Genomic DNA, 124,577 nt, shown 5'->3' on the forward strand with positions numbered 1-124,577 from the left:
CTGTTGAGGTCCATCCTCACAGGTGCCGGGGCGTGGTTCCGTCTGCCGAGGTCCATCCTCACAGGTGCCAGGGGCATGGTTCCATCTGTTGAGGTCCATCCTCACAGTGCCGGGGCCGTGGTTCCGTCTGTCGAGGACCATGCTCACCAGTGCGGGGCGGGGGGGGCATGGTTCCATCTGCCGAGGTCCATCCTCACAGGTGCCAGGGCTGTGGTTTTATCTGCTGAGTGCCTGTGTAGAACAAAGCGGAGGGAGGGAGAAATTTCTCTCTGCCTGAGAGGACATCCTGTTGGCTCCGAGTCGGCGGAGAACCCTGGCTAATACACTACTGTAAAATGTAACTGCATAGGTAGTTCAAATATTTTATTTAATCAATATTAATTGGATATTTTATATTCCTTCCAAACAAGACAATATTTTAAGTGTTCATTGTCATGTATGTATAGCTCAATCATGTACTGCCCGGTGCATAGTAGATGACAGGTAAAGTCAGTGGGGGGGGGGGGGTTCAGGATAGAACTATAATTAGATGCCTTCAGTGAGACCCCAGCTGGAACCTGGGAGAGTAGGAACCCTGAGGACCGCAGGTCTAGCAGCAAATGAGAAAGCACCTCTGTGAGGGTGACGTCCCCAAGGACAGATGCCTATAAACACACGTGTTAAATGTGTGCTTCTGTTTTTAAAGCCGCAGAAATAGTTTGCATATACTAGACCATTAGAAAGTTAAAATGAGCCCAGAAACAGGAAAACAGATTACGGGCTTAACAAACTGTTCTCGAGTCCATAGACCACGTTCCAGCACCAAAATGACCCTGTGGGGGTCCCCTGGAAAGTTGTGTGTCTTACCAGTGAAACGTCTCCTGAAGGTGCAGCATCTGGCGTGCTGGGCAGTTGAGCAGGTCAGCTGTATCCTGAAGCACTCAGGGGACACCTTCCTGCTTAGGGCTGGTCCCCTGTGCAGGGTACTCGCATCTCAGCTCCAAGTGAACCAGCTGTTTTCCAGGGAAACCCTACAATTCTAATAATGGCTATCATGTATTAAGCTGTCACTCTGTGTCTTGCCCTGAGCTCTGTGTTTAACATAGATTCTTGCATTTAGTGCCCCCTCTTTTACTGAACAATCCCCATTTGAGGCAATAGACTTAAAAAGGTAAAGCAACTGCTCAAAGTCTCTGACTAATAATCAGTTGGTCTGAGCCCAGGTCTGTCCCACACCTATGTCACCCGTGTTACCTCCTGTCCCAAACAGCATCACTGGTTTGAGCTGAAGGCGCCACAGACCAGGTGTCTGGGTACCCCCAGACTCATATGTTGAGGCCCTAACCCCCAGTGTGATGGTTTCGAGGGGTGGGGCCTCTGGGAGGTGAGGAGGTCAGGAAGTGGATCCCTCAGTGGGGGTGGTGCCTTTATAAAAGAGACCCCAGAAAACCCCCTGTCCCCTTCCCCCATGTGAGGACACAGCAAGAAGACATTCCGTGACCCAGGACCTGGATTCTTAGCAGACACCGAATCTGCCAGTCCCTGCGTCATGGTCTTCCAGCCTCCAGAGCTGTGGGAAATACATTTCTGTCGTTTACAATCCACCCCCCCCCACACACCCAGCCCGTGGACTAAAACACAAGGTCACACAAGTGTAAAAAGGCCCTCAATGACAATGTCGTGAATAGACAGCAGACGGGAGCCTGGGGCTGCTGGAAACAGGTCTGCAAACACGCGGAGCAAAGAGATAGAATTCACTGGTGGCATCGTGCTATAAATAAGCATTTCACTTGTTAATTTTTCACCTGATAGAAAAAGCAGTGTTCTCCATTTTATGCTCATGGACCAGACTCCTGTCCCCTGGGTCACTGTGTCTGCCAGCCTGACGTGTGGGCAGCCCAGCTCCATTTTAATGATGAAAACATGGCACAGATGTGTGGGGTTGGGGTTGTGTATCCCTCTTCATAAGCAAAGCTGAGGATATTTTCTTTCTCTTTAGTGCTTGAGGCAAGCTTGAACTACAAGTTAATGGGACCCAAAATATCTCTATTTTATGTTATTAAAGGTAATCTTCTTTAATTGACACAATCTAAGGAAAATAATATACTTTAGAGACCAAAAAAAGTAGCATATCTTAGATCAAAGATTTTTCCTGGTGATTGTGTTTGATTATCTTTCAAAAACATGCATCACAAGAGTTTCTAGAATGCAGGAATTTGATTCTTGATTTTATTTATTTTGTAGGTACTTATTCCGACTTTTAAATCATAAGACAACGGGGGTGTCCTTTTATAATGTTTACAATGTTGGTAACTCAGAGGGAGAAAACTATATAAACTATATATTTTCTTAATGTTTTTTTTTTTTTTGAATAGCAGTATTTCTGGAATTGTAATTACTTTTTATAAACAGCTTCGTTGAGAACAGAGCATACCCCTTGTTGGCCCCCTTGTGTCTGGTGCCTTCCCCTCCATCTGAGGGACAGTAAAAAGAAAGAGTCGTGGCCCCTACCCCCATGATGTGTGTGCTTCCAAGAACAGCAAACCCGGACACAGTCAGGACTTGTATCTCACATGAAAGGCCTGTTGAACGAGGCCTCTGCCAGCCTTTCGGAGAACCTGACTGCTTGCCTCGCTGATCTCACTTCTGTAGGGTAGAGTGGGTGCAAAAAAGACTCCTGTTAAAATAAATGTTATAACACACACAAAGTGCTTGCACAGACCCAGGTGGTGGTGAGATCAAGGCGCCATGAGGGTTGGTGTCTAGTGAGGACACTCTCACTGGTTTGTAAATGGCTGTCTTCTCTCTGTGTCTTCACATGGTAGAGAGAGAGCTCACTTGTGTCTCTTCCTCTTCTTACAAAGGCGCCAGTCCTATCCAATCAGGGTCCCACCCTCATGACCTCAGTTACCCTTAATTGCCTACCCAGAGACCCCAGCTCCAAACACCATCATACTCAGGTTTAGGGTCAACATGTGAATTTGGGGTGGTGGACACATTTCGGTCCCTATCTGGGAGCGAGGGGACTTTTCCATCCACACACAGAGTGTGATGTTCTTCGGCCTTTTCTCACCCCCAATCTTTCAGTAGCCCTAAGACCTCTTACCCCCAAAAAACTTGGAATCTCACAGGAAAACCCTAAACGCAATGTTACTTTTACCACTGTTAACTCCTCAAACAGGAGGAAACAATCGATTCTCCCCGTGGGAAACGTGAATATGTGAAGTGTGTGGAGAAAATGCAGACCAGAGGAACCTCTGCGTCTACGTCCAAGACTGTCACCTCTTCTCCAACCAGATCCAGCAGGTTCTGGAGAAAAGACTTTAGAGAGGTAAACTAGGATCTGTCCCCATTTCTTCAGTCTTGTTCTGAGAGCGCTTGGGCTTGGAGTCATGACGCAGAGTCCTCAGGGCCAAACCTGCCAAGTGTCCCCCAACCTGATGGAACCATGGAGAGATGGGACACTTGTTTTCTGTTTTAAAAAAGAAAAGAAAAGGAGGAGAATCTAAAGGGCAGTATAACTGGGAAAGTCACTAGGTCCCAGAATATTGAGCGCGAGGAGCCTGGAGGAGGGCCGGGCACCACGCTGGAGTAGATGCCTTGAGGGGACACGCTCTCCTGGCCGTGACTGGATTCATGTGAATTAGGACAGCTCTCCAAGCCTTTGACCCTCATTACTGCTTTCCTTGTCATGTCTCAGAGGACAGATGACACAGCAATCGAAAGCAACCCAGTTATTTCTAAAAGACAAATCCAAGATCTGAACTCTTTTAGGTTTGCCCTCATATTCCACAGCCAGTTGGACATGCTGCAGTGATGTCATTCATGGTTTGATTGTGTGTCTCACTGACCTACCTGAGACAGCCTCGTGAGACAACATGAAAGCTTCTGCTTGAACACAGAGACCCGACCTCAATTTGAGCATTCGGTCCTGTTAGCTGGGACGACATGAACACCTGCGGAGATGAAAACTGATTTTGCAGGATCTATTTTGCACTAAAGATATTGGACATACCTAAGTACACTTATGGGACACCACTTGGGGTCAACTTGTGCACCGCCAAGTGTCCTTGGAGACGTCACTGTACTAGTGCTTCTCAATGCAAATCTAAAGGACTCATGGAAAGAGCAAGATGTGGGTAAAATTATAATAGAGGGGGAAGCTTGGCTTCAGAAGATATTGCTGTCCTTGACCATAGGCCTTGGCAGTATTTTCTGTTGCAGGTTAACTTAAGAGATGCATTTTATGGCAAACCCTGAAGTTGGATAGTATATACATAGTAAACCATGTGATGGATATAAAGCATCAGGAGACAGAAGCGATGACAAAGCAAAGCACATTCCTACTCTTATGTGGGACCAGCCTGTGTCTTGTCTAGAAGATTCCAGGGGTTCTTGCATGCCCCATCCCAGGACATGCAGTGCAGACACGCAAGAACCAAGCGGTCCAGAAATGGGAGGAACTGTTACGACCAGAGACCACCATTAGATGTCTCAGTCTGGAAAGACAACCAATGGGAAGCATTTGGATGAAAGCTTTGGCTTGATCAGAGTGTAAATTTGGTGAAGGAGGGAATTTTAGATTTGAAAGGTGGTTGTAGGAATACCATTCCATGCCAGAGAAAAAGAGTGGAATTTATTATCCCAGGCATAATACGGCTGCAAAGACTAATATTCTGGAAGCTTGTTTGTGTAAGATAATGAATTCTCCATGACAGACGGGTATGATGAAGCTTAGGAGCTGGGCATGGAAGGAGAAAGGAAACATAAAGAATACCGAGCTAAGCTATGTGTTGATCTGTTGCCACAATGTTCCTCAGGTTCCTCTAGATCATAGCACAGAGCAAACCACTGTAGCTGGAATGGTGTGTCTAAGATCACAACGGCATATGGCCTGAGTGTCTGAAGGGAAACGTAGCACCTGCATCACGTGATCCCGCATGCAGTAGGGGATATAGAGAAGCAGCTTCTAAGTCCTTTCTGATTCATATGGCCATCACATCAATGTGAATTCATGATTAATTTGAGATGTATTTAAAACTTCTCCTTCCATAATATATTCTTTTCTTTAACAAGCCCCTCAATATTTCATTAATCTTTATCTCTCACATTCCTGTTCTTTTTCCCCCAAAGGAGTTCTCATATTTCCTCTTCTGTTCTCATGATACTTTCCATAGATGTGATCCCAGACTTGAAAGTGGTAAAGAGCCCATTGATATCTGTCTTAGGGAGGAATGACTGGGGACCTCTCATGCTGGGATTTCCAGTGGAGGGGTCCACTTAGAGAGAATGCTCATCCTCTCCAATCATAGAAGGGCCCTGGGTCCTTGGAAGAGCTCTTCACTGCCTTCTGTGTGGAATTTATCACACTTTGGAGCAAGTTGGAGTCCCAGGGAAAGTCTCCACTGCATTCCCAACTACTGTCCAGCACCTGTCTGGTTATACAGGGGTTCTGGAAGCATTCTATGTTTTCTGCAGCCAGATCTTCTTCATGACCACAGAGTGTTATGTCTTCTGCTTATGTCTTTAAGATACTCTCAGATTGGGAGACAAAAAGATCATTGGAGAGAATTGCATTAACATACTGGGGTTTCAAAGAGTTCTACCCTGAGGAAGAAGCCATAAATATTCATAACAAGTCTTGTTTCCCTGGATCCTGGTAGAGATGAGGTCTTTGTATGTTTTTAAGAAGGGTAAGACTATAGCTTTAGTTGATAATGTATTTGTTTTTAATAAAACTCAACAAAATATGTCTGTCTCACATCTCCCCAGGATATTATTTTATATTTTGCTACATTTGGTTTCTTAATGTCTTTTTGGAAACTAGAAGGATACGGGAAAATCATTCATTAGTAGAAGGAAAATTAAATAATCCACTGGCTTTCTGGAGGTTTTGTCAACCAGCTGGGCTGACCTTCAGGATGGCGTTCTTCATTTTGTGCTTATGTCCTTGAATTCCTGCTACATTAATAATGCCTGATTTTTGTGTAACTCTTGTGGTTGGATCTTCTCAGTGTTTTTATTGAGGTCAAAGGTTTCCAGATATTCCATTGTTATTGCTCGAAACAAACAGTCTCATTATTAAACTTAACTTGGGACTCAGAACAATGAAAATTTCTCAAAAAGGAAGAAAACTAGGAGACATCCAGTTCTTTCAACTTTTAGTTTCACAAACTTTCGTGGTCATTCCAGGAAATGGAGTCTATCCAGGCAACTGGAATTCAAAGGGAAAAACAAACACACAAACTTCTGAGAAGCACGTAAAGGGCATCTGTGGGAACAGAGCACTTGGCTGAATCAATGCTCGGATGCACACCGTCCAGGGCTCTCACCTCCCCTCCCGCGATGTGCAATTATCTGCAAGTATCGAGGTCGTCCCTCGGGTGGTCTGCCCAGAACCCTTGGAAGACCAAAGAAATATTGCACTTTAGATTTCATGGCAAATATTTTCAAAACTAATGTGTAGGTTCACCCCTGCTTGCATATCAGAGATTTTATTCACCCTGACTGTAACAGCTGACCAAGAAGTACTGTAGGGACTATCTCCGGGGCGCTGGGAAGGCATGGGCAAAGGTAACACGGCATACAACGACCGCTCTCAAGGTCTCCAAATAGAAGGTGGCCCGTGATGGTGCAGGTGGAGCAGGACAGGCTGGCTGTGGCCAACCAGCTAGCTATTGCCACCACCACTGGAATGGAAGCCATCACCATCACCAGGATGCTGATCATCACCGACGCCTTCTGTCGGAGTTTCTCCGAGTCGCCGCGAGCTCCTCAGCTGCCGAGCTTCTGCACCCGTGCCTCAGAGGCAACCTGTCCCTCAATCACCGTCACCCAGCCTGGAGCACCTGCCTCTCCTGCCCCCAAATAAACTGGTCCTCAACAGGAACCAGCCCACTTGGGTCTGTCTTTTCAGGGCTTAGTGTGTGACCTGACACCCTTCCAGGCCCCACACGAGTGTTTCTGAGTCAATGAATGAATAAATGAATGATTTACTGTGTTTCAAAAATATGTCGACTCTGTGCAATATTTAGAGATGGAAACCCCTCATAAGACAGTTGACCTTGTCAGGCTTTCCAATGCACTGTGTGACAGATGGAGCTGGGCTCTGACATCCGCTCACCTCCACTTCCGCATGCTCCTGCCGCCAGCGGGGGCTGGGCCTCCAGCTCTATTTGTTGATCTGAATGCCTCAGGATGCTGAACCTCCCTCGCGACCTCCTTCTTTCCTGCTTGTCACTTCTCCATCCCCCCACCCCAGTCCCATGGCCGCTGACACCAGCTCTGACGCAAAATCATGTTGCAAAAATCCAACCATTTCACTCATGCTGAACTCATAACTGCTGACTTGATTTTCACAGCACAACGATTCAAATGCTCTCTGCAGTCGCGGGGGCTCCGTGTGTTCACCTGCCTACACAGCGCTGCCATGTGGGATGAGCAGCTCTGCCTTCAGATCCTGAATGTGCAGCCTGCCCTCCCCACGGCTGCCCTGCTCTGTCTCTGGAGTCCGAGCCCACAGCCCGCCAGGGAGCTCCTGGAGGGTGTGGGAGATCTGCCAAGACAGACGGCAGGTGCAGCTCCTCGGCTTGGACACACGTCTCTCAGGGTGACCCTGCATGTGCCTGGAGGGCCTGAGCAGCAGGACAGCCACCTCCGTCAGCCTCCATCCTCGGTCCTGAGGGGCTGCCGCTGGGCTTCCCGAATGCCTGGAGGCCGGGCCCCAGACCCCATTACACGGCCCCAGGCCCCTGCCAGGCACTCGTCCTTCGGGATTCCAGGCCAGAATTTCCCAGAAGCAGCTCCTTACCAGATGTGTGGAGATCATCCGTGACGTGCTAGGCGCCATAAGACGTGAACAAGACAGTGAACCTAGCCCTGACTTTACGGAACTTTCCACCAGGGCAAGAAACTGGCAGATTTGACGGCAGTGGTCAGTGTTGCTGAGGGGCCCCTCGGTGGTCAGAGTGGTCTGCCCGGACCAGAGCCACCTGGGATGCCTGTGGTTCTGGTGCACCCGGGTCTAGTCGGTTCTGGCCCATCTCCCAGGGGAAAGAAGGCCTCGGGTAGGCAGACCAGGACCATTTCAGAGCCAAGGAGTATTTCCAGGCAATACCAGAGACATGGCTACTACTCGGGCAGGCATAAGACCCACGAGGCCAAACTACCATCTTCTCCAGCCGGGGGAGTCATTCTGGGGGTGCAGCCACCTCTGAGCGTGCAGGGAGGATGACAGAGCTCAGGCCCAGCATGGAGCGTAGTTTGTGTGCCCTAAAAACGTGCCTTAAAAGATGAAATTTCAACACCAGGCAGCCTTGGTACCCTAGAATAATGTGTTCCACTTTGGGCCTGATTGGGTATCCCAGCCTTGGTCCTGGACAGTTTTTAGCAAACATTTCTCTAAACTTCCAGTTAAAATCTCTTTTCAAATGAGTTCACATAAACTTCCTGCTTCTTGCCACCTGTCCTCTCGAGATGGTTCTTCTCCTGAATCAGGCAACATTTCCTTCAGGAAGGCATGAAATATATAGGAAGGTTGCAATTTTGATCCTCCCAGACAGTATTCTTTTTTTTAAGATTTTTTTTTTATTTACTTGACAGAGAGAGAGAGAGAGCACAAGCTGGGGGGAGGCAGAGGGAGAGGGAGAAGCAGACTCCCCACTGAACAGGGAGCCCGACATGGGGCTCAATCCCAGGACCCCATGATCATGACCTGAGGCAAAGGCAGCTGCTTAATCAATTGAGCCACCCAGGCGCCCCCTCCCAGATATTATTCTGATAGGCAAACATAGAAATCAATAAATATGCATGCAGAACCAATGACACGCAAGGACTATACAGCACGTTTGTCAGGACCTTGCACAGAGAAGCAGCTCACTGCATGAAGGTCAAATTAATATGACCAAGGGTCCAATAGATGCCCCTTCACTTTGTTCAGGAAAAATGTGGGTACTTTCAACAAAAGTAAATAAGCTTTTTTTTAAAAAAAGATTTTATTTATTTATTCATGATAGAAAGAGAGAGAGAGAGAGAGAAACAGAGGGAGAAGCAGGCTCCCAAGGAGAAGGGAGCCTGATGTGGGACTCGATCCCAGGACCCTGGGATCATGACCTGAGCCGAAGGCAGATGCTTAACCATCTGAGTCACCCAGGCGCCCAGTAAATAAGCTTTTTGAAGCATAGTTGATTCCTGCTTTGAAAGAAGTAAAATCTTGGGGCACCCAGGTGGCTCAGTCGGTTAAGCATTGGCCTTCGGCTCAGGTCACGGTATCAGGGTCCCAGGATCGAGTCCCGCATCGGGCTCCCTGCTCAGCAGGGAGCCTCCTTTCCCTCTTCCTCTGCCCCTCCCCCTGCTTGTGCTCTGTCTCCCTCTCTTAAATAAATAAATAAATAAATAAATAAATCTTTAAGAAAAAAATAAGTGAAATCTGCCACCCCAGCCATGTTCTGTCTGCACGTGGAATAGAATTCAGTTTAGAAACAGGGGTGTGGATAAATATGTATTCACATGGATTTCAGCAGAAGGGGTGATCTTGTCCTAAGGGTATTGATTTTTATTTTTAAATTTGGAGGAATGCAGCTGAGGCAAAATGAGACAGTAGTCACAATGGGCTAGCAGAAATTGGAAGTGTTTGTTAGAGATTCCATTTTCTATTGTAATAGGGATAAAACTTGGAGACAGAAATTGTCAGTGTTTTCATCAACAGGGAGTCCTTAAGTACCAAAATGTTAACTCTATTGAATTGTAATCACCTAATATTCAATTCTTGTTACAATCCTCCAAACCAGTCTCCCAGGAGAGGCTTTGGCAAGTTTGATTTTGCAGAACAGTTTGCAATTCACCAAAATATATTCAGCACAAAATCCAATCACGTTAATATAAGTGCCTGAGATGAACAACCTGCAACAAAGGGGGAAATGAACAGAGAGATGAATCCCGTTCTCCTGACCCAGGGAACATGGGCACCCGTGCCAACTCCCGCCAGCCCAAGAAGGAGCTGACGCCACCTGGTGGAGGCATGCGGGCCTCGCTCTTGCCTGAAGGCACGGCTCAATGCACTGCAGAAGTTCCATCCGATATCCTGCTGGAATATTTTCTCCCAGAAATGATGGCAGTTGGAGGAGCTCTTTCCTAAAAGGAAATAGGTCTTATGTTAGAAAAGCCAGGGTCTCTGTGGGGTAATTTAGGGCTATTTTTAATATTCGGGGTCATATTGTGAATCTCCCATGAAGATGTTTTAAGAGATAAACTGATACTCAGCATTCGTGACAACGGAATGGCAGAAGAGAAGGCAGAGTGGGAAGGGACGCAGTCTGATTGTGGAATGGAGTGGAGTGGAGTGGTGCACGACCACTGAGCATCACGACGCAGAAGAATATTTGGGGGCAGAGAAATATCAGCAGGAAGGAGTATGTGAAAAACCCAGGTCTCAGATCACAACATTAAGTATGACCGTATCTTTATAAACATGTGCATAGGAAAAAAATAGAAGTAAAAATGCCAAATATTGGTAGGGGAGGAGAAGGGGGGGTCAGGGCTTAGGGAGTCGGTCAGGGATGGCATCACAGGTGAGTCAAGTCCTATAAGTGGGGCAGGAAGCATGGTTGTCTGGGACAAGGTCATCCCGGGTAAAGAGAACAGCAAGCATACGGCCCTGAGTGTGGCGTGCACTTGGCATAGGACACTGACCTACCTGTAAAGTTCTCTGGGGGACCCCAGGCTGTTACTAAGAAGTCAGAACACAGATGGGGGCTTTCAGTTTGTCATCCAGCTGACAAAAACCATGAGCTCATTCAATAAAGAGATGGGGCCCCAGAAAACGAGCTCCCCACATGGAAAAGACGCACCTTCAGCTTCTCCTCCCATTTCCCAGATTTCCGTGCACTTCCAGGGTGTCAGGCTGTTAGGCTGATGTGCATGGGTAAACCTGAGTCACATCTCACCTTGGATTGGAAAGATGGACATGCTCATTACTGTGAGGCTGATGGAGCCATGGCAATGAAGTCGGCTACGAAATTCTCAAGCCAACAAGTGGGTGTCCTGATTGATTACCCACGGCACACACGGGGGACCACAAAGATGCAACACAAGCCAAGGCAGAGGAGGGGAAGTGTTTCCAGGAACAAGGCCCTTTGTCCAAAATTACGGCAAGAAAGCAGCCAGGTCAGAAAATCAACAAATGAATTTCGACTTTGTATCTCCAGGAGTTTGGGTTGTCAAACTTAAAGCTGCAAAGACCCCAGAGTAGAGGGAGCCTCAGACAGACTAAGCGCGGGGTGCAGAGAATGCAGGAGTCCTGCTCTGTTCTCTCCCTGCGTCATCTGGGGGCCGAAGCCAAGAGTGGAGTATCTTTCCTTAGAGTCCCCAAAAAAGTTCTAGAAAAAGGAGTTTCTAGTGACGCGGCTCGAGTGGCTCGTTTATTGCTTATCCCCATTCCTGTGGCTGCTGGGATAAAATGCTGGGGTGCAGGCCTGGAGCGAGGTGACATTGAACTCCACGGACACCAGGACCAGGGGCCACGCGGGCGAGGCGGCGGGGCTCACACCCAGAGCACAGGGAAGAGGGGAAGTTGAGGAGCTCGAGGAGCAGGACAGCCCACGCGCACTTTGGGCCCCAAGTGCAGGGCTTCTCCGTCAGGACACCCGGGCTCTGGGCATGTATTTATAGATTGTCCAGCATCAAAGCTCCTAGTCTTTGGGAAACTCCCGTTTGCAGCTCATTTTTTTACAGCAACAATTGCTTTGCCTCACGTGTCCTTTTGACAATGCCAAGGCAGCATGAAGTGGCTGTGCGTTGGAATAACTGTCATGAAAGCAATTTCTGTAAAAATAAATAAACCCCGTAAAGGACGCGTGTACTCAAAAGCGGACCCCTTGCCAAGGAGAGGGTGGAAGTTAAAGGCAAGAGCCCCATCTAGTGGCTGCAGAACTCACATGGTCGCCGGACGTCTGACCCCAGGATTTGGGGATGCAGCCCTATTTGGGGGAACACTACTTTATCATCAGAGGAAATAGGGTGACCGAAGAGTGGACGTTATTTGGTACCTTCAGAGACCTAACCGCAAACAATGAGAGAATTCATTGAAGGGATAGATGTACAGAAATGACTTTTCCTTGTGTCCGTGATAGATGGAAACCTGCTCCTGGCTTGTGTCAGGAAGCTAAAATCTCCCACACGTGCCTGCTGACGTCTGCACTGCCATGTTCCAGCGATTCCAGCAGGTGCTTTCCATTCAGTCACACGACCCAACACCCCCACCACCAGTTTGGCTCTAACAGCCAACCATGGAAGTCTTGGTAACATAAGAGTATGTAGAAAGACCAAGTCCCCCAAATTTGTCATTTTATGGTTTGATATGACATAACCTCATTTTAGAAGGTTAAAATCCACTACCCTGGAGCACATGGCTCAGTCGGTTAAGTGTCTGCCTTCGGCTCAGGTTATGATCTCAAGGTCCTGGGATTGAGTCCCGCATTGGGCTCCCTGCTCAGCGGAGAGTTTGCTTCTCCCTCTGCCTCTCCCCCCCCCCACACACTCGTGCTCTCTCTCGCTCTCTCTCTCTCTCTGTGTCAAATAAATAAATAAAATCTTTAAAAAAAATCCACTACCCTAAGAAAGATGTATATTTTAGGACGACATACAGTTGTAATAAAAATGGGTGGGAAGTAAAGTAAGGGAATAGTTTTCTTGGGCTGGAGGGGAGAGGATACTCTCTAGGTACAAAATTGTTCTTGTCACATTTTAAAATATTACAAAACACACAAGTATACATTATGATGGGTATTTGTACAATAGAGGTCTATCCATCTAGTCCATTCCTCAGCAGAATTTTTGTTGTGTCTGATGTGAAACCAGGTCTGAGCTCCTTCAGGAGACAAGCGGACATAGGCCTGTTTTCTCTGATGTGGTACTTGTTTAAAAAGTGGTACTTGTTTAAAAGTTGGAGTTCTCCCTAGTGTCATCATTGCTGCCCAATGAATTCCTCAAATAACAGAAGGTTAGAACAGAAAGAGACCTTGGAGGTCTGCTGGAACTTCTTTATGTTGTAGAAAATGAATCTGAAGCCCAGAGAGGTTATGTGCTTTTCCCAAAGCCACACAGCTAAGCAGGACCCAGGCCTCAACTCCCAGCCCGGTGCCTGTTGAAGCAACTTAGCTGCCACCTTCCAAATACAATTCAAGATCAGAATCGTGTCCATGGCCTTGTTCTGCGTGACCTTGTCGGCCTTCAATTGACACTTGCCTTTCCAAAAGCCTGGGAAAGATCAGTTTACCTGTGAAATCAGAGACGGGACAGATGTTATTCATGGAACAACTTTATTTTATCCAGGAACCGAACCAAATTGATGATTGTACACAGAAAAGTCTTCTTTTCCTTGTGAAATGTTTCATTAAATTATTTCCACCCCACAGATTCATTGAAGTCAGATCACTTATATTAGACTTTTATGTAAACTGTTGTCTATCAACAATCACAAGATAAATTTCAATATTCATTATTGAACTGTGATGAAAATACGACTTCAGGAAAGAGGAAATACAGTCTGTCATAATTAATATTCATGGAGAGTAAAATAAAATGATACTGAACGTGAAGAACCAAGTAATAGGTGGTACATCTGGACCTGCCATCTACATTTTTAAAGACATTAAGCAAAATATTTTGTTATTAAAGGCACGCAAAGGTTTCCTCAAGGAGAAAGAATTAGTGATTCGCATCGCCTGTATTTTGAAAAGCCTTCAACTTTCATTCAAAGTGAGGATGATCTAAGCTCCTTGTGCCCTTGACTGACTCAGCACTGACCTTTGATAATTGCTTCAACTTGCCTCTGTTGATCGTAAGCAATAGACGCACTCAGGCTTGATTATGAGTATGGCAATGAAGAGATTGAATCTCAGAGGAATTTTTTTTAATTTAAAGATTTTATTTATTTATCTGACAGAGAGCGACAGTGAGAGAGGGAACACAAGCAGGGGGAGTGGGAGAGGCAGAAGCAGGCTTCCTGCTGAGCAGGGAGCCCGATGCGGGGCTCAATCCCAGGACCCCGGGATCATGACCTGAGCTGAAGGCAGACGCTTAACGACTGAACACTCCGGGCACCCCTCTCAGAGGAATTTTTAAAAACCCTAAAAGGGCCAGCTTGTGTGGGAGTCAACTGCATTATCATCCAAGGCTGCTCCAAGATCGCACAAGGAGGGACCTTGGGAACCCACTCCCCATCAACACAATTCAACTACTCTGTATTCTACACACTCCCCTCACTTCCTACTGGCCTGGCCATTCCTTGATTTCCAATATAATCATTAGGAGAGGGCTTCCGGTAGGCTCAGCTGATAATGTCAGTTAATCACATCTGAGTGGAGACTGGCACTGAATCATGCCACAGCCCCGAGGCCAGCCTGTGAACGGACCGTCACTGGCCGAGGGGCCCATTTCTAAATCAGGCTGGGCCGAAGGATCTGGTCTTGGGACTCATACTGTCGCTGACAAACACTGGCCATCAGAGGAATGGTGGCCGTTCTCTTGAGGGGCTGTGGACACTGTGATTGATTTGTCTCATATGTGTGCTAATTCAAGGAAATACGTTGCACATTCTTTCTGCAAATGCAAAAATAAGCCTTGTCAAACAGCATTTTGTAAAGGGTATGGCTTACCTGGTCTATTCGCTGAGCACCCAGTTGGGGACCTGTGTTGCTCAATCCGTATCTCCTAAATTCAAAAGTATTTTTGTAGTAATATGTTAAAGTACGTGTAGTCAAGAACTAACTATACCCAGAGAGCATTGGCCTTTGCCCCTGCCTCCTGGAAGGTCATCTCTAAGCCCCTGGAAGGTCCTGCCTGAGGGGAGTATCTCTGTTTACCTGGAGCCTGGGGCTACACTGATCGTCTATAGTGTAATTTCTGGTGGGGGCTGTGGGATACGTGGTATCAGCTCAAGTCCAAGAGGGTCTGGAGACTAAAGATCAGACAGGCAGGCAGTCAATTATGACAGAATCCTAATAAAAACTCCAAACATCAAGGCTCTGGAAGCTTCCCTGGTTGGCAAAACTCCATGTGTATTGCCACACATCATTGCCAGGAGAAGCCAGCGCTTCCCACGGGACAGGACAACTGGAGGCTCTGTGCCTGGCATGTCCTGGTCACTGCCCCCTGGCCCCTCTTACCCTGGCCGACTTTCATCTCAATCCCTCTGCTGTGACAAACCACAACTGTGAGTAAAACAGCTTTCCGGGATTCCTTGAGTCCTTCTAGTGCATTATTAAATCTGAGAGTGTCTTGGGAATTTCCAAACTCTGCAAAGTATGATTATCCTTTTTGAGCTATTATTTAAAAGACTAAATAAAAGAATGTCAAGTACAATGCGTGTGCAATTTAGAAAGAGGACAGACATACACACATGTGCCAAATAAGCTATGACAGGTGCATCTCTGGAGTTAACATTCAACCTTGCTGGGGGAAACGCCTTCATCAGATGTTGGCCAAGGGCTAACAGAAACATCCTTGGCCTCGCCAACTTTTCTCAGTGTCCTTGTTCCGGCTCATTGGGAGTCCTTTTCTCCGATCCATGTTGTTCTGTGCGGACATTGTTCCTTCCTTATATGCATCTGTCTGCAGTTGCCAGGATATTTAGCATGGCTCTTGGGGATGTGTTGGAACAGGCTTAGGCTGGTGGCAAAATGCATTAGAATGGGCCATCTCATCCTAGGGGCACATGTAGTCCGGCTCCTTGTTATTGTAGAAGAATATTGAATGGGTTGTCCCTCTTTTTTAAGAATCTGCTAAAAGCAGGGGTGTGACCGGGGCCCAGCACACCAGAGCACGCGTCCCACGACAGGGAGTTGAGCCCTATGTTGGTAGAGATTGCTGGTGGCCACAGGCTCCTGACCCTGGGAGCTGGGCGAAGGCAGCCCAGCAGACTGGGGCATGTGCAGGGGAAGGCCAGGGATTTGGGTCATAACCTGGAGCAATGGGGTCGGCATGTACCTTTGCAGTGGCTGCAGGAGCCTGGGAGGACAGCCTCTCTGTGAGATGGGGTCAGCGAGCAGGGAGGAAGATAGAAAAATAATACCTCTTTCCTGGGCTCCAGCTGCATCATCAACAGGGCATGCTCCTAAGGATGGCAGGCACTTCCAGCATATTCCATGAAATGAATGTCTAATAGTCTGTTAGATGGCATGTTGGCGCGTCTGCATGTACCACAACCCTGTACACACAGTTCTGCTGTCTTTCGTGTGTCTCTGTCTCCGGTGAGCTGTGAAATGTGACTCTGCCTCTATCTCGGGGAGCATGCACTATTTTACCTTTTATGCACACTGCCAGGTGGCATTCTAAAGTATCTGCAGCAATCAATGCTCCCACCGTGTGGGCAAGAGGGGGTTACTCTAGATACCGACAATGGTCAAACACTTAAACCTTTGCCAACGGGACTGGTTAAAAATGGTTTCACATTTTTATTTTAATTTTTATTTCCTTAGTTGTGAGTTGAGGGTCTTTTTTTTAATTGGTCATTCGTAATTCTAGTTTGGAAACAACTTGACCTTTTTTTATGATCTGTATTTTTCTTAGAGATTCGTAAAAATTGTTTGTATGCTAAGGCCTTTTCCTGCCATGTGATTTGGAATTCTTGGCGGGGGGGGGAGGGGGGTTGGTCTTTTGAATTTTTAACAATACTTTTGTTGTGCACATATTTTTAAATTTTATACTGACAAATGAACCAGGTTTTTTAAAAAAATTATTTATTTATTTATGTATTTATTTGAGACAGAGTGCACACCCCGCTGTGCACATGGGGAGCAGGGGCGGGGGTGGGCAGAGGGAGAGGGACAAGCAGACTCCACAATGAGCGCAAAGCCCGAAAGGCCTCCATCCCATGACCCTGAGCTAAATCAAGAGTTGGACACCCAACTGACCAAACCACCCAGGTGCCCCAAATCAGTGTTGTTGTTGTTTTTTAATGGATTCTGGATTTTTATATCATACATATAAATAATTCCTAAATTGTGTTTTAAATTTATCCATCTTTCTTTTATGTTTTTATGAACTCATTTTATATTAAACTCATTGACCTATCTGAAATCTCTTTTGGTGTAAAAAATGGGTCTGTATTGAACTGTTTTGTCGCAACATCATTTCTTAAATAATCATCATTTACTCAGTGATTTAAAATGCTTCCTTTATCATGGATGAAAATTCCATATGTTCTGTTGTCTGTCTCTGGACACAGTATCTGGTGTCCCTGAGATCAGTCTGTCTGCTCCCTCTTAATAGTCAACTGTGCTGGTTTCCTGGGGCCACCGAAACAAGCACCACAGACCTGGGCTCAAACAATAGACCTTTGTTGTCTCCCAGTTCTGGAGGCCGGGAGTCTGAGATCCAGGCGTGGGCAGGGCTGGTGTCTACCGAGGCCTCTCTCCTGGGCATGCGGACGCCGTCTTGTTCTCCCGACCCTCCATGTCCTCACATAATCTTCCCTCTCTGCAAGTCTGTGTCCTCATCTCCTCTCCTTATAGGGATACCAGTCAGATTGGATTAGGACCGGTCCTAGTGACCTCATTTTACCTTAATCACCTCCATAAAAAACCCATCGCCAAATGAAGTCCCATTCTGAAGATCTGAGGATTACTGGGAGTTAGGGCTTCAGCACAGGAGTTTGGTTGAGAAACAATTCAGCTCATGACACCATCTTATAACCTGAGATAAAAGATGGTTTCAGGTGAAAGATAAAATCAGTAAGAAAATAAATGCCTATCTGTTTGAATCATGATGACTCAGGTTATCCACCGTCTGCCTTCAAAGCTTTGCTAATGATCATGAATGGACATCCCAACATTTAATTTATCTGGAAATATATCAGACAGGTACACAAATTTAGAAAGGAGTCTGTGAGTCAGAAGGTGCAGAATGCAGACATCTGCTTCCAGCTTGTCCATTAAGCCCAGAGCTCTACCTACATACTGCACATGTGTGGTGGCGCTGGGGGTGGGGGCAGGATAGAAATGAGTACTAACTGAGTACTAACATGTGATGTGCAGGGTCCCTCAGGAGCCCATGCCTTTCTCTCATCCAATTCCTGATTCTTAGTTCTCTCTCCCCTTGGATTCAGATTTAGTATTTGAGTTGAGACCTTCCCAACTTTGTGTTTTCAAACTCAGTTCCCCTAAAGACACTTTCGTTAGAAATGGGACCAGTCCTGCATTAGAATGGGACCAGTCCTGCGCTTCCCACTGCACACTAGCCGTGGGGATAACAGGGCCAGTTCTCACCCATCATGTCCACTCTGGCACAAATTTATTTGGCTCCTGACCCAAAAAGATCCTCATTGTTTTCCCAAGAAGTGTATTTCAACAAGGAGATGACGCCTTTATTATAAATGTTATCAATAAAGGAGTAATTTTCAAGATCGATATGTTGAAAGATGTGTTGAAATGAACCTACTTTAAAGATATGGTCTCTGAATTTAAAAAAGAACCAATTCAGAAGTAACAAAAACAGCTTTTCTCCCATTGAGCTTTATGCTGTATAAATATGCTCTTGCTCTCGCCTCTGGCTTGTTTCCACTAAAAAGACATTTCATTAATGAATATTTATTTCACTGCCACATATAATAATGCATAAGAATACTAAATAAATGTTCTCATGGGCATTTTTTCCCTTCCTCCCTCCTCTGATATGTACCCATTTGTTCTTTCTCTAACTGACAGGTATTTGTTTCAAAACTCCAAAAAGTGATGTCTGGAAATCCAATTATAGTATTCATTTTCTTCTATTTCTGGCATGTCAAAATTCCTTTTTCAAACAAATAAGCTAGAATATGGTAGCATGTTTTGCTGAAAAGACCAACAATTCGCCATAAAACTTAACATTTGTTCTGTGAAATAGTGGTTTTGATCAGTAAGTGGAACTCAAGGAAGAAGCTCAGGGGGAAAGCCCAAGGGCTGTAGGTGGGGAAGGCAATGGATAGCCATAGACTTCCTCTTTTTAGGATATAAACCTGACAATTGTATTCTAAAGTATCAACAGCAGATTAGTAAGATACTAATTTTAACAGTATAGCACAAACATAAATATTTTATTTTGAAAGATCCTTCTAGCATTTCATAATACAGGAAGTTGACTTATTTTAACATGGTGGTGGGGCCAAATAATGGCCCCCAAGTATGTCCACATACTAATCCCTGGAACCTGTGAATATGTTAGGGTACATGGCAAAGAGGATGTAAGGTAGCAGATGGAATTAAGGTTGCCAATCAGATGATCTTAAAATAAAGAAATTATCTTGGACGATCTGGATGGGACCAGCATAATTACAAGGGTCCTTAACTAGGACAGCGGAAGGCAGAAGCAACAGATATAGAGAAATAGCATCAGGAGAAAGACTGGACCAGCCATTGCTGGCTTTGAAGTTGGAAGAAGGGGCCATGAGCCAAGGAATGTGGGCGGCCTCCCAAAGCTGGAAAAGGCAAGAAAACATATTCTTCTTGAAGTCTCCCGGGAAAGGGCAGCCAGCCCTTTGCTCTTCTTTTAGCCCAGGGAGACCTGTACTTCTGACCTCCGGAACTGTGAGATAATTAACTCATGTTGTTTTAAGTCAGGAAATGTGTGGTAATTTGTTGTAGCATCAATGGGAAATAAATACAAACACGTCACATTGTTTATTAATTCCCCATTTGGGGAAAGTCCAATGTGTCCCATTCTCCAGTAAGGCTTCTCTGAGCCATCATTTGCTGGTAAAATCTTTGCCTTTGCCCTCCAGAGGGCACTGCTTGCAACAACATGGTAATTTCCTACTTATTTTTCTGCAACCTACGCTAGACCAAAAGTTCCATAAAAGTGGGGACTATGTCTTTAATCTCTGCCTGAAAAGCTAGTTTCTAAACTTTTACCCAAATTTTGGCCACAGCTAAGTAGCTTATCCTGAGTCCGATAAATATTTATTCAACCAGAGTGATAATGGACCCCATTGTACTCCTGCCTGGAAACCAGTTACAAACGTATTATAAAGTGTTTTCAGTTTTATAATGTAATCCATGACCACAGAGCAGATAAAGGGTCAAACTCAGAGCCTGGACCTGAATATTGTAACCAGACTACTGAGCTGTGGGTTAGTTACACCAGGAACCAAGTCATTCACAAGGAAACAGTAGCATTTGGGTTGCAGATAAAACATCAGAAACAGACAAAACAGTTAGAATGTAAGCAATGGCTAGCCTTGGAGAAGAAACATTTGAAGAAAATGAACTTTGGCTTTGGAAGTCCCCAGAGTTTTATTTTCCTTCTTCATTTTATCCTTTCTACCTAGTGATGACACCCTGTCCTCATAGCCTTCCACCCACTACTCAATAAAAGTCATTCCATCTCAGTGTGAATTTAGGTGAATGAGTATTTGCATTTTAAGCATTTTGCTCAATTTGGAACACAAGTCTGTCTCCTGCTAAAGTATTTCAGGCAGCAGTAAATATGTGCTAAGGACAAGATGCAGGTGGAGTCCTTTCTTTGCCTGGACTCCAATTCTAAATTTGCACCTTGAGGGGGGTCCAGTCTAACGATTTATTCTGTAGTTGTTTTAATCTTGAGGATTTCTCTGTTACAGGAAGCAGAAACAAAATTCAAATCATGTGTATTAAAAGCAGAAGTGAAAAAGCCCTTTGAAGAAATATAATATCACTATGGCCTTGGGGTAGGTGCAGAATGATTTGAACCAGCAATTCAATTTTTCCCATATAAATTACAAGATTCATTGAGTCTGTTCTCCAGTGACCTCCTTCTAGGTGCCTATTCCTGGCTTTCTTTATATTCCTTTAGAATCTTCGACTCTCTCAGTGTTAATATTAACACACTATCTTATTTCTTATAGCTTTTTATAGACTTATAAAAGTCCTTAATAATAGGACTCGTCTTAATATCTGCTAAAATAAGTTTCCCACATTGTCCTTCTTCAAAATTTCTTTGCCTGTTCTTGAATCTTTTATCCTTCATCTGTATTTTAGGATCATTTTGTGCTCCTAATCTGTTGGGATTTTTATTGGGATTGCATTGCATTTTTTTTTTTTTGCAAAGAAATGACATCTTTATCATACTGTTTCCTATCTATGAATATAGACTGTCTTGCCATCTATTTAGACTTCATAAATTCCTTTCATTAAAATGTTGTTAGGTCCATAATTAAAATCTCCTTTTGACTTGTTCCACTCAAATGGGAGTATATTTTTCCCACTCAATGAGAGTTTCAGCCCACATCTAGCTCTTTTTTTCTTACTGATTTGTGCTATATATGTATGAAAAATAATGCATACCACTATTTTTACTATCTGTGTAGTATTTAGTTATATGAATGTGTTATATTTTATTTAATAAAACTCTTCTTGGTAGACTTTAATGTTTTTCAATATTTGCTATAGTCAAAAATGCTGCAAAGAACATTGTTACTTATACATCATTGTGTCCTGTGAGAATAGAGCTGTAGGGTAATTCTCACAAAGTGAAATTTCTGCTAAAGAGTACACTCACTTAAAATTTGTATAAATAGTGCCAAAGTGCTTTCCAAAAGGTAAATATAGAGAGTAGCACATAGTCCTCAGAGCATAAAAGTACCTGATCTCCGTAACTTCACTAGCCTCACTGGTCTTAGATTTTATCAAACCATTATATCTGATAGATAATGTAATAACCCATTGTTATTTTAATGTACTTTTTCTTCAATTATGATTAATCCTGGATTTTTTTCACATATATATATAAATTTGTAAGGTCTTTCAAAATTATTATTACTAGTATTATTAAAGGCGCATTAACCAAGAGGAATCTCAACATCTTACATTTTCTGAAACAACTGTTCAAAACATCTGAAGTCAAAGTACATTCAAGTGAAGAGCTTCTCTCCATCAAAGATGGGTATCAGACAACATACCTAGAAGCAGAAATGAAACCAAAATCTGTCAAATTAATGTGAATTTTTTAATGAGTCATTTTAAGCAGACAGAAAAAAGAAAGCTGAAGGCTGGAGTTGATGCTGTACCAACGTCACAATTAAGACCCAAGATAACACAACTGTGGAATCTTAGGGTTGAAAGTCGACTTGCAGAAAATCATGGGCCTGTTTTTCTGAGCTCAAAAGAAGATGAAAGGCTCTTATTCAAAATCCAGGTGGCAGAGTTCAGGTTGGCACATAGGTGACGCACAATATATTTTTGTTGAATGAAAAACAATGAAGGAGCACTAGCACTGGCGTCTAGGCTTTAGGATGGGGATTTCTCCTTCTTCCATGTTATTAGCAGTGTTTGTTGATCTTTTATACATTTCTATAATTTTATAACTTCAACATTGGAGGCACTGAGCTAATCCCTCACCTTGCATTTCCAACAGTCATCACTTGTGGTTTATGATAGACTCAGGAATAAAGGATTTCCAAAAAGTATGCATTATGTCAATGATGTGCAATCCTGGGAAACAACGCACTTTGATTTTTCTTCGAAAGGTGAAAGAACCTTGACTTTTCTGTATTCATTGGCTGGGGTGGCCATCAAGAAGTACCACAAACTGGATGGTTTAGAACAACAGAAATTCATTGTCTCATAGATCTGGAGGCCAGAAGTCCAAGATCGAGGTATGGGCAGATGGTTCGTTCTGAGGCTGTGACGGGGAATCTGCTCCATGCTTCTGGTGTACCAGCAATCCTCGGTGCTCTTCGGTGTATAGAAGTATAGTATAGAAGTATCACCCTGATCTTTGCCTTCATCATCACATGGCCTCCTGCATGTGCCAGAGGGCCCAAATATCCCCTTTCTATAAGGACACTGCTGAAGTCCTAATGACTTCATTCTAATTTCATTTCCTTTATAAAGACCCTACTTTCAAATGAGGTCACAACATATCTTTCTGGGGAGATGTAATCCAATCCGTAACCCTCAAATATTCACTCGGTTGCTTTTCTACATCCCAGACAGCACCTATTCTGATCAATGCTTATCTGATTAAAACAGTGTTTCATTATGACATTGGATGTGTTTTTGAAACATAGGATATTTCATAGACAATTTTTAATTTTTAACTTCTACATTGCAATGATTTTTTAATATACATTGAGATTACATACGAGTGTTAAAATTATATTGGGTGCTGTTCAAAACAGTTATATATAAATTTTGTGTGTGTGTGTGTGTGTGTGTGTGTGTGTAGGTAGCCATCAATGCGGTTGTATGCTGTGGGAACATACCAGTAAGTGACAATTACTGGATTTATATAGCATCTATCCTTCATAGAAATCAAAATACTCTAACTTCCGGTGCTCATTTCCCTAAACACTCTCAGTAGAGTTAATAATATCCAACTGTCCCTGCAGGATCAGAGAGATGCTGTGGTGACTCAGCAACATTTATCACCCAGATTCCCCAAGGAAGAAAGGTTTATGCAGGGAGCATGTTTGTATTAGTGGCTTCTTATCATCACCTCTGTTTGTTCTGGTTCAGGTGGTTTCTCCTCTGGATAAAGAGGTACTCAGTTACCTGCAGAATCCATGGCACCGTGGAGAGTTTTTTGGAGACTTTTAGTGGCTTTTCAATGCACTATTACCCTCTCCATCGCTGCCACAGCATTTATATTTTCAGACAGATGGCACCTGTCTACTTAGAAGCCTTTCTTTAGAGTCCAGAAGCAGGGGCGGGGAGATTTGAGTCCATCTGCACGAGAGGGCCAGGGGGAAGGAATGAGGGAGAAAGAGAAGAGAGGAGGCCATGGCTCTGAGAATCTGCAGACAGACGTAGGGCCGGACTTCCCCCACCGCTGCAGTGCCCAGGTGTGGTTAATCCCAGATGCCTTCCACCCCACAGGCGCAGTGCGACCCACCCGCATGATTTGCCCTCCTGGAGCCTATCTGTGCGTTTCAAGAAGGGCACGTGGGTACTTTAGACAACTTAGAAGTGCGGAGTTTTCCGAGACATGAAATGCAGGTAGGGAAAGCGGTGAGTCAAAAAATCCTTGCAGGTGCTTTGAGCTGTCCTACGATTCCCTGGGGACATTCTGAGCGGGACCACTCATAAGGAGGGTGACATCATGGCATCCTGACCCTGGAAACCGTCTGGTGCAGTCCTCGGACCATTTCCCAAGCCCCGTAGCCAGGGGCTGAGGCACTTAGCGGGCCCCCAGCGGGACGTCCTTTACTCTCACTTAACTACCGGAGAACTGCAGACAGAGCTGTGAGCACGCACAGGTGCAGGCTCACGACCTCCTTCAGGAGACCAATGTCCCCACAAAGCCCTGAGAAACAGGTAGCTCACCTGGCCAGGCTGAGTCGGCCCTACAACCTGTGCAACCCACCTCACCTGCGCAGGCCCGCCCCTTGCCTTCATAGTCCCGCCCTCCCCCCGCAGTCCCCGCCTCTCCCTGCGAAGGCCAGCCCCTCGCTCGCTCAGTCCCCGCCCCTCGCTCTCACAGTCCCCGCCCCTTGCCTTCACAGTCTCCGTCCCTCGCCTTCACAGTCCCCGCCCCGCCCGGCGCAGGCCCGCCCCTCCGCCCTCACAGTCCCGCCCTCTCCTGCTCAGTCCCCGCCCCTCGCCTACACAGTCTCCGCTCCTCGCCTTCACAGTCCCCGCCCCTCCCCTGAGCAGGCCCGCCCCCTATCGCTCACGCCCCTCCCCATGCACGCCCCGGACTCTGCCCTCTGCTGCGCCCCCGCCGGGCTCCGCCCCTCTCCGTTCCAGCCCCGGGCTCCGCACGCAAGCCCCGCCCCCGCCATTCTCGTAGGCTCCAAGGCCCGCGACACTCCTCCACCTATTGCCCCGCCCACCCCGCGCCCTGCGGCCTCCGAGTCCTGCCCCGCCGCATCAGGAGCCCACCCTTTTCCTCGCCAACCTATTGGAGAGAGCGTCACCGTGCATGCTGACCAATGAGAGTCGCGGCCGATGCGTCACGCCCCCGCGCCGTGCGTCTGGGTAAGTAAAGCTTCGACAGGGACCTGGTGCGGGTCACTAGCCATGTGGCGCTGCGGCCGAAGGGTTCCTTGCTTCCTGAGGCGGCTGAATGGCGGGTGAGACACGGGCAGGAGCGAGAGAAGTCGGAGAGGAAGGAGGCGAGAGCGAAAGGCGGCAGGGGCGGTCCCGGCGTGGGGGAGAACCCGGGGGCTCCAGGGTCTTGTCCCGGCCCGGCGGTGCCGCACCACAGCTCCCTGTTCTGGGGCTCCCGGACCCCGACGCCCCTCGCCCGGGGAGCCGGGGGGGCCGGAACCCGACGCCCCTCGCCGGGGGAGCCTTGCAGAGCCTGGGTGAGGGACGGTGCAGTGGGTCCCCCTCACATCGCATCCCCCCGCCAAAGGAAAGGAGTTCCGGGCCAGTTGTCAGGGTTGGGAGCCGCGCCAGGAAAGCCTGAGGGTAAAGCGGGTCGAGGCCCAAGGAGCCCCCGTGCCCCTGGGACCTCAGGCGATCCCAGAGTGGGTGGCCTTGTGTGCGGATTGTCAGGGTTTTTGAAGTGAAAATGGTCATTGATGTGGATTTTAATACGTGTAATTAAGGTAATCGCGAGCTTGTGGTTCTCATTAACATGATTGCTCCCATGTCTTCTACTTGTGAGCAGGGAGCCCTCAAGACACCCGAGGCTTCCACACGAAGTGCTTTTAAACTGCAGTGTTCTTAATAAAATTGGAGCTTCCAGAAATTGAAGTTTTTTAAAATGACTAGATTTATGAAAAAAAGATACAATCCAGCCTTGAATGATCACGCTCTATGAGTTTGTAGATAAGTTTTGTTTCATGCTAATTCACAAAACCTTGTTTATTTTATGGGGCAGTTTAGCTGTTAGCCCATATGAAAAAGCCCGGGGTGTTCGTTTTTGGGTTCCCAGGTGTTGTGTTTGAATTCAGCAGCAGGGGCATTATTCATGTGTGTGGATGGGTACCAGGAAGTATATGGGGGAAAGCCCATGTTGCCTCAGGCTTTTTCTGCATTTTCAGCATGAGCATTTATTTTGGGGGGTTGTGTTCTTGATGGTAAAAAACATCTTAAAATCCTCGATTCCATACTTCTAAAATTAGCTAAGTCAGTAAGGAAAGTGTTGGCTGATGATTGCACATCTTCATAATGTTACCTGATAACGACTGAATCAGTGTTTTTTTTCTGTTTCTGTATGTATCTTCTTCAAAAGAAATATTTTTTGTGAGATATAATAATGTAGAAAATTCTTTAAAGCATATAATACAGTTGAGAGGGAAAATATTTAAAAATAGTGTCACCGGGGCGCCTGGGTGGCTCAGTTGGTTAAGCGACTGCCTTCGGCTCAGGTCATGGTCCTGGAGTCCCGGGATCGAGTCCCGCATCGGGCTCCCTGCTCGGCGGGGAGCCTGCTTCTCCCTCTGACCCTTCCCCCTCTCATGTGCTCTCTGTCTCTCTCATTCTCTCTGTCTCAAATAAATAAATAAAATCTTTAAAAAAATAAAAAAATAAAAAAAAAAAAATAAAAAAATAAAAATAGTGTCACCGTTACCCAGATTAAGGTTACCCCTAAATGATTGGCCCTCTCTCCCTCTTAGATATGATCTCTCTCCTGGTTTATTTCCTTGCTTTATAGATCTATGTAAATATGTAAGAGTAAGCTCCAGAGATACAGCAGCTGCAGGAGTCAATGGATCAACAGTTTCTTTTCCCCCATATCCCCACCCACCTCTCTGGTAACAGTTTGTTCTCCGCAGTTAAGAGTCTGTTTCTTGAATCGCCTCTCTTTTTTCCCCTTTGCTCGTTTGTTTCTTATTACACGTATGAGTGACATCATATGGCCTTTGTCTTTCTCTGACTCATTTCACTTAGCATAATACTGCCTAGCTCCATCCGTATTGTTGGTTTTTCTTTATATTTTTACCATCTACATGTATTCGTACAACACAGTAGGATGATACTGTGTCTAGCCTTTGTATTTTTTTTTTTTTGGTTTAGAATTATGTGACCCACATTTTTGTTAGTGTGGTTGTAGTCCATCCATATTCATGGCTAAGCTTATTTCATGTATTGAATAGTCCCCAATTTATCCATTCTGATGATGGATGTCCTGGTTGGTGGAGTTTGGAACTCTTAGGAATGGTGCCAACATAAAGGGTGTGTGCTGGTACATGATGAGTACATGTTCTCCAGGACACACTTACGGAGGTGAATAGTTGCTAATTTAAATGATGCCAAATGTTTTTCGGGAATTGTTACTATTTGCACACCTAGTTGCAGTTTAGGCAGCCCTGACAATGATAGATTTCTTACTTTTTACCAGTTTCATAGATGCGTAATGGGAGTTATTGCGATACTGTGTACTGAGATGGAAAAAGTCACTTTAACATGAGAGTTGTTTTTTATACAGGTAAGGAAAATTGGTTACATAATTATAGTTATTCATGAGCATTTACATATAAAAGGCTTGGAACATGCAATTATTAGTTGATATGAAGCTTTAGCTGAGTAGAGATAAAGATAATAAAATTGAAAGAACTAAAGATTCCAGAAATCAGTTTTCTGGAATCTGTTTGTAAGATGTAAGGTTTAATTTTTATTTGAAATGTCTTGATGACGTGAAAATGTTTTCGTGATGTTGCTGAATTACGGTAGCCGCATAGTTGTCCTGCAGGAGCGGCTAACCTTGGTCCCTTTCCTCCCGTGGATCAGTGCCGGCCCCCGAGCGTGGAGGAGGACGGGCACCAGTGCTTGTGAGAGAGCTCGGCAGCACGAGGTGGGAGAGCGGATCCACGGGTTCACCGTAAGCCAGGTGTGCATGGCCCAGCTTGTTGCACAGCCCAGACCCCAGGGGGAGCTGGCGTCTCTGTCCCTGCCCCTGGTTCCTCCGTGTTTCACAGTGGGGTCTACTGAGTGGAGTTTGCAAGTGAAAGGATTTCCTGATTCTTAAATAAGGGATCCCCAGTCCCTTCCCTCACCCCAGCCCCTTGAAGCCTAATGTCTCTAGATTTGGAGTCACACACACACTGATGTTTGTGCATCCACACACGCGACTGTTCACTGTGCTCAGACTGCCCCACATCTGTGCGGGTCACGTTTTCCTAGCACGTGAGTTTGCTCCACCCACAGAAACTTGGTTTTTGAGCCATCTGAGTAAAGAGATTGTGGGCCTGTATGTTCACAGTGTTTTTTTCTTTTAACGCAGTAATTGAAAAATATGCATTTCACATCATTGACTGACCCAGTTGGCTTCATGCTGTGGGTAACACTTGTACCAGACTCAAAGGCAGGCAGCTCACAGTCCAGAAGGATACAAGTGCGGCTGCAGTACGAGGGGGAACGTGATGAGACCAAGAGGAAGACGGGAGGAGAGGGTGCTCTGCTGGAGGGGCATGGGGACAGGTTCACAGAGAACGGAGGGGTATGTAAGTGGAAGACGGAGGGCTGGATGTGCCCATGGTGGTAGTTCCAGGCAGGGTTGCGGGGGGCCAGTTAGCTTGAGGGAGGGGCTCACGACACTGGGTGAGAGCATGTGTGAAGTCCCTAAAGGCCATGCAGAGGAGCTTGGATGTAGAATAGTGACTGTTAAGGAGGACCTCAGAGTTCTGTTTCTGTATTTTTTAAGTGTTACAGAAACTTCTGATAAAACAATGATCCTTGTTTGAGGAGTAGTTCCCGCGAAAGAGGTTCAGAGGCAGACAGTTCACTGAACTGATTTTAAATAAGTAGATCATCTCTTACAAAGTAAATTGTTAGATATAGATAATTTAATACTTGTAAACTAAGCCGGCATCACAGGCCTCTTTAAGTAATGTCGTTTGCGTGGAAGGCCCCCACAGCACGCTCGGGACACCTGAGTTCTAATCTCTTCCCTGCTGGTAGCTTGCTGTGTAAGCACAGACAGTTTACCTTCACAGCCTCTGAAAAGTGGTGATAAATGGTGTGGCTATCGTAGTGATGCGCTATTGAAAGGGAGAGGCCCCTGGCATGGTTGGACCATATAACACTTTCTAAGGTGCCAACAACCACAGGAACTTTGGGGAGGCTTACATGGCTAGGAGACTACTGTCCTCGGGGTCAGGATGTGTTTGTTTTTATTGGAGGTGATTTGGACCCTCCCACTAGGAGCAGGTAACTGGTGATACCCCAGCGCACCCCTGGGAATTCCTCAGAACTGCATAAACCAGATGAGGCACAGTTCAGTCCCAGGCTATGGCCCACTCCAGCATTTACCTCCCAGCGGGGCCATTCTGAGCATTCCTGCCATGATGTGTATAAAAGGAAGCCAACTGCAGGCATCGTAGGCGAGAGCAGGACTCCTTCAGTGTAGCCTGGTGTGAGAGATGGGGTCTGCGTCCCTGTCTGACCATCCCTCTGAGCCTCAGCGTTTCCATCTGCAGATGGGGGTGAGGATCCCTTCCTCACAGGGTTTCCCGGGAACTATTCAGAAAAGTCTAGCAGATAGTAAGCATGCAAAAAGAAAAGGCGCCTAGGATGGTCAGGTACATAGGTCTTACTTGGCTCATTTGTGAGATTCAGGGTTTGAACAGGGTGGTTTCTGATGAGCCTCCAGTCCCGACTGTTGCCTGATGACACAGGCCAGGTCCTGCAGTATAACCATACCTGTGCCGAACGCCTTCCCATCTGAGTTTACCTGTCCAGTATTTCTTGTTCATTCAGGTAACGGCCATCCCTGAACTATCCCTGACCGCAGTGAAGCTCAGCCATGACAGCACAGGAGCAGAATACTTGCACTTGGCCAGAGAAGACACCAACAACTTGTTCAGGTGCGTGGGGGCATCGTGAGAGCACGTTCCACCGAGAATGTCTGTCGAACGTTACATAGTTTAAAATCCTCGTTCACCCAGGTTTTATTTTTATTGACCGTATCCTGAAAACCGAAGGAAAAGGTGAAATGAGTTTATGTCCTCAGCTGCCTAGAGTAAAAGCTCAGAGTCTGAATTAGTGGTTTTCTAGGTTGTCGTCGGAGACCGTGTTGGTGAGCAGTTGGGTGGTCCGAGTGGTCATACGTGCAGTCATGGCTGTAGCTGTGCCCTCCGCCTGAGCCTTGGGCTTGCTTCTCTTGTCTCGCGCAGCGTGCAGTTCCGCACCACGCCCATGGACAGCACCGGCGTCCCGCACGTGCTGGAGCACACCGTCTTGTGCGGCTCTCGCAAATACCCGTGCAGAGATCCCTTCTTCAAGATGCTCAATCGCTCGCTGTCCACGTTCATGAACGCTTTCACAGGTGAGCAGGCATCCACGGCCGAACCATGCGGGGTCCCCTCCTTGCGGCGGGGGGTGAGGCTGGCAGCCTGTAGACCAGAGCACACACACCGTCCTCTGGTCTGCTGCAAAGCTGCTGGAAGCGGAATCCTTTAGGAAAGCCACATTGTGGTCGCATTATAAAAACTGTAGTTTTAGGGAAAAGGCATATCTGACATTTTTCTGGAAAAGGTCAAAATATTATTCTTTTGGAGATGTTGCTATAAAATTTGAGCTCGGTGGCATATGTGAATATGGCAGTGGTGGTGTTTGAGTTGATTTCTAGGAACTCGGGCAGCACGTGGGCTTCTGCTGGGCGCAGAGAAGTGCCCAGGCCTCCAGGTAAGCGGTGCGCTGTGTCCGCATCCTGCGGGTCAGGCCCTCAGTGTAGACGTGTGAGGTCATGGCTGGCTGTGCCCCTTCCGTCCGCCCCCAGCCAGGCCTGCCCGGGACAGTAAGGGCTCAGGGTGGGGGGCTGGGGGTGGGGCTGGAAGTGGCACATTCCTGTGGGAATCTGTCGAATTTTTAAAATCTTTTCATTTATACCCAGCTAGCGACTATACTCTGTACCCATTTTCCACACAAAATCCCAAGGACTTCCAGAATCTCCTATCTGTGTATTTGGATGCAGCCTTTTTCCCATGCTTGCGGGAACTAGATTTCTGGTACGTAATGATTAATTAATTTAGACTTTAGTATTGGAGTCATTATCATTGTGTAATTACTTACCGTTATTTAGGCAGGAAGGATGGCGACTAGAACATGAGAATCCGAAGGACCCCCAGACACCCTTGACCTTTAAAGGAGTCGTCTTTAATGAAATGAAGGGAGCATTTGTGAGTTTTTTTTTTCATTTTTAAAACTGTTCCAGTGATCTTTCTGTGTAAAATATCGGGATGTAAAAGGGTCTGGAAGACAGTGGACGTTCTCTTATATCATTTGATGCACTTCTCATGTGGGACTTGTTGAACTAGCCGGGGGACAGTGCAGTGAGCACCAGCCGTAGGACAATAGAGGACCATGCTCCCGATTTTCTAGGGCCCTTGTGGCAGCAAGCAGCTCTTGAGCTGTGGGGTGGGACCCCTGGTTTGTGGTCTGCAGGAGGTCTGTCAGATGAAAGCTGCATGACAGTGATAAGAACTTGTCTTTTTTTCTCATTTGGGAGTTTCCCCAAGCCTGCATTACATGTTTTGAAATAGTTTATAGGATGCAGAAGCAGATAGAGTCTAGCTGTCTCTCATTAAGCCAGACATTAAGGAGATTTGCAAAATGTGCAAAACAGTGCTATTTTTCTCAGTGATATTTCTGCTTTGTTCTGAGAAAGTTTCCAAAAAAATATTTGATAACATGTACTGATGGGTTAAGATAATGAGTGAATAAGTAACCTTTTAAAATGTCTCAGCTTTAATTTCTAACACAGAAAAATTATGTGTACACACACACTCTTGTGTAATCAGGAAACCCACATCATCAAAAGGTCTTTGGGGTCCTCATTGATTTTTAGGAGTATGAAGGATCTTGAGACTGGGCAGTTTGAGAACCTCTCCTCTGGGCCCATCCTCCCAGCCCCTCTGACTTTGGAGTCCTGCTCTGACAAATGGGGCTACTTGATCGGGCCTCATTTCTTCCAGTACCTTCTGGAAACTCAAGTTACAGTCACAGCTCTTGCTCCAGAAGCCAATGGGACCCCTTCCTGCAGCTCATGGGCAGGGACCCTTGTGCATCTTTCCTTGGTTCGCACGTCCCTCCCTTGGCCCTCAGCTGTGCCTTTGCTGGTGGCCCATGCACACTGCAGAGTGTTTTTTCTTTTCTTGCGAGACCCCTGATCTTTGGGTCCTGTGTGGAGATTGTGAATGAGTTGCATGCTTTGTTAGGATCTGCATGGACCGCCTTGTTTACCACTGCGACAGTTTGAATTGCTCCCAGAACGTGATTAATTTGCTGCATTGTAACATAACACTGGGTGTTATTTTTCACACACATATATATTTTTTTTAAATTTGAAGACAGACAATGAGAAGATATTCTCGCAGCACCTTCAGAACCGACTCCTGCCTGACCACACGTACTCGGTGATCTCCGGGGGCCATCCGTTGTGCATCCCAGACCTCACGTGGGAGCAGCTTAAACAGTTCCATGCTACCCATTACCACCCCAGTAATGCTAGGTAATTTCATTTTTATAGTTTAATTAATGGTGGGTTGATTAAGAGTAGATTCATTTGCATACACTAAATGACATGGCTTCTCTCACATTTGGCAAAGAATTGTTTGTGAAGAACTGTATAAATTTAGAGGATTCTTCACTTAATGGATTGCCTCTCTCTTTTGTGGATGCTCATTCTGAACGTCTGCAGCAAGAATTTACGTGCCCAGCATGATGGTGACACCACCTCATGAAGGAGGAGCCGTATGCTGTCACGCTCCCTCCCTGTGCCTCAGCTTTCTGATGTTTAACACGGGAGTGCAGGCTACTGTCCCCTCCTGAGGCTGACCCAGGACCCGGAGAGCTTGCAGCCCCTGCCAGGGAAGTGCTCCCAAAATGGTGGTTGCCCTTCACTAAACCTGGGATACTTGCTTTGTGACCCAATTGCTTGTTTCAGATGTTAATAGTAGTAAAACACCAGTATGTGTATTTATAAATCAAACACTGATGGAAAATCAAATTTTCAAGATTACTTTAAATGTAAAAGAATTTAAATTTTGGTTATGAAAACTTTCAAGCATACAGAAAAATATAGAGCCTAGAATAATGAACTTTATACACATACCACATAATATTCTTTGTCAACATATTTTAAAGGAGATTACAGTCATCATGATGGTTTACCTCTAATATTTAAATTTATGACCCTGAAACATAAAGATATTTTGGGACATAATACTATATTCACATTTAACAAACACTTGCGTGAAAGCACCTACTACTTACTCCAAATCCAGATTTTCTGCTAGTACCTAAAATATATGTTTGAGCCAAATGAGGCCCATATATTCTGTGTAAAGCTCTGTTTTTCTCCCTGTAGACACAGGCCATCTGCTGGGTTGGTTTGCTGGCAACTTTGATTTATTTACTTATTTTTTTAATGCTCAAATTGTTTCAGCTGTGTCCCAAGGGAATTCCTTTAAGCTCGTCTTATGTCTTCTTAGTTTTCAGTAACTAGTTTCTGTGCCCCCCAAATCCAGGCTCCTTCTGCTCCAGATCTGTAGCTACTTCTTTCTCCAAGGAGTCCTCCAACCAAGTGGAGACAGGCATTTAGAGTGTCTCCCTGGACACCAGGGATGCTACTTGTTATTGGAGTGCCACTCTAAACCATTGAGCAGACATTTTTAAAGGATCTTTAAGATATTAGCTCCCAAAGTCAGATGTGTTTATTTTATTGGGATATAATTGACATATAGCATTGTATTAGCCTTAGGTGTACAACAAAATGATTTGGGTCATGTATATACCGTGAATTGATCACCATAATAAATCCAGGTAACATTATCACTGCACATAGTTACAAATGGTTTTTTCTTATGATGAGAACTGTTAAGATCTGTTCTCTTCGCAACTTTTAAATATAAGATACACTATTGTTAACTACAGTCAGCATGCTGTACATTATGTCCCCATCACTTACTCATCTTACAACTGGAACCTTGGACCCCTTCTACAGATTTCATCCACCCCCTGCCTTGGCAACCACCAATCTGTTTTCTGTATCTATGAGTCTTAGCTCAGACAACAGCAGATTAAAAGAAAAAGAAATCAACTGTGTCATTGTACCCTTTTTCCCCTGGATGGATAAATGTGTTGTCTTAAAAACATGTAATCTGAAATTTGTAGCCTAAGATTGAATTTTGTGAAGTTCTTAATTTGTCAGTGGTAGATGGATTACTATCTTCCTGTAGCTAAGACCATCAAATATTTTAACATATCAGTTACTTTGTTTTTGAAACACCTTTATAGTACATTTAAAATAAAGAGCAAGTTTTGGCAGATTTATACTTAATTAATCACTTTTGCATGATTTGTATTTTTTATGAAAAGGATCAAAGCCTCTATTTGGTCTTTGTAGTCAAAGTAAGTGAATAGAAGGACACCTGGGTGGCTCAGTCAGTTAAGTGTCTGCCTCTGACTCAGGTCGTGGTCCCAAGGTCCTGGCATCGAGCCCAACGTTGGGCTCCCTGCTCAGCGAGGAATCTCCTTGAGGATTTCCTTTCCCTCTGCCGCCCCCCCCCCCAGAGGGCACTCTCACTCTCAAATCTTAAAAAAAAGGGAACAGAATGTATTTCTATACAAACTTCATTTCAATATGGGAACAGTTTTATTATTAGGTGCTATGTATGTGTACCTTCTATTTTTTTTTTTTTTTTTTTTAAGATTTTATTCACTTATTAGAGAGAGAACACTGGCAGGGTGGGGAAGGGCAGAGCGAGAAGCAGACTCCCCGCTGAGCAGGGCACCTGATGTGGGGCTTGATCCCAGGACCCTGAGATGATGACCTGAGCCAAAGTCAAATGCTTAACCAACTGAGCCACCTAGGTGCCCCAGCATACCTTCCATTTTTAAGTTTTATTGTAATTCTACTGTAGTTAACATGCAGTGTTATATTAGTTTCAGGTGTAAAGTATCTTCATTCAGCACTTCCATATATTATTCAGGGCTCATCAAGATTCCCCATCACCTATTTCCCCCATTGTCCCCACCACGTTCCCTCTGGTAACCATCAGTGTGTTCTCTAGAGTTAAGATTGTTTTTTTCAGTTTGTCTCTTTTTTTTTTTCCCTTTGTTCATTTGTTTTCCTAAATTCCACATGAGTGAAATCATATGGTATTTGTCTTTCTCTGACTGACTTATTTCACTTAGCATAATACTCTCTAGCTTCATCCATGTCAGAGCAAATGGCAAGATTTCATTCTTTTTTATGGCTGAGTAATATTCCATTGTACATATATACCGTATCTTCTTTATTGAATCATCTGTAGGTGGACACTTGGGCTGTTTCTATATCTAGGCTATTGTAAATAATGCTGCAATAAACACGGGTATATACACAGTGGCTGCACCAGCTTGCATTCCCACCAACAGCGTAAGAAGGTTCCCCTTTCTCCACATCCTCGCCAACATCTGTTGTTTCTTGTGTTGTTGATTTTAGCCATTCTGACACGTGTGAGGTGGTATCTTACTGTGGTTTTGATTTGGATTTCCATGATGATCAGTGATGTTGAACATCTTTTCATGTGTCTGTTGGCCATCTGGATGTCTTCTTTGGAGAACTGTCTGTTCATGTCTTCTGCCTGTTTTTTAATTGGATTACTTGGGGTTCTTTGGTGTTGAGTTGTAGAAGTTCTTTATTTAGGATATTCACCCTTTATCAGAGATGTCATTTACAAATATCTTCTCCCATTCTTTTTCCGCATTGAGTATGATGTTAGCTGTGGGTTTTTCATATATGGCTTTTATTATGTTGAGGTGTCTTAGTTTTGTTGACTGTTTCCTTTACTGTGCAGATGTTTTTTATTTTGGTGTAGTCCCAGGAGTTTAATTTTCCTTTTATTTCCCTTGCCTCAGGTGACCTATCTAGAAAGAAGTTGTTACAGCCAATGTCAGATGGATTTCTGCCTGTGCTCTCTTCTAGCATTTTTATGTTTCAGGCCTGACATTTCAATCCTAAGTCCAATTTATTTTTGTGTATGGTTTAAGAAAGTGGTCCACTATCATTCTTTTGCATGTTGCTGTTCAGTTTTCCCAATGCCATTTATTAAAGATACTGTCTTTTTCCCATTGTATATTCTTTCCTGCTGTGTTGAAGATGAATTGACCATATGATCATGGGTTCATTTCTGGGTGTTCTATTTTGTTCCATTGATTTATGTGTCTTTTTGTACCAGTACCATACTATTTTGATTACTAAAGCTTTGTAGTATATCTTGAAATTTTGGTATTGTGGCTTTGTTCTTATTCAACATTGCTTTGGCTGTTGGGGTTCTTTTGTGGTTCAATACAAATTTTAGGATTGTTTGTTGTAGTTCTGTGGAAAATGCTGTTGGTATTTTGATAGGGATTGCATTAAATCTGTAGATTGCTTTGGGTAGTTTTAACAATATTGGTTCTTCCAACCTGTGAGCCTAGAATAGCTTTCCATTTGTGTCATCTTCGATTTCTTTCATCAGTGTTTTATAGTTTTCAGTGTACGGGTCTTTCATCTCTTTGATTAAGTATATTCCTAGGTATTTTTTTTATTTTTGGTGCAGTTGTGAATAGGATTGTTTTCTTAATTTCTCTTTCAGCTACTTCATTATTAGTGTATAGAAATGCAACGGATTTCTGTATGTTGATTTGTATCCTGCAATCTTAACTGAATTAATTCACTTCTAGTACTTTTTTGGTGGAGTCTTTAGGGTTTTCTATATATAATGTCATCTACAGATAGTGAAAGTTTTAGTTCTTCCTTACCAACTTGGATGCCTTTTATTCCTTTTTCATATCTGAGTGCTGTGGCCAGGACTTCCAGTACTATGTTGAATAAAAGGGTAAGAGTGGACATTCCTGTCATGTTCCTGACCAATGGGAAAAGCTCTCAGTTTTTCCCCATTGAGTATGATGTTAGCTGTGGGTTTTTCATATATGGCTTTTATTATGTTGACGTGTTTCCTTTAAACCTACTTTGTTGAGGGTTTTTATCATGAATGGATGTTGTACTTTGTCAGATGCTTTTTATGCATCTTTTGAAATGATTGTAAGGTTTTTATCCTTTCTCTTATTGATGCAATGTAGCATGTTGATTCACTTGTGCATATTGAACCATCTTTGCATCCTGGGAATACATCCCGCTTGATCGCGGTGAATGATTTTTTAAGTATATTGTTAGATTCAGATTGTTAATGTTTTGTTGAGGATTTTTGTATCTATGTTCATCAGAGATGATGGCTGTAGTTCTCTGTGTGTGTGTGGGGGATCTTTATCTGGTTATGGTATCAGGGTAATGCTGGCCTCATAGAATGAATTTGGAAGTTTTCCTTCCTCTTCTATTTTTTGGAAAAGTTTGAGAAGAATAGGTATTAACTCTGCTTTAAATGTTTCATAGAATTCACCTGTGAGGCCGATTGGTCCTGGACTTTTGTTTATTGGGAGTTTTTTGATTACTGATTCAATTTTGTTTCTGCTTATGGGTCTGTTCAAATGTTCTCTTTCTTCCTGATTCAGTTTTGGTAGTTTATATGATTCTAGGAATGTATCCATTTCTTCTAGGTTGTCCAGTTTGTTGGCATATAGTTTTTCATGATATCCTTTTATAAATGTTTGTATTTCTGTGGTGTTGGTGGTTACTTCTCCTCTTTCATTAGTGTTTTTGTTTATTTGGATCCTCTTCCCCCCCTTTTTTTTTCCCATGAGCCTGGCTAGAGGTTTATCAATTTTGTTAATCTTTTCAAAGAACCAGCTCCTGGTTTCATCTGTTCTATTTTTTTTAATTTCTGTATCACTTACTTGTGCTCTCATTTTAATTATTTCCTTCCTTCTGTGGGTTTGGAGTTTTCCTTGTTATTTTTCTAGCTCGTTTTAGGTGTAAGGTTAGGTTGCTTGAGGTTTACCTTCTTGAGGTAGGCCTGTATTGCAATAAACTTCCCTCTTAAAAACATTTGCTGAATCCCAAAGATTTTGGACTGTTGTGTTTTCATTTTCATTTGTTTCCATGTATTTTTAAATTTCCTCTTTGATTTCTTGGTTGACCCATTCATTGTGTAGTAGCGTGTTATTTAATCTCCATGTATTTGTGGTCTTTCCAGATTTTTTCTTATAATTTCTAATTTCATAGTGTTGTGGTCAGAAAAGATGCATGGTATGACTTTGATCTTTTTGAATTTGTGGAGACCTGTTTTGTGGCCTAACATGTAATCTATTCTGGAGAATGTTCTACATGCACTTGAAAAGAATGTGTATTCTGTTTTAGGGTGGAATGTTCTGAATGTATCTGTTAAGTCCATCTGGTCCATGTGTCATTCAAAGCCATTGTTTCTTTGTTGATTTCCTGTTTAGATGATCTGTCCAATGATGTAAATGGGGTGTTAAAATCCCCTGTTATTATTGTATTATTGATTAGTTCCTTTATATTTGTTATTAACTGTTTTATATATTTGGGTGCTCTGTGTTGAGTTCATAAGTATTTGTAATTGTTGTATCTTCCTGTTGGATTGATCCCTTTATGATTATATAGTGTCCTTCTTTGTCTCTTGTTGCAGTTTTTGTTTTAAAGTTTATTTCATCCAATGTAAATATTGCTAAGCCAGCTTTCTTTTCACTTCTGTTTGCATGAGAAATGTTTTCCATCCCTTCCCTTTCAGTCTGCAGGTGTCTTTAGGTCTGAGGTGAGTCTCTTATAGGCAGCATATGGATAGGTCTTGTGTTTTGTTTTTTTTATCAGTCACCTTGTGTGTTTTGATTGGAGCATTTAGTCCATTTACATTCAAAGTAGTTATTGATACGTATGTACTTATTGCCATTTTGTTACTTGTGTTAGGGTTATTTTTCTGGTTTTTCTCTCTCTTCCTTGCTCTCTTCTTTTGCCATAAATTTTTTAGTGCCATATTTAAATTCTTTTCTGTGTTTTTTCTTTTTTTTCTTCATATCTGTTACTGGGTTTTGATATGTGGTTACCATTAGGTTTGTATATAACCTCTTCTGCACATAGCAGTTTCTATTTAGTTGATGGTTGCTTAAATTTGACCCCGTTCTTTACTCCCCACTGCCCATGTTTTAGGTTATAGTGTCATACTTTACATCCTTTTATGTTGAGAGCCCTTGATTGATTTTTACAGATATACTTATTTTTACTGCTTTTGTGTGTCCTCCTTTTTTTACTCTTACTAATGGTCTTCCCTTTCAACTTAGAGTCCCCGTTAACATTTCTTGTAGGGCTTTTTTACTGGTCATAAACTTATTTAACTTTTGTTTGTCTGAGAAGCTCTTCGTCTCACCTTCTATTCTGAATGACAGCTTTCTGGATACAGGGTTCTTGGCTGCAGATTTTTCCCATTTAGCACTTTGATATGTCATGCCACTCCTTCAGGCCTGCAGTGTTTCTGTTGAAAAACCCACTAATAGCCTCCTTGGGTTTCCCTTTTACATAACTTGCTTCTTTTTCTGCTTTTATAATTCTCTTTATCACTGATTTTTGCCATTTTAATTACTATGTGTCTTGATGTAGACCTCACTGGGTTGATTTTTTGTGGGGCGTTGGACTCTCTTTGCCTCCTGTATCTGGATGTCTGTTAACTTGCCCGGATTAGGGGAGTTTTCAGTTGTTATTTCTTCACATAAATTTTCTACCCTCTTTTCTCTGGAATCCATATAATGCAGATGTTATTATGCAAGTCTTGTAATTTTGCATAATTTTTTTTCTGTCACCTGCTCAGCTTGATTAACTTCCATTGTTCTGTCGTCCAGGTTGCTGATTCGTTCTGCTTCCTGCAGTCTGCAATTTGTTCTGTCTGGTGTATCTTTAATTTCAATTACTGTGTTCTTCATCTCTCATTGGTTCTGTTTTATCTCTTTCTGGGTCTTCTGCTCTTTTCTCGAGTCCAGTGAGTATCTTTATGATCATCACTTTAAATTCTCTATCAGGCATATGACGTATCTCTGTTGTGCTTAGGTCTCTTGCTCTAGTTTTGTCCTGTGTTTCCATTTCGACCTTACTCCTCTGTCCCCTCATTTGTCTGGCTCTCAGCGTCTGTTTCTGTGCATCAGGAAAGTCAGCCGTTTCCCCTGCTCTTGAGTGTAGTGGGCAGTGTGCAGTTTTCACAAGGTGGCGCTGGTCCTCTGCCAGAGGAGAAGCACTGCCACCGGGGAGACTGGAGTCTGGTGGGGCGATCTGCAAAGTGCACGTGCTCAGGGCATGCCGTTCTAACAAGGGGTGTGTGTGTGTGTCCTCAACTGGAGGTGACCGGCCACCACCACCACCGGGACTGAGGCCCTGCAGAATGTGTGTTTTGGGAGAGACATGGTTTTGGCCAGGGGTGCCCTGGTCCTCTGTGGGAGGGGACCCACAGCCCTGGGACTGAGGCAGGCCTGGCTGCAGGGGGGAGGCATGGAAGCAGGTGAAGTCATGAGTGCTGGTTGGTTCCCACGGGTGGCCGCCCTTCTGCTGCGGTGCAGGGTTGGGAAGTGGTGCCTGCCAGCTCCTCTGTTGCTGGAGGAGTCTCCCATGACCTTGTCCCTCTGGGACACTCTGAGGTAGTAAACCACTCTCCTTGCTTTATGCCCCTGCTTTTTTCAAACTGCTGCTTCTGTGCTGTATCTCCACTGGCTGTTCACTGTGCTCTGCAGGGACTCAGTTTCCCAGCACCCTCCATGTTCTCCCAGAACGGAGCCTGCTGATTTTTTTTTTTAAAAGATTTTCTTTATTTATTCATGAGAGACAGAGGGAGTCTGAGGCAGAGGGAGAAGCAGGCTCCCCACAGAGCAGGGAGCCCGATGTGGGACTCGATCCCAGGGATCATGACCTGAGCCGAAGGCAGTCTCTTAACCAATTGAACCACGCAGGCGCCCGAGCCCGCTGATTTTTAAAGTTGCAGGTTTAAATCCCACTGGTTGTAAGAACTCGTGAAATTCAGCCCCTCTGGTCTTCAAAGCCAAATGTTAAGGGGATTCATGTTCTGTGTGGGCTCCCTGGTGTGACCCTTTGCTTCCTGCCCGCGGGTCCCTTCCTCCAGCAGACAGTCCCATGGTCTGTTTAGCTCCCTCAGCAACTCTGCCCTTCCCACCCTCTCCAGTGTGGTCTCTTCTCTACATTTAGTTGTGGAGTTTGTTCTGCTGGTGTTTGGGTTGTTTTCCGGATTATTTACCCTGATGGAACTTTTACCTAGTTGTATCCGTGGGATGAGGTGAGTTTAGTTTCCTACTCTGTGTACCTTCCATTTTCTACAAAAAGGCATCTCTGTTGATTTCTCATCTTTTAAACTAAGATAGACTAATATATTCTCTGAACGTTTCAGGTTCTTCACTTATGGCAATTTTCCATTAGGACAGCATCTGAAACAAATTCACGAAGAAGCCCTGAGTAAATTTGAGAAAATTGAGCCAAACACTGCAGTGCCGGCTCAGAAGCCTTGGGATAAGCCAGTAAGTGCCCCATCCGGAGAGTAGGCGGTGTTTTTACCTACTAAATACACTGACGTGAAGAGTCAGACTGTGTATCAGTAATAAGATTTTCAAATGTTGTGGCCTCTGACTTGAATGTAAGAGCTTCTTTACCCTAAGGCATGGTTACTTGTTTGAAAAAGAAAATTTAGCAAAGAGCGTCTCTTGGACCCCTTTATACCTATATGGGTAACTTACTCTATTTAAACCCAGTCATTCGTACTCTGCACCTACTTAAAGCATCACGTCATTTTACAGAGAGAATTCCATATAACATGTGGCCCGGACTCACTGGCTGCAGGTTCCTCTAAACAAACAACCGTCGGGGTCAGCTTCCTCTTACCAGAGTAAGTGTCCGTTGTGAAGTGGGACAAGCGCAGCTTAGACAGGTTGGAGGCGAACTCTCCACATTAAATGGCTCAATGGTGAGGATTTAGGAGTTGAGCAGCTGTTGGATGGCAGGGAAGATGCTAACAACATCTGGGGTGGTTTGGGGGTAATTGCCTTTAGTAGCTACCCAGAAAAAAAAGTAATTTTTTCCGCATTTTAAAGCTTGTTTCTGGGGAGAAAACAGGCTCGGACATCAGTTGTTAACATTTCTGGGGGTGGGATGCCATTGAGCATGAGGAGAGCACAGTGAACACTGGCTTCAAAACAATGTACCACCCATGGAGCTCTGTCATCGTAGAGATGTGGTCAGCTGCGGGCACGTGGGCAGGCAGGTGTCCTCAGCTGTGCGGTGGCAGGCTTGTCTGCCCTTGGTGGCCGTGCTGCTCGACCGACTGCCCCATCTCCTCACTGTTCTTGTCTGTGTGTGGACAGCACACTTGTAATTGAGATGACACAGGTCAGAGTCCTTGGTGCGCTGTGATGGGATGACATTTGATATGCAGCCAAGTCAACTTGATGGTTCGGGACTCCAAAATAGTCTAGTTTATGAGAGCTTTACAAACTAAAAAACAGTTTACTTTCTTTTATCCATATAACTTAAAAGTTAAAATGCAAGCATTTGTAGAACATCTGCTTCTTTGGAAATAAAAGTGTTGATTTAGTAGTGATTTTAATGATTTTGAAAATATTTATGAGGGCCAACAGTTTCCCTTTTTCTCTCCCCCTCTACCCCCCACCCTCCCCGTTTTTAAATGAAGCATCACTGATACGTTTGAAGCCTTCACGTTAAACCTTCTGTCTTCACTCTTGATCAGTGGGCCCAACTCCCCCTTCTACAAAGCCTTAATTGAATCTGGACTTGGCACAGATTTTTCTCCTGATGTTGGGTAAGTTTCATTATCTGATCAGATCAGTGGTGTTTGCATTTGGGGCCAGTTTTGACATTTGACAGTAGCTGGACACGTTTTTGGTGCTCACAACCCCGGGGGGGGAGGGGGAGGTTATTGGCATCTGCTGGGAGGAGTGAGGGATGGAGAATGTTCGATATCCCACAGTCATAGGATGGTTCCGCTGCTGCCCCAGCACAGAACTGTGCATGAGAACACTAGTCCAGTACAGCTGTTTTCTATCCCCTGGAGGGCACATTTGGGAAAAGAAAAAAGAAAGATAGCTTGACCAAGATCTCAGAATGGTGTACGGCTGCCCACTTTCAACGCCAGGTTGAAATATTTTTTTCAAATCTTAAGATTTTTGTAAAGCTCAGCCGTTTCATTTCTAGATTTAATTTTGCCATAACTCTATAAAGTTTAACTCCTCATAACTCCTCAGTTATATCTGAGGACTGCTTCAGTGGGCTTTTTCTTGGAAGACTTGGGAGGTTCAGTGTCCATAGTTCTGTTCTCCAGAGTATTGGATCTCTTTTTTTTTTTTTTTTAAAGATTTTGTTTATTTGAGAGAGAGACTGCATGAGAGGGGGGAGGGTCGGGAGGGTCAGAGGGAGAAGCAGACTCCCTGCCGAGCAGGGAGCCCGATGCGGGACTCTATCCAGGGACTCCAGGATCATGACCTGAGCCGAAGGCAGTTGCTTAACCAACTGAGCCACCCAGGCGCCCCAGAGTATTGGATCTCTTAAGTTGTCGGAATTCTGCCGTGTGACCCACTTGTGTATTGTAGATACAACGGCTACACACGGGAGGCCTACTTCAGCGTGGGCCTGCAGGGGATCGCGGAGCAGGACACCCATGCCGTTCGGGACATCATTGACAGGACAATCGAGGAAGTCATCGAGTGCGTGTGGCTTGCACTCTGCAGTCCCGACACCATCCTCACACTCTCCTCACACCGTCCTCACACCATCCTCACACTGTCCTCACAGTGTCCACACACCATCCTCAGTGTCCTCACACCGTCCTCACACTGTCTTCACACTCCTCACAGTGTCCTCACACCGTCCTCACACCTTCCTCACACCGTCCTCACACCTTCCTCACACCGTCCTCATACCATCCTCACTGTCCTCACACTCCCTTCACACTGTCCTCAGTGTCCACACACCATCCTCACAGTGTCCTCATACCGTCTTCACATTCCTCACTCTCCTCACACCGTCCTCACACCATCTTCACACCTTCTTCATATCTTCCTCACACCGTCCTCACACCATCCTCACACCTTCCTCACACCGTCCTCACACTCTTCTCACACTGTCCAAGGAGGGAGCCTACCTCCTCCTGTGTTTGGCTGTCTCTTTACCTCATAAAATACACAGTGGTTCATTTAGAATAGTTTAAAGACTCTCTGCTGCCTTTTCACATGGGTATTGATTATCTTTTTAACATCTCTTTTCTCTGTTTCTTTAGGAAGGGATTTGAAGAGGACCGAATTGAGGCTCTCCTTCATAAAATTGAAATACAAATGAAGCATCAGTCTGTCAGCTTTGGACTCACCCTGACATCCGTATGTAATTTCTCCTCTATCTTCTTCTGTTTGTACTTTGTTTTTACTGTTGTGATCAATGGGTACTTGACAGCGCTGGAAACAGGTGAATATTCATAGCACCATTCATTTGAACTGTGAAAGTTGTGCTGTTTTGGATATGATACAAATTTAGTTTTATAATACATTGTGTCTTTTTACAAGCATTATTGGCTTTCTGATACCTTTTTTTTTAAGTCATTTGTTTTAGAGAGCAAGAAAGAGCATACATGGGAAGGATGGACAGTTAGAGGGAGAGAGAATTCTAAGCAGGCTCCACACCCAGTGCAGAATGCAATGTAGGACTCGATCTCACAACCCTGAGATCATGACCTGAGTCAAAACCGACAGTCGGACGCTCAACTGACTGAGCCACCTAGGCATCCCTCCTGAAAATTTTAGAACTTGTCCTTCACTTTATTAGAGAAAAAACAGATTTAAAATTTTCCTAACCAAAAAATGACTTAATTTTTCTTACAATCATTGTGGTATTTTTAAATACAGAAACTGAGATCTTAATAAAATGTTATGTTTGATGTAGAGTTCGTAGTGTAATGTGCATGTGGATGTTACGTTCTTGGTTGCAGTACATCGCCTCCTGCTGGAATCATGATGGGGACCCTGTGGAGCTCCTGAAGCTGGGGAGTCAGGTGGCTCGATTCAGACAGTGCCTCAAGGAAAATCCACAGTTTTTGCAAGAAAAAGTAAAACAGTATTTTAAAGTAAGGAAATTGGAGAATTTGTTATGAATAAGTAACGTAATTTCTTAATTGTTAGTTAGTGCTCATATTAACAAATTTAGTTCATTCTGATGAAATTTGGCTTTTTATATGAATACGTGAGTTTGTCTTTTATATATGAAGATATTATGCATGTGTATTAATTAACAAAAACATTTGTAGGCACTTTTGTTGTGTTTTGTTGAGAGATGATACTATCCACTCAATTTTTTGGAAGGTTTTGATAAGAATTGTTCACTTGTCATTAAAAGATTAGTGGAATTCACCCATGAAAAAATACATTCCTGGGATTTCTTCATTGGGAGTGTTTTGCTTTTTTTTTTTTTTTGTCTTAATTACTGATTCAGTGTCTTCATGAGTTCCTGATCTCTTCAGAGTTTTCTATTTCTTCACCCTTCAGTCTTGGAAGGTGGTGTGGTTTTAGGAGTTTGTTCATCTAGGTTGTCCAGGTTGCCGTACAGTTCTTCCGAGTATTCCCTTGTGCTTATTTCTGTACTATCCGTGCTATTGTGCCTTTTTCCACGTCGGAGTTTAGTCGAGTCTCCCTTTTTTTTAGTGTATCTGAAGGTTTGGTGCTTTTGTTGATCTGTTTGAAAAAGTCTGATCTGTGATCTAATTTTTATGGTTTTCTTTGTTCTGTTAGCTTTGGCTTGATCTCACTTTTCTCTTTAGTGAGGGTGTGAAGATAGGTTACTCATGGGTCTTTGTTTTTAATGTATGAGTTAACTGTGTATGTGTCACTCTTCACACTGGTTTTGTGGGGTCCTGCAGTTTTCAGTATGTTCTGTTCATAGCCTCATTTGTCTCCCGGTATTTTCTAATATCCCCTATTACTTACTCTTTAACCTACTGATTGTTTAACAATGTGTTGTGTCACTTGCATGTATTTGTTGGTTTTCCAGCTTTCCTTCTACAGGCATTCCTTGGAGACAGCACATGTATGGTTCCTGAGCACAGTCATAAAGCGAATATCACAATAAAGCAAGTCAAATGAATGTTTTGGTTTCCCTTTGCAGAGGAAAGTTGTGTTTACACTACATTGTAGTCTGTTAAGCATGCAATAGCATTATGTCTAAAAAAAGCAACATACACATCTTAGTTAAAAAATACTGCTAAAAAATGCCAATCATCTGAGCTTTCAGTGAGTCATAATCTTTGATGGTGGCGGGTCTTCCCTCGATGTTGATGGCTGCTGACTGATGAGGGTGGTGGCTGCTGAAGCTGGGCATGGCTGTGCCAATTCCTTAAAATAAAACACCGATAAAGTTTGCCACAGCGACTAACTCTTCCTTTCACGAACGATTTCTCTGTAGCAGGTGGTGCTGTTTGATAGCATTTTGCCCACAGTAGAACTTCTTTCAAAATTGGAGTCAGTCCTCTCAAACCCTGCCACTGCTTTATCAACTGAGTTCATGTAATATTTCAAAGAATTTTTATTTATTTTAGAGAGAGAGCAGGAGGGAGAGGCAGAAGGAGAGTGAGAGAGAACCCCAAGCAGACTAACTGCTGAGCATGGAGCCCAACGTGGGGCTCGATCCCACGACCCTGCGACCATAACCCAATTACTGGATCGTAAATAAGGTTGTTCCATTTTTTTTTTTTTTTAAGATTTTATTTATTTAATTGAGAGAGCACAAGCAGGGGGAAGGGCAGGAGAAGGAGCAGCAGACTCCCCACTGAGTGGGAGCCCAATATGGGGCTTGATCCCAGGACTCCGAGATCATGACCTGAGTTCAGGGCAGATGCTTAACTGACTGAGCCACCCAGGCACCCCATTTTAATTTTTGAGGAACCTCCATACTATTTTCCAGAGTGGCTGCACCAGTTTGCATTCCTACCAACAGCATAAGAAAGTTCCCCTTTCTCCACATCCTTGCCAACACTTGTTACTTGTGTTGTAAATTTTAGCCAATTCTGACAGGTGTGAGGTGGTATTTCGTGGTTTTGATTTGTTTTTCCCTGATGATGAGTGATGTTGAGCATCTTTTCATGTGTCTGTTGGCCATGTGTATGTCTTTGGAGAAATGTCTGTTCATGGTTATTATGCCAGTACCATACTGTTTTAATTATTATAGCTTTGTAATATAGCTTGAAGTCTGGAGTTGTGATGCCTCCTGTTTTGTTTTTCAAGATTGCTTTGGCTATTCAGGGTCTTTTCTGGTTCCATACAAATTTTTGTATTGTTCATTCTACTTCTCTGAAAAATGCTTTTGGTATTTTGACAGGGATTGTATTAAATAAACAGATTGCTTTCGTTAGTATTGACATTTTAACAATATTAATTCTTCCAATCCATGACCATGGAATGTCTTTCCATTTCTTGCATCATCTTGAATTTTTTTTATCCGTGTTTATAGTTTTCAGACTATAGGTCTTTCACCTCTTAAGTTTATTTCTAGGTATTTTACTGTTTTTGGTGCATTTGTAAGTGGTATAGTTTTCTTAATTTCTGTTTCTGTGGCTTCATTATAAGTGTAAAGGAATGCAGTAGATTTCTGTACATTGATTTTGTATCCTGCAACTTTGCTGAATTAACTTAACAGTTCTACGGTTTTTTTTGGGTAGTCTTTAGGCTTCTCTGTACATGGTATCATGTCATCTGCAAATAGAATTTTACTACCTCCTTACCAATTTGGATGCCTTTTATTTCTTTTTGTTGTCTAATTGCCATGGCTAGGAGTTCCAGTACTATGTTGAATAAAAGTAGTGAGAGCAGACCTCTTAGTCTTGCTTCTGACCTTAGGGGAAAAGCTCTCAATTTTTCACCATTGAGTATGATGTTGGCTGTAGGTTTTTCATATAAAGCCTTTATTATGTTGAGGTATGTTCCCTCCAAATCTACTTTGCAGAGGGTTTTATCATGAATGGATGTTGTGCTTTGTGAAGTGCTTTTTTTTTTTACATCTACTGAAATGATCGTGTGGTGTTTCTCTCTTTTTTTTTTTTACTGACATGACATATCATGTTGATAGTTTTGCAAATGTTGAACCAACCCTTGCATCTTGGAATAAATTCCACTTGCTTGTGTTGTATAATGTTTTTAATGTGTTGTTGGATTTGGTTTGCTAATAATTTGTTGAGAATTTGTGCATCTAAATTCATCAGATATTGGCCTGTAGTTCTCTTTTGTTGTGGTGTCTTTATAAGGTTTTGGTATCAGGGTGATACTGGCTTTATGAAATGACTTTGGAAGTTTTCGTTCCTCGTCTATGTGTTGAAATAGTTTGAGAAGAACAGGTACTTACTGTTCCTTAAATGTTTGGTAGAATTGGCCTGTGAAGCCATCTGGTCCTGGACTTTTGCTTGTTGGGAGATTGTTGATTACTGCTTCCATTTCATTGCTAGTAATTGGTCTGTTAAAATTTTCTAATTCTTTCTCTTTTAACTTTTGGGCGGTTATATGCTTCTAGGAATGCATCCATTTCTTCTAAGTTGTTGAATATGTTGGCATGTAGGTATTCCTAATATTCTGTGACAATTGTATTTCTGTGGTGGTAGTGTTACTTCTCCTCTCTCATTAGTGATTTTGTTTATTTGGGTACTCTTTCTTTTTTTTGATGAGCCTGGCAAGAGGTTTATCAATTTTGCTGATCTTTTCAAAGAACTAGCTCCTGGTTTCATTGATCTTTTTAAGTTTCTGTTTATTTATTTCATTTATTTCTGGTCTAATCTTCATTATTTCCTTCCTTCTGCTGAATTTGGGTTTTGTTCTTTTTCTGGCTCCTTTAGGTGTAAGGTTGGGTGTTTATTTGAGAATTTTCTTACTTGAGATAGGCCTGTATTGCTAGAAACTTCCCTCTTAGAATTGCTTTTGCTGCCTCCCAATGATTTTGAACTATTGTGTTTTCATTTTCATTTGTTTGCATGCATTTTTTTATTCCTCTATTTCCTGGTTGACCTATTTATTGTGGAGTTGCATGTTACCTAACCTCCATGTGTTTGTACTCTTTCTGGATTTTTTTCTTGTGATTGAGTTCTAGTTTCATAGTATTATGATCAGAAAAGACGCATGTCAGATGCTTTTTCTGCATCTCTTGAATTGATCATATGATTTTTATCCTTTCTGTTACTGATGTGATGTATCATGTTGATTGCTTTGCAAATACTAAGCCACCCTTGGATTCCTGGAGTAAATCTCACTTGATTGTGGTGTATGATTTTTTTTTTTTTAGCTTGTTGACACTTGTTTTATGCCCTAATATGTGATCTGTATTACTATCAGTTCCTTTATATTATTTTTTTATTTATTTGTCAGATTGAGAAAGCGAGAGAGAGAGCACAAGCAGGGGGAGCAACAGAGGCAGAGGGAGAAGCAGGCTCCCCACTGAGCAGGGAGCCTGATGTGGGACTCGATCCCAGGACCCTGGGATCATGACCTGAGCTGAAGGCAGATCCTTAACCAACTGAACTACCCAGGCGTCCCAGTTCCTTTATATTATTAACTGTATTATGTATGGATTTGGGTGCATAAATATTTACAACGTTATGACTTCTTGTTGGATTGTACCCTTTATTATGATATAGTACCCTTCTTTGCCTCTTGTTACAGTCTTTGTTTTAAAATCTGTTTTAAGTAATGTAAGTATTGCTTACCCTGGCTTTATTTTCACTCCATTTACATGATAAATGTTTTTCCATCCCTTCACTTTCAATTTGCAGGTGTCTTTAAGTCTGAAAGGAGTCTCTTGTAGGCAGCATATAGGTGGGTCTTGTTTCTTTATCCATTCCATCACCCCATGTCTTTTGATTGGAGCGTTTAGTCCATTTATATTCAAAGTAATTATTGATAGGTATGTACTTACTGCCATTTTGTTTCTTGTTTAGTGGTTGTTTGTTTAGATTTTCTCTGATCCTTTCTTCTTGCTCTCATAATTTGTTGGCTTTCTTTAGTGATATACTTGAATTCCTTTCTCTTTATTTTTTGCATATCTATTCCTGGTTTTTGATTTGTGGTTACCATTAGGTTTGTATATAACATCCGCATATAGCAGTCTATATTAAGTTGCTGGCCACTTAAATTTGAACACATTCTTTACCTCTCTCTCCCTAAGTATGTGGTGTTGTATTTTACATCCTTTTATTTTATGAATCCCTTGACTGATTTTTGCAGAAATACTTATTTTTACTGCTTTTGTGTTTTTTACTTTTCATGATCTCACTTATGGTCTTTCCTTTCCACTCAGGGTCCCCTTTAATATTTCTTGTAGGGCTAGTTTAGTGGTCCTGAACTCTTACAGTTTTTGTTTGTTTCAGAAACTCTTTAGGTCTCCTATTCTGAATGATAGCTTTGCTGGATAGTGTATTCTTGGCTGCACCTTTTTCCCTTTCAGCACTTTGAATGTGTCATACCACTTCCTTTGGGCCTGTTCCTGCTAAAAAATTCACCCGTAGCCTTAAGGGGTTCCCTTGTATGTAACGTCTTCTTTTTTCTTGCTGCTTTGAGATTTTTTTCTTTATCAGTATTGACATTTTAATTACTGTTTGTCTTGGTGTGGACCTCCTTGGGTTGAACTTTTGGGGTGATCTCTGTGCCTCCTGGATCTGTCATCTGTTTCCCCCCACCACCAGATTAGGAAAGTTTTCAGCTATCAGTTCTTCAAATAAATATTCTCTCCCCTTTTCTGTCTCTCCTTTTAGGATCCCTGTAATGCGAATGTTATTCTGCTTGCTGGGAATCAGAGTTCGCTAAGACTATTCTCAATTTGCGTAATTTTTTCCCTCTCATGTGTTCAGCTTGGTTACTTTCCATTTCTCTGTCTTCCAGGTCACTAATTCGTTTCTCTGCTTCATCTAGCCTATTTATTCCATCAGTTGTATTTTTTATTTTATTTATTGTGTTCTTCATCTCTGATTGGTTCTTTTTTCTCTCTCTGTGAAGGGTCTCACTGAGGTCATCCACTCTTTTCTTTAGTCCAGTGAGTATTTTTATGATCATTACTTTAAATTCTCAGTCAGGCATATTACTTAAATCTTTTCACTTTAGGTCTCTTGGTGTGGTTTGGTCCTTTCATTTGGGAAATATTCCTCCATCTCCTCATTTTGTCAATTCTCTGTGTGTTTCTTTGTGTTAAGAAAGTCAGCTATTTCTCTTGCTCTTAACCGTAGTGGCCTTATGAAGAAGAGGTCCTGGCGTGCCCTGCAGTGCAGTGTCCCCTGTTCCCCAGGGCCTGGAGCTTCAGGGAATGTTCTCCTATGTGTGTTGCATGTGCCTTGCTGTTGAGTCCTGGCCTCTTTTTTCCTTGAGTCCAGTTTTCTCTCGAGGCTCTCTTTGCCTGTTGTGGGCAGTGTTTGTTTCCCAGCAGGGGTGGGGCGTGTTTTAACTAGGTGTCCAGTGGTTTGCTTGTGAAGTGGAGCCCTGCCCCCACTGCCACTAGAACTGAGTTCCCTCAAAACACATGCGTCAGAGATGTGGTGTTGGCAGGGTTTGTGCCAGGCTTCTGGGGGAGGGAGCCCGCAGCGCCAGGATTGAGATGAGATGAGTGCTGCTGGGAAGGACAGATCCACCGAAGCATGGTGGAGGTGAGGCTTGGTGCCAGTTAAGTAAGGCGTGTCAGTGTGGTCCTGGTTCCCACAGATGGCCATTGTTTATGTGGGGGGTGGGAGAGGAAAGTGGTGCCGACCAGCTCCCTTGATCCCTGTCTCTCTGGGCCACGCTCTGAGATGAGCAAATCACTGTCCCTCCTGTCTGCCCCTGGCGGTTCTCCTACTGCTGGTTCCATGCTAGATCTGCACAGCTGTTTGAAGTGCTGTCTCTTTAAGGGCGGGATTCCACTTCCTAACACCCTCTGATGCTGATGTTTTAGATTCCAGACTCTGTGTCCCACTGGGTGTAAGAACTCAATGTTCAGCCCCTCTTGTTTTTACAGGCAGATGTTATGGGGATTCATTTTCCCCATTGGTGGGCTTCCCAGTGTGAAAGTCTGTTTTTCACCCTTCTCTGCATCACCTGCTCCCTCCCTGCCATGGACAGCCATGGTTTGTTTCCTCTCCCAAACTGCGTCTTTGCCCTTCTTACCTTCTCTGATGTGACCTCTTCTCTACTTGGAGAGGAGTTTGTTCTGCCAGTCCTCAGGTTCTTTTCTGGGTTATTTACGTTGATGGGAGTGTTTCTAGTTGTATCTGTGGGATGCATTGAGCTGAGGGTCCCTCCACCGCCGTCTTTCCAGCCGACCTAAGTGTCTGTTTTTGTGTCAGTACCATACTGTTCTGATGACTACGGCTTTGTAGTACAGCTTGAGATCTGGGATTATGATACGTCCAGCTTTGTTCTTCCTTTTCAAGATTGCTTTGGGCATTCTAGGTGTTTTATGATTCCTTACAAATCTTAGGATGATTTGTTCTTGTTCTGAGAAAAACGCTGTTGGTATTTTGATAGGGATTGCATTGAATCTGTGGATTGCTTTGTAGTATAGGCTTTTAACAATATGAATTCTTCCAGTCCGTGAACGCGGTAGATCCTTCCATGTATGTCGTCTTCAATTTCCTTCGTCAGTGTTTCATAGTTTTCAGAGCACAGGTCTTTCGCCTTTTTGGTTAAGTTTATTCCTGGGTATTTTATTCTTTTTGGTACAATTGTATATGAAACTGTTTCCTTAATTTTTCTTTCTGCTACTTTTTTATTGATGTGTGGAAATACAGCCAATTTCTGTGTATTAATTTTACTGAATTCATTTCTTCTAGTAGTTGTTTTGGTGGAGCCTAGGGTTTTCTATGTTTAGTATCATGTCATCTACAAATAGTGAAGTTTTACTTCTTCCTTATCAATTTAGATGCCTTTTTATTTCTTGTCTGGTGGCTGCAGCTAGGACTTCCAGTACTGTGTTGAATAAAAGTGGTGAGATCGGACATTCCTATCTCATTCTTGATCTTAGAGCAAAAGCTCTCAGGTTTTCACCATTGAATATGATGCCAGCTATTGGTTTGCCATATGTGGCCTTTGTATGTTCAGATATGTTCCCTCTAATCCCACTTTGTTGACAGTTTTTATCATGAACAGATGTTGAATTTTTGTCAAATGCTTTTTCTGCATCTGTTGGCAAATGATCGTGTTAATGTTATTGCTGAATGTGGTTTGCTGATGATAATTTGTTGGAGATTTTTATCAGGGATATGGCCTTTCGTTTTCTTTTTTGTAGTGTCTTCAGTTTTGGTATCAGGGTAATGCTGACCTCATAGAATGTATTTGGAAGCTTTCCTTCCTTTCTGGTTTTTTTTTGGAGTAGTTTGAGGAACTTAGTTGTTAACTCTTTAAATGTTTGGTAGAATTCACCTGAGAAGCCATCTGGTACCTTGACTTTTGTTTGTTGAGAATACAAGAACAATCACCTGAGTGTGTGGATATTTTGGTTGTTTTTATGATGGATTCTTTTGACATTTGCTCATTTGTTTACATTTGCTTTAGGGCATTTGTACTTGGTGTGTATGCCCTGGTAGACTGTCATGAATGTGGTAGAACTTACAAGGCTTTACCACAGGTGTTGGACTGTAGTGTCTATGAAGAGCAGCTCTGTTGTGCTTTATGCCATTATGGACACGGGGCATAGGTTTGGCCCTTGACCTGCCGTCTCTGTTACTCCAAGGTACTTAATATAAAGTTTATACTGTAGTCTGGTTCTCTTTCCTCCCTGTAGTAGTACAAATAGATGAGCAGAGCGTGTGTGTGTGCACGCACACTCATACACATGTTGAAATGAATGAGACAAGCACATTAAATCTAACGTTTTTACATTAGGTGGACATTTAATTCGTCCTCATAATTTATGAAATGCTGAATGAAGAATTTAGTTCTAATCTTTGAGAAGTTAATACTCTAAAGATGATTAGATAAAGATTATATTATTTTATTCTGTTATTTTTGACTTAGACTAAAGTCAAAGATTTATAATGTAAAACATGTACAAGTAAGGTGTAAAGAAAATGTTGAATGTTGGCACGTTTCAGGTTTAGGCATAGTACCCGTAACAGTAAGCATCCTAATAGTGAGAACCCCAGCATGTGTGAATGACAGTTACTTTGTGGTGGCCGGGGTATCCTGTGCCTCAGGGGCTTTCTACAGGACCACCTTTGAGGGATGCTCTGTTATCGCTATTCAAAACGTGCGGGCTCCTCCTGCCCCAGAGTGCGGTACTGGAGGCTTGTCAGCGTGCTGGGCTCCAGTGAGATCTTGCTTCAGCTTGGCCTTTGTTGCTGTACCTGTTGCAGAATAATCCGCACAAGCTGACTTTGTCAATGACACCCGATGACAAGTATCCCGAGAAGCAAGCATGGATGGAGACAGAAAAACTAAAGCAAAAAGTCGACTCTCTTTCCCCGAAAGACAAGCAGCAGATCTATGAAAAAGGTCAGATGTTTAATTTTGTCCTAACTCCCTAGCCTTCACCCAAACCCAGTGAACTTTGTAAAATGAGTGGATAGTTGGAGGCAAGTATCATTTCAACTAACAAATATTTATTGGGCACCAACGAAGGTCAACGTTGGATGTGATGGCTTTATCCCCATGCCCTCATTCTAAGGAGACCGATCCTGTAGTTTAGCAGGAAAGGCAAGAGTCGTAGGAAAGAGGCACACTAGTCCCCCCCCGATCCGCACCTACTCGGTCCTCAGTTTCAGTTACCCGTGGTCACCCGCGGTCTGCAGGCAGATGGCACTCCTTCTGCTTTGTCGTCAGGTCAGTGGTGCCTCCTGCGCCGCAGTGCCTGCATCCCCACCTCACTTCACCTCCCCACGGAGGCATTATGTCACCTCCGTTCGTCACAACAAGAGACTTTTTGAAAGATTCTATTTATCAGAGAGAGAGAGAAAGAGAGCGTGCACGAGCTGGGGGAGGGGCAGAGGGAGAAGCAGACTCCCCGCGGAGCAGGGAGCCCGATGTGGGGCTCAATCCCAGGACCCTGAGATCATGACCTTAGCCGAAGGCAGACGCCTACCTGACCGAGCCACCCAGGCGCCCACAACAAGAGATTTTGAAAGCGACACAGAGACCATGTTCACGTAACTTTACGACAATTTATTGTTGTCAGTTTCTGTGTTATCATTAGCTGTTACTCTTGCTGTGTCAAATTTTTAAGTTGAACTCCCAAATTTTTAATTTGAACTCGATTATAGGTAAGTATGTATAGGGTTTGGTACTATCCATGTAGTTTCAGGCATTCACTGGGGTGTTGGGAACATGCTCCCCACAGATAAGGGGGGGATTACTGTAGCTGCATAAGGTTTATTCAGTTACAAATTTTATAAGTACTTGCTATTTACCAGGGGCTCTAATATGCCACTAAAATATATGTTATGTTGTGATCCATAGTGAATTGCCAAGTGAGCACTGCATACAGTATGATTTTGAGTTCAGAAGAGGCAGGGCTCAGTGAAGGACAAAGGCCTCATGCTGGTCATGAGGCCCTGCTCAGGTCCGGGTGGTGCAGGCGTGGGTGAAAACCGAGTCAGTTACATAATTCCTTATTGTCTAAACACACGGACTGTTAGGCCCAGTGGTCTGCTCCAGAGTATTTGCCCAAGAGAAATGAAAGTGTATGTCCACACAAACTTGAAAGAACCCACATTTCCATCAACATGGTATATCCATACTGTGAAATACTACTCAGCCATAAAGAGGGGCAAAATGCTGATACACTCAATATTGATGAATCTCAAAAGCATTGTGCTAAGTGAAATTAGCAGGCACAAAAAATACCTACTCAGTGAGTCCATTTATATGAAACTGTAGAAATGATAAAACTCTACTAACAGAAGGCAAGTGAGCGCAGGGGGTCACCTGCAGGGAGCCAGGAAGGAACTTTCTGGGGGATGTAAATGTCCTCTATCGTGATGTGATGATTACATTACTTTTTGTATTTGTTAGAACTAATTGAATTATATCTTTAGAACTGTGGATTTTGTCATATGTAAATGATATATTAAAATCTACCAAAGTAGGTATACAGGACACACAGACACCACCTACCCCACCAAAGTGGTAGTTGGCTGGGATTACGTGAGGGATTTATCAGGTTTGTCAGGTGGTAGAGTTGGCTTTAGATAGGAAGTAAGTAATGCTAAATTTCAGATGATTTAATCTCGTCAAGGCAGAGTTAATTTCAGCGTGTAACCTCTTACTCTCTATCTCAGAGTTCCTGTTTTGCATACAGCTATTCTAAGCTCTTCATACATTTAATAGCTAATCGTGAGTAACGTAATTGCATAATAATCACTTCTGTTGCGGGAGTGCCAGTGGACAAGTCCCATCTTCCTTTTCTAAATTGAGATATTGATTGCTTCTTGGCCTTTTGGCCAAGATCAACTGTAGTATCTGATGTGTGCTCTATTGGAGCCCAGTATACCAAGTGGATTTAAGTAAGCAAGCAATTAGAGGTATCAGTGGTACCTTACATGAGGTTCAGGTGGGTAGTACCGTGCACAGTGCAGTGATCACAACGCACTTCATTGACATCTGTCACCAGTCGCAATTTATTTTTCTTGTGCTGGGAAGTCATGAAATCTACTCTCTTAGCAACTTTCAAATATGCAACACGGCACTATTACCCAGAGTCACCAATGCTGTGCATTGCATCCCATGACTTATGTAAGTTTGTACCTTTTGACCCCCTCAACCCATTCCTCCCACCCCAACCACCAGCCTCTGGCACCCACCAATCTGTTGTCCATGTCCGTGAGCTTGGTGTTTGGTTTTTCAGGTACCACATATGAGTGAGATCATACAGTATTTGTCTTTCTCCGTCTGACTCATTTCACTTAGCATAATGCTATGTTGCCATAAATGGCAAGATTTCCTTCCTTTTCTATGGCTGAATAATAATCCATTGTATATATACATCTTTATCCATCGGTGGACACTTAGTTTGTTCCCACAGTGAGCAACACTGTAATGAACATGGAGGTACAGATACCTTTTCAAGATAGAGTTTTTGTTTTCTTTGGATAAACGCCCAGAGCAGAATTGCCGGATCATAAGTAGTTCTATGTTTGGGGGTTTTTTTGTTTTTTTTTTTTTTTTGAGAAACCTCCATACTGTTCTCCAGAGTAGCTACACCAGTTGGAATTCCCACCAGAGTGCAAGAGGGTTCCCCTTTCTCCACATCCTCACCAACACTTATTTCTTGTCTTTTTGACTTAAGCCATTCTGATGGGTGTGAGGTGATATCTCATCATGGTTTTGGTTTGCATTTCCCTATGGATGAGAGATTCCGAGTACTTTTTCATATTTTTCTTGGCCATCTATATGTCTTCTCTAGGAAAATGAGTTATTCAAGTCCTCTGCCCATTTTTAATCAGAGTATTTGGGCTTTTTTTTTTGCTGTTGAGTTGTATAAGTTCTTTTATATCTTTGGATATTAGCCCCTTATCAGATGTGGCCTGCCGGTATTTTCTCCCAATTCTGTAGATTGACTTTCATTTTGTTGATGGTTCCCTTTGCTGTGCAGAAGCTTTTAGTTTGATGTAGTCCCACCCATTTTGTTTTTGATTAAAGCCCTTTATAGCACGGAACATAATTCCAGGCCTAAGCAACAGATCGTACATTCCCTGAGTTGTTAGATTCTTGCCCTGGCCATGGAGGTGGGCTTGGTTCTAAGAAAGCCCGTGTACTCTGGTCCACACCCACGTGTGAGTGGATGGAGGCCTGTGTTACAAAAACGTGTTTTTATTTTACAGATCACCACAGAGTTCCATTAGGTAGGAGGCCCTGCTAGTGCATTTAAGGGGTATTTCAGGTCAGTAAGTCTCAGTCGTGGACTTCCGTGGGAGCAATCTGCAATCAGAGTTTAATCTGTAGCTAACCACCAGTGAAAACAGTGGGAATGGGAAATTAATTTATGAAGACCTTGAAACGATCCTCCAGTTTGGGGTATGTCTGTGTAAGCGGTCATGCGCTGTCGTGAAGGGCTGTAGCGCCTGCCATGGGGAGCTTGTTGCCTGGCCGAGGAGAAGCTGCTGGGGATGGCTGTGCCGACCTGGGGCTCTGGAGAGGAGCTGTCTGGGGGAAGGGTGCCGCTCAGGACGACGGGTGGGCCTGGGCCAGTCTCGGATCAGGACACGGGGGCGGCAGGAAGCAGGCTCCCGCATACAGACCCCAGAGGTGTCGAGGGGCAGGGGTCCGCCAGTAGTTGATGGAGGAAACACCCAGGTGACGGAGGGCCTGGGAAGTCTGCAGTAACTCACGGAGCCCGCTCCTCAGTGCCTCCCGGAGGGGTCCCCCAAGGGGCCGGAGGGAGGGCGGCTGAGCCCTTTGAGGCAGCAGTCCCTGGCCTGTGTAGGGCTGCCCTGCAGGTCCCCCAAAGGGACAGGTGCTCGGGGACCTCAGGGAGGCGGACTTGGAGGCCAGCTCAGCCTAGCTCCTCAGATTGCCGTGGGAAATGAAGCTCCCATCTGTTTGTTTGACAGAACTCTGTAAACTGGGGGTCTTCACTCGCGTACCTTTCACTGCTGTCACCGGGTGCATGCGCCGAGCCTTTGGGGTTCCCTCCCGGATGGGCTGGGCAGTTCTGTGACTCCAGGAAGGAGGGGTCTCTCCCCTCTTACCAAATCAGTGAGGGCTCAGGCCCAGAAAAGCTGTGCTTGAGCATTTCTAGAGTTTGTGAAATTTATGTGATGACACAAGCATGGTGCTGAGATTAGTGCAGATGAAATCAGAATAGACAAGTATAAAAGTTACTAAATTTCAGTCCAGCAGGAAATAGGTTGAAAACCCTGGAAACAGTGGGTTGAACTTTCAAGGATTCAGTATAAAATGTGGGGGTGGAGGGGAAACTGCTTGAGCAAAGCCCGCCCCCCCCCCCCCCCCCCCCCCAGCAAAGTAGTTGTGCATCCAGCGAGGACAGGAGAGTTCAGGAAAGCACGGTGTCTGCGGCAGGTTCCCGTGCTTGGGAAGGGGTCTGCCGGGCGCCAGCAGTGGGAGCTGAAAGCACGCTGCTGGCCGCTCGGGCTGGCCGGTTGTCCGCGGGAGCCACTGCGAGCGGGTAAGGGAGCACGGCGGCGGCGGACCTTCCCAGACCTTTCCGTGGCCGTGCTGAGCACTCTTCCCCCTGCTTGTCTCTAGGCTTAGAGTTACAGACTCAGCAGAGCCGACCTCAGGACGCCTCCTGTCTGCCGGCCCTGAAGGTGTCGGACATCGAGCCCAGCGTGCCGCTCACGGAGTTGGAGGTGGCCCTAGCAGGTCGGTCCACAGAAGAAGGCGCCATGGGGGGACGTGTTCCGTGAGGCAGCTCATCGTGCTCTTTATAGGCTTGCTCTTCACGGGGCGTGTGGGTGGGTTTTCCCGTGCGTTGCCCACGGACTTCGTGTGCTGGAATCTCTGTGCTTCCCTGGCGGGGGCGCTGCTTCCTCAACCACAGGGGGATCTGGCTCAGGCGGGGCTGCATGGGACGGACTCCTTCTGGCCCGGCCTGCTTCGCGGCTCTGGGGGTGGGGGGCAGCATCAGCCCGTCTGGGCCGGAGTCCATCCTGGGCAAGCTGTGCCCCGGCGTTGCAGGGGGGAGGTCTCGACCACCTGCCGCACTCCTCCAGGGCATCTCGCTCCTGCTTTCCCCCAGCTCCTCTGTTCACCACGGCTGGCGCATGGGGGTGCCCGCATGGGTGACATCTCTCTTTCTGGACCAGGCCTTGGGAGGGTGGGGGTAGCATCCCACTTGTGTTTTAGTCTCCCCCAGCTTTGGTTTATCAGTGAAGGGATGAAGAGAATGAGTGAGGGTGAGTGACAGGTTGTGAGTCAGTGCCCCGCCCCCTCTGCTGGTTTGTGGTGCCATGCTGGTGCTGGAAGGACTGGAGCACGCAGCACGTGCCCTTGAGTGAGTCGGGACCCCGGAGGCCATGGGGTGCCAGGTGCCCAGTGGATCATCAGACCTGGGGGGGCGGACAGCATTTGAGATGGGTGAGAGAGTGGGTTCGGGTGTCGCAGGCGGGAGCTCTCAGTCCCGTGTCAGCGTGCAGGGCTGCACGAAGGGGTTGTGGAGGTGGGGCGAGGCGGGCCTGGGCCAGCTCAAGCACCAGGGCAGCCTCAGAGCCCGAAGAACACTGCTCCTGTTCCAGCCCTTCCAAAGGCGTGCGTTATTTTATTGTTGAAGACTGTCTCAGTGTTTACTGTGAACGGGTAGTAGTCTTTGCTGAGAGAAAGTTTAAACACTCTTGAAAGGCACCAGCATTTTAAAAATACTAAACAATGATTTCACAATTCAAAAGTTAGCTGCCTTTTGCTTCTCCAGCCGGCAAGACCCCCGTGCAGTACTGTGCTCAGCCCACCAACGGCGTGGTGTACTTCAGAGCGTTCGCCAGCCTCCACACCCTCCCCGAGGAGCTCAGGCCCTACGTCCCACTCTTCTGCAGCGTCCTCACCAAGTAAGACACACACACTGTGGAATCAGGGCATCTTTGCATATTTTGTCCCTGGATTTTTCTGTATATGTAGTTATTTTTAGTGCATCAGCAATCACTTATCAGCATACAGTTTTAATTTAAAAAACCCATAGCGTTATTAAACTGTGTAAGTAAAATGTGTAATATATTTGTTGAGAATTTTTCCTACAAAAGCATATTTTCATTTTAAAATGTAGAACTTTAAACCATTTATAAACCTAGAGTACAAGGTAATACAGTTACATCTATCTCAGCAACTTAGTTCCTTTTAAAATTGTGAAAATGATTGTTTTTTAATCAGAAAATGTAAGTAACTAAATCTGACGTGTAGGCACGGGGTAAACTTGAGAGGCCGGGTTGTGTGCCCTCCTCCACCAAGCTAACTGTAATTGCTACTGCTCTTGTAAAGCTGGTGTCTGGGTCGATGTGAGAACACGGGCAAGTACACGCAACCGCACCTCGCCATTCCTCTGCTGGGTCCCGGTGGCTGAGGGTGCCGGGCTGAGGGGCAGGCAGTCGGAGCCCGGACATTTCCTTTCCCATGTGCCGGGACGGCGAGGGCCAGGAGACTCTGTAGGGGGTAGGCTGGCCGCCCCTCGTGCCACACGCACAGCCTTCCCGGGGTAGGAGCCGGAGGATGTGGGTCCTGTGCACCCTGCCAGGTGTCTGGGGAAAACCGCTCGTTTGGACCTTCTCCATGTTCTCTGCCCTCCGCGGCTCCCCCTGCTGGTCCTTCTGAGGCACAACCGTTTCGGGGGACCCCATGAGTGTCGCTGTGGCCCGAGTTACTTCTTATGTTGGGCACAGGATGTTTCTTGGAAAAGCATCACCCACCTGAGACGACTTCTGCTTTTCCTAAAAGCTCAAAAAGGTCTCCTTTGTGAGCGTGAGCGTGTGGGCAGATGCCGTCCGTGCCAGGCCGTTCTAGAGGCGAGGAGGGCAGGAGCGCTAGGAAGACCGGCAAGCTCGGCCCCGCCGGAGCAGAGCGTAGTGCTCCCTGCGCACACAGCCTGGAAGCCGCCCGGTGACCTCCCCGAACGCGCCGGCGTCCGCGGGGAGAGGCGCACGGCTGCCCTCCGTAGCGCGGGGAATGGAGGCTGCGGCCCTGGCCCTGCGGCCAAGACCGCGCTGCCAGCCAGGGCCCCTCCGTTGCTGTTGACAGGCTGGGCTGTGGCCTTCTGGACTACAGGAGGCAGGCACAGCAGATAGAGCTGAAGACGGGCGGGATGGCCGCCTCACCCCACGTGCTGCCCGACGCCGCGCATCTGGACACTTACGAGCAGGTAGCGTCATGCTTCCGCGTCCCAGCGCGCTCCAGAGCACGTTTCCAGCATCCTTTTTTTCCCTCTTAAATAATTTCTTCTTTTCTTTCTTTCATGATTCAGGGTGTGCTTTTTTCATCTTTCTGCCTCGATAGGAACCTACCAGACATGATGCATCTGTGGAGTGAAATATTCAACAGGTAACTACTTATAAAGACCTAATCGTGAGGCTAGATCAGAGGACTGAGTCTGAAGTGCTGTGAGAGTAGGAGTTTTTACTCATTTCTTGGTTGTTGGTTTCTGAGCTTGATTTTAGTTGTAACTCCTGGGGGTATTTACATCATCTGAAAACTTACATGTAATTAATTTTCCATGGTATTGAAAGGGATATGGGTGGGTCTCCAGGAACTTAATACGTTTTTCTTTTTACAAAGCCCGTGCTTTGAAGAAGAAGAACACTTCAGAGTGTTGGTTAAGATGTCCGCTCAAGAGCTGTCCAACGGGATCCCAGACTCTGGGCATCTCTACGCGTCCGTCAGGGCGACCAGGACCCTGACGCCCACAGGAGACCTGCAGGAGACCTTCAGTGGGATGGATCAGGTGCTGAGCCATGTCTTCCAGAGTTGGTGACAAACTGTTTATATCCCAGAAAAGCTAACTCTGACCAAATTTTATAGGGAAAGATTCTCTTAATTCATCCTCCTTGCCCCACCCCTCCCAGCCCACCCATCCCCCAGCCGGATTCCCGAGTCGAGGCTGTCTGGTTCCAGACTGGGCAGGAGTGTCTGGTCACCCCCCGTCTGGGGGTCTGTCTCCAGATGTCTCTTTCTCTGACTCAGGTGAGGCTGATGAAGAGGATCGCCGAAATGACAGACATCAGACCGGTGCTGAGAAAGCTCCCGCGCATCCAGGAACACGTACTACACTGTGACAACATGAGGTAGCGCCCCTCCCCCCACCCCGGGCTGTTTCTGCACAGACATCTTCTCATTCTTCCCGTTTCCTTAAGTGTAGTTTTTAGATTCTTCTCACTTGAAGCTGTGGTTACATAAACTTTAGCTCAGAGACAGTGTTTGGGGTAGGTGATAGAATTCATTCTAGACCTCAGATGTTATCATCATCAAGAAATCATTTTTTATGAGAAAAAATATTTTAAGTTTAGTTAATGTTGTGGAAGGTGGGAAGGAAAGCAAGCTAATTTAATCCTAGAACTGGAAAGTAGATTTCTTGCAAGTGTTCAGTTATGTTGGTTCTAGAAGTTAATTGCAAGACAGGAAAGGTTAGCTTGCCTAAGAGCAGAGTAAAAATGCAGTTTCTCATGAGAACAGTTCCCTGATGGTAAGAAAACATCTGACATCGGTCACACACAGCCTTAAGCCCTTAGGGCTGTTAGTGCGAATGAAATGTTTAGGTGATTGACCGTATTTTCAGCATCTCACTAGCAAGGACACAGGTTTAGATTAGCTTGTAGTACCTTGTCGAGATCCCCAGTATCTTCCCGGGTCAGTTCTCGGGAATCCGCGACCATCCGGGACGACAGCACCACTGGTGTCCACTGCCTGGGGCACTTAACCACTCGGACCCTCTGCTTCCTTGTCCATAAAACACTACTGTGTAGATTTATGCAAAGAATAAATGACAGTTTCCAAAGCAGTTGGTGTAGTTCCTGGAATGTAGTTAGCATTAATATGGTGGTACCTGCTATTAAACTAAATTCAGGAGTGAGGGCCAAAAAGGAAAAGAGAGACACGGTCCGTAGTCTGTACCGTTCAAGTAACTTGCACATGACAGCAGGATTTGTGATTCTGTGGGATTTAGAAAAATTACATACAAATATGTTTTTGAGAGCACAGGAATTTTTTGGCAACTTAAACTTTTCCACTTTAATGACCGGTTCACATGTTCACATTGCTGATTCCTCTTCTAGACAGTCATGTAGGTTTTCTGCCTTCCGATAATGTAAGTCCGAAGGCATGGTAGGCAGATCTGTGTTCCGTGTTCTCCACGGGGCCAGATGTCAGAAGTGTGCTCCTGGCGTCCCGATGGCCCTGCCCCGGCTCTGGCCCAGACCTGATGGCAAAGCCTTTTTGGTAACTTGAAAGCGCGGTGGAGACGGTTGTATTACTTCTTTATCGGGCTCCTGTTTCTTCTTAATACTTTTATTTATTTTTATTTTTTTTATTTTTTAAAGATTTTATTTATTTATTTGAGAGAGAGAATGAGAGACAGCACAAGAGGGTAGAGGGTCAGAGGGAGAAGCAGACCCCCCGCTGAGCAGGGAGCCCGATGTGGGACTCGATCCCGGGACTCCAGGATCATGACCTGAGCCAAAGGCAGTCGCTTAACCAACTGAGCCACCCAGGCGCCCTCTTCTTAATACTTTTAAACATGATTTGATACCAGATGGATGTAGTGGTCCCTTTTTTGTGTTACTCATGCAGAATACCGAATGAGTAAAAGAGTGTTTTATTTTTATAATGATGGTTTCTTAGATATTTGTGATTTTTGAATAGGTGCTCCATGAATGCTACGCCTCAGCAGATGTCTCTGGCAGAAAAAGCAGTAGAAAAGTTCGTTAGAAATGTCGGTCAGAGTAAAACGGAACGGAAGCCGGTGCGCCTGAACGTGGTTGAGGTGAGCCCGTGCTCACGGGGTGGCGGCCACAGCGCGCAGTCCCAGGGTCTCTGGTGGCCCCTTTCGTTCCCACCACTGTGCCGTGCATGGGTACGATGCCCCCGATGCCCCCGTGGCACGTGAGGAGCCAGAGTACGGCAGGGGGGCTTGCCCAGTGTTAGCTAATCCAGGAGAGAAGTGAATGCACAGCCTTCGGTCCCGTGTTCCCTTGTCACTGGAGCCTCGCAGTGAACACTCTCCTGCTGGGGAAGAGCGGCGGGTTTGAGATCCGTGACGCTAGCGCGAGAATGGCCCAAAAGTGACCCGAGAAAGCAGGCCTGGGACGCCCCAGCGCGGGACTCGTTCTCCGGGTCGTACCTAGCACCGGCTGCCCACTTCCATGACCGTACGGAGCGGCTTTCATGTAGCTCACCAGAACAGTCCAGAAGCCTTCTCCTGGAGAAGGCGCACAGTCCGCAGACTGTGAGCTGATGCTCGTGCGCCCGTGACCCTGTCGGGCAGAACAGGCCTGTCTTGCCAGGAGCAGAGTCCCTGAGAAGCTGGCCTGCTCCTTCTTCTCCCTGACCGTCTGGAAGCCCGTACAGAAATCCCATCTGTTTCAAACAGTGTTACTGGAAACACGGAAGCACGTGTGCCCCAACACTTGTTATTGGCCGTGAGTTTCCTAGACCATACCGTAGCCGTGTAAGGTGAGTTTGGGATTTTTCTCATTTCTCTTGGAAACATTTTATTTTCAGAAACCTGCACCCAGTGGATCCAATGGAAGCACCCATGTTAGCGGCCCCCAAGTCATAAGGAAGCTGATAACGGTAAGGAAGCATAGTTCCTGTCCCCTTGGAAAGAGCGGTTTCCCATCTTACCTGTGCCCTGTCAAGTATGGGGTGGCCGGTGCCTCAGCCATGGGGGCCTCTCCCCTGCAGGCAGGGGTGCAGGCCCTGGGCCTGTCCGGGGCCCTTGTGCTCCCCATGCCTTCACCCTGCACGGCAGACTGCCGAGTCGGGGGTGTCACCATCAGCTGGGCACCGTGCACCCCTCTCCCTGCTCTGCTTTGGTGGTGATGGCTCTTGGTTTGGTTCATCAGAGGATGGCGATTTAACATATCTCGGGGGGAAAATGCAAAGATGAGGTCATACAGTCACTTATGGATGGAAACCATGTAGGAGGAAATGTTTCTAATTGAGGAACTGTATTTTGAAGCCTCGGGTCAGGGTTTTGGAGTATTCCATTGTAAAGTGAGCACTTGTGTGGAATGACAGGATTGCCAGTGCTTTGCCCTTAGCCATGAGCACCTGATGACAGTGGGGGCGAGTGGGGGGGCGGTGGGCAGCCCGCAGGAGGAGCCAACACGGCCGGCCTGTCCTCCTCAGGACCCCACCTTCAAACCGTGCCAGATGAAGACACACTTCCTGCTTCCGTTCCCAGTGAACTACATGGGCGAATGCATCAGGACTGCCCCCTACGCAGACCCAGACCACGCCAGGTACAGGGCCAGGAGTGGGCAGGGGCTTCCCGGGAAGGGGATGGGAGGGCAGGGATGGCTGGTGGGCTCGCAGGGCCCAGACACGCAAGGCTGCTTCTGGGTTCAAGGGAAAGGACGTTTCCATGAGGGAAATAGACTCACAGGATGGTGTTCAGCAGTGTGGTCAGTTTGTTACCATGTTCCTGGGAAACAAACATGGGTTCTGTATGTTGAGCTCTGCAGACTATGGATACGTATTCTATTAAACAGATTTAAAGCATGGAGAGGTTATAAGAAGGACCCTGGGTAGTAGGAGTATCGATTTTTTCCCCCCCTTTCTCTGTATAATTTTCTAGTAGTGACCTTGTGTTCCTTGTGTAATTCAGAATGTTCAAAATTATGTGGCAGGTAAGCCCCTCAGGCCCTGTTTGGGAGTGGGGAGCCAGTCTGCATAGGTCTGGCACCGCAAACCCACTATATGAGCAGCTCCCCCACCACCGTCTTTCGGGGACACCTGTTTGCTCCTCCAGTTAGTGTCTGGACTTAGACCAGTCAGTGGAGAGTAGGGCCCCACTCTCTGTCCTGTGAAGGTACTTGCTAGAATATTCCTTTTCTTTTGCAGGGCACCCCCCATAACTGCACTTCTGTTGCGAGTGTAGGACTCAGAAGGTCACTCTGTTGGAGTGTGTTTTCTTAGGGCGGATACCTACAGAAATCTGGTTAAGAGCTCTCTGTGTTTTGGTAGAGAAACCCATGCGCACACCAGTGGGGGGATTTAGAGAAAGGATGGTTTGTACGTTTGCCTTGAGTGATAAAGTTTAGTAATGTGTTCCTTGATCAGGTTGTGTCCCTGTGTGCTGTAGCCAGGAAGGGCCTAAACGTGTCTGAGGGACCTTCGCGTCCCCCACCACCTTTCCCCACAACCCTCGTTTGAAAATTCATCTTACTCATGTTTGTTCTCGTTCATTAGGAAAGGGGAGACCAGAGTGTATCTTACTGTATTTTTGTTTTTACCCAATGTAAGACAGCGAGTTTTCACCGAAGAAAGACAGCAAGTACATGATTATATTACATCCGATACTTCCCTGCCAGGCCTATGGTTTTTAACTTGTGCTTTTTAATCATTCATTTTAGTCTTAAGATCCTCGCACGCTTGATGACTGCCAAATTCTTGCATACAGAAATTCGAGAAAAGGGTGGTGCTTACAGTGGAGGCGCCAGACTCAGCCGTGACGGGGTGTTTACACTTTACTCATACCGGTGAGTCTGAGCGCCGCGTCTCCCCGGCTCCACTAAGCATCCGCGGGTCACTATCTTACACGTTGGGATCAGCCTTTGAAGACGTGTTTCCCCTTGTTTCTCATTTCCTCAGCGCGTCACCACACCCAGCAGCATCCTCTCGGTTGTCCGTGTCTAGGAGCAGGAGTACATAATGGGAGACTTTGGCTTAAATACGCCCGCTACCAGACACCCAGATTCAGTTACAGAGGAGACCAGCCGAGAGCTTTCTGGGCTCGTGTCCAGCACAGAGGCTCAGTGGGGTGCCGGGCACTTCGTGGTCACGGCCCTGACTCTTCTTGCCCCTTTTCTTTAGAAAGTTTCCGAGGACACGGAGTATTTAGAATACTCTGCGGGCAGGATGAGTTTGCTGCCCCTCTGATGCAGTCTCTCTCTGCTCCCGCCTCACCACGTCCCTGGGCGCTTGGAGGACGTGTGTGTGCTTGTAGAGAAGGACGGGAGCAGGGCTGTGACCCCGCCCTCGATGTCCGCTGCGGGGCGCGTGCTGCTGAGCACAGAGCAGGAAGCGAGGGCATCGAGCTCTCCGGCCCCTTTATGGGGGGTTATTCGTCTAGTCCGCGTGTGTCTTCAGGATGTGAGGGGTTTTACTCAACCATTCTTAGCGTCTCTCCGTGAGTCGTCTTCCCTGTCCACCTGATGTCCTCTCTTCGCAAAATCAGAGAGGTGTATTTAATAATCTGGTGGTTAAGTAGGTCAGCATGGGTCTCTCTGGTCTCCTAGGGATCCACGTTCCACAGAGACGCTGCAGTCTTTCTCGAAGGCTGTGGACTGGGCTAAGGCTGGGAGGTTCACACAGCAGGACATTGACGAAGCAAAGCTTTCTGTTTTCTCCGTCGTGGACGCCCCCGTGGCTCCTTCAGACAGAGGTATTTGGAGTGAACAACACAGTGCACCTGATACCTGGTGTTGCCACAGTACCCCTCTTCCATCCTCCTTTATGATGCACAGATGTCCCCTTGGAGCCAGAGCTTCTCGGTGTTGGCCACTCACAGAGGGCGGCATTCTGTCCTCTCAGAGCTTGAGTGATCTGAGGCCCGAGTCTGGGGGAGGGAGCCACTCTGACTTGGCCTCCACCCCCGAGGGGAACGGCTTGGTGGGCACGTGAAGGTCAACAGTGTGACCTCTGGTGGAAGTGTGTCCCTCGGGTGCCCTTAGAACAGGATCTGCCGCCCTGGTCAGCTGGCCTGAGTTAGCGTGTTCATGGTCAGGGCTGGACCACTTCCTGTGTGGCCTCTCGGATGAGATGAAGCAGGTGCACCGGGAGCAGCTATTCGCCGTCAGCCACGAGGATCTCATCGACGTGAGCAACAAGTACGTACCATGTGGCCTAGTGTTCAGAGCCCTCCCGTGGCTGCCCCAGGCTTCTAACATGGGAAGCAGCCCTGACGTATCCCCACCTGCCTTCCAGGTACCTTGGCACTGGGAAGAGCGCACACGGGTTGGCTCTGCTTGGACCAGAGAATGCAAAAATCGCCAAGGACCCGTCATGGATAATAAAATAGCGAGTAATTCTGATGTGCTCAGGAGTTCAACCGAACCTACGGGCATGTGGGGCTCCTCAACATGAAGCCTGAGCTAATTTAGTTTGAAGGAGAGAAGTTACTGTTTCCCCCGACATTTTGCTCATACCTCATTCTTGTGTGGCTAGTCAGACCAAGCTCTTCTGTCTTAGAATAAATTGAAATAATCATGTGTTAAATGCTAGAGTTGCACAGATGATAATTTTAAAATATTGATGATATAAACGCTTATTTTACCTTACTGATTCTGGAGCATTTATTTTAAAAACTTAAAAATAAAAGACGCTCTGCCCTGACCTACCTGTGCTTTAGTCATTTTAAGTGACATTTTGTAGAGTAATTCTGGGGGCCTTTATTAAAAAATAAGTGAACAAAGATACCTGAGGTGCCTTGATTTATAAAACCAGTGTGCTCACACCACAGACCCGTGGAACAGTCTGGAACAGATGGGTGGCCTGGCGGATTATAAGCGCATTAAGCTGCTCCCACGGTTTTTATGGGAGGGAGCGTCTGTGACCTTACGGATCTCCCACAGAAAGCACAGTCTGCGCTGGTTCTTCCTTGACCGTGCCGTTCTCGGTCTCTGAACAGACCTTGGCTGTGACCCTCCAGCTCTCTGCACGTCTCAGACGACAGAAGAGGCAGAACTGCTGTTCACTTAGCACCGATGTAGGTCAGCTAGCTCCCTGTCCTCAGTGAAGCAGGGCTCTGTGGGTCCCACCAGACACAGGCACGTGCTTCCTCGGTAGGAGGGTGTGGGGCTCAGCGGGCGCCAGGCGCGAAACCGTGCGTGTACGCTGGCCTTGTTCTTAACACACACGTTGCTGGTTTCTGTTTTTAACTCCACGCCTGGCATCACTTTAGAAGGAGTTGGGTCACCTCTCTTGTGTGTCAGAGCGGAGCCTTTGTCCTTGCATAGGGCCTAGTTCACTGCTGCCAGTACATTGTGTCTGTCCCTGCCCACAGAACTGCTGGAAAAACCTTTACAGTTGCCCAGATCCTGAGGATTTAAACTCCTACCTAAAAAAACAGAGGACCACAGTTGGGAGTTTGAGCTAAATGTTTAATTCTACTGGCTACGCACAGTTTAAAGCAGGACACAGTAGGAGACACAGCCGACAGCTCGTGCTGGAGTCTTAGGGTCCCGTGGGGATGAAGGACACAGGACGGGGGCTCTGTGACTAGGTATTAACATCAACAGTACTCGCATCAAAGTGCCGATAAATAACTTAAGTGTTACAAAGACGGGTGGTAAACGGAAGTCCGGAGCTGCGCTGGCCGGGCGGCGCGGGTCCAGCGGCATCTAGATGGCGGCAGGCTCCTCGTGGCCTCGGTGAGGCATGGGCTCCAACTGGTTGGAGTCGGAGACCTCGTAGCTTGCCTTGTACTTGGCCAGGATCTTCATGAGCGGCCGCAGCTTCAGCCACCACTGCTCTTTGGGGATCCTGTGCCTGTGGGGCAGGAGGAAGCAACAGTCAGGACGGCCTCATCCCGGAGGACGGGCTTCGTGCACTTGGGGCTGATGGAGGATCCAGCAGTTTTCGTAAGCTACTGGGAACCATTCTGTGTGTTTCTAGAAATCCTGCCCTGTTTCTCAAAGGCTTGTGTTTTCTAGATCGTGAGAACGGGTTCGTGTCCATACCTCCCGCAGCGGCGTCCTTCCGCCCTGTCCCGCACTCCTGCCCCGGCACTGAGGTGTAGACTGGAGAGGGCTTATTTACTTACTCAAAGTCTGTCTCCTGCCTCAGCTGGGCCACAGGTTGGAAAAGAAGGTTTCTCTTGCTTATTCCCAGCACACAGATGGAATCATCGCTCATAAATCTTCTTCCTGTAAAAGAGAGAAAGAGTGATGTCAGAACAAATGATTGGTAACGTTGAGGACAGGTGGAGAGGTGTGGGAGAAAAGGAGGTTTGCCGACGGTGCGGAGCAGAATCCTGCAGGGGGCAGAGAAGAACTCGGACGGCCTGGGCAGGAGGCAGGGCCCCTGCGCACTCGGGAGCCTGCAGATGAGGTGGGGAACGAGCCCAGGGAACCGGCGCACGACTGTGCTTCCTCGGGGGCTGCTGGCTTTGGTACCGCTGAGCCCCCACAGGGCTAGAGCAGAGGAGGCGCCTGGGTCACGGCGCGGCCCCTCGCCCTGCACACTCCCCACCCCAAGAGGGGCGGGTTTACCTAGGCTTAGCGGTTTGCCCCCAGAGCTAAGGAAGGAAGGTGCGTGCTTCTCGGTACTGGGGAGATAGGGTGTCACTGGCTGCCATTGCAGAAAGAGCCGGCTCCGGTGAGATGGCATTGGAAGCCGAGGCTCGTGTGTGCACAGACGGGGAGGCCTCAAGGTAAGATGAGCATCCTCAGGTGAAGTGGGGAGAAATCCCAAAGTAGAAACAAAGCCAGAGTCCGTTCTTTGAAGACTAAAATTTCGTTGGATCTATTGGCCTTGCTGTTTTTTAAGTCAAAGGTTAGAAATGAAACGGACACAGGTCTGGTCAGACTGGTCAGAAAAACGGGGGTGAGGTCAGGTGTCCGCAGTAAAGGGGGTTAAAGTGTCATGGGCACCAGAAAATTTCCTAGGAAACAGAACTTACAAAACTGCTCTTTCTGTAAACTTCCCCCGGAGCTGCACGCGGCCTCTGTGCCTGGGTGGCTCAGTCGTTAAGCGTCTGCCTTAGGCTCAGGTCATGATCCCAGGGTCCTGGGATCGAGCCCCGCACTGGGCTCCCTGCTCAGTGGGAAGCCTGCTTCTCCCTCTCCCACTCCCCCTGCTTGTGTTCCCTCTCTCACTGTGTCTCTCTGTCCAATAAATAAAACCTTTAAAAAAAAAAAAGTTGTATTTCTGTATGCCAGCAGTAAGTAAAAAAATATATATACTTACGATAACATTTTTTTAAATATCGAGTCAGGAATAAATTTAGCGAAAGATATTGCAAGATCTTTATGCTTTCATAAGAGATAAGGAAAGGCCTAAATATATGGAGATACAGTGTTGATGAATTAGAAAATATTTTTAAAATGTCAGTTCCTCCCCCAAATGATTTGATTAAATGTAATTCCCTCAAAACATCCAACAGAGTTTTTGGTGGACTGTGACGGCACAAAGGACCAAGAATAGCAGAAACCAAAAAGTCCAGGGTAGAGGGGCCTCACCTTTCCAGCTATCAGAAATCATCTATAAAGCTGGAATGCTGGCGAGGATCAATAACTGAATGCCAAACCGCAAACCCAGTAACCCAGAGATTGTCCCACCAGCTTCACAGATACCTGGTCTGTGACGGAGATTAGAGACTTCTCAAATAATGGCACCAAAGTAAGTGATGATCCACATGAAATCAGACCTCAGACTTCAAGTAGATCAAAGAAGTAAATGTAAAAATGTTTTAGAGCAAAAGAGCTCAAACCATAAAGGAGAAGGTAAGCGGTCTACCTAAAGATTGAGGAGAGGTGCCTTGCACAAAATGACAAGCCCCACGAGAGCCCTGTCTGCAACATGGGATGGGCAGAATATGAAATAGAATTTCCTAGAATATAAAGTAAAACAAGTTTCTGTAAAGTCATCAAAACATTTTTAAATCTATACAATGATATAAAAGCAAAAAATATATGTCAATAAGGTAAGTGTCACTAAGCAATAGAAAAGCAGGCAAAATACCGGAAGAACTTAGGGAAGCAGCGGGACCCTGAAGGAAGCACGAGGGAAGCTGGCTTCCCCTCCTCGCTTTGGAAGGTTCGCCTCAAAGCCACAGTGGAGCTGCCCCCGTCACAGCGACAGCCCGACAGGGACAGGTCACATGTCACGCGGGCAGGACCAAGGAGACCGCATGTGCTGCAGGTAAGCCTGTGGTTGGGGACGCCGGGATGCGGGCCAAGGGTCAGGAACACCAGCCGGGTGCACATCAACACCCCAGCAAAGGGAAATGCACGCTGTCGGCTTCCATTCACGTAAACCACAGGGGCCTGTGAAGGTGTCCCCGAGGTGGCAGGACTACGGGAAAGCAGAAGGATTCTGCAATTCCGAGGCTGCCTCTGGTGGGGAGGGAGGGAAATGTGCGGGAAGAAAGGCTAGGTTTGGAAGGAGCAAACCGTCCCGACACCTGCCAGTTCCTGTTTTCTCTGAAAAGAAAGGTCATGAAGAATCCGTAAGTCCTAGGTGTCCTAAGTCAAGGCCAGTTCAGAGTGTGCCGTGTGGCCAAAGACAAGGGAAGGTCACATCTAGGGTCCTGCTGGGGGAGCCTAGTATATGGGCAGCATCCTCGATTCAAGGAGGATGGCGCTGGACTACGGAGCGCCTCCCGCCACCGAGGAGCAGGAGCAAAACACTGCCTTTTAGGGTCACTCTGAATGACAGCCTTGAAAGCCACATAGCAATGCAGCGTGGTCCCAGAGGGCGTGGCCGTCCCCGCCCGCAGCCACCACTCCCTACCTTTGCCCGGAGCCTCTTTCAGTTTCGTGCTGATCCACTGCATGGCCCTGGCAGAGATTTTGGTTCCAAAGTTTCTATCAAAGGGTGAAGGCGCTCCACCCTGTGGGCGGACAGAGTTACAGAGAGGTTACTGACACAGCTTGTCAAAATTCCCTGAAAGGTATGATTACTTCACAAAACGCACATCATACTTTTAAGAGATTCAGGATCTCTAAATAAGGGCTTGGGGGGTTTTGTGTTTTTGTTCTTGCATGTTTTTACCTGCTCGTATGTAGTTGGGACCTGCGGCCAGAGCTCAGTCTGCGAGGCAAGCTTCCCAGTGCTCACCCCCACCCTTCACGGGGCTGTGCAGCTCGCAGCTTCATTATTTTCAAATCTCCTATGGGATGTCTTAGTCTTATTTTGGGGCGGGGCAGGTCACAGTTTCCATTAAGAATCTGACCAACCCTGTGGGCTAGCTCCCACAAAAATACACAGATGAGCACGGGCCCTTTGGAATGGAGGAGCAGACCCTAAGTTAAGGACCCTAAGATAGTGGGGGGCAGGGAGGAGAGGAGGCAGTGTTGGGACCAGGACAGGTATGCCTTCCTGAGCTGTGGCCCTAATCCACACCCGTCTCCGGCTTTGTCATCTGGGATGTGCTTGCAAACCAAAGCGCACCCCAAGATTCCTTCCAGACCATTCCAAATTTGTGCAAATCTCAAGTATCATTTGTCTGATGTGTAAATAGTTACTAAGGCCCAAAACTGAATGAAGTACTTCATTTGATTAGGTTTTTCCAATCAATGTTTCCAACATTGAACATTGATCGTCTTCCATCTACCCCAACACAGAATTTCTAAAGCTGGTGGTATCTGGTATGACTGAAATGGAACTATGACATAGGGAAGTAAATGCCAAGATGTTTAAAAACATCTCATGAGCACACAGTTTTTTTCCCCATTATGGCTAAAATAAGGCATCCATCTACATAGAGCCTCCGGACGGCAGCCTGCTTAGTGCCGTGCGGGCCCCAGGCCCTACCTGCTGCATGTGGCCCAGCACGTTCTTCCTGCAGTCGAACACGCCCTTGCCCTCCTCCGAGTACAGCTGGTAGATGAAGTCCGTGGTGTAGTTCTCGCTGCAGCTCTCGTTCCTGCGGCGAGGGGAGACACGGGCTCAGGGCGCCGGCGGGGTGGGCAGCCGGCCCCGTGCCCGCCTAGACTACACGTGTTCTTTAGAAATGCCAGTGGCTTAATTAAAGAAATGACTTGGTGATATCTTTAAAAATCAAAACAAAACAAAACAAAAGACTACAAAGCAAAAGTGAATGTTTGCGAAGTACCCCTGAGTTACGTAAATGTATGCCGTATTTGACGCAGCATGCAACGGCCCCTCCTGCATTTCTTCAGTGGTGACTGATGACCGCCCCTGAGTGTTCCGACCCTGGGGCCGGGTCGTCTGGGAAGCTCGGGCTCAGTGAACGAGGACGAGTGTCCGTACCTGAGCACGAGTCCCCTCTGAATGGTGGTCTTCATCTTCTCTGTCAGGTGCTCCACGTTGGACTAGGGAAGAGCGTTGTTAGTCCGTCAGACGGGAGGCTTGGACCCGGCGCCCGCCGCGTGACCCTAGTACCGCACGCGCAGCAGGGAGCGCGTCAGGGCTCCCACTACGGCACAGAGGATGGCGTCCGGCGCGCACAGACCGGGGGTGCACACGGGCCGGAAGAGACCAGCACACAAGGTCAGGCAGCGCGCTCGGCCCGGGAGGGCTGCCGCTCAACTGGGCACAGGGACAGCGTCCGGGGCCCAGCTTCCCTGCAGCACGCTTTCCACAAGGAATAGCTTTCCCTCTGAAATCGCGAATTCACATAATCTGTGCACTGAGCCTGTGTGTCCCCGGTGTCCGTCGCTCCTCATTTGCCCGACGGAGGAAAAACTGGTGTACCTGACGTCGTACATCATCTCCTAACTGCCTAAGGATTTGGGGGCCAGGAGAAGCTGTTACAGACTTGAATTCGTGTACAGAGTTTATAAGGAAAGGAGTCCTGTGTCTTGAGCACAGAAACTGGGCAAGGAACGGAGGTGTTTGCGTGTAAGCAAACCTCAGTTGTCATCACAGTGGTTAGGGTCCGTGTGCCGGAGCAGAGACATGCGCTGGCCGAGCATGGTCTTGAGGTGGCTTTCCGAAGTACAAACATTTAATTCCACACTGTGAAGAAATCCATATCAAGCAGGTCTCTACTTGATTTATGTGGTCCAGAAACATAGAAAGACCTTAAAGTTCCTGTGCTCACGTCAGCAGCACAAAGTTAGTTTTATTTGTATTTTTGTGGGTTTGAGTTGTGTCTGTCTTACTAAGGCTTGTCCTTGTCCAATGCCCCCCTGGAGCCTTCCCACCAGCTCCCCTCTCCCCCCACGGGGGCTGCGCAGCCCGACTCCCCTGCACTGGCCACTCGCCCCCCATAAAGCTGGGCCCTAGGAACCTTTGCGCCGATTTGGAAAGCGCATGTCAGCCTTGGGATCCCAAAGGGAACCCTGATGTCAGCTGTGGCCCCAGGTGCTGAGGATGCATCAGCGTGGGTGGGGGGGCATCTGTTCTGACAACGGTCCCACCCTGGTGGGGTGTTGCTGGGTGTGGGGCAGGCGTGCGGGGGAACTCTGTCCTCACCCTGAAACTGCTCTAAAAAATACATTGTTAATTTAAAAAAAAAAAAACTCTTTAAAGGAAGCACGCCAACCAGAGAGAACAGGCGTTCAGTTTGGTTCTGTTTTGTTCTTAGTGCCTTAAGCCCGCCGCACCGTGACCTCACAGGTCCCGCCACCCCGGCGGGCGCCGTGCACCCCCCCGTTACACCCAGCCTTTCCAGCAGGCGGGCCTTGGGGCTCCGGGGAGGATGTGCCCCGGCCACCCTCCCACATGGACACCACAAGGACACTGGGCTGACCCGCAGACGGAGGTCTAACGGGAAGTTGGTGCATCAGCTCACGCCACTCAATTCGGTGAGGGGGTCACTGACAGTGTGTAAACCTTGGTGTCCTGTCAACCCCATCGCCCTCCCCTCGGAGCCAGCCCCCTGACACAACCGTGTCACCCAGGGCCCCGCGGCATCAACGTACCTGCAGGTCTCGGATATCAAACGGCTCCTCAAAAATGTAGGCAGCATCGGCTCCGGCGGCGAGCCCCCCCATGTTGGCCAGGTAGCCGCAGTAGCCCCCCATGGTCTCGATGATGAACACGCGGCGCTTGGTCCCACTGGCCGACTGTTTGATGCGGTCACACGTCTGGCCACAGAGAAGGACATGGGGTCATTCCGGCGTGGGGGTGTCCAGGCTGGGACGCGCACAGACTGAGGCTGCAGACCCCGGCGACGCCCCTGCCCCTGGTTGGTGTGCTCACCGACCCCATGTCCTGACACTGCCCACTGCGGGGGGGCTGGTACCAGCTCGCTGCAGCTGCCCACGTGGCCTCGCGGGACGTGGGCACCGTGAGGTTTTATGGGATCAGTGCAATGTCTGTTAGGTTGGCTTCTTCTGAAAAGCTGCCTGTGACATTTGGGTTTTGGTCACCCTCAGTCTACCCCAAACACTCCAGCCCCTGAGGGCAGCTCTGTTCGGAGCTGGACAGTGGCTCCTAGACACAGGCCCTCCGGAGTCTTCCAGACGCTCAGACAGCGGGTCTCCTAAGAAAACGTCTGCCGTGGGCCGTGCTCGAGACACAGGCTCAGGGGTGCAACAGCAGACCCCTCCATCCGCCGCCTTGCACTGCCTCGCCGGCGCAGACCACGTGCATGCTCCCGGGACCACGGTGCCCTCACCTGGCTCCGTCCCGCACAACCACTCCAGTCCAGCGCTTGCTGGCTTGGCCCCGAAATAACATCTGCAAGTACACGCCAAACCTCTCCCCGGCGTGGCCCACTTCCGGCACCAGCTCCAGCCACTGTCCCGCTCCCGGGAAATGGCCGGGGGACAGCGGGCCCCAGACGCACCAGGTCCTAACCCGGCAATTGCAGCCATGCTCCCCTCAGTTACTAAAACCAGCACTGACAAAGCCTCAGCACGGACGGCAGCCCCACCCCGCACTGGGGGTACACGGAGGGCGTGCTCTGCCTTTGGGGGGACAGCAAGGAATCCGGGAGCACTGACGTCTGCAGCGGCAGCCGGATGATTCTCCCAGCACAGTCTCTGGGCATGGCCCCACTGGACTCGAAACTCGGGAGTTAGAGTTCCAACGCTGCTAACATTTTATCACACGTGTTTTAAAAACCTAAGTCGTGTGAAAAGATGAGGTGGAGCTCAGAACAGAGTGAAGACAGGAAAGAGCCCGTGGACCGGGATGGGGATGTTCCTGAGAATCAGGTGTCTGCTGAACAGGTGTCTCTGGAGCCCAGGGGACGTGAATGTCAAGAACACGGCCCACCCTTGGCCACTTCCCTCCTCCTGTTAGAGGAGGACCGCACCCCATAGCAGCCCACCGCTGCGCTACCGGAAGTCCTTGGCTCCCACATGGACCCCACAGACCAGTCAGTGCCCAGTGCGGGGGCCTGCCGGACCCCCGAGGATGGGGGGCCGTCCCCGGGAGCCAAGCCTCCCCCTGCACAACCAAGGGCGTGTCCAAGCTGCAGACGTGCCTACTCTCCCCCAGAGCTTTCACGCTCACAGGCCCCGAATCCCTGCATGCACACCACATCCGGGCTGGCCATCCCCCCGAGCACAAGCGCAAGCCTCCTGGACACAGCCCATGAGAGACCAGGGCCTCTTGTTTTGGGGTGCACAAGAACACACATCACCCGGAGCGCTGGAGGACCGTCCTCGTTCCAGCTGACAGTGGGTGGTAGGCTCTCCCTATGCTATGAGCTCCCACTAATGGACCACGAAAGGAATCCTAACTGTGGCTCATTCCTTCTGCAGCATCGGGTGGGGAAGAGAAAAACCCCCCGCGTCCGGTCTGATGGAGCCACGGGGCCCTCTTACCTCCACCACGGCATTGAGGCCAGTGTCAGAGCCCATGCTCAGGTCCGTGCCCGGGACACTGTTGCTAATGGTGGCCGGCAGGACGCAAATGGGAACACAAAACTCCTGGTGGCGGTCGCGCACATCAGCGAACAGAATGGCGCTCTCGAAAGCCTGAAGCAGCGGTGCGGGTGGTCAGCGGGACTTCCCCAGCACCCCCCTGCGAGCTGCGTCCACGGGGCCAGGGCCGTGGGAGCTCTGGGTCTGCAGCGAGGGGCACTGCGGGAGTGGGGACGCTGCCATGGGGCGCAGGCCTCCAGGAGGAGGGGACACAAGCAGGCAGGCAGCAAAGCAGGAGCCAGGGGAGGGGCCATGTTAGTGGTGGACGAACAGCGGACCTTTCTTGGCAGCTCGGAAGCCCCGAGGGAGGCCAATTGGGTGGGAGCATAATCGGGGCCAGGCCAGCCTGACAGCTTCGTGTGGTCCACGGGGGCGCGGGGCCCTGCCGGCTCGGCCTCAGCAGGGACCCCGGCACCGGCGTGAAAGGCAGCCCACAGGGCAACAAGCAGTCATTGGGCTGGAGAGCCCGGCAGGGTGCACCCCTGCTCTTCCCCAAGCCCTTCCCAGCCTGACACAACAGCATGGAGCGGCCTGAGCCCCAGCACTGCTCGGGGACCCCAAGGTAAATGTGTTTGCCTCCGAGGTCAAAGAACGGGGCTGTTCGCAAGCACGCAGGCAGAGGTTTGCGGTCCCCACCTCAGTGTTAGTCCAAGTGTTCATTAGTGGACACAGGCCCACCATCCACCGTCCCCGAACCCACCAGGCTCGCTGTACGGCTGGGCGGTTTGAGAGACCACCCGCAGGTGCACGGACCCCTGTAGGGCTGTACTTACCCCCCTGCGTGACCACCAAGTGCTGTGGCAGGAGTGCACACGGATGAAGGGGGACGGCCCAGGCCTCCCAGAGAGGCCCATGCTCTCCATGGCCCCATGTTTCCCCAAAACACATCGGGTCCCAGGGGCCTGTGGCCCGAGGACGTGTGGATGGCGGGCCTGTGGCCTATGGTGGGTTAGTCCGGGGAGCGGCCAGGAGGCAGGTGAGGGGGTCACTCCCCTGCCTCGCAGCCCCTCTGCCGTCGCCCTCCTCCACCTCAGCCTGCCCCCTCCCCCCGCATGGACCCTGCCTTCCGGCCCCAAGTCCAGCTCGGGGCCCCGCATGGAGTGCCAGCGCGGGTAGGTGTGCAGCTGGCTGTCCCTGGGAGTCACAGGGCGGGCTCTGAGGCCAGGAGGGCGGTCAGCATCTCTAAATCCGGCATCCCGTAACCACAAGAACTTCCCCTCAATCTCCAGGAAAACGCTTGGGACCCTCCAGCGGGGATGGGGGCAGCCCTGCCAGGAGAGGGAGCGGGGGTAGGGCTGGAGGGGACGTCGGGCCCAAAGTCCGGGGAGCAACGCGGACCTCCACTGCGGGCTCTGAGCGCACAGGATTTACAACACAACACCCCTGCACGAACACCAAGAAAAGACAAGACACCTTGGGGGGAAATAACCCTGGCTCCCATCTCCTTGAGCTCCTAACGGGGCGGCCACCCTCCCAGCCTTCTCGGCACCACGGGGCTCAGCTCAGACCGGGATGGCTCGTGTGCTAGTTCCGGGAACGCCAACGCAGCCCCCTTGCGAGCGCGCAGCCGTGGCGGGACGGCTTTCTGAACCCCTGCTCAGAGGTGCCCAGAGTCACTGCAGCCTCCACGACACACGAGATGCACAGAGGCCTGTTCTGAGTGACGCACGGGTAAGCCGAGCGTACGCACAGACACGGAGGACGTCATTGCTGAGGACAGTGACGGAAGCGCCCAAGAACGCGACACGTCAGGGGCCTCGGCACTGCGGACACTGGGGCCGATGGCTCCCTGCAGTGGGGCTGAGCTGGGGCTGTGCTGAGGTCGTGGGGGTCAGCAGCAGCTGGGCCTCTACCCACCATGTGCCAGCGGTGCCCCCACAGCCGATTCTGCCGACCGAAACCGTCCTTGGCATTGCTGACGTGCCCCGGGGGCAGAATCCCAGCGCTCCGGGCGGCCAGCCATGTGGCCAGGAGGAGCTCCTGGGGGAGGCGCACGAACCCGCACTGAACTCACGGGTGCTTGGTCCCTCCGGAGCAGATCAGGAGGGACGCAGAGCGCCCTGTGCCCCGTCACCTCAGCCCCCTATGGCACGTTTCCAGCCTGCCGCTCCCCTCTGTGCAGCCAGCCCCGCCGGGTTCCAACCCAGATCCAAACCTCCTAAGCAACATACAACCTCACTCTGGCTTGCACAAACACAACCCTGCAAGAAACCCGGCGATGTCCACATGCCGTGCCCGTACCCGCGTCCCTACCAGGACACGCTCAGCAGGCCCAGGCGTGGGCGTCGAAGCTCTTATCCAGGTCACCCTGAGCACCCGAATCACCACGGGTCCCAAGCCACCCGCGGGCTCGGGGCCTCGGCACACCCGCACACCTGCTCGCCTAGTGAGGGTGGGTCTGGCACCGGCAGGGACACAAAGCTGCCGACCTTGCAACTGGGCAGCTGGTGGGAGAAAATCAAACGAATGAGAAACCAGATTTAAAAGATCATATAACAGATTTCCAAATCCCTCCAAGTTGAGCAAAGCGGATCATTTAGAGTTTCCGCATATTTTTTGTATCTAATCTTTATAACCTGGAAACCATGTTTTGTAGCAGAGGAACCTGCAACTCTGAAGTGGAAGGCTCCTGGCTTCGTGTCACAGGGAGGTGAACGCCAACCGGGGCCAGGCCCTGCCGAGGACAAGTCCCGAGTCCCCATCCACCCCCACCCCCAGGAGGGTCAGAGCAGGTGACAATTAGGAAACATGAACTTGCAGTTGCTTCCACTGAGCATAAGCAGATGCAAACTCCAGCCAAAGGCAGAGAAAAAAGCAGGAAAGCCTGGACAACGGTCATGCACAGGGAGGGACAGTGACCCTTCCACGGAAGGTTGGAGCCCGATCAGGAGCAGAACTGCTTCACACCAGCCAAAGCAGGAGCAATGATCACCAGGACAGCGGGCTCAACGGCCCGGCCACAGGTTAGGGGTGCAGACAGGGACGCTCCAGCGTGGGCACACAGGAGACATGGGGCAGGGTTTTTTAGTAAAGAAACCACATAAAGTTGAAGAAGCTCAGAAAAGCAAAACAAAACACAAAAAAGCAAGCGCTAAGCATTACTTACCATTTGAATTTTATTTAAAAAGCATTTCTTTTATTTACCAGCACTAGAGACAAATTTGATCCCGTGGGGTTAAGAATAAAAAAATCCTAGAAAAACATTCATGGGATCTGTGTCCCACAAGGAAAATAAAGACTGGAGAATTTACTGGAAAATTTTAGATGCCAGATTAAAAAGAAGAAATGTATCCCATTGGTTACTGTGCTTTGAGCTCCCATGCCGTTTCCCCACTGTGACTCACAAATATGGTAACACAAGTGCATTTCTGTTGTGTTACTGCCTTTTGACCAAAACAACTAACAGGGCGTCAGGGATCTTTCGGATGTGAGTTAGAGTCCCAAAGTTACAACAGGGAGAAGGGTGCTCGTGGCTGGAGCCACAGGTAGGATGGAGGCCACTGGTGGGTTCAGTTCGGTCGGTGAACAAAATTAGAGAATCCTCAGCTCAGGTTCTAGCCTCAAACATCCATGCAGGGGCCATCAGACCCAGGATCTGTCGTAATAAATTACGTTACGGGCTGGGGCACCTGGGTGGCTCAGTGGGTTGGGCGTCTGCCTTCGGCTCCGGTTATGATCCCGGGGTCCTGGGTCGAGCCCCACATCGGGCTCCCTGCTCCGCGGGGAGTCAACTTCCCCCCGCCGCCCGCTGCTCCCCCTGCTTCTGCTCCCTCTCACTGTCTCTGCCACTGTCTCTCAAATAAATAAAATCTTTAAAAAATTAATAAATAATGTTATGGGAGTGAAGTCAGTTTGGCCCAGCCAAAAGAAACCTAACTTCAATGATTATCCAAATCACAAAACCCTAGCCCACAACGAGCTGGGCTGCAGATGCTCTGTGTCGCTCGATGGGCCTCGGCAGGGACACATCATCCTGGCCGCGGCACGGGACAAGAGGTGGTGATAAAACAACTCTGGGCATTGGATTAGAGATGGTCAGGCTTTAAAAACAAAAAAAAAAAGGAAAGAAAAAAGATTTTTCTGGAAACAAGCCCAGGTCTCACAGTCTCTAGTGCACGGCAAATAAAAGTGGGCCAGGCGCCCTCCGGGTTAGCTTCTGCAGCACCTGCTTTGCTGACCGCACAGACTTACGTCGGTGATGGTGTTCAGAGCGGTGTCTGCGCCGATGCTGAAATCGGAGCCCGGCACATTGTTGGAGACCGTGGCGGGGACCATAACCATAGGGACACAGAGCTCCTCGTACTTGTCCCGGGCAGCTGACAGCTCGAGCAGTCCCAGGTAAGCCTGTCAGCGGCGTGCAGGTGTGGGGGGGAGGGGAGCGGAGGGGCCGTTAAAACCACGGGAAGGCGTTAGGGTCACCAGACCGCGTCACACAGAGGCGACACCACATCTCCTGTGGGCAAGGGTCTCATTATTTGAGGTCCTCATGTTTTCTTTAAAGCAAGTGGAAAGGTTATTAGGGGACCGATCTTGGGTGAATAAAAAAAATTTAGGTCTGCGGTCCAACATGCAATCGGAAGTGATAGGGCCACGCAACTGCCCTGCTCTCTGATGGCCATTGGGCCTTGAATTTGAGAGAGGATCATTTCTGCAGACTTGAAACGCATGAGAACTCAGTGGACAGATGCATCCCAGGTAGGGAGTCCCATGCTTGTGCCCCAACTCGGCTCCTGCAGTGGCCCCCGGGGCCCAGGGGCTACAGCCCCCCGCCCACCGCACTGTGCTTGCCAGAAGCCTGCCCACGCTCACCCCCCAAACCTACAGCACGGACGAACCAGCAGGTGCCCAGAGACAGGGACGTACCTCAAATCCACCGATGATCAACAGTGCGTTGATGCTGTGCTTTCGCATCTGTATGGCAATGTCCTCCAAAGACTTCCCAGGCAGCGTGCTAGAAACAGTTCAGTGAAGGCGTGAGGCTGGACAGACCCCGCACAGCGGGTGACACCCCACCAGCACCCGCTGTGCCTCCCCAACCCGATTCGCCCAGCCCCCAGCCCCGGGCCGAGCCCTGCAGCCCCCACGAGCGGCGCCCGGGCCGGAGAGCGGAGCTGGGAAAACAAGTCTGCAGAGAGTCTGTTTAAAACAAAACAAAACAAAAACAAAAACAACACAAACTGGAACAAACGTTCAGCTGTGCAGTTGCTGGACCTTAAAAGAATCCTAATGCCTCATCAGAAAAAAAAATGCACCATAAAAGCTTGTGAATATTTGTAAGCCATGTGCCTCGTCTCCGTTCCAGGGCACAAGCTGGGCCGCTCACGGGGCGGGGGACTGGCAGGTGAGCCAGCTGCACTTTCTGCACCAGCTACTCCTCTAGGATGGGGGGTCCTTCTCCTTCCTAAGAGCGGGTCAGAATCGAGACGGGGGAATTACCGTTTGGTCCCGAGAATGGAGCCTCCTTGGCCAGTCCAACCTCCGACATCCCCCCAGCCGATCTCCTTTATCTGGGGAGCGACAAACGAACGGGGGGTCAGCTGTGCAGACGGCTCCCGGGTCTGCACCCTCAGCAGGGGCGCCGCCCCAGAGGCCTGCGAGGCGCTCGGGAGCCCACCCCTCCCCCGTCCTGAGACTGAGCGGGTCAGAACCCAGGACGCCCGGGCCCAGCTCTCCTGCCGCGTACCCCCTGCCATGCAGATCAGATCCAGACCTCGGCTGGCCAAGCTCTACCCATGGGAATGCAAGAAAAACAGAGACTGTTTTTCTTTACTGACCTAAAAGGAAACTTCTTTAAAAATTGGAAGAAATCTAAAGAGCGCAGCTGAGACCAGCTAGGCGCGCACACACGCTGTCTCCTGCGCCGGCCCCCCTCCCCACTCCTAGGAGCAAAGGTGGCGTCCGCCAACACGGGCGCCAACCTAGGGGTCCGCTCTGTGCACCAATTCCTCCCAAACTCCCGTCTTCTGCCTGCAATTCTTAAAGACCCCGAGCCCAACCCTGCTTACTCCCCGGACGCTTCCCCCTGGGCGTCCAGTCCCCCCCTCCACGGGTCCCGTCCTGCTCAAAACCCTCCTGTCTTCTCCAAGCAAGAGCCGAACTCCTTCCAATCACCTACAAGCCTCCTGGCCCCATCCCCGTCCACTCCCCCGCTCTGCTGCTGCAGCGGCAGCGTGAGCCCGCCGTCCCGAACCCCTCTGGGCCTTGGTGCTGTCCTGGCCCGGCCTGCACGTCCTCATGGACATGGCGCAGCACCTCCGTCTCCAGTTTGAGATCCCTTCCCGGGGCCGTGTGTCTATAGGGTCCCAGGGCAGACCCCCTCCCTCCTCTGGGCGTCTGTGCAGTGGGGTCCCTGCCCGCGGTGCCAGGCTGTGCTCCCCCTGCTCGCTCACCATCCTCTCCCTCCCCAAGCTACAACCCGGCGGAGGAGCTTTGCTTTCTGCACTAGCTGGCTTCCCCAGGGTAAGAACTCAGGGTGTTGCTGGGTGATCGGGTGAGTAAATACGGTCCGGCAAGACACACTTGCAGCCTCAACCACACTAAGCTCCTGCAGCATGTGACACATAATTAGTGTCTCTGTGCCCCTCCGTTTCTGCGTAAGGAGAACGGGGCTGATATCTCGGGTTTGCAGATCTCGTAGGAGTACTGAGTGTACACAGTAAGCACGCAAGAAGTGTGTGCTCGCTCTTTCCACCAGCTTTCATCTGAGTGCCTGCTGGCCGCGCCCCCTCCAACGGCACAATAGCCTCTGTTGGCCCCTCCCCCCGAAGGCCGGCCCCTATGGCCCCCACGGCCCCGACGGCCCCACTGCCTGTGGCCCGCAGACAAAACCGGTGGTGCGTTCCACGCAGAGCATCCCTGCAGGGCCCAGAGCGCGAACCCCAGGATGGATCCAGAGCAGAAGGCGTCCCAAAGAGCAGCAACCGTGTCCACCTCTTCACGGAGCCGTAGGTTTGCGGCCGAGGAAGGGCAGTCCTCCGTTCCCCACGACGTCCCCCAGGGACTCACCTGGCCTTTGGCGAAACCCTCAAAGCCGTCGTAGATGGCGAGCATCTTGTGCCCGTCTGAGATGCCCACACGCACGGCCGAGCGCACGGCAGCATTCATCCCGGCAGCGGGCGCCCCCACGTTGATGATGGCCACGGTACAGTTGCTCTGCGAGACAGGGGAGGGCAGGCCGTGTCCACGCTGCACACACCGCCAAGCGCATGGTGGGTGCGCAGCCCGGGAGCCCAGAGGCGCGGGTCCGCGGGGAACATGGGGGTGGCTCTCGGGACAGCGCAGCGTCCCCTACCTTCACGATCTGATCATCCGGCAACTTGATGGCGAGCCGCTTGTAAGTGTTCAGATTGCTCTCGAAGCTCCTGGAAGGAAAGGGCGCCATTGGGCCTGAGGTTACAGGGCGGGCAGAGCATGAGGGGCTCCCCTGGGAGAGCGGCTTGTGCCGGACGCACACAGTCGGCACGCGCCTGCTCGGGGTGCTCGGGGCAAGCAGGCGGCCGGGACGCCACCCCACGTCCCCAGGGCCCCGGGTATTTCCAGTTACGACGGTGCGTGCTGTGCGTGTGGCTGAGAGACCTGGTCTTCCGTGCACTCCAGCGTCTTTCTCAAAACGCCAGCCACGAACCCCTTTCTACCTGCACCTCGCTAAGCTCTCAACAGCCCCACTGGCCAGAAAGCAGACCAGCTACCCATCAGGGCCCTCGGGCCACACGGCGGCGCCCCGCGGCCTGTCTCAGCCTTCGACTTTGTGCGCTCGGACCGAAGGAGCACGAGAGAGTGCCAGCCCGAGAACGCAGAGCCCTCCAGATAGTCACCTCCCACGGAGCCGCACGGCGTCCTTAAATCTCCTCTCATCCATGGCCCTCTGCACGTCCTGGGTCTTCAAACAAATAAGGAAGAGAGAACGTGTCAAGACTCCCACGTCTGTGGATGAGCAGAGCTGCCGCACCCCGCGGCTCCTGCCCGCCCGCCTGCTTCGCGCCGAACCTTCCAGCCTGGCAGCCCACGGTCAGCAAGTCATGGCCAGTGCCGGCTGCAAGGAACACGCCTGGGCCTGCGCGGCTCAGGCAGCTTGGGAACAAGGATGGGGGTGGGCACAGCCAGCCGGGGAGGGAGATCCTAAAATCCCGGAGAGCAAAGCCAGAGTGAAACCAGGCTCTCAGACAGGCAGCCTTCTGAGCAACTCCTCACTGGATTCTGGTGAGGAAGAAGCATGACAGAACCGGCCTCTCCGGGGGCGGGGGGGGGGGGGCCGCTGCGGGGAGGATGGCGGTGCGGGGGGCCGGCGGCCCTGGGGAAGCGCTCACGCCCCCCTCCGCCCCTCTCGACGTGAGGATCTTGGGCAAGTTATTCCCCTCTGAACGTCAGCTCCCTCATCTGTGCGCTAGGAAAAATACCCCTGACCCCCTGGCGTCGCTGGGGAGAGGAACGTGCCAGGCCCTTGACAGATAGCAGATGCACACACACCTGCAGCCGCACACGCTCGTGCACGCACACACATTTATTCACCCCCAAAGGTTTCTGGGAAGCGTGTTTCTATGGCTACTTTCAACAAGTCCCCGGACGTGATTACGTAATCACCTCTCTGTCTAGGTTACACAGTACGTTCACTCAGAGCTGCCGGAAAGGCCAAGAAAAGGGTGGTCACGGATAGGCTTTGGAGAATAAAGACAGGGACGGCATCTAATGCGACTCGCTGCCACCTCCTCAGGTGGCCAGTGACCTGGAAAACCACAGCCCGTTTCCCTACGTCCAGGGGCACCCCCTCCCGGGCCTGAAGGAGGCTGGGGCACATCAGGATGTCACCTGCATTAGCCGCCCCACGGCCTCTTCTCTGGTCGGAAGGTCCTCAGGGACAGGAGGGCAGGAGCGGCTGAAATCGCAGAGCTCCAGCCCCGTCCACCTCGCCCCCGGGACGGGCCCCACAGACCCGTGTTCCTCTGCGTCTTCTTCGTCTGCATACGCTCCCTCCCGACACACTGACCTCACCTTCGCGGAGGTTAGTCCATGTGCCCCAGACCCACAACACTGTGCCCTGGGGGAGCTCAGTGAAGCCGCGCCAGACTCCTCAGTGAGCGCAGGGATGCCCGGAACTCACCATCTGCACACACTCCACCAGCGGCAGGCGCACAGCCTGGTTCCCGCTCAGCGACACCACGCAGGCCGGGGTCTCCGGGGTGGCCTGGAGAAGGGCGACCACGGCCTCCACCCCCATGCGACTAGCCTGGAAAGGATAATCGCGAAGGTCAAAGACAAGGTCAAAGGCCAAGGCAGCATGCCCTCCCGCCGCCGGCTCCTCAGAGGCACGACCTCGGTGGCCCCAGCAGACGCATCCGTGAGCAGAGCCTGTCCCACGGTGTTCAGAGGGACCCAACCTGCCTCCCATCCTCCTGAACTGCGTCCCGAAGAGCTACCGACAGTCCACCCGCTTACTTATAACCCACCTCCAACAAGGACATTTCGGCCCCACTAGAAGTGGCTGGCGCAGGGGAGTGAAGGGGAAGGTCAGAGCCATGGAGGGCACCCAACACCAACACCCACGAAACTGGACTGGGCCTCTGCTGACCCGGGGCCTGGGTCTAGACACCTGCACGCGGGCTGTGTTCTCTAGAGTCCCTGCCACCCTCACCCCCCAGGTTTGGGGGTCTCCCAGCATCTGTGTGACTGGGGGCCGAGCACGGTTAGCATGTCCAGGACGGGCCACCTACACTGCAGGCAGAGACGCTCTGAGCCGGACGGTCTTTGTGACAAACCATTCCTCCTCGCTCCCAGGGGAAGGCACCTGACCATTTCCATCCTCACTCACCAAAATCCTGTCAAAGGCCGAAGGAGTCCCACCTCTCTGCACGTGTCCAAGGATGGTCACCCGCGTGTCGTATCCCAGCTGCTTGACCACGAGCTGCAGGAAACAGCACATAATGCAGGGGGTCACCTCGTGCAGGGTGCTGGCGCCCCAGAGGTCTCTCTACTCTTCGCTTCACACCGATGTGGGAAAAAATTCTAGTTTCTAAATTTCACTTCCTAAAAGGATGTTCAGCTTAATGGTGAACTTGTTTTTCTTAAAAAGAATGCTTTTATTATCAAATAAAATCTTTGTCTCTCCTACCTTGCAAATGAACATAAGTAACATGATTTTTTAAAAAAGGACACGACATCTGTGATATTTTATGGAAATGCAGACGTTTCCCAGCAGCCCCTTAAGCTGGTACAGCTGAATCTGAAAAGCACGCTGTGGTCAACCACGGCGCCCCCTCGGGCTGGGCCCCACGAGAGCTGGGCCAGGCCCCGTCCTCCCCAGACCTCACCTCCTCCTCTATAAAAACAACGGGGTGGGGGTTCCATGAAGCCTGCGGCCCCCCGAGTCCAAGATTCACGCTCAGCTTCGCTGGAGTGGGAAAGAAAACCTTGGCCCTTACTGCTTCTTTCGGTACTGGCCAAGCGCCTTCACACAGCTCCCCACGTTCGGGGCTCAGGCACTCTGCTGGTTAGGGAAAGGAGAGAAACCACTTTGCAAAGCCAAGCGGATAACGTCCTTCGCTGTGATGGACGGCTTCAACCAGAGCCTGCCTGCCCGTCTGGCGGTCTGTCTCCCCGGTGTCCCGTCTGGAGCATGCGCAGCCACCTGCCTAACTGGAGAGCCTGGCCCGTCCCGCCCACCCCGGGGCTGGTGTGACGAGCCAGCACCTTCGAGCGAGCCGCGCAGCAACGGGGCCTCCGGGGTGGCCCCTCCGCGGGGCCGGATGCAGCATGGGCACACACCTAACAGGCGCTCTCGTCTGCAAGAGCACGGAGGCTGCACCCCCCCAGCCCCTGAGCCTTATCCGTGGCGGGGCAGCTGATGCCCAGCACTGGGACCCCCGCCCCCCATCCTGCTGCATCTCCCCGACTGACGGGCGGCTCCGGGGCCTCAGGGAATATTCCCGACAATAAGGCAGGAACTTCAAGAGACCCATGCCGTTAAAGTCGTGAGTCATTACGAAAACATCTTTAAATATCAGGAAGAACAGAAAGTGTTTTCATGATAATAATACAACGTTCCAAACTCGAACCCTGCCAGCCGCGTTACCCTCTCCCGTTTCCAGGCTGGCGCCCGAGGAGAACTGCAAAATCGGACACACTCACCTCCTTGATTTGCTCAGAGGTAATAGGTTTATTTTGGGTATCTATGGCTCCCTCAGCCACAATTATGATATTCAGTCTTTTTTTCCGGGCACGGTTCTGGAGGAAACAGAAAATGAACACCCTCAAACACCTAAACCATTTTAACAACAAACAAATCCAGGGCCCCTCGCCCCAGGTGAACTGGCCTCTTGCCAGGTAGAAATCGTCACCTAACTTCGCAAGCAGGGTTTCCGACCGGCGGGGCAGGTCAAGGCACTGTGGGCGCGAAGCTGGAGGCAGCAGGGACGGGAGGGGCCCATCAGATCGCCCCAGACGCAGGCCAGCAGCCAGGCAGCCCCGGGCTGGGGGCCATGCTCCTTTGCCATTTGGCCCCAGCAGGCAATGAGCTCAGCCATGGGCCCTGCGGCGTGTCTATACTGCAAACCAGGCTTCCAACCTCCTCGGAAGCCAGAGCTTCCCGCCACCCCACCGTGAGCCCGGCCACAAAGGCCGGCCACTGCTGTCAGAGCACAGAGCCCCAGGCCTGCACCGGAGGCAGGAGGGGTGCAGAGGAGAGCGCAGAGGTGGAGGCGCACCTGCGCAGGCCCGGCCGGACTGGCACGGCGCCCACACCGGTCGTCCCCACAGGCTCACGGCGGCCGTCATCCCGCGACGCCCGGAAATCACTCTCAGCAAGTCTGTTCTCCATCCCGTCCCAAGACCCTCCTCCCATGGGGGCTGTGAGCCCCAGCGCAGGCAGGGCCTGAGGCTGCCAGGCCCATGCCGCCCTGCTGGCTGGTTCTGGCCAGGCTCGCCCGGTCCCCGCGGGGCGCCTCAAGCACATCTGCTGTGTGGTGCTGGCTTTTACGCTGATATAAATGTGCTCCACTTCAAAGAGCTTACTAGTCAGAAATACTTCCTAAGAGATGTAAAGATGCGGCTACAAGAGTGAATGTGGAAAAAAAAGAAAAAAGAGTGAATGTGACGTGTCCATGGATACGGGACTGGCCGCGGAGCCACACGTCATCCGTAAAACATAATATTTCAGAGGGTTACAGAGCAAGAGTCGTCTACACATGCCCGTGGGAAGATCTACACGTGCCTGGACAGGTGTGCGGACGCCTCCCACGTCCATACCTGCACGCATTCCTTCCCTGAGTCCTCACGACAGCACCAGGGGCCTGAGGAACTCAGGACCTGGGAATGTGGGGTCATCTGCCCAAGGTCACCCTGTGGGTAGCAGAGCCGAGGCCCAACCCTAGGACCTGTGATGCCTCAGAGAGGCCTTTCCTGTTTTAGACCGAAATGCCTGGGATTTGGGGCATGCTCTGAGGCTTGCTTCCTAGGCCAACTTACCTGACAAGATATTTGGAAAAATTCTTACAGCGCTACATCCACAACCAATAAAAATTAATTACAGATACGACGAGATCAAGTGTTTCTGCACAAGGGAGTCCAAGCCATCCGCCTTACATCCGCCAGCACTTAATGCGGGGACCCCAACTCTTTCTTGTTCTTGTCCTAGCTTGCTCATGAAGTCTGAAACCCAAGGAGGTTTGCAGACAAGACCACACAGATACGGAAACAATGGCCAAATCCAAAACTCAGCACCTAAAAACCAAATACGGCCTCAGCCCTACCACCTTACCCTGACCTTGCGACTGCTGTGCATGGCCTCGGATCAAGGGCGTGTTTCCCCGTCCCCAAGGGCTGCTGCCAGAACTTGGCCTGTGACCGCATTGCCCTGGACCAGGCTGGGGCTGTCAGCGGGGAGGAAGGATGGCCAGCGGGAACAGGCACGGCCCCCGCAGGATTGGTGATTAAATGCATGTTCTCAGAGCCACACACGCCCCGTCTAAGGCCAGTGCCACCCCTAATGTCATGCAGCCAGCCACGAATCACCCCACACCAGCTGGCCCATGTCCCCAGGTCGGAACCGAGAAACTATGAGTGGATTTATTACGTCCACGGTTAATACTGGGACTTGGGGCATTCCTGCGTTCACCGGTCTCCCGCAGCTGAGCCCCACCTTCCCATGGGCACGATTCTTCCCAGCAAAGTTATGGCGTTCATCAGCAGTTCCTTACATCATGTTTGGGTCAGCAAAGCTTGTTGGGTACGTTGCTCAAGTTCCTTTCTTGGAACCTGTCACCTGAAGGTGGTGGCAATGCACACGTGACCTGGCTACCTGCAGAGTGTGTGTGCTTGCTGAATGCAGCTGTAACTAGCCGTGCCACATGCTTACATTATGCACCTGCAGGACGGTGATGACATGGCTGGGAAATGCACCCCACGCTGGGATTTCTGTCCCGGGAGCTAAGCTCGTATGCCCTCCTGAGAAGCCTTCCCAGAGGGCAACACATCCTCCACTAATAATGCTGAGTGGGGAACACAGGCAGCCCCAGACCACAAACAGAAGGAAAGGCCTGGTCCAGAGTACCCCGTCCACCACCATACCTGACGCACGCCCAGCGAGGTGGGGACGGCTCAGCCCAGGAGGGGCTTGCGGTCAAAACACGTGTCTGCTCACACTGGTGAGTGGAGACAGAACAGGATTTCCTCCCCGACTCCAATTTCTCTTAACAGCCATCATCTCTACTTAAGACTACTTCAACCTTCAGCTGCTGCTTTGCATGGAATACAAAGCTTTTGGGGTTTCTCTACTGCACCCTTTTGTGACACTGGGGGCAGCCGGGCACGTGAAGAGTCAGTGAATGCAGACCCTACGTGACAAGCCTGGACTCACTTGGGAACCACAGAGTTTCCATCCAGACTGGGACCCCCACAGGCTGCCGCACACGGTGGTCAGAGGCACCGGCAGTCGAGGGACACAGAACGCACGTTACCTCGGACAGCTTGATGCACATGTTCTCCTGCCAACCTTCTTCTGGTGGGGATTCCGGAAGGAACACCCAGTCCGCTCCACAGGCCAGGGCGCTCACCAGGGCGAGGTACCTATTCGGAAACGGCACCGATTTTAGAAGGCTGCTGCCGGGCGGCCACAGCTCGGAGGTGGCCCTGGGCAGTCGGGACATGAGCGTGCATTGGCAACAGTGGGCTCCCGCCTGGGGGCGTCTGTCCTGTGGGGCGCAGGGCTCTCGAGGGGGCCAAGCTGAGGGTGCTTACCATGCAAATTGCATCTACACATACGTACCCGCAGTGTCTCCCCATAACCTCGAGAACAAAGGTCCTCTGGTGGCTGGAAAAGAGACAAAGGAAACATCCACTTACCACCACTGGAAACCGCATGAAAAGCAAACAGGGAAGTACTTTGACTGACAAGCAGGGTGGAAAGCCTGCTTCATGGTGATGGCCGGCACCTAAGCTTCCAAAAAGGGCCCATTTTCTACAAAAGCAGATGCCACTGTGCTAGCATTTCGAGCTCTTGCGTGCAAAGGGGCTTTGGAGCTACACACTTTACAGCGAGCGCTCGCTCTCCCACACCACGCGCACTCCAAGGACACCTCTAGGCTCCTCCCGAGGAGCAGGACCGGCCGCGTTGCTCAGCACACGCAGCTCACGCCGGATAGGGAGCCGGCCCGGGCTATGCGCTTGCAGGGCGGGGAGCACTCCAGGTGCTAGGAATGACCGCTGGGCTCCCCCAACGCCCCCGGGGCCCTCAGGCGCCAACTGCGCCAGAGGACAAGGGGCCACATCCAGTCCTGCCGCTCGCAGACCTTGCACAGGACTTCCTGCTAGGCTTATTTTGTCTTCCCTCCAGCAAACACTTTTTTCTTCTAAAATCAGGGATAGGAGTAACCTTTTACAGTTGAAAATAAAAAGTCAATGGGAAACCATTTTCTTGCTCTGGTTTCTAACATTCAGTAACAAGACTGTATCAAAACACCGGTCTGGGGAGCCGGGCAGGGCGGGCACAGACGTCTACACCGCAGCACATCTAATCCAACGGCCCTCCCCGGGCTCCCACGCATCTGTCACCTCTGGGCGGTGGTCATGATGGCGTCGACAACCTCGATTATCCTGTGCAAGGCGGAGTCGGTGCCGATGGTCATGTCGGTCCCACAGAAGTCGTTGTCGATGGAACCCACCATGCCCACGACGTTGAGGTACGCGTGCTTCTGCACCTGCTCCTTGTCGATCTCGCCTGCATGGGAAACCAGCACCGGCCGTGACCGGGAGCCACGCCGACACCACGGGCGCCAGGCTGCTGAGAAACAGGGCGTCCGGGTCGAGAAAGCCGGGGTTCTACACTGGCTTCCTGCGTGCAGTTTTGGCTTCTGAACCACCTCATTCTGCACACATAGGGCGTGACGGCCGGACGGGGGAGGGGCGGTGAGGGGTGGACGGGTGCGCGGGGCCTGTGCCCGGCGTCCGGCGGGTCGAACCCGACTTCTCTCCGGCCACAGCCTCGGGCACGCGTGCCTCCGAGTGAGGACGCGGCCCCGTCACAGAATTCGGTACTTAGGGACGCCGGTTTCTCACACGTGTGGGGCTGGCTGTCGGCAGGGATCTACCTCCCGGCTCTCAGCAAACACTGCGTGGTCGGCAGATGTGCTCGTCAGCGGGGCACAGGCGGGGACCCGGCAGCAACCCCTCTGGGCCACCGCGGAGCCTGAGGCAGGCCCGTATACAGCAGGTGCCCTTCGACTCGCGCCCCGGGCGGCCGACAGCCCACCTCCAGTCCCTGAACGGACCTCAGAGGCTTGGGGCAACGGCTTCACGAAGGTGCTGTTCCTTCAGGCAGTTCGCTCCCACTGTCATGTTTTATGCTGAACCGGAATTATGGATCACCACCCTTCCAAGACAGAGGTCACGGAACACAGGGGGTTCTCGAGAATCCTGCCCCCACGGCCTGAGAAGGGACGCGACCAGATCGGCCAGCAGAGCGTTGGCTACATCTCAGCTCAAGTCTTGCAACAAGCGGACATTCAGGAGCCCCCGGTGGAGTGGGGAGGGGCGGTGAAGGGCAGCCCGGCGCGCCCTCTCCTCCGCCCCTGGGTCTCCTCTGCCGAGTGGGGACACACAGGAGACCTACTAGCTCAGATGGCCGTCCGGAGCGCTCCCCGAACCTGTGCCAGGGGTGGGCAGTGCCTGGCACGGGGCAGGACCAGGAACACAGAACTCATCGTTCTCAGAGGCACAGGGTCAAGTGTCCGGGTGGTGGAGCGGAAGACCTGCACCGTCCCCCCTCATGCCTCTCCACAGTCAGATGGGTGGACGTGTGAGGTCAGAGCTCTCTGAAGGGAACGGAAAACGAACGGAGGGAACAGAAAACCCACACGAGCAGCACACAGAGGCAGGGATGTACCATTTTGGGCCAGCTCTTCCAACAGCCCGCTCCACTCTTTCCGGAAGATATTGGCCCCCGTGAGACTTCCGTCCCCGCCGATCACACACAGGTTGGTGATTCCCCGCTGAACCAAGTTATGAGCAGCTCTCAGGCGACCTTCCCGAGTGCGGAAGGCTTTGCAACGAGCACTGCCAATAATGGTCCCTCCCTGGAAAACAAACAAGACCACGCATGTTTATTTTCTTCCCGCAGGAGAGGAAGTGCGGGAGCTCAGCGCATGTGAATACCACTGTGTACGTGCAGGACTTGCAGAATTAGGTTCCCCTCATTTAATCTTTTAAGTCACTCAAGTGTGAGTACGATGGACAAAGGCATGGGCATCATGCCCAGGGGGAGCCAGCGAGGGTCAGGAGACCAGGACAGCCGTCAGGTAAAGACGCAGAGGAGAAGAGTCTGCAGGATGACCCAGCCATGCAGGAGGCCTGTGGTGCAGTGGTAGAGTGTGGGGCGGCCGACCCCACACCCCCGAGCCTCAGATGGATGCAGCACTGGCCAGAGAAGCGGCATGTCCAGCAGCCCCTGGTACCATCAGAGCTCACCATATGTACGGGCAAGACAAAGACCGGTGAGCCAAAGGGATTTTTTTGCTTTTTTGCACATCTCCCTGCTGCACCCTTTTTGAAAGCTAAATCTCAAGAAAACTCAAGTTGGATCATCCAAACTTCCAAGAGTGAGAAGTCGTGATTTTCCACATTTGGTTTTTCAAAAACGAACGATTCCTAGTTGCACTTGGAAAAAAGCAGGGTGCACTTATCGGATGCGCTTATCAAGCCTGCATTTGTGGGCCGTCCTTCAGGTACACGCTCACTTCGTAAGGCGAGGCGCTCCCCCTGCAAAGGGAGCCTGCCCTGATGACAGCGAGTGCGGTGAGTCTGCATTGTGGGCACAGCAGAGGGGGGCTGGGGCCGAAGGTGCAGGGCACACAGCGAAGATAAGCTGGCTCTCTGGACTTTGCTTCGACCAAGAGCGATCGGAGGATCATGTGATTTCTAACAACTGGGAGCTGCGTCAGCAGCTCATCCACACTGAGGGGATCACATGCTTGGGGCCCCAGGAGCGAAGCTACAGCTGAGGAATGCAAAGGAGGCGCCCCTCCCTGCCCCCACACACTCAGGGGCGCCTGCACGTCCTGTCTCCCTGGGCAATCACATGTACACCCACTACCGTCTCCCCACCGGGCTGACGGACCTAGCATGTCGCGTGAGCGTGGGTGCGTGAGACACTGATGTGATCTATGCACTCACTGTGACGTGATCACTGCAAGAAGGTTCGTAGATCTACTTATCAGTTGACATCATTAGCTTTTTTTGTCGTAAGAACTTTCCAGGTCTACTATTTAAGAAAGTTTCAAAACTGTAATTATTATGCAGCACTGGTATGAAACATAGGATTTATGTGAAATGATCACCGTACTCAAGTTCACTAACCCGTCCATCACCTCAGTCACCTGCACGTGTGTGTATGTGTGTTGAGAACTAAGACTTATTCTCTTAACAACTTTCAAAGGTACAATACAGTGTTATTAACCACAGTCGCCATGCTTGTAGGTTCGATCTAGAACTCACTGGTCTTCAGCCTGGAAGTTTGTGCCCTGTGACCGGCGCGTCCCCATTTCCCCTCCCCCAGCCCCTGGCAACCACTGTTTTGCTGTTTCCGGGAGTTCAGCTTTTTTAGATCCCACATGTAAGTGAGATCACAAGGTATTTGTCTCTCTGTGTCTGACTTATTTCACTCAGCATAATGCCCTGGAGGTCCGCCCACGCCATCCCAGCCTGCAGGATTCCCTTCCTTTCTTCGGGCTGCATACAGTCCACTTATATCTGCGTGCCACGTTTATTTGATTCATCCTTCCGTCACACTAGGCACCTTCGGTGGGATGGTACCAATTTGGTTTCTATTTTAAAAATACTCAATATGAGTTACAGATTAATACATGCGTTTCAACAGGTCAAACCACGAGTGAAGAACTTTTCGTCAAGTCCATTCTTTCCATGTAATCCGCCTCTCCGAGGATTAGGAGGCTTCCCTTGGTTACTATGTTTGGGGAATTTATAGGCGTGAAACAATCAGGCAGGTTTCTTTTAAATTCAAAGTAAGCCAATGTTTCGCCTGAAGCCATACTCGCCTCATTCCTGTGCACACCAGAGCGATGAGCCCCAACTGGTTCAGGCCAGAACCGGGAGGCTGGGTTCCCACTAAATCCTGCCGCCCTGGGAGGGACCATTCCCAGGCTTTGTTACACTGACACCAAGTGACTCTCAAAAATCCAACAGGCGGGGGTATTTGCTGTGAACACAGCACCAACAAACCGAGGCGGCCTCAATGTTAATCTGGTCTTAAAAAAAACAAAAACAGGGCGCCTGGGTGGCTCAGATGGTTAAGCGTCTGCCTTCGGCTCAGGTCATGATCTCAGGGTCCTGGGATCGAGTCCCGTATCGGGCTCCCTGCTCCTTCGGAGCCTGTTTCTCCCTCTGCCTTTCTCCCTCTGCCTTTCTCTCTCGCTCTGTCTCTCATGAATAAAAAAAAAAAATAAAATAAAAAAAAAAAACAAAAAAAAAAAAAAAAAAAAAACAAAAACAGACCCAAAATCTGCCACAAGGACCATAGGGAACACTAGTGGTCACACATAACTTTTTACTGCAAGAATAATCCTCTGTTTCCACAATGTAAAAGCTTTTCAAAAATGTTAATGAAATGACAAATTAAGGTGGCGTTTTTGGTTTTTTACCATGTAAGTAGGTGAGAATAACGCCAGCAGCACATTAATCCGTGTTAAGTATTACCGGAGCCTACACATAAAAGGTTTCCAACGTTTTAAAAGCGGGACTTACTTTAGAGAAACAGAGTATTAGAAGTCAGCACGTACCACTTGGAGAATGCTCGAGACGCTCTCCCAACTGGCTTCAACAATGTTTCTGCCACCATCGACCATGCCTTGGTAACCCTGGGGGAAGAGAACGGAAATCCTTGTAAAACGGGGTTAAACCCTAGTGAGACATTAGATATTAGATGGATCTGTGAATTCTGTAAAATGCAAAGGATGAGGACCCTGAGCCCCGAAGAGCCTGGTGGTTAGGAGCAGTGCAAGACGAGTGCTCGTTCTAAGCCTTCAGTGTGCAGAAAAGCCTCCTGATGGAATCTCCAGTGAAGGGGAACTTCTTGCCAGACCCGTCCGCAGTATGATGGGGAGTAAGCTAGTTTATCACCTAACAGTGCCTGAGAGCCTGAAAGGGGAGAAACTTACCCCAAAATGGTTTGTAATCTACCAAACTCGCATGCAAACCGTGGTGTCAATCACACGGCATTCCTGTCGGGGCCTCAGTTGGCCAGGGCGATCCATGCTGCTCTGGATAGACATGCCAGATTTCGGAAAAGAACCACAGCCATCAGTTGGCCCTACCTTCCAGTTAGCAGCAGCTGACTACCCCAAGGGCCGGTGAGTGTGCAGAATGTGAGCACGCACTTTCGCCCGGAGACCCAAGGACCACGACCTTCCGACTCCAGGTGCATCTTGCTTCCCCCCCAGACTACACAAGACCAAGGAATCCGGAAACATCCACGAGAAACATCCACGAGCGTCTCTACCTGCGTGACTCTCTCCAGGACATTTAACCTTACAAAGGGGATAGGCACTAACCATTTAGAAAGTTTATCCTAACAGATCGCTACAGGGGATTCAGATCTCCTAATCTAGTGAAGGTCAAGAGGAAGGGAAAAATAAAGATCGTTCGGAAAAATAAAGATCGTTCAAAAGGAAATGGCCCACGGAGTAGAGACCCGTGTGTGGAAGTTAATCATCTGCACAGGTGTCTTTACAGCCCTCAATGCATGCACCTGGGCTTACAAGTGTGCCCTTCCCGCCAAAAATGCGCTACTATGTTACGTGACTCACTGGGTCAATACGTTACATCTTAATAATATGTAACACATATTACCCTATTGTATACAATACATAGAACGCATTACTACATTATCTTTATATCAAAAAACACGGTATTATAGAATTATTTCTATATTTTATAGAGAGAATACATCTACACATACTTTTTTTTTTTTTAAGATTTTTTTATTTATTTGACAGAGAGAGAGATAGCGAGAGCAGGAACACAAGCAGGGGGAGTGGGAGGGGGAGAAGCAAGCTTCCCGCCGAGCAGGGAGCCCGATGTGGGACTCGATCCCAGGACCCTGGGATCATGACCTGAGCCGAAGGCAGATGCTTAACGACTGAGCCACCCAGGCGCCCCTACACAAACTTTTATAAATTCTACAGAGTGAACCTGCTCTCAACTTCTCTTTCTTCTCTTTCATTCCATGCCACCCTCCTCTTTCCTATTTGTCACACACATATACTAGGCTACCAACACACACACCTGTGTCCCTGTCTATATTTGTACATATTTGTTATATAGTTACACATTGTATATGACATGTAATATATTATATACAATATATAATCCTAGTTTCATATTTCTAATATATTAATATACTATATACTATTACAAATACAACAAATATATATTTTATATATTATACAGAGTATACATTGTATATAACATCTAATACGTTATAGTTATGTAATATTTTCTACTACATAGTTACATATACATAAATACACATAAACCTGTGCATGTCACAGTCACAGAGGTGTTACGTGTGACAACCAGCAAAGGGACCGGTGGCCTGGAACGAAGCAGAGAAGCGGAGAGCAGGTGCATGTTGGAGCTGGCCAGCCTCCCTGCGCCCCCTGCACGGAGCACGTGACTCTGGGGCTCTGACGCTCCAGAGCCCCCAGCACAGGCCCACAGTCTTCACAGGGCAGTGACGCGCACCTTCTAAACGCACCTCCGTGAACCTTAAAGGGTGCGCGTTGTGCATTTTTAGCCCACTCCATATAAAGTACTGAGCCGCTATGCTTGTCACTGTGGAGGGTGAGGGTGATAAGCTGGAATGTGATTTGATCCAGGCCCGGTTCCTGGAAAGGGAGCTCTTAAGAGAGGCGGTATCTACACGGGGCCCCGTGTGTGAGCTCCCCAAGCACAGAGGGTGCAAAAGCAAGCCCTCCTTGCTTCTAAGGGCGTCCCAGGGATCTTCAGCAGAATATTAAAAACAGGTAGAGAGGACAGACAGAGGGAGGATCCAGTTCACCGAGTGTGGCAAACTCCCAGGCTCCTGTAAAGAACGGCCCCCATCACTCTGCATGCATGCCACAGCATGGTCTGCTGCAGATACAGCACTCAACAAGTCCACATCCACAGCGGTGCAGACTGAGCTCACTTCCAAGAGGCCTGGTCGGCGGGGACACCACTTGGGAGTGGGCCTGCAGGCTGACTCCAGCTTCCAGAGCCTCGGCCACCTCGCGGACACGGACACAGCCCCTACGCGGAGGCATGAGGTCTTACCTCCCAAGCCGGTGCACACGGCGCTGAGGACAAGAGAAACCATTACTCCTGAGGCCAGGAGGACAGGTGTATGCGAGGCTGTCCCGGGCAGGGCAGGGTGGAGAAGTGTGCTACCCACAGGCTTTGGCAAAAATAGGACGTGAACACCCTCTCGACGCCCACAGCTGCGGGAGTGATTTCTGCACACTCCACCTCGGGGACCCAGGGGATGGGGCCGCCCCAAACGCTGCAGGGCTGACGAGGACACAGAGGCCGGGGAGCATCCCCAGCTTGTCAGGGGTGTCTCTGCTGCGTGTGGCTGTCAGCCCTGGCCCGTGGAGGATTCCCGCAGCTCATGCCCCCCGGACAAGCACTGTGCCCTGCTTCTACTGCTCCACAGGGGCCGTGCTGGGAACACAAAAACCCTCTTCGCCTTCAGGGTTCTTGCTCAGCATCTAAACAGTGACTTAATAAAAACATGGATAAACTGCTGGAGCAGGAACGTGGAAAATTGTTCTGTAAATCCTAACACGTATTTTGAAACGTAGAACGTTCTCCAAAGATCCTTTATGTCGGGCGGCATAGAGACCCTGGGACAGCGAGCGATAAAGGGATTTTTGTGATTAGTGCATCCACAGTGTGCTCCTGACCGCATGCCTGGGCGCGGCAGGAAGTGACTCACCCTCCATCTGCAGATTCATGGAGCTCGTGCAACCCTCGAAAAGATCTCCCAACTGCAATTTTCAGCGGTCTTTCGCTTACAAGGAAGTGGTTACTAAATTAAGACTGATTTTACAAAAATATACTGTAATTTATAAATTCGGATGTGCTGTTTTCTGTGGAAGTCTCTTTGGAGGCTTGAGTACTTTATCCCAATACAGCCAGAGCCCAAAATATTTTCTGAACTTCTTGGAATTTGCCTTCAGAGTCAGTTCGATGACTCGCACAGGAATAAAAACCACAGAAAACCCTTCAAAGCCACACTTAGTTTTTAACCCCGAGTAACACTGCCCGCCTTGTTGATCCTCATTCCCACGATGAGCCCAGGAGACGGTCAAGTGCGCCGTCTGTTCAGTGACATCTGGGAACATGCCACAGACTCTGAAATCAGCTTGACTTCTTGTTTGAAACGGTTCTGAGCAACAGGCAAAGTCAGCGTAGTCCCCAGTTTGTTCCTCTAGAGACTGCTGCATCTAGAGGTCACTGTGACCTGCATTTTTGGGCACCTGTTAAATCCGTTCTGAGGAGAGTCAGAGCTAGTCCACTGCAGGTGGCTTTCTCTTATAAGAGATCTCATACTACATATGGTTTTTAAATTAAAGACCCAGAGAGAAATCATAGTCCCGCGCTATATGGCCAAGTGGGCTTTTCCCCTTGAACACGTATGTTTGATGAGTGCCCCTGTCTTCTCAACTTGATAATGGTTTTTTCTGCATCTGATTTCCTGAATTACTGGGTCAAGAGCTCACTTAGTGGCAAACACTCCAACTACCAGCGGAAACAATCTACCAAAGATAGCGTCCTTCAAAAGTATTTTCTAGATATCACGGTGACCAACACCAGAGACTTCTCCCCGTGCTTTGCTGCCTTGAGTAAATACATATTTTTGTCTTCCTGGCTTATTTCTTAGTAAGTTAAAGCATTTCGCTTACAGAACTTGAGGGCAAGCACATAGACAGGTCAGCTCTGAACTGCTCAAGTGTTAGAGTTGGTAAATGCCATCGTGCAAGACTAGGTGAGCATGAAAGAGGTGGCCAGAGGTCCTCTGGGTGGGCAGCAGTTTTCAAAGTTCAGGAATCATGACTCTCTTCTGCTACAGGAAGTTCACCGCAGTCCTTCCCGCCCCCACACCCAGCCCCCGCTCGGCCCCGCCAGGACCCTTTGGGGCGCAGATGCCCTGGCCTGGAGGGCCCGACAGCCACTCCTGCTCAAGGAGCCCATGACTTCAGAGTCACCTTTGCACGTGTCTCCGGCAAGAGGTGGTCAAACTCTGACCTTCTAAAATAGGTCAGAACGTGCAAGGTCAAGCACTTCGCGCTTGTGGAAACCTGACAACAGAGACCAGTGGGATTGATTTAGCCGTCCGGCATTATCAGATTTCTTGACACCAAAGCTGCTAATCCCCAGTTCCGGGTAAGTTATAAAACCCAAAGCAGGACGCAGCAGGTGCGCCTCCTCCAGGTCAGAGAGCCTGCTACCTCTCAGACAGCCCCTCACCCAGCCGCATGGTGATAACACACAGGAGGGGCGCAGGCAGTGAAGGAGACCATCCTTTTGTGATTAAAACATGGCAACGGTAACTAGTACAAGCCTGTGAAAAGCCCAGGGCACCATGGGGGCAGCAGGAGGACCAGTCACAGAGCAGGTGGGCAGTCAGAGCCGGTGCTCAGGGCGAGCAGGGCTGGGTTTCACTATCCAGCCGTGCACCAGCCAAAGGGCCGGACCTGCTCCAGCTTGGCGGTCTCACCTCCCGGTCACCTGCAGACTGATAATTTCACTGCACGTGCAGGCATCCTGGTACTATTTTCAGATAGACGTTTTGTGGTGAAGCAGCTCTGACTTTAAGGAAGTGAAGGTGCAGAGTTACGTGTAAAACCTCTGGCAGAGGCAACAGTGTGGTTCTGGTCACCGTGCCCAGCCTTCCCGGCACTTGGGGGCAGGGGGAGGCAGGGACGGGATGGGTCAGGGCAGGGATCACAAAACAGACACGCCCCCAGAGGTCACCCCGGCATCCGGGCCCCCTCTCCTGCCGTCGGGTGGTGTCCAGCCGCTCAGGCAGTGTCTGCCTCACATGACACTCGGGGAAGCCCAGAGCCCGGCCCCGACAGGAGGTCAGGCCAAGAGGGGAACCACCGCATCTGAAAAGGCCTGCCCGGCCTCCGTTGGGAAATGTGGGGTTTGGGTTGTCTGTGTTTCTGCCACAAGCATGCCATTTCTGACTTTCAAAATTGTGAAAGCAGGCAGCTCATCAGATCCGAAAAGTCACGGGCCCTGTGGCAAACAGAGGGTTTCTGTTCAGAAGGGGAAAATGATATTAACCTATTAGCAGACACATTATTAAAGCTTGTTTATCTGAGTATTAAGTCAGCCCTGATGCCCAGAGCCCCAGCCCGCTGAGCTCTGTGGGAGGCCGGTGTCCAAAGAGAAAGCCTTCCCTGGCCTCTGGGGCAAGACCAGACCCTGCACCTGCAGCCGGAAGCTGGTGAGGCCAGAACAGCGCTCTGAGCTGCTCTGAGTTCCTCTCAGTAGGAAGACCTGACCAGCACACACGGAGATGCTTGTTTTTAACCCAGTCAGCTGCTAAATGTGATGGGCACCACTCCAGCCTTTCTTCGAGCCTCAGAAAACGGGGATATGGGCCCTGTGGAGATTTACACATTGGCATGAACAAGCCCAATGGGGAAGTGTTATTATAAAGAGGAAACACTTTTTAAGTGAGTCCTATTTAAAGAGCTGCAATTTTTGTCAATCTGCAGGAAAACCTTCAGCTAATAGGATTTTGAGCCCACAGATTGCATGAAATAGGACTAGCTTGTCTCTCCGACCAAGATCACAGGAACAGAGAACGTATCTCCTCCCCCTAGTCCACCTGAAGCCAGGGTGGTCTACTGAGCATAGTCTTGAAAAACCACGTGATGTCCTTGCCATCACCATCCCCAAGTTGCTAAAGACATCTGTACGTCTCTAAGGAAAAACCCTAGCCTAGAAGGGGAAAAAAAAAAAAAAAAAAATCAACTGGCTCCATAGGTGGAAAGAATGGGTTAATCCACCACCCGCCCCAGCCTTCCCAGATGGCGCCCTTGGGCTCGTCATGCACCACACGTAGACCTGGCCCAGATTTATAGCCCTCCCCAGCTGCCAGCCAGACAGCACGAAGCCAGTGCCAGGCCCTCGGCAGAAACGTCAGTGTTCTCTAATCAATCCGCTTCCCACAAACTTTCTGCTAAGGAAAAAACCCTAAACCCTTTGTTTACATAACACTAACCTGTTTAACTGTTTAAGTGTGCCGGCAACCTTGAAAGCTCTAGGCAAGCTTAGAAACTGGACCACAAATGAACACACGTGTGGGACAGGTTGCTAAATGAGGTTTTAAAAAACAAAACCAAACATCTTCTCAATTTGAGTCCAAATCGGTCTCGGACGGGCGTCCCCGACAGGGGTGAGTTTGCCCCCCACAGAGGACAAACCTGGCACGACTGTGGGGCACGGGGTGGTCCTGGCTGGTGCCCTGTGGCCCCGTCTTAGGGGCAGTCACACTAGGAGGGTACGGATGAGTCAGGTAAAACTGGCAGATTTTAGAGAGGCTTGGATTTCAGAGACAGGGTCGTCGACGTCTGTCCCGAAGAGCTGATGTTACCCTAAACTGGTGCACTCCAAACTGTCTCCCAGGGCAAAGCCCGAGGGTCTGAGGCCGGCCGAGGGCTTGGTCTCCAGTGAGTCCAAGACCACCTCCCATGCAGCTGTAAAGAACAGCCCTGGTTCCCTACAATTTCTCTTTTCTGGGGGGAGGGGGAGGGGTGTCGCAAGAAGCACGGTCCACTCTCCAGACCGATGACTTCAGTTCACATAAGTCCAGCTCCAGGCTGCTCCCGTCTGCTTCCCGTCTCCAGGACTCACGGGCGGACTGTTCCTGGTTCCTGGAGGCTCTGCTCTTCTCCCCATGCACCCTCTATCTTCCACCCAAGGCCCAATTACCGGTAAACCAGTTATTACGAAAATAGTCATCCTGACACTCACTTAGATACCCTAAGCCTGGATTCTCTCTGGCTCTTCCTGATGGAGAAACTGCACGAACCCCTGCATTTCCCTGAAAGACATGGGATCCATTCAGAGTCAGGACTCCTCACTGCCCATCTGTGGGAGGGAAGGGGCAGGATGCCAAGCCCACCCCCCCTTTCAGAGAGGGCGTGAAGAACACGGCCTCTAAAGTGGGCAGAACACAGCCCCTAAAGTGGGCAGGAGGGGGGCACCTGGGTGGTTCAGTCGGTTTGGGTCATAATCCCAGGGTCCTGGGATCGAGCCCCACGTCAGGCTCCCTGCTCAGCGGGAAGCCTGCTTCTCCCTCTCCCTCTGCCACTCCCCCTGCTTGTACGCTAGCGCTGTCAAATAAATAAATAAAATCTTAAAAAAAAAAAAAAAAAAAAAGTGGCCAGGAGGAAAGCAGGCCGTGGAGAGCAGGCCACCTCTCCCAGCGGACAATGGGATGGAGGCATCTGGTTTCCTAGGTCAGGATTCCTCTGAAGAATATCCAAGATGCTCTTCTCCTAAGGAAGCCCCAATGTCCTTATGTGTGGGTAAAGCTGCTATGTTCCTGGTCAGTTCCTTAACTGGAAATGTGTGCAGTCTGGCAACAGAGGTCCCACTAAATATCCTATCTAAAACTGCCAGAATACAGAGCCAATAAAACCAACAGAAACACAAGACTTAAGTCTGAAGGATTAATGTCGACAGTTCCTATGTCAGTTTCCACACCCAAAAATTCAGCATGCGCACAGGCCCACCCTGCTCTCCATGACACTCACAGCAAGGACACATCCAGCCCTTGGTTCAATGCGGGGCTTCCAGACCTCGGCACTGTGGGCCCTGGGGGCCAGATCACGAATTCCTTGTTGTGCGAGCTGTTCTGGGCATCAGGCTGCTGAGCAGCATCCCTGCTCTCTGTGCGTGAGATGCCGGGAGCACCACTCCCACCCGATAACGGGACAGTCAAAAAATGTCTCCAGACACCCACACCCCTGGGGGGTAGATCCCAGCCCTGTTACTGGTTTGATGGGGCATGGGAGCTTTCTCCCAGCCCTGCCGGTGACAGAAGACACAGAAAAAGCAAACTCTTTTTTTAAAGAAACACACGTCAGTTTCTTTCACTATGAAATACCGGATATGACTTCCTTCCCTTCCCTCCCACACCCGCTGTCACCTCAAAGACCCAGGGGGGGCCGGGGACAGAAGCTCAGCCCACACACCATTGCAGCGCCCCCGACCAGGGTGAGACCCGCTGCAGGGCACGTTGTAAGCCAGGGGGGTCCAGATCGGCAGATCTGAAAACACGCCGTTAATTACAAAAGAAGAACCTGATCTGAAGGTGCCCCAACCCCTAGAAGATTTTTAAAACCAGGTTCACAGAGGAACTGTGGTCAGGCCAGGGGGTGGTGGTCTCTCTCAGCCCTCAGGCAGAAGGCAACCCCTCCCCAAAACGGAATAAAATAAGATAAAATAAGATAAAAAGGCAGAGAGGTCTGTGTGCATGCAGTCTCCAGAAGTAGCAGGAACGCACACACATGTGGACACCTGTAGGACACTAGACTTCGAATGGAGGGGATGGGAGGGAGCCTGGGGAGCCTGGCACTCTGTCCACGCTGGTGAGGGGGCAGCTGGTGGCCAGCGCCTCAGCCCAGGGCCAACGCTTAAGGGCGCAACGTGACCCCAAAGAGCTGCAAACAGAACAGGACCAAACAAAAGTCTGGGAGAGCTTTGGTTGGGCCCATCCTGTAACATCACCCAAATCAGATAAATGCAAACCCCAAACTCACAGAACCACAGCTCAGAAAAGCACACCAAAGCCCACGGCAAAAAAAAAAAACCTTTTTCCAGCAAACAATACACAAACCATTATATGGCCCAGTGAGCAGACTTATAAACAGCCACTTCCCAGAAGGAGAAAAGGACCTGGACAGTCAGCTCCTGGAGGGTGGGGGGCGCGGGGGATTTAGGTCGGTGCTGCACACAGGACAGGCGCCCAGGAAGAATCAGAATACAAAATACTGGGCGCCTGGGTGGCTCAGTTGGTTAAGCGACTGCCTTCGGCTCAGGTCATGATCCTAGAGTCCCAGGATCGAGTCCCGCATCGGGCTCCCTGCTCAGCGGGGGGTCTGCTTCTCCCTCTGACCCTCTTCCCTCTCGTGCTCTCTGTCTCTCATTCTCCCTCTCTCAAATAAATAAATAAAATCTTTAAAAAAAAAACAAAAAAACAAAATACTAATGGTGGTTTTGCAGGAACCAAGCCATTTAAAAAACATATGCTCTTCTTTCTGTGTTTTCAGCTTTATGAGATTTCATAAATTTAAAAAGTAAATATAAATTATTTTTTCCTGATAGTTTTTGAAATAACTAGCACAGTCCAAACTACACTGGTGCTTTCCCTCTGAACTTGGCTTACTTCTCCACGATCAGGACCCCAGGAGCTAATGGGCCAGGGCTGTTGTCTTGTTTCAGGCGCTTGGTTTCGAAGTTAACACATAAACGGTTGTTAGGGAGGCAGTCTGGGTTCTACAGTAATGATGAAAAGCTCAAAGTGGCTGTTTTCTCCCACTTACCTCAACACTTATTCAAATTCACCCCCATATTAAATGAATATATCTCCTCTTTAGGGAAGAAGGGCTACAAATAAATACATTAATCCCACGAGACCATTTTGCGCCCCGTGGGCTCTCCCCTCCCCGAGCCCTCCCTGCCACAGATCTCACAGGCCTGTACCTAGACCAGGGAGCGCCACCCCCGTCCCGCATCCCTGCGGGAACCCCCCCGCCCCCCCGCCACTGGCCCCTGGGGCCCTGGCCTGGCCTGAGCCTGCGCATCTGGGTCAACAGAGCCCATCTGGGTCAGCAGAGCCCGGGGAAGGCGCAAGGCACAGGTCCCTGAGTCAGAGAAAGTGCGAGGGAGACGCAACACTGACCTCATAGATAAAGTACACTTTGGCCCCCACGTATATTCCCATGCGCACCACGGCACGGACAGCGGCGTTCATACCTGTGGAAGGAACAGGGACAGGAATCAGTGACCAGGCTGGGATGACTCTGGCGCTAACACTGGACCCGCTGGGCCCAGGGGTGAACCGCGGGCCTGCACAGAAGGCTCCTCACGTGGAGGATGGGCCTGGCGCATCCCTCTGGGGTCAATGTCAGCCCGGTGCGTGTCATCATGAGAGAGCCCGGGGCACCTTAGAGTCGCGGGGGGCTGTAGGCAACACGGCCCGCTCACTAGACACCAGCGGGGAGGGGTGTTTATGTACAGTTAGCCTTACTCAAATTTATATGGAAAAGGACAATTTCGGTGATTTGAGGAAGAGATGAAAGAAAAATACATGATTTCATTAGCAGCTACCAGGGGAAAACAATTTTTAGTCAATGGCCTTATATTCAAAATAAGTAACACTGTTTTAGTAAAAGAAAAATTAAACCAATATACTATAAATACCTACTCAAGATAATCTAGGACATTTTCCACACTTTCCGAGGGGCTATTACTTAAAGGGGATTAAAAGTGGCATTTTTTTTTTAAGATTTATTTATTTGACAGAGAGAGACACAGCGAGAGAGGGAACACAAGCAGGGGGAGTGGGAGAGGGAGAAGCAGGCTTCCCACTGAACAGGGAGCCCAATGCGGGGTTTGATCCCAGGACCCTGAGATCATGACCTGAGCCCAAGGCAGAAGCTTAACCAACTGAGCAACCCAGGCACCCCTCAAAGCAGCTTCGTGCAACATGGTCTCGTGTGTCCACCACACTCATTTGCTCTCCCCGGGAGCTGCACTTGTGAGCAGCCCATCTGAGCGGTACAACCACTGTGGACAGGTGTGGATTTCGCCCCTGCAGAATCCTGTGTCATCACCGTGGCTAAGAGTTAGGCCTATGAGGACAAGGGCCAGGCCGGGGCCTCGGGGAGGACACAGTCCCCAGCCTCCAGCGTACAGCCCCTGGGCTCCCAGCCAAACTCCACGAGCACACCCACCCAACAGCTCCAGTCTGCCTTCTCCACGAGTTTACATTTCAGAAACCAACGTCAGGACTGAGGATGCTGAGAACACCTGCCATGAAGTAAAGGCCACTCCTGGTAACGGCATATGGAAGGCGCCGTGGCTCCCAGGGGCGTTAACAGACACGGAGACTCCATTCGTGTGTACAGGAACGGCAAACCTGCTCAGAAGACGGGGTAGAAATGTTCACGCCGCACTGACCCTCCTCTGAGATGCGAGAATAAGGCCATTGGCTCTCGAAGGCACCGAGTCTGAAAGGCTGCCATAGGCTCATAGCTGGACGAGCTGTGGACCTTAGAAGTCAGTCCACGGCTCACGTACAGATAAAATCTACATGGACGTGGACATGTGTGTATCCGGAGTCTCACTACTTCATGTTCAAACCTCGCTTATGACATGAAGAATTTGAATGACCTACTGATTAACAGGTGTTCGTCCCTCCAGACCCCGCAAACTCCATATATCAAGACGCGATGGACTCCTGTTCCCCCCTCACGCCCCCACCTTCTGCCCGTGTTTGCTCTCTTGCTGCAGGTATGGCTCCCTGTGACTCACGCCCAGTACGCACGCCCTCCCCAGCCCCTGCCCCTAAAACTGACATTTCTCCCGACCTTTGCCCCGAATCCTGCCATGTCCCTCTAACGTTATCCACACCATGGCCAGAAGGACTTGAAATGGCTTTTTTCTCTTTGGTTAGCAATTACACAAGTAATGTATAAGTACATTCTTCTTGTTAAAAAAAAAAATAGATTTTGGAAAAGGCACAACTACGGAGACAGTAAAAAGATCAGGGTCACCAGGAGCTTGGGGCGACAGGAGAGGTAGTGATGCTATTCTGATGCTACACGGATGGATGCGGTCATTCCACATCTGTCCAAACCCACAGGACACACACCACCAGCAGGGACTCTGGTGGAAACCATGGGCTTTGGGGGAGGATGGGGAGTCAGTGCAGGTTCATCGTCTATAACACACGTGCCACAAGGTGGGGACGTGGGGAGTGGGGAGAGCTGTGCACCTGTGTGGCGGGGGATACAGGCACTGTCTGCACCTTCCACTCAATTTTGCTATGAAACAAAACTGCTCCAAAAAATAAAATCCTTAAAAAAAAAAAATCAGGGGGGCCTGGCTGGCCCAGCCCCAGGAGCATGTGACTCTAGGTCTCCGGGTTGTGAGTTCAAGCCTCACTTTGGGTGCAGAGATTACTTAGAAATAAAATCTTTCTTTTTTTTTTTGTTTAAGATTTTATTTATTTTAGACAAAGAGAGTGGTCCAGAGGAGGGGCAGAGGGACAGAGAAAATCCCAAGCGGACTCCATACTGCACATAGAGCCCTACCCAGGGCTGAGATCCTGACCTGAGCCAAAACCAAGAGTCAGACCCTTAACTGACTGAGCCACCCTGGCGCCCCAGAAATAACATCTTAAAAAGTAAAAGCTGCCCTGCGTCTTTTCCCCTTGCCTGCCCCCTGGAGCCAGCCAAGGAACCCCCGTAGAAACGTGGTCCCACGCTGTGGCACTGTCCTGGCACCAGCCGGAGGTTGACCGTATCAGCCTCCGCAAGCACGAATTCGCCCACGTTCCTGCTGTGGGTCTTACGGGGCTTGCACGCCAATCTGCAGGGAGAGATTTTCCACCTTGGGACTCCTACCTGCTTGGCCCTGCCCCCCGGATGCTCATCCTTGAACCTCAGGGCCCTCTACATAGCACAACCCACAGCTCCCCCAGGACTGCCGGATGCGACCTCGAGACGGGGCTCCTGATCTCCAGAAAGCCCACCCACTCCCCTTCTGGATGGGAGAGCGCCCCACGCCCGCGCGCGCGCACGCGCGGTGTGGGGCAAGGCCACACGTGTGGGGCCTTAGCGCCTCCGCAGCTGGTCCGGGGCGCACGCAGCCTTGCCCGCAGACCTTACGGGGATGGAGAGGCCCAGCTCCTCGCGGGCCCTTCGGACAGACTCCAGGATTCTAGGACTCGCTCGGCGGCCACTGTCCCAGGGAAATTAACCCCAAACGCTTCAACCACACCAGCACGATCACCAGGTGACCAGCATGATTAATACCCGACGTCAGGCCTTCGCCCTCCTGAGCACCCCTTTATGAGGACACAGCTCCAGGGGGTCGCTCCTAAAGGCACGATAAATTAGGGGGGTCTAACCAATGTAAGCAATGGCAGGAGGAAACTGTGACAAGTACACGTGATCCGGAGGGGATGCCCAGGAGACCTGTCATGGGTGGCCCGCACACCTTCACACCAGCCCCAGCACCTGACTCGCACCCCGGCCTCTTGGGGTGAACCTGTGCTCACCTAAGAAGGAGCTGGTCACCTGCACCCTCGGCGCTGCCAGAGCCCCCGGGGAGGGGGTGGAACCTTCCGGAGGGCAGGGACGGAGGAGCCGGACTCGGCATCTTCCACAAGTTTCCCGGGAGGGCGAGCTGTACCCAGTGCATCCTAAGAACCACCTCCCAGCCTCCCCGGGCTTTTACTGAAAGTGAGTGCAGTTGAGTTAAACCTGCTGACCTCTTCCCACAGCTGGGGCTAGCCCCGGGCGTGGGGCATGGGGCGGGCCTGTGCCTCCAGCTCAGGGCGGATGGATGCTCACAGCAAGCCCGTGGGGTCCGGAGTCCCCCAGGGGTGATGAGGAAGTCAGGCTCTGAGCAGACAAACGGAAAGCCAAGGGAACAGAAATGATAAAGGGCACACCTGCAGTGTAAACCTTAGTCTCCGTTATATTTTAACTTAAAAGACGAGCGAATTCCCTCTGGTACAATGGCTGTGCATTAGAATCTCCTAAGGGAAACCTGAGGAATAAAAAGGGCTGCTGGTCCCCAGTTCTGGGTTTCACTGTTTGGGGCGGGGCCTGCTGGGTCTGCCAGGGCTCCCTGCCAGTGGGGTGTAGGGTTGGGCCCTGCGGGTGGACACCTTCCAAGGAGGGGTCCCTGGAGGACAAAAACCAAGCACAGCAGAGAACACCCCGTGTTCCCCCATGGCCTCTGTCACACACAGTTTGGACGATGGGCTTCGTTCCTCATGCTTTTGCTTTTGTGTTGGTAGCCAGATCTGGGAATTCAAACAACTCTCCTCATTACTACCATGGGAAAATGTAATCCTGCTACCAGGTCAGAATCGTAATATTTGGAAAGTAACCTCCTTGTCATTTGTAAAAATTTAGACCCTGGCCCGCAGGGAATGGAGAGGTTGGTTATGGAAACCAAAACTTGGGATATTCTGCAAGAAGCAAAGGATATGTTGATTCTAATAAAATAATGGGGGTTCATTCTTGTTGTTTCCCACGTGATCTGAAGAGTACAATCAGTCTCCTTACTTAACCCTTTAGACCAGACTGTCTGGAGCTATTTCCCCCGGCTCATCACCTTCCCCTTGAGATAGCCACCCCAGGTGCTGGAACCCCACTGTCCCTGGGATGGCGGCACCTGGCCGAGTCAGAGCGGACTGCATGGCTCAGCATGGAAAAAAAAGAATGTGGGATATCTTATTGACGATCTCTATACTGATGAGGGATTGACTACTAGGTTGGATAAAATATACATTTACAATTAATTGTTTTCGTGTGGTGACAGGGTAAAGTCACATACGTAACGGGGCTTCGCGTGGGAGCCTGTTTCTCCCACACAGCATGGGATCTAGTTCTGAATCTACTCTGTAGCAGTAGTGTGTTTACCTTACTGCGGGCTTCAGTGCAAAGCTCTTTGCAGAAGGGGATGAATATTCCCTTCCAGGTACCTAAAGTAGCTAAGCTCCTGCTGATGGGTTTCCGCGGGTCTTCCCATTGCTCACTAGTGTAAGCACCGCTGTAAAGAACATTCTCTCACCAGCCTACCTGCTTCCACCTCTGCTCCCGTCCTCGGCCTTTCCTCCTGCAGTACAGATAAGCTCCTATCTGAGGCAAAACCCTCCACTTACAAAATCCACCCCACATCCCCGGGTCCTCGCCATAGGGGCACCCTGCGGCAGGCAGGCCCAGCTCCACCCCTACAGCCCTCCAGCCATGGCCCAATCCGCTCCCCATGAGACCCTAAACTTGGGCTCCCAACCCCACCCCTCCTGGCTGCCCCACAAAACGACCCTTATCAGAAGCAGCCAGGACCTGCAGGGGTTTTCTTGCTCCCACGAGGTAAATCCAAAGTCCTCATTGCCTGGCCCTCCCGGGAGCCTCACCCATCTGGCCCTGACCTCCTCCTCCCAGCCCCTACACACACTTGCCCCCTCAGCAGGGCTGCTTTGCCCCAGCTCACGCCTCAGCCCCTGTGGGTTGGGGGTCGGGTGCAGGGTCCCTGACCACAGGTGCCTGGGGCCTTGCAGGAAAAGGGGCTCTTTCCTAGGTCTGGCTTGCTTCCAGCACTCAGTGCCAGCCCCCTGAGAGACGGGGGTCCACTGTCGGCCTGAGGCATGGCCTCGCACCTCCACGGTCATCATTCATTGGTGGGATGAGGATATGAAAAGGGGAACCAGACCGTAGGAATGTTAACCCAGAGCTGAACCAGTCACCCTACACCACTCATCCGACCATTTTCTGGCCAAAAGAAACGTCCAGCCACGTCACTTATTTACACCTTTTTATACAAGAGGTCCTAGGGTAATTAACCTTCCCAGTCAAGGTCCTCATCAAGGTCAGAAAGCCATCCTACGAAACTGCCCCATGCACCAGGGACGCAGCGTGGGGGCCCAGGTGTGATTCTCAGGCCCCCACTAGTCCCAGACCCACAAAATCAGAAGGGCTATGCAACCGGGAGGGAGGAAGCTCGCGAGCCCCCAGGGGCAGGAGGGCTGGCGGGGTCCTGAGCGGTGTGCTGCCCTTTCTCTTCTGCGCCTCCCCCTGTCCTCCTCCTTCCACTGAAGGGAAGAGGAAGGGGAAGAGGAAGAAGGGAGGATGGAAGAGGACAGCAGGTGAGTGACTCTGCGTCCTTCATTTTGCAAACGAAAAACAGAGGCCCTGCCCAAGGCTAGCAGAGAGCAGAACCAGGAACCAGGACCTATTAATCAGTCTTGCGACTCTCGAGGCTCTGCTCTGCCACACGCTTTGCTGCTTCTTATCCTGACAAGCACAATTACTGTAATTCCCAGCAAGCTAAGTAGACAGTGGCGAAGATGCAGGGCCCGAAGGGGCAGTGAGAGGACACGCAGGCTTCCTGGCAGGGGCGCTGCAGCAAATAAAAAGGGAGCCCCGTGCCAAGCTTGCTTTTTCTCAACGTAAGACTGCCTGTTCTTGATCCAAATACACCTTCCCAACCTAGCTACAACCGCACTAGGCCCACAGTTTTGTGTCCCGACGTCTGCCTTTACCACGTTGCTGGCCCATCTCCAGGCTTCTAATGGTGATTGCTTCTGACGGTCCATCAGGTTGGTGGAGCGTGTCCCACCGGCCCCAGTTCTCCCTGATGAAAGGTTTCAGTTCTGAACCAAAGCTGTTTGTTCCCCCCAAGGCAGGATTGAGTTTTTCTGAAAGAAGACAAAGCGTCTAGCTTCTGAGAGTCGCCTGGGGGTGCCCCGCAGAGTGTGTGCATTACAGAAGAGGGTGCAGTGGCTGATGGCCCAAGGCACTCATGGGGTGAGCACTGTAGTTCTAACACACCGCCTCCTAGATGCAACCATGCTTGCTAAATTAATTACTAAATTTTACATGGAAAAAAGTCCCCCCACTCTAGAACGTATGTGTACAGAGTTCCAGGATAGTAAGGGGCCCCCGGGCCTGGGCCTCCGTTTCCCTCTGCACCAAGCTGGGCTCTGCAGCCAGCACACCTCCGAACGAATACAGAAGGATCCCACACAAGCGGGGCCCCAGTGCCATGTTCAAGCAGTATGTGATCAATGGCCGAACCGCCCCATGCTGGGCTCCAGCCACCAGTGCCCCGCATTTCTGCCGACTGCTATAAAGTTCCAAGCTTTGAGGCATTAGCCATTCCCAGATCCTGCTCTGCAGATAGAAGAGTGCTTCTGATTAGTGAAGGTTCAAGTCACTGGAATGACTTAATGAGAGAAGGAAGGAGCCAGGACTGCAGTCACCCAGCATTTTATGAAAGGGAGTGGCCCATAGGGCCCTGGAGGGATTCAGGGGGAGCCATCCAGCAAACATCCGAGAGCCTGCCTCCTGCCGCATCCTGTGCTGGACACCAGAAATGCACTGAAGACGACCTCCCATCCTCTCTGCAGCCTCAGGGCTCAGCCCGGTCTACCACTTAGAACTCAAGGAAGCCAGTTCCTCGCAAAGCTTGCTCACTCCCGCGTGAACCAAGAACAAGTTAGTGCACACGAGCGTAGCGCCCGCCACCAGCAAACGTTAGTGATTCTTGCTGTTCTTTTAAAGACTGACACAGAGTCAATTTATGTGAATTCTCTGGATACTGTATTCATGTTTGCTTCGCCTTAGGCAAAAGAGGACTTTATAGCCACGCTGCCTGCAGGGGGCACTCAATTTCTCCACCTTCTCATCTGCACCTGGCTGATCCCACAGACTGTGTCTATGCCCATGAATCATTTTTGGTGGATGACACAATCTTGCTCGAGGGTAGCTACTTACTTAGTCATGGAAAGGCTGTCTGTCCGGCAAGGTGGAAAATCAGTTTTAACTTGCAGACATTCCTTGTGACAGCAGAAGAAACCCGAAGAATGAGAAAAGTAATTAGCCCTGGAAATAGTCTTCCTTAGTGGGCGGGGCTGGGGCAGTAGGAATAGAGATGCAGGATTTACTTTTGTTTTTTAATAATGACTAAATTCGACTGGAAAACAAAGTGTTTCATCACTCTGGCTTTGGCTGACCTAGTGCCATCCCTGTAAAAAGGTGTTTTCTGCTCTACTACCAAAAAAGCGGTTTAAAAATCATCTGGACGCCCCTGAGTGGCTTCAGTGGGTTAAGCATCTGACTCTTGATTTTGGCTCAGGTCTTGATCTCAGGGTCTTGAGATGGAGCCACGAGCCAGACCCTGCCCTCAGCAGGGAGTCTGCTTGGGATTCTCTCTCTCCCTCTCCCCCTTCCCCCCCACCCCACTGTCTCTCTCTCTCTCTCTCTCTCTCTCTCTCTCTCTCTGTAATAAGTAAGTACAACATACATAAATAAAACCTTTAAAACTTGGACTTTCACTTTACAAGGCCCCTGAAGAGCATGGCCTCCTGGGAAGTCCCTGGGACTGAAATCTGACAGAAGTTGGTTTAAATACTGCCAAAGGCCACATATGAGCTGTGTAACCCAAACCAAGTTGCTTATGTCTCTGTAGGTCTCTCTCCCCACCTCCAAAACAAAGACATACATATCTGGAAGCAATGTGATCAGGCCTGGAGATAACTGTAAAGCTCCCGGGACACAAAATGTGCCCAATAAATAGTAGCTATGCTCACCTCCCCGCCCCCCCGCCCCAGCTGGAATTTGACCAAAATTTTACATCTGATTGGAAAACCTGACATTAAGACTTGCATATGCTCCCCTGGATCTTTAGCAAGGAGCCAAATTCTCCCTATCGCAGGGAAAATCAAGTACTGACAGAATTTGGAGTCAGGATAAAATGGCAAAAGAACCAAGCGTCTCAGACAATATCTCTAAGAATGACCTTGTCTAAGGGTCTGTAAACGTGTTGCTGCTAAGACCAGCCCCTCTGAGCACATGTCCAGACAAGCCTTCTCAGAAGGACATGTGCTCAGATGCTCCATCAGGTCAGAGCAGCAAAAAAGCGGGAGACCGTGCTTTGCACGAAGTCCAAGAAAACCTCCCTTCTGCCTGGGGTGAAATGCCGGGAGCACAGGGGCTCTCCCTGGGCCAGCCCTGAGGTATCAGCTGAGAGCATCGCGCATCTCCCGTGGCCCTGACACCAACCAAGCAGGCTTCTCATGTAATTTGGGTTCTCAGAGTATCCTGTTCCACTAAGCAGAAGACAGGTGGACTTCCTGGCCCCTACTGGAACTACCCACAAGTGGCTGAGCCGGGCTAGGTTCTGTGTGTTGCACCACGGTCCCCAGTGCCTGCACGTCATTTACCAAGTAGCTGAGCAAACTCTTGGACAGGGATTCCAAAGAGTGGACCCATAAATGCTTTTTTTTTTTTTTTTTTTCCCCAACAGACACAGCACCTTAATTGTCAAATAACCTTGAAACTCTGGCATTGAAGCCTGGTGGTTTTAGAGACTAGTTCCTCTTCCTGTGCCAACGTTGTATTCCCTTGCAGGGCCCCAATTGTGCTTCCTAATTCGTGCTAGGGCAGGTCTCCAGACGCACATGCTTTTTATGCCATGTGGTAGGAAGCCACTCTCAGCCCCACCGCGACCCCACAGGGCTCCACGTGGCACACCTCTAGGTGTTCATTTACGTCACGTGGGCGATATCCTCGGTGTCACTGCATTTCCCCAATCCGGGCCTTGGCTCTACCACCTTTTCCTTCTCCGGAATGTTTACACCGGGGCTCACTTTACTAGAATACCAGTTCAGGCAGAACAGCCCGGCTTCGCTCGCGGGCGCAAAAGGGGCCCGTGCGGTGGGGGCGGTGCCTGGCGCCGCGGTCCCCGCCCACAACAGGACGAGGCGGGTCTCACCGGGGACTCACGCTCCGGGGACTCACGCTCCGGGGACGCTGCCCGCGCTGAAGCGCCATCCCCTCACCTACTGCGCGCCGCGCGCCGGCTGCGGGGCTTGATGCCTAGGGCCAAGGGCGCAGGGCGCGCGGGCGGCGACTGGCCGGGCATCACGTAGACGCGCGGCGGGCGGGGCTGCGGCCACAGCGCCCCAACCTGCCAGCCCCGCCCGACTCAAGGGCGAAGGCAAGGTCAGGCGCACCGCGGGCGGTGGGCAGCAGGCGAGGGCGCCCGGCGCAGCACCTGAGCATCCCTCCACCTGGTGTGTCCTGGAAATCTGGAAAAATCGGGCACCAGGGGTAGGAGAAAGAGGAGGAAAGAAAAACCAAACCCAGCTTGGGGAGGCGTCTCCAGCCAGGGCGATCTTAGGCTCCAGGGACGCATCCGCCCGCAAAGCGGCGATCCACTTTCTAGCGGGCGGCTCGCCCCACCCAGGGATTTACCTGGATCAGGAAACCCCACCGCCTGGAAATCCCTGTGCCCCACGTGCACCCAGCGCCAGGGGCCCGGGCGTGGCCATGTCACCCCCTCCTTTAAATTTAAATACTCTTTAGGTATCCGCGGGCCCTGGGCTTGGGTCCCCTTCTCCCCCGAATCTGCCTCCACATGGTGGGGGGAGGAGGGCTGGAGTCCGCAACCCGGGTGCTGGTGACGTCCCAGAGACCCGGCTTCCTGGTCCTTCCCAGCCGGAGGAGGCTGGCGGGGCGGGCCTTGTGACCTATTTCATTTCAGTTTTCGGTTTGTCAGGAGAGCGGTGGAAAGCCTCCAGCGGAAACTGGGCCGTGGGCATCCCGGGCGGGGTCCCCTCGCGCCCCCCGCCGCGCCCCACCAGGCAACAGCCGGGACCCCGCCCGCGCCGCGCGGGGGACGCGAATCCGCAGGACGCGCGGCGGGGATCCGTTGTTTCCACCCGGTGGGGGCGGGGTGCGAGGGGGGTGGGGGCCGCGGCATCCAGGTGGCCGCGCGACTCCTAAGCTTCCCAGGGGTGTCGGCCCCACCCTACGACTCGAACGACAAATGACCTCCAAGGGCCGTCCAGGAGACCCCACAGCCAGTCTCAATTTAAAAACTAAACGTGGAGGGGGGAAATTAATTGATCTTCCCGATAAAGGATCCTAAGGCCACATTCTTCCCTCCTCCTGCGGGAGGGAAGACTCCTCCAGACTCCTTCTGAGGCTGCACCGCCCACTCCTGCCCCGGAAGGTACCCCTGCGGGTCCCGGGCGCCGGAATTTCTCCCCCACCCTGCTCTGATCCGCAATACCCCCTCTCCCTCGCTTCTTCCTGGGGCTCCCATCGCTTGTCCCCGTTTGCCCCGCGTACCCCATCCCCTCTTCCCGGTCCCTCCTCCCATCAGTTATCCCCCGGCCCGGTCAGGCGGTCGCGCACCTTGGGCATCCCCGCCGCTGGTCAGCACTCCGATGGCCTTGCCGGCCCCGGAGAGGTGCTCCAGGCACTTTCGGAAGGAGACCTTGCGGTTGGCGACATCTTCGTCGTCCATGGCGAGCAGGCCGAGACTGTGCTGGGGCGAGTGCTCAGCAGGCAGTGCCCCCGCCCGCGCCACTGCGACTCGGAACCGTCCGCCCCGCCCGCTCGGCGCGCGCCAATGGGCGGCCAAGGGCGGGCTCCAGGGCGCGGGGGCCGGGCGGCGGGACGCGCGGGGCGGGGGCGCGCCTCAGGCCAGTCGGGGAGCTCGGCGGGTGGTGGTGCGTCCAGGGTGGGGGAGCGCCGCAGGTGGGGGGAGGTACGAGGGGAGCGGGCGGACCCAGCGCCGAACGTGGGCGGGAGTAGCGCGGCGGAGGAGCGCCACAGGTGGGGGCGGGGGCAGCGGATGGTCTCAGAGGGGCGGGGCGGCAGGTGGAGGGTGCATCGCTGGCTGGAGGAGGATCATGGTCCGCTGGGGAGCATCCCCGGGGTAAAGAAAAGCATGGCAGGTGGGCGGAGCATCTTAGATGGGCGGGATCACAGCAATTGTGGGAGCATTGCGGGTGGCAGGTGGGGGGGGCGCGGGGCCAGCGGCTACTAGGGAAACAGAACCCAACGGAGGCGCTCCCCGCGGGATTCCTCCCCGCGCGGCGCTCGGAGCCGAGGGCGCCCCAGCTTTTTCTACGGCTCCCCCAGGTTTCACCTGTGGCCTGGGGTTGGGAGGACGTGCAGCGGATCCTCAAGCTGGTGGCAAAAGTGGGCGTCGCTGGCTGGCGATGACCAAGCCCTGGGCCTGCCTCCGGCTAGAGGAGGAGCAGGAAGTGACCGCGGAGATGGTCTTAGCGACACCCTCCAGCCAGCCAGCAGGACCTGGTTGCAGAGAAGACAGTGGGGCGGTGGAGGGCGCAGGGAAGACTTGTCGGGGGAGATTAGACCGAAGCTCTTACCTAAGGACACTGGCTTGTACGTGTGTTGTCAGCTAGAAACTCCCACAGCTCTGCGGGGAATCTCCGAACCTAAAACATTCGTATCCAGTATCCTCGGGTGAAGGATGAACGACCAGCCGACTCTTCACCGAGCTCAGCTCAATGCCAGTTAACTGCTTCGGATATGGAGCCCGTCCCTTTCAGGGGCCTAGGGTCACCAGGCACCCAGCACTGTGCTTGGAGTGCAGGTTACCCCAAGAAAAGAGTTTCAGAAATGCCCCATTGACAGTTCACGGTAGGGTGGCACCAGGTCTCAGCTTACAGAGAATGGCTCAATAAATGTTTATCCAGTGGATACAAGAGGGGAAAAAAGCTCAAGGAAAGACTTGAGTTAACCCAGAGAAGTGTGTAATAGCAACGCAAACAAGCTATCTACATAGGGCCACCCCCGCCAAAAGATGGCCATACGCACATTTAGGAGCTTACCTCCTCCCAGCTACACCTGATCCTCTAGCTCATCTCTCTGAGCATCAAAAATTTATTGTAAAAGAGAAAGAAATACCTGCCTTAGAGCTGGAGGTCTGACCTCTGCTGGTCAGTATTATTGGTGAATCCCTCAACCCCAGGGTCATCAGAATCACCCTGGCCTGGTTTTTCCCAGCCCCACCAGAATCACTGACACCAGGGAGTATGTATTTTTAACAAGCTCCCCGTGTGTTCTAATTATTGCAAAGCCTGAGAGTGACTGCTCAAATGGATTAAGCCTGAGCAGCTTAGGGGCCGCTGGAAAGGAACAGTGGGCCTTTCGGGAGTCCTGGGTGGGTGCCCTTCACTCTCCCAGGGCAGGGGAACAGAACCAGGCTGCACCCAGAGGTCCCACACCCTCAGCCTAGGATTTTTGCTCTAGAATCACCCACTCCTTCCTAGGGCATCCTACACTTTAAAACGTCGGGGCACACTGAATTCTATCTTAGCTGAAAGCCCTTTAACTTCGTATACAATTGGTATTTTTGTAATGTAAAGTCAGAGGTTGGCCTTTTGTCACTGAATTGTCTGTAATATAGAAAACAATGGATATAGGGGCGCCTGGGTGGCTCAGTCGTTAAGTGTCTGCCTTCTGCTCAGGTCATGATCCCAGGGTCCTGGGATCGAGGCCCACATCCAGCCCCACATCCAGGCCCACACTGGGCTCTCTGCTCCGTTGGAGGCCTGCTTGTCCGCTCCCACTCCCCCCGCTTGTGTTCCCTCTCTCGCTGTGTCTGTCAATAAATAAATAAAATCTTAAAAAAAAAAAAAGAAAACAATGGCTATAAATGGAGTCCAAACATGACAATAGGTTAAGTAAATTATGGTAAAAATATGTACTGGAATAGTTTTCAATTGCTGTTACTATTATGAGCATAAACATTTATTGACATGGAAATATGTCCAGGATATATCCGTAAGAGGCAAATACCGTGAGCCCCTGCGTGCGCGTGCACAAGTGTGCATGTATATGTAAACAGATCTAGATATTTCTCTTCTCTTTCTTTTGCTTATTGTGGGTATTCTCTTATCCTGCAATGAACAAGTATTGTTTTGGGATAAATATGTGATAGTTAATTAAAAACAGTAAGGTTAATTGTCTTCAGACGCCCAAGGCTCTGTCTGTTTCGCAAAAGCTAAGATGTATGTATGCAGAGTTGTGGCTCAGGGGAGTCACCCCTCGCTCTCCCCCAGCTGCTGCCTGGAGCCCTGACCCATTGTTCCGAGTATCAGAGTGCCATGTACAGAGACCGCCAGCTAATATGGAGAGACGGAGCCCTCTCCTTTCTTATTCTCTTGCAATACGTGTATTTTAATAGTTCTTCAGACCCTTCAACTGGATGGTTTTTGCGGGGTGTTTGTTTGTTTGTTTAACTTTGGCCTTGGAAGAGAAACTGATACCAGAGGGGACAATTGCACGCCCTCCTGACTGCATCGCTTACCTCCGGCAGGATAGGACATGTGTGCTAGTTCTCTGTTGCTGCCTAAAATTTACCCCAAACTTCTGTGGCACACGGCAGCACACGCTTATGTCACAGGAAGTATTGTCCCGTGGTCAGGAATTCTGGCGGGCTTCGCTGGCCCCTGCCCATAGCCTGCCCAGGCTGCAGCCAGCTGTGGGCCAGGGTCTGAAGGCTCATCTGAAGGCTCCCCTCTGCACACACTCCCAGGTTGCTGGCAGGATTTGTTTTCTTCAGGGCTGCTGGAGGAACGGTCCTAGTCCTTCCGGCCTGCAGGCTATAACTCTGCCCCTCATCTTGGCAATTTCCTTCCCTTCCAGCCATCCAGCTAGCTTCGAGCTAATCTGCAACCACACCACATGGCCTTGCCTTTTCCGCATGCCCCATGTTCCTCTCCTGCTCCCTAGAATTTGGAAAGTCCACGCACCAACGCTCCATCATCTGCTAACCTAGGGAATGTGGCCGCCGCCCCTGCTTCCTGGGGCCTGTTGTCTTTCAGTGTCCTTGTCCAAATTTAAAAATAATTCTGCTCTGCATCTAACAGCTAAACTTTAAATTATATATAGAACATTTGGAGGCTTTCCAAAACCTTGATGCAGAATCACATTGTTGAAGCTAATGAGAATATCTAGAAACTGGGGGGGGAAGATGGAGAGGAAGACAGTCTCACTATTTCTGCCAAGTATGTGGCTGTTCAGAGTTTTGACCCTCTGGGCATCTCCATTAGTAACCTGGAGCCTCTCACTGAATAACTTTATTTCCTTCATGGTACGTTGGTGCAGGTTGGCCAATGGAGACTGCCCCATACTAGCAGCGCGGTTAGGGTAACAGGAGGCCCCAGTCATGCGTGCAGCGTCCGTGGTGAGTAGGTGGAGGGGTTGGTCTGTTTCCCAGGAACATCATCTGGGCCTTTCCAAGCTTGCTGGTGCTTCTTTCCTCAGAAAACAGAAGGAAAGAGAGATGGCCGTCTTGAAGAATACGTTATAGAGGGATCTCCCAGTTAGAAAAGGAAATGATGATTCTAGCCACATGACAGAGTGATGGAAAACTTCCTGAGACGAGCCAGAGGTTTGGTTAAACATTACTCTGAGGGTGTCTCTGGATACGGTTAGCATTGGAATCCAGCGACTCAGAGCAGCAGATTTCCCTCCCCGATGTTAGGGGGCTCAGCCAGCCCACTGAGCACATGAAGAGACTAAAAAGGCAGAGGGAAGGATAATTTGCTCTCTCTGCTTGAGCTGGGACACCCTGTCGTCCGGCACTCCTGGGCGTTGGCCTTTGGGTTTGGACGAGAATCACACTAGCCACTTTTCTGGATCTCCAGCCTGCACGTGGGACACCATGGGACATCTCAGCCTCCAAAGCTGCCTGAGCCGATTCCGTATGAGAAACCGCCTCATATGTATATAAGTATATCTCACTGGTTCTGTTTCTCCAGAGAACCTTGCCTCGGACGTACAGCCAGGTTAAAGACTTGTCCCGTGTTAGTTGTGAAATGCTCACTCTGAATGCTGATTTGCATATTGCCTCCACAGGCCTGTGCCCTCCATTGGCATTCGGAAGTTTGGATTGTAATGCCTGGTTTGTGTGGCTCCTTACATCCCCATCAGAATTGAAATGATTCGTGGCTGAGGCGTTGAAGGGCAAACAGTCCAAAATACCGGAAAGCCAAGCTAATAACGATAACCCGTTTTCAGTTTGCAAACGGGCACGCGGGCCATGCGTGTGGTAGAGGCACATGCCAGCACCCAGCGGGAGTTATTAACACTTGGGGGTGAACTTTCTGAGATTCTGATGTAAGCCACAGACCTCTGCCTCTGCCCGCAAAGTACATATATGCGTGCTGCACACAGCTGAGGGAACTCGCAGGCCGTGAGTGGCCAGGGCCAGCCCAGGGCTGACGGCTAGAGGGCAGAGCTGGGCTCGCAGGCCCAAGGGCCGGATGCCTCTGACTTGTGCTCGGTCTCTGTTTGGCTGCCCACCTGCAACCCCTCTTATCTTAGGAGGGCAAGCCTGGCGGGTGGTGTTTGAGCCCAGGCCAAATGGGGACTCGGGGTCCTGCTCCCTGGGGAGGGAGCTGGGGGTCTTGGGCCCGAGTCTGTTGCCGGGTCGGCCATTTGTGCTTTGTCCCCCTCCCAACCCCTGCAGCCCGAGAGCCCTGCAGAGCTCCGTGTTTCTCCCGCAGAGCAGAGAGGGGGCGTGGGGACGCTCCTGGGCATGCTATCCCCTTATGAACAACCCTCTCTAGCCCGACCAGCATTCACTTAGGCCTTTCTTCCTCTCTTCTGAGGCACTCTACGGTGGAACACGCTGACCATCTCTGCACGGGGGCGCCCTCAGGCCACTTCCTGGTGACCTGCTCACCCCCTCGAGTGGGGTCCCTCCTCACGTGCGTCCGACAGGCAGGGTGCACAGGGGCCCCGCTCCTGTTTCCCTGGCATGGCACCCACAGGTTCACATAGGGGTTCCACTGCACAACCCGCCAGGCTCCACGCCCCCGGCCTCTGCTGGCTTCAGTGAAGGGCCATTTCTGGAGCCATTTGCTCATCATGTGGGGAGTCAGCTCACTTAGCCTAGGAGACTGGAGGGCTGCAGACAGAGAGAGGCAGAGACAGGGAGATGCACACAAACGGGCAGGGAGGAAGCAGAAGCTCACCCTGACTCGGAAGCTCACTCCCTGTGGCCCGCCTTCCTGACCTCCACTGTCTGGGAACGTCTCCCTGACCCTGACCATCCCAGGTCTGCCCAAACCATCAACAAACAAGAAAGCTTCTGAAAGCCATTACTCCACTTGTTCTTGTTTCTCAGCTGTAAAGGATGTGGTGCTATTTCCTACATCCTCCCTGCACCCCCAAACCTTCTCTCTGGTGGGGTTGGTTGCAGTCATTTGCCTTCTGCATCGATTCACTTGAAGACAGAACACATTTACCATCTCCCGGGATCATCAAGCTTGGGGTCCCCTTCCCTCCCAGCTTCAGGGAGAAGCCTATACTTTAGCTCTCATTTGGTGGCATGTAAAATGCCAAATAAATGTGGTAAACGTCAAGGTTTCCCCTTCCGTCCAAGTGTTGGGTCCGTGTTTTGCTGTCATTACCCTGGCTTAGGGCTGCCTGGATCTCTATGTCCCATAGATTTATGGAGGAAAAAGCATTCAGGAAGCCCCTATTAGTCCCACGTGGTCTGTCAGGAGTCCCCCGCCCCCCCCCCCCCCCCCCCCCCCCCCCCCCCCCCCCCCCCC

The 124,577-nt window shown here is 49.8% G+C and overlaps 2 protein-coding genes and 1 pseudogene across 9 annotated transcripts; 2 read left to right on the forward strand and 1 right to left on the reverse strand.

Annotated features, from left to right (window-relative positions):
• Nucleotides 1-24,927: 24,927 nt before the first annotated feature.
• Nucleotides 24,928-68,715, forward strand: PITRM1 (pitrilysin metallopeptidase 1). 7 transcript variants are annotated; one of them, XM_044915021.1, is made up of 28 exons: nt 24,948-25,000; nt 26,005-26,007; nt 27,609-27,708; nt 29,577-29,683; nt 29,993-30,144; nt 30,712-30,826; nt 30,901-30,997; nt 32,168-32,328; nt 41,141-41,267; nt 41,544-41,632; nt 42,434-42,562; nt 43,350-43,463; nt 44,036-44,132; nt 44,738-44,872; nt 54,092-54,230; nt 58,938-59,054; nt 60,100-60,232; nt 61,413-61,536; nt 61,636-61,712; nt 61,947-62,112; nt 62,352-62,452; nt 64,026-64,146; nt 64,884-64,955; nt 65,514-65,626; nt 66,740-66,865; nt 67,625-67,770; nt 68,113-68,215; nt 68,313-68,715. In XM_044915021.1, exons 1-28 carry the CDS (start codon nt 24,948-24,950, stop codon nt 68,404-68,406), a joined length of 3,111 nt encoding a protein of 1,036 aa, XP_044770956.1. In that variant the 3' UTR covers nt 68,407-68,715. The 7 variants fall into 7 exon arrangements, with proteins under 7 accessions (XP_021546570.2, XP_044770956.1, XP_044770955.1 ...); XM_044915020.1 differs by having other exon boundaries at nt 61,413-61,533; XM_021690895.2 differs by lacking the exon at nt 26,005-26,007 and having other exon boundaries at nt 24,928-25,000; nt 61,413-61,533.
• On the forward strand, nt 56,154-56,250 carry LOC123325070 (annotated as a pseudogene).
• A 757-nt stretch (nt 68,716-69,472) lies between the features above and the next one.
• Nucleotides 69,473-118,557, reverse strand: LOC110581150 (phosphofructokinase, platelet). 2 transcript variants are annotated; one of them, XM_021690903.1, is made up of 22 exons: nt 118,393-118,557; nt 107,352-107,425; nt 97,168-97,245; nt 94,260-94,449; nt 92,930-93,095; nt 92,145-92,189; nt 91,837-91,945; nt 89,012-89,107; nt 87,696-87,788; nt 86,988-87,113; nt 85,705-85,769; nt 85,182-85,251; nt 84,896-85,042; nt 83,327-83,397; nt 82,754-82,841; nt 82,082-82,234; nt 75,938-76,102; nt 74,322-74,383; nt 73,863-73,974; nt 72,840-72,939; nt 70,150-70,252; nt 69,473-69,875 (listed from the first exon to the last, which is right to left on the reverse strand). In XM_021690903.1, exons 1-22 carry the CDS (start codon nt 118,502-118,504, stop codon nt 69,728-69,730), a joined length of 2,373 nt encoding a protein of 790 aa, XP_021546578.1. In that variant the 5' UTR covers nt 118,505-118,557; the 3' UTR covers nt 69,473-69,727. The 2 variants fall into 2 exon arrangements, with proteins under 2 accessions (XP_021546578.1, XP_021546579.1); XM_021690904.1 differs by lacking the exon at nt 82,082-82,234.
• Between the last annotated feature and the right edge of the window lie 6,020 nt (nt 118,558-124,577).

Source organism: Neomonachus schauinslandi, chromosome 5 (genome assembly GCF_002201575.2).
Source record: "Neomonachus schauinslandi chromosome 5, ASM220157v2, whole genome shotgun sequence".
In the NCBI taxonomy this organism is placed as follows: Eukaryota; Metazoa; Chordata; class Mammalia; order Carnivora; family Phocidae; genus Neomonachus; species Neomonachus schauinslandi.

What these genes read in the sequence shown, in the direction of transcription:
- PITRM1 (XM_044915019.1), top strand. Translation starts at nt 27,532, where the DNA reads ATGTTGCTGAATTACGGTAGCCGCATAGTTGTCCTGCAGGAGCGGCTA. An exon ending in TTTACACTTTACTCATACCG is followed by an intron (nt 66,866 to 67,624) that starts GTGAGTCTGAGC and finishes CTGGTCTCCTAG; the next exon opens with GGATCCACGTTCCACAGAGA. An exon ending in CTCATCGACGTGAGCAACAA is followed by an intron (nt 68,216 to 68,312) that starts GTACGTACCATG and finishes CCTGCCTTCCAG; the next exon opens with GTACCTTGGCACTGGGAAGA.
- LOC110581150 (XM_021690903.1), bottom strand. Translation starts at nt 118,504, where the DNA reads ATGGACGACGAAGATGTCGCCAACCGCAAGGTCTCCTTCCGAAAGTGC. An exon ending in GTTATGGGGAGACACTGCGG is followed by an intron (nt 91,946 to 92,144) that starts GTACGTATGTGT and finishes GTTTCCGAATAG; the next exon opens with GTACCTCGCCCTGGTGAGCG. An exon ending in CGGCCTTTGACAGGATTTTG is followed by an intron (nt 87,114 to 87,695) that starts GTGAGTGAGGAT and finishes TATCCTTTCCAG; the next exon opens with GCTAGTCGCATGGGGGTGGA.